At 43.4% G+C, this 144,179-nt stretch overlaps 1 protein-coding gene and 1 pseudogene across 3 annotated transcripts; one reads left to right on the forward strand and one right to left on the reverse strand.

Annotated features, from left to right (window-relative positions):
• The first annotated feature begins 9,982 nt into the window (after positions 1-9,982).
• Positions 9,983-15,133, forward strand: LOC117870791 (annotated as a pseudogene).
• A 33,933-nt stretch (positions 15,134-49,066) lies between these two features.
• Positions 49,067-90,909, reverse strand: RESF1 (retroelement silencing factor 1). 3 transcript variants are annotated; one of them, XM_034780136.1, is made up of 5 exons: positions 90,668-90,909; positions 63,441-63,481; positions 51,987-57,800; positions 51,111-51,185; positions 49,067-50,527 (listed from the first exon to the last, which is right to left on the reverse strand). In XM_034780136.1, exons 3-5 carry the CDS (start codon positions 57,751-57,753, stop codon positions 50,370-50,372), a joined length of 6,000 nt encoding a protein of 1,999 aa, XP_034636027.1. In that variant the 5' UTR covers positions 57,754-57,800; positions 63,441-63,481; positions 90,668-90,909; the 3' UTR covers positions 49,067-50,369. The 3 variants fall into 3 exon arrangements, with proteins under 3 accessions (XP_034636027.1, XP_034636009.1, XP_034636019.1); XM_034780118.1 differs by lacking the exon at positions 90,668-90,909 and adding an exon at positions 86,952-87,089; XM_034780128.1 differs by lacking the exon at positions 90,668-90,909 and adding an exon at positions 64,161-64,324.
• Between the last annotated feature and the right edge of the window lie 53,270 nt (positions 90,910-144,179).

Genomic DNA, 144,179 nt, shown 5'->3' on the forward strand with positions numbered 1-144,179 from the left:
CACACAATGCCTTTCCCCTGTGGCTCTCTGTCTGGGACACCCAGTCAGCAACAAGCATGCACTCTGTGTATTTATTGGGCAGCACTGGTCCAATGCTTTGAACCCTGGACCCTGTGTGCAATACCACAGATTTCCACTGGCTTCCATCAGCCTTGGTTAACAACTAGAATGGTGACTTCACACTCTCCCCAGCCCTGAATTTTCCCCAAAATGTGAAGTCTGAAATATCTAGTCCTATCCTGGAACAACCAGAGGGATAGTAACATTCATTGGCCTTTCAATATTTAACAGTTTATTACTTTAACTCATGTTACCAAACAGTTCAGTTCAAACTCAGCACAGGGTTAGTTTAGATTAAAAATAAAACAAGTTTATTAACAAAAGAAGATAGGCTTTTAAGTGGATTCCGGTATAAGAAAGAAAGCTAGAAAATGGTTCCCAGCAAATAAAAGTGAAAACACACATCTACAAATTGAAAACTTAATCTAGCAAGTTTTGGTTCAAGGCTTTGTTCTAGATGGTCTTTCTCTTCTAGCAAGATGGTGACTGACCTTCTCCTCAGTCAGGGTCTCTTCCAGAGGCCTAAAGGTGCTTTGTCTCCTTCGGTGAAGCAGATAACTTGAGGTTCTCTGCTCCTTTCTTTTATAGTCCTTTGAAGTGCATTCTGCTGAAGGTTACTCTTCAAAGAAAACTTTATCCAAGTAGTCGAGGGAAGCAACATGGAGTCTGGTGATGAAGGAGGCTCCATGTTCTTTCCATGCAGGGCTGTCCGGTTTTGAACATGTGCTAAAAATAACATACAGGGGGAAATAATAACTTTATATATAATATTGATACATGCATTTCACCACAATATTATTATCCAGTGAGTTATTAGTCTTCAAGTGATACCTCACAAGGCATATTTTATACAAAGATTATTACAATAGCGTGCAGGGTGGGAACACAGGGTGCTTTTGGTCGCACATGGAATCTGGCCCATTGTGTCTATACTTTTAGGATTTTGTACTGATGACCACCAACATAGTATCCAAATGCCTCCTACTTTAATTAGATTGGCACAGCAAGGTCCCTAGTGCACTTCATAGACTCCTTTGCTCTTCTCCCTTTCTTGGCTTGGGGTAGTTTCTGGTCTTGCGTTTTTTTGTGGGGAAGTGGGAGGGGAAGGTGTGACACACAGGCCCATTGGTGCCAACTGGCAAAGGATTCATTGTTCTTTACAAGCATCTCCTGACTGAGACCCGAAAAACTCACTACACCTAACATGCCGCTTGCATGGTATTTATCCATGAAAGGTAGTATGTGAGGTCTCTCCTGAAAGCTTGTAACTTATCGATACTCAATCATTGCAAAATGTCTATAAGGGTAATATTTAAGGAATAATGCAACTACGTTGAAAATCATGCCTTTATGGTCTTGGAGAGAAAGTGAGTCACTAGGAAATCATATGTCTGGTAATGACCCTTTCAGATGGGAGGGAGTTGTTACCCTCCCTGGCTAGCCAATTATGTAATGCATTGCTCAGCATCCACCTTTGCACCAACCCAGAAAAGTCAATGGAAACCCATCAAAGAAACTATAAACATCAAAACCACTTGGGAGTGAAAAGGAATGATAGTAAGGGATCGCCCTCTCTGTGATTAAAGGCAAAAGACTGATTCAGTATATCACATGATGGAGAAAGACACTCTGGGTCCACTCACTGATGAGCAGGGATACTTCATGAAAGACTGGATCCTACTTCTGTGGGGCTAGTAAGCACTGCAAAAACTGAACTTAGGGATAGGAATCTACTTTATTAGATATGAAAGGTAACTATTAATAAGTGTAGGCCTGACTCCTTGTTTAGGATTTTTTTATGAAACCGTTTGTTTCCATCACTCACACTTGTTTCTGTCCAAATCTCTATTCTTTCTTAAATAAATTTCTTATTGTTTGCCGTAATTGAACTCATGTGTTATGTGATATACAGGACCGATGGTCTAAGAGGTAAAACTGGTAAACTTGGATACACTGTTCCTTTGGGAACAGAGGATCTGGGATTTCTGTGGGTATCCAGTGATCAGGGGCTGGACACCACAGAGGGGCACTTTGAAGGGACTCAAGGGTGCATCTATTGTCAATCTGCAGGACAAAGGCAGTGAAGAAAGCTTGCATGGCTGATTGTGTTAGGGAGCGAATTCCCAACTGGCATAGGCAACACTCCTCCATGCTGGAGGCAAGTGGCAACAAGGTGAGTCTCAGCCCTGGCTGCCATGGGAAGCATCACAGAAGGGCACCTGATGCTGTAAATGTCATTCTGCGGATGGTGGCTTTATCAAAGAAGGTGTTGGAGCATGAACTAACGGTAGTCACATTGGATTTGTCTAATCTTTTCTGGAAATCCACTCAACTGGATCCCTCTTGGCTGAGACACACACCCCTACCCCCCATCCCATCCTTATTTCCCATGAAAAATAAAAGTTAAGGCTGCTGCATGGAGGTGCAAATTAAGCACAGGTTCTAGGCCACAGTTCTGGGGCTATCAGGTATTTACTTAATAGTCAAAGTGCACAGCTCTAAGCATTCTAACTATTTTAAATAATTTCATTGCACAAACATAAGTCATCTCATGGACTTCTATGCCCTGCCCAGATCTCTCTTTATGCTTTCTGCCTTTGACAGCTCATAACCCTTGTGCCTGAATCTTATTAAGAGGTGGTAGATCTGATTTAATTATTTCTTCTTCACTTTTATTCTTTAAAGTTAGTTTCCTCTTGTGTGATGATTTCAGCCAGTCACCATCTAGAAGGCTTAAACAGTAATAATTCATATTAATAGTGGGTTCTATATTACATCTTATAGGAGGATCTCAAAGCACTTTACAGATATTTAAATAACCTCCCATGAGGCATGTATCATCATCATATCCATTTTACATACAGAAGTTTCACTTTACATGCCTTGAATATGGCACAGGTACTTTCTGTGCTAGGAACAATAGATCCTGCAATGAAGTGCAGATTTTTGAGGAAGCCAAGCATTCAAGGACTGGTAATAGGATATAACTCAAATCCAGCACAGGTCAGTGTTATCAAAAGTCATTGCCATCTAGAGGGTACTCAGTGGCCTGTGTGAAATGAGCAGTCAGTCTTAGTCCACATCCTAGTGGTCATTGCAGTGTAGGCAAGATTCTGCAAACTGTTCCAGCTGGGCACACCTCTGTGCCCTCACTGAGTCCCATTTGCTTCCCAGGTGCAGGGGTCTGTATAGAGCCTCTTACAGGATCAGGAGTCAGACCACAACCTACAACTGCTATTGGGCATTCTTTAAAGCAGGCTCAGCATAGTGGCCAAAGAACGACTAGGTATGGGGACTAAACAGTCCTCTCACCAGGATATGTGGTTCCCTGCAGATCGAAATTGAAGCAGGCTGCAGGCCAGTGGAGGAAACAGGCACTACCATGGCCTGTGCTGAATAAGTGGATACACAAGTGACTTCACACTCCCTAGCTGACAAGCCTGCACCTTCCTGGGGCATTACATGTACACAAGATGCTCTTGCAGCATGCTCTAAGTTCCCAGCCTACATAAAAAGAGGGCACTGGGGAGAAAATATAATTCAAGAACATGTTTGAAAAGTGTAGTGTAGTAGAAGGAGTCATAGAATGTTAAGTAAAAACATTTCTGGGGAATGTTAAGAGAAGCTTCAGACAAAAATGAATGAAAGGGAAATTATATTATACTAATGAGCATAGCTCTCGTGACAGAATATAAAATGGCAAAAAGGAAAGAGCAGGATAAAACTGAAGAGGTTAGCGGGAAACTATGGAAAAGAAGAGCACATAGAGGAGCCAAGCAAATTCAGATGTAATGAGGAGTTGGGTGGAAATCATTAAAATTATTTTAAGAAAAAAAATGGCAAGGCAAAACAATAGTACAGTGATAGTTACAGACAAAAAGCAGCAAGAATAAAGGTGATGCCTGATGTAGGAAAAAATATAAAATAATAATAATAAAGAATCTGACAGATATGTAACTAAACTAACTCCTCAGTTTTAAATGTTGTTTTCCACAAGCTTTGTGCTCATGGGGCCAGACACAATTCCTCTGAAGTCAGCTGAAGTCTTTTCAGTGACTTCAATGGTCACAAGATCAGGCCCTTGGCTAGGAACAACTTCCATGTTCTACAAAGAACCCTAGACTACAGAAGAGCCCAAGGCAGCAAAGAGGATCAGAAAGGATTCTTAAATATTCATTACTATTTTAAAGTCCTAGGGCCTGTCTTCGAGGGAGAAATTTTCTAACTAATTTTGGCACCTTAGAGACTAACAAATTTATTAGAGCATAAGCTTTCGTGGACTACAGCCCACTTCTCACGAAAGCTTATGCTCTAATAAATTTGTTAGTCTCTAAGGTGCCACAAGTACTCCTGTTCTTCTTTTTGCGGATACAGACTAACACGGCTGCTACTCTGAAATCTAACTAATTTCTAATTTTTTAAAGTTTTTAAACCATTTCATCTAAAACTATTGGAACCTTAGCATGGGCCCACTTTTCCTGATCTGGTTTACCACCAGGAAGAGGTGAGAGGGATGAAATTTATTGCAGACCTATAAAGTCAGCATCCAGTATTCAGCTTTAGCCAGTCAATGTCTTTGGAGCAAGCAGACATACAGAATTCATTCACAGATGGAACATTTACTTCCCATGCCTCTTCTTGCATTGCTACGCATGACCAGGAAAAGAAGTATGATTAGATGAGCTAATAGCTCTCTTCTGGCCTTAAAAAAAAAAAAAAAAATCTATGAAACGAAGAAAGAGGAAATAAATTGCATTTAATATCCCTTCAAAAGGAGCATTACCTTCTTCAATTTATCAACCTTTTAAATAACTACTTATTGAAAAGTTTGGATTGGTGTTTAATCAGGTTCTTTAAGTCTAAATCAAAAATCCAGAATCTGTAGCATGCCTGCATCCAAAACATTATTTTTCTATATAATTTAGTATTTGCTTGACCAACAGTTATCACAATTATATATCGAACATCTGTATTTTTAAAACCTTTAAAGGCAGCAATTATTGATAAAGAAAAATGGAGATTTTCACAAGAAACTAATTTGGTTAATAAATAAGGCACAATTGTAGCTGATTTTTTTAGATAGAAATAACCTAACATAAGCATCTAGTTTGATTGTAGGCTTCTTCCAAATGCATCCTGCTAAACAAACATTATTATAACGAATGCAGGACACACATAATAAAGAAAATTATATTATGTTTATATTAAGTGAATTTAGTGTTCAGGACAGGTGCAAGATTTATGGGCATTATCCCTTAAACTTGTGGCACATTCGATTTTTGTCCTAACATTCAGTACAGAACATGTGGTGTTTGTTTTGATATTTACAAAATAAAATGAGGGCTTACACAGAAGGCATGTGGGCCCATATGGCACCCTTCTTTCCAGAGGAAAATATGTATCACTGACCCATTTGGAAGACTAAGGCGCCAATCTTGCAAAGACTGAGGCAGGTGGTTAACTTTACATACGAGTAGTCCCATGGAAGTCAAGTGTCAGAGTTAAGCACATGCCCAAGTCTTTGCAGGACTGGGGCCTAACAGATGGTCTAATATACTGCAGAGAATCACAAACCTGGCAGATTTGTTTATTTTTTTACTTTGAACTCTGGCTTACACAACAACAGTAACTAAACAATGAACAACATTATTCAACACTCATAGAAAAAGCTCAAAAAGATGAAACCCATATTTCGTAAGCCTATTTCATATGGTTTCAATTTCTGTTAACCCCAAAGTTAAAAAAAATCAGGCCACATGATGTCATGAGATTACATTTTGTTCATGATACTCCTGTTCTTCTTTTTGCGGATACAGACTAACACGGCTGCTACTCTGAAATTTGTTCATGATGTTTAGCCAAACAAGTACGTTTTGGGTTGTTTTAATTTGTCTTCTTGTTTTTTGAGCCTTCAGGGTAAACTTAGGTCACAATTTCAAGCTTTTCCCTGCAACCACTGGGTTTGTAGTTCAGAGTATTTGACTGAATGCTTGGAACATGAAAAGGAATGGATGGATTTGGGAAGGAGACCATTTTAAAACAAGAAGGCCACTCTAAGTGAGTATAGAAAGACTTGTGTCACTATGATAGATTCGTAAGTCCTAGCTAAATGCATCTAGCAGGGAAACAACGATAATATGGGCTTCCCCCCCCCTAAAAAGGCTGAACCTGATACTGTCCTGCCAGTGAGCCTGAGCTCCTCATCTTATGTGAAACCGATGAGAAGGGAACAGGTTAACTGGTAACTTCTAGAAGGTGAAAGCCTCATGAGTTGCCTTTCCCTCATGTCAAGGGGGAGAGGTTTCTCAAAGTGCTGCAGATAGTGCAGCTTGGGAAATCTATAAAGTATTAGCCATAAACACTGCTCCATAGTCCGTGGATACCACAGGTTCAGGGGTGCTTGCAGGAGCTCCTGCTGCCATGGGGAAAAAGGCAGGTTCCAAAAACATGATGTCCTTCACCTATCTCTGACTGGCCTGTGGATGACTGAGCAGCAGAGGAAAGTCTGAGTTCTGGAGCAATTCACACACAAGGAAACAATTGTGGGTCACAGAGGCATTCCAGTTTTATCTCTACCCCTGCCTCTGCCTGATTTCCTACTGCTTTTGCTCTCCTCTGCCATCTTACAGGGAAGGGGCATCTGGATTATGTCCAGAGACAATTGAACAGATGGGAAACATACATAGAGGGCAAGACAGGCCTCCAGGGATGCAGGCCATATAGGTACCTAGATAGAGCTATATGGGTTTGTACGATCTGTTTCAAGTGTTAGAATTCACTTTCCTTAATCTAATATAAAAGCAAAATGGTAGCTGCTATATTTTAAGAGATTAGGCAATTAGCTGCTTTATTGCAAGACGCCAAAGAGAGGGTTGATTTGCAAACTTGTCTCAAATTCTCTTTGCAAAGCTCTGTTAAAGTAGAAACATGTTTTGAATATGAATTAGCAGGACAAGTGATTTGTTCTGAATCAGAGATTTTTAGTGGGAATGCAGAGGATGCATGTTGCTTGGCTGACCCTCCATGGCAGTTGGCTGGCATCTTTTCATTTCAATCCATGGAAAGCAGGTGCGCGCACCCCCACCCACACCCCTTCAGAGTTATGTAGGAAAAGGCAATATTCTTGCCACTTGTCATTGCTTTATGCTATCTTTAGTACTTCACATTCTCCAAGGATATTTGGCAGCAAGTGTGTAGTATTAAATGAATGAATATTCATTGTAAAAGAGACTGTGAAAATGTATGTATTTGGGCAGAGGGAAATTGGTATGGAATGATGGTTTTGGCAATATGGTAACAAGAAGATGCGAGAACTGGCAGTTATGGTGGGAGAAATGAGACAATATTTGTTATATTCGTGGCATACACTCAGCAAAGTTAGATAAAAAACATGAATACTCTGTTTGGAAGGTTAATGTAACACTACTTTATTTGTTAGACTCCAGAATGATAACACAAGAACCCCAAAACAGAAAGAGACAAAGCAGGCTGCTCTCTAAAACACAGAAGCACAACTTACCCCACCTTACGGTAGGCTGGCTGGCTGCAGATTGACTGCTGCAAGACTCGGATTACACGCTTCCCCATAGGGCACTCCAGCCTGCAAGCTGGACCAGAAAAGCCCCTGAGAATTTAAAAAACAAAAACAAAAACAAAAAAACCACAGGAGTACTTGTGGCACCTTAGAGACTAACAAATTTATTAGAGCATATAGAAATATGCATCCGAAGAAGTGGGCTGTAGTCCACGAAAGCTTATGCTCTAATAAATTTGTTAGTCTCTAAGGTGCCACAAGTACTCCTGTTTTTTTTTTGCGGATACAGACTAACACGGCTGCAACTCTGAAACCTGAGAATTTAAAGTGATATCATAGTTTTAATAGTTTTCAATATACCACAATACTGAAGATGTCACAGCTCAGAAGGGAACATACCACAAGCACTATGGAAACAGAAAGAATTGGAAAGAGCCTAACAGAGCTCCCATGTGAATTCATATTCCCCTTCCTGGCAGTCTTTTTGAGAATGGCTGGTTGCCTGCAACCCCTCCTCTCTCCCACAAATATCTTGGGAGACAGCCAGCTGGGCCTCTCTCACTTACTGAATCTCTGGAAGATCTCTCCAGTAACTGCACGGCTGCCCCCAACCTCACAGGAAAGATTTTTATGGAAACAGGCTGCTTGATAGCTACAATTCTGCAGCATCCCACATGATTCCATTTTTACCTCAGTCTCTTTCTTGTATGCAGTCATCAGAGCTCAATGTCCAGGTTCTGTAACCAGATGTTGGTGGCTGTATCAAAGAGATGCTAGGGAAGCTTGAACAGAAATCCCAAAAGGAAAATTATTTAGGTGTGAGAACTTACCAAAAAAAAAAAAAAAAAAAATCTGAGAGGCCTACTATTTATTACCTCCAGACTGGTAGAGTGAAACCCAGTGCTGCAAAATGATATTGTACTCAGGAAAAAAACTGTTAGGAGACTACATGTTGCTGTTCAAAAATAATTTAAATGTCACTTACTCTGATCCCATAAATATAGAGAAAAAGTCAAAATATATTACCGTATTAAGAAAAATCTGTGTGTGTGTTTATCCAAGGCAGCAATACTCAACTCATTTCTCTTCATAACCCTGCAAGCAGATTTCTTCCAGGGTTTGAGTGGTGTCATGTCTGCAGCTGCAATTTGCTAATAGCTTTCCCACATATAATTAGTTTTGCATCACTGGAATTCACTCTGTTGGTTTGGTAATAAGCTTCTTACTCAAGTGCCTCTGGGTCACACACTTACATGCACTTTCTCTTCAATCTTTCACTGTGCTGTGAAGCCATCTTTCTGATTTTAACTGTGCAACCCTAGGAATGCATTGACATACCGTTGTTTTTTTTCATGGTGGGGAAGAGATTGTTTGTTTGTTTGTTCTGGCACCTTAAGTAGTTTTGGTTCCCCCTTATTAAAGAAACATAGAAGCATAAATTTAAAAAAAATTAAAAAGGAGGCAGAGATAAAAATGATGACTGGTGCCAGCTTATTTTGTGCATAAATCTGCTCATATTGAATTCATTAGAGCCAAGATTTTCAGGACCGGATATTGACCAAAGGAGCCTGTTCAAGCTACTCAGTACTTTGCACTTTTGAAAAATCAGGCGACTTATGTCTATTTCTAGGAATAGATTTAGTAGCTTAATTTTGAATTTTGAAAATGTTGGCCAATGTCTACTTGTCTGCTCGTTTGGGCTCTGACTGGAATCAATGGAACTATCATTGATTTCAAAGGGCTCTAAGCCAGGCCCATAATTTTTGTTTGCATTTAGATACATACTGAACTGACCAGTGGATCATAAATACCTAGAACAGTGTTTCCCAAACTGTGTTCCGTGGAACACTGGTGTTCCGCACGATGTGAATAGGTGTTCCGTGAAAGAATCATAATTTTAAAAAAGGGTCTTTAATTTTAAATTTGGCATATTTGAAGCGTAGTTTACAACTCTTTTTGACTGACTATAATTTAACATAAAACTCTTTTTCCAGTTATTGATAGATCTCGTATTGAAAATCATGGCGTAAAGAGAACGGGGCACGCAAGTATGTTGACATTTACCCCTTTTGGACACGTTTCAGTTAGTGACGTCATACCCCTTCCGCTTGAGGCTGCGTGAACTGCAGCGGTATGCACACACCATTCTCTTTATGCTATGTTGAATATAACATATTCACTCAACACGTTCAAACCTGTGGGTCTTTACCGTGTGTGCGATAAGCACAACTAAACTAGCTTCCCTCGAAACAATATAAATATTTGTGACAAACAAAATTTGACAAAAATCAGTATTTCTAAATATTGTTACTAAACCTAATCACCGTGGATTTGTAGCTAAAAGAAGGAACTTTGAAATGAAAAGCAAGTTCTTCTGGTACTCTAACTATGGCCGAAATAAGCGAGCAAAATATTGAGACACTTCAAAGTGAGGATGAACAATCGCAGTCTTTTGTTGCCGAAAAATCTGTCAGTACTAGTGAGTTATCCAAAGTGAAAGAATTTCCACCGAAGTATATCAAAAAAACAAGAAGCAGGTGTTAAAAGACCGAAACGAAAGTATGATGAAAGTTATTTGTCTTTCAGTTTTACGTGTTTGGAAATAAAGATGTTCCTGATGCACAGTGCATTGTGTGCAACAAAATACAAGCAAACAGTTCATTGGCTCCTGCTAAACTTTGTAGGCATTTGGAAACCAAGCATGCTGAATACCAAGACAAAGATATCAGTTTTTTCAAGAGGAAGTGTGACTCACTTGGAACTTGTAAACTTTCGATGATTAAAATTGCTAAAACAGACAACAAAAGTGCAACAGAGGCATCTTATCGAGTAAGTTACTGTATAGCGCTTGCCGGAGAAGCTCACGCTATTGGAGAAACGCTTATCAAGCCTTGCACGAAAAATATTGTAATGTGAATGTTGAGCAAGCAGTCTGGTAAAAAAAATTGATGCTGTACAGTTGTCAAATAATACTGTTGCACGCCGTATTAAAGATCTTGCCGATGACATAGAAAAAGAGCTAGTTTGCCGACTGAAAATTTGCCATGAGTTTTCATTGAAGCTAGATGAGTCCACTGATGTTTCAGGACTTGCTGTGCTACTAGTATTTGTCCGATATAGATTTAATAATATTATTGAAGAGGACCTTCTCTTACGTGAATCTCTGCAAAGCAACACAACTGGAGAAGAAATATTCAACCACAATTTTATCAGAAAGCATGAAATTAGTTGGGGAAAATGTATTGATGTATGTACTGACGGTGCTCGGGCAATGATTGGGAAGATGAAGGGAGCTGTAATGCAAATCATAAGTATGGCACCTGAAAGCCCTAAGAGCCATTGTGTTCTACACAGACAAGCACTTGCACTTAAAAACAATACCAGCATATCTGAAAATTGTGCTCGATGAAGCAGTACAAATTATCAATTTTGTCAAATCTCGACCACTTCAATCCAGGTTATTTAAAATTTTGTGTGAGGAAATGGGTAGTCAGCACAAAGCGCTTCTTTCACATACGGAAGTGAGGTGGCTATCTAGAGGAAAAGTGCTTGTGAGGCTTTTTGAGCTTCATAGTGAACTACTGGTATTCTTTACTTCAGATAATTCAGGACAAAAATTTAATGACTGTCTGACAAATTCCTCATGGCTAATGAGATTTGCGTATTGTTGTGGAAAAAACTACCATGCGTTGTGTTTGGATCAGAATTGCCTGAGGTCCCTTTATTTACAAGCACGCAAGGGGGGTTACCAGCGAACTGGCAGTCCCCCCCGAATACAGATTTTTCAACAGCTTTTATAGCAAAAAAACACAATTAATAATACACACTTCCTTGTTAACATTATTGCCATAATTGGAATAAATTTTCCATAAAAGGGAAAACAGCACAGCCAGCTTTCCTGTTTTTTTGCAGTTTGCCCTTTTCGGTTACAAGCTTCCCCTAACACTAGCAGTGGGCAGTTATGAATCACAAGCCTGGTGATTATAGATAGTTCTGCTTTTGTACTTTTCCTTCACCCTGCCTTCAAAAACCCCCGCTCTCAAAAAAAAAAAAAAACCCTTCTTCCAATTAACTTGACTAATGATCAGGTCTGAACCAAAGTTCAGGCCTGAGTCAATCAAAGTTTAGGCCTGAGCAATTTCCACTACAGTACCTTGCAGATATTTTTGTAAAATTAAATGACATTAATCTGTCGCTGCAAGGAAAGAATGTGACCATTTTTACTATAATGGATAAAATTTTGTCATTAAAAAAGAAACTGGAATTCTGGGCATCTTCTGTAGAACAGAATAACTTTGACTGCTTCCCTACAGTACATGAATTTCTGACTGAAATAAATTCTACAGTCCATGGAGAAGTTTCCAGCACCATTTTAAAGCACTTACGTGACTTGCAGACCTCTTTATTAGAATATTTTCCTACAACTACTGATGATAATGCTTGGGTTCGAAATCCATTTGTAATTACAGCCAAATCAATCGGCTTTACTGCACACGATTATGAAAGCCTAACTGACTTAATTTCTGACTCTGATTTGAAACAAAAGTTTAAGGATCTTCCGCTGAATAATTTTTGGAGCAGCCTAATAGAAGAGTACCCTAATGTGAGTAAACGTACAGTTCGAGTGCTCCTTCCTTTTGCTACAACTTATTTGTGTGAGACAGGATTTTCATATTATACTGCAACAAAAACCAAATATAGGAATAGACTTGATGCTGTACCCGACATGAGGATTCAACTTTCCAGGATTATTCCTAATATTAAGCGAATTTGTGATAGAAAAATGCAAATTAAATCCAAATTTGTATTTCTGTTTATAAAAATAGATTTTCCTAGTAAAAATCTAATTTGTTTGGTGTTTGTGTATATATAAAAAACAGTTTTTTTAAAGGAGAACACTGTTTTTAATTTTGACTCTTGCATTTGATTTTTGTACTACTTTATACGCACTTTCCAGTTAGAAATTGTTAGTTCAAGCTATTTTAAATTTGTATTTTTGCTTTGTTTTATAAAATAAAATATATTTGATCATAAATAACACAATTTTTTATTTGAAAACCAAACGACTACAAAATAATATTATAAGTGTTCCGTAATAGGCTAAAAAGTGTTCCATGGCCAAAAAAGTTTGGGAAACGCTGACCTAGAAGAATATTCCAACATTTTGGTTATCGCTTTAAATCCTTCTCTTTCCTCTTCCTGCCTTCGCATTTAAATCACACCCTGGATTGAAGAAGAGGTGAACAGATTGCATCCTTGTGTGACGAACTGGGCCTGTTCTCACTGTGGTCTGTGAATGCTGACAGGGGAGTGTGCTGGGATAGTCTGCATTGGAGGATGGGATCTGCCCGGGGCGCATTCCTGAGTGTGTAACATGAGAACCCAGGAAGGGTTTGAAGGCCAGGTGACTCCTGAGCCCGGGAAACTGAACAAAGGCTGTGGGAGGGGTCGCTGAAGGCAGTGTGCTGGAAGCAGGCTGGAGAGATGGCTGGGAGGCAGAGATGGCTCTGACCCCCCAAGGGGGGCTGGGCTGGGATGGCCGGGGACCCCAAGATGGACCTAACTGAGGGGGTCCCTGTTGTCTGTGCCTGCAAGACCTGTCTTGGACTGTATTCCTGTCATCCAAATAAACCTTCTGCTTTACTGGCTGGCTGAGAGTCATGGTGAATCGCAGGGAGCCGGGGGTGCAGGGCCCTGATACTCCGTGACACCTTGCAATGTGCTACCTTTTATTTTCACACTAATCTGATTTTGTTCTCTGACTCCAGTGATAGGACTTCCTTATAATGTTCACCGACTTCTCTCTGGGACACTGGATACTGTTAGGATTTTCCATAGCTCTTCTATACAGACTAATCCTATGTTTTATTAACTTCAGGAAAACCTAAGGAAAAGGATCTCCTTTTGGTTACATCATCATTTTTTCCTGATCTTGTTAACATACTAACCAGCTCTATATTTATGGTAAGTATTCCCTAAATTAAGAATTACTTTTAAATGAAAGCAATGCTAATGTACAAAAAGAAAAACAATTTAATGTGGAATTTTGTAGATAACGAGTTACAGTACCTGCTGATGCACAAGGGAGATTAAATATATCTTTCCTAGAAGCCAGCATGACATTTCAGAGTTAAACCATTAAACATAGCTACCCTGGTGCATCAGCATGGACGGTGAATTACAAGAAAGCTAGTATAGATTATTAATATTTTAAATGAAGAGAGTAGTTCAAGTTGTTAGTTTTGTCAATAGAAGTTATATAGTCAATATAAGTACCGCAGACTCCAAGGCTATCAAGCTGGTTGGGAAACCAGAAATTTCATGCCAGAAAATTATGGGTTTCCTCAGGACAATTAGAAATGAAATTAAAAAATATTTTTGGTCGGAAAATAAGCAATCATTTTAATTTAATTTCAGCTTAAAATGTCATTTCAATTTGGTTTTCAGAACCCAAAATATTTTATCTTGTTCTGATTTTCCCATCTGGACATGAAAAATGTAATGGGAAAACTCAAACCACACTTTCTGATGGGAAAATTTGTTGACCAAAAATTTCAACCGGCTTTACTTAGAAACATATCAACACACATCTTATTTGATGCATGAATATATTTTGATTCAATATAACCGGATAGTGAATGGTTTGTGAGAACATTAGGGTAGATACAGTAAAAGGGCCCAGTTCTGTCAAACTTACCCATGTGAATAGTTCTATCGACTTCAGTGGGGACAACTCACATTCACAAAATTAACAACGTCTAGAATTCTTAGCAGAATTGGGGCCTGAGACACATTGGTTAAGTCATTTTAATTAACCAGTTTCCCATACCATATGTCTTATGTATTCAGTGAACTTTCACTTGCTTAGCTGAAGAACAGACCAGACTATATTATACATGTATGTTTTATTAATCAAAATTAAAAATAAGAAATTACAGAGGGTAAAATAAAGGGGGTAAAATAAAAGTGTTTACAAGGTGTTTACAACCCAGTTCAAGAGAGCATGTGGGACATGCTGGTGCCTAGTGAATAGAGCATTGGACTGGGACTCAGGAGACCTGGGTTCTATTCCCAATTCTGCCACTGGCCTTCTGGGTGACCTTGGGTAAGTCACTTTAGTACCCTGTGTCTCAGTTTCCCCATCTGTAAAATGGGGATAATGATTCTTACCAGCTTTATAAAGCTCTTTGAGATCTGCTGACAAAAAGTGTGTTATAAGAGCTAGGTATTCAGAAAGTACTTAACTCATGCTTAAGATCACTCCTGAATAGGGATGGACTTAAGCACATGCTTAACTGCTTTCCTGAATCAGGGCCTATAGGAATCAATTTATCATGAAAAAAATTACCATATGGTAATAAATCAAAACACAGTAAATAAGTCTTATCACATAGCGGTAACCTTATTCTAATTCTGTATTACTCTAGGAAGATGTTTTTTGTTTCAACACAGACCTATGAGTCCATAGTACAGGTCCTTATCAATCTGCCATTCAAGCTCCATAACAATCAAGAGTTATGGGAAATTAAAGTAGCCTGATTTTCAAAATTTTATGGACATGAGGCCCCTTTAAAGTGTCTCAGATTTAGCAACCAAGAAACGGAGGCACCTAAAATCATTAGTTACTATAGAATATTTGTGCTGTTTTACATTTCTTCGTTTTTCACATTTCTTTTCTTTCTTGCAATCTACACAGTAAGTTAAAAAGAAAAAATTAATTCCTAAATATATGTACGTAACTTTCCAAAAAGTACAGATGGTTACTGAATAGTATAAAAGATCATCAAGAAACTGGTTATTAAATTTAAATGTTGTGTGGTTTTGCATTTTTTACTACAGCTCTTTTAAAGATATTAATCAGTGTTAGAGCAGGTACAGAGACAGCTCATAAATACTGAAGAATTAATTTGCCACAAGTATCAATTCTTTGAACTTCTGCCTTTTTCCTCTCCATGGGCACCTATGTCAACAGTTCCCAGCTACTTCAGTCTCTTACTTAGGGTACAGAAAAGGAATTTGTTTGGTCTTTGAAATACCCTGTTTTCCTTAAATCCCATTTTTTCAAATCACACATAAAATTCTTTTCCCTGTTCCCTCTCTTCTCTTCCTGTCCTCCATCCTTTTCTCTCTATTATCATTTGCATCCCCTACTTTCCTCAGATTTCTTCTGCAGACATGCTAACTATTCTATCAAATAACTTTAGGAAAACTACATTTTTTCAGATAAGTTAGTTTCATATTTACGTTGTGTAAAGATTAAACTGGAAAATCTGTATTTTCTAGAGCCATAGCATTTCTATATACTATTCTACTCTAGATATATTGACCTTTTACAGGGGGCAACAGATATCTAAGATCTGGACTGTCCAGGAGAACACACTTTTTGAGGAAAAATCTGGGGCTCGGAGTGTGTTGGGATCAACATGCAAGTGATAACCAAGGTGGATGCATCCGAAGAAGTGGGCTGTAGTCCACGAAAGCTTATGCTCTAATAAATTTGTTAGTCTCTAAGGTGCCACAAGTACTCCTGTTCTTTTCAAGGTGGATGGAAGACAGAGTGTTGACGGCAAGCTCCAATATATGCAGATACTTAGGATGTGGCCTGCGGGTTGTTTCTGAGGGGACCAGTTTGGGTGTACAGCACCAAAGCATTGTGAGGCACCCAAAGCTGCAGGGCAGGTGGTGACACAGCCCCTCACTAGTCTGGATTTCCTCCAGGATTGTGATACTACCCCAATAGCTTAAACACACTGTTTCTCAGATCTCCACCTGAAGGTGTGAGCCTTCTGGTTTAGCTCCTCAAAAGGCCAAATGGAAGGTGTAACACATGACATGTACAGACACGGTGCACAGTATTCTAGCACACTATTGATCTTTCTTTAAAAGCATGAAAAAAATACACAGATGGATACAAAAAATAATAAACCCCACATTCATTTCCCTGCTTCAGCTTCATTGCCACTCTAGAACATTTGTTGGGCTGTGGTCAGAGCTATCTGGGCCCATCCAGAGAATGACATGGGTTCTGAAACCTGGAGTCATTTCTCCCCACTATGCCTTCTCTCACCTCAGCCGGTTCATCCCCTTCCCCTCTCCTGCCCAAAATTTCTTGTGTGGCTCCTTGAATCTTCCCTCCTGCTTTGTCACCTCTGTCTCTTTGTCCTGCTTGGGGAATTTCAACTCTCCAAACCCCAGCCCCCTACAGATAAGCTGAAGGAAATGGCTTCTCCCAGCTATACCCAACCTATGTATTGACTGGTCCAAGTATACTCTTTAAAGTTAAGTACTCTCCATTGCCCCTAGTCTGGTGGGTACGGCACACCGTTGCCAGCAATGGTGGATACACATGGACGTAGAGGCAATCCATGATACAGAAATTTCATAACTTCACATCAACTAGAATTGATCAATTGTATGGACAGATTTCCCAAATTGTCACAATATGGAAAGAGCAAAATAAATTACTAGTTCATTTGAAATTGAATCTTTGAATGAGTTATATGATTTTATAATATCTAGTCATTTGTTATTTTGTCCTACGTGTATAATTTTGCCAGTTTGGGGCTGGAGCCTACACCATTTAAATCAATGGAAGCTTTACTAGTTGCTAAAATGTGTGTAGGATCAGGTAATTCATTAGGAGGTCATGTTGGGTGTGTGGTGTAAATTGCCCCTCAGCAGCAGGACCACCAGGGTAGCACTTTTGTAAGAGGGCTGGGGAAACTTAGGTCATGCCAGTTGTTCTTACCCCCCTTGTTGCTCTTTTCCTTCTCTGTGCTCCCTTGTCCTCACCCATTCTCAAACCATTCAGAGCCAAGGGAGAGGCATCAAACCATGCAAAAAAGAAATGGGGATAGAATGTAAGGACCTTTGTTTCCAAAGAAACAGAACTTCACTATATGGGTGAAATCCTGGCCCCATTGAAATCAAAGGGAATTTTGCCATTGACTTTAATAGGGCTATGATTTCATGCTAAGGCTTTCATTTTCTGTAGAATAACCATTAGAGGCAGTGGTATATATACATACTAAACAATCCATTTCCAACCCAGAATGTGGCAAAAATGAGAATATTTTTCAGTCGCCTGATTTCAGAATTCAACTGCTAAATAACATTTCCCATCGCTTGAACATTTGCAGCAGTTATGCAATTAATAAGCACTGAAGCTGCACCATCAAGTCTAGTACACTTTTTCAAATCATATGTGAATGTAAAATCAAGGTAATCCAGGGTGAGATAATCACAAGAATTGCCATAGTATCAGTATTTAACCTACCACACCCCTTATGTTCCAGTCACACCAAATATATGGTAGGAAATTTGTCAATGAGAGATCTGATCTTAAGGAAAGTTAATTACTGAGAGTCATCATGATAGATAACTACTTTAAGAAATTATTACAAAGATAAAATCTATTTCTCTAGCTAAAATAACAACTATCCTACATCAATGACTAGCAGCTCTGGAGAAATATCTTTTAAATTATACAATGTGCATGAGAGAGATTTTTAATATGCACTAGTCTTCCTGCTTAGAAAACTGGATTAATTATGTCATCTATGTAACATGCAATTGTACCCAAGAAATGCATTCTTAATAATTCAGATCTATACAGGTGATTCTTTCTACAGAAAGTTTGCAACATTTTCCATTCTGGACAGACTATTCACTGTACGTCACTTCTCTTTTTACGTCGATAATTGAAAATTGAATCAAACTATTATATATGAAGAAAGAGTTAATGATTATAGAGTGGTCCTGATAGTGCAATGGCCATTTAATTAGTGTATATGATGAGGAAAACATTTAAATGCACTTAATTCATTTCTCTGACTAAAGTGAAATATGGAGGTAGCTATTTAAAGCAGCTGATATTTCCCAGTGTCCAAGACCTATGAATAGCTAGGTGATGCAATTCCATTTGAGCTTGCAAGCAGGACAAATAAGTGTTTCAATATATTTTTAGGGAGCCAGTACCATTTATGAATTATTTAGTAGAAATTCCAATAGATTCTATTAACATCTTTCAGATGGACTCTATTGCCCTAGTAGCATGAGTAGACAAAGGCCACTTTACTTCTGAATGAGAGCATCCATACAGGGGTATAATGTATTGATATATTTTTGTCAAGCATGATCAAATTTATAAATAAAACATCATTGAAAATTTTATAGAAACTAAGATATTGGGCCACATTTTCTCCTACAGTATTGCCCCTAGGAACCACTCCAGCTGTGCAAAAAGCCTTTAAACCCAACAAATCCAGACAAATGGGGATTTTTTTGGCAGGGTAACCTCTGTGTGGCATGGACCCGGCATAGCCAGCTCCTTTTCTGTCAGAAAAATTTTGATTTTTCCAGTTATCCAATAGGAAATTGATAATTAAATATTTAGTTTTGGATGTATTAAACTGAAATTGGAATGTTTTGTTTTGTTAAACTGACCCAAAATGTGTTTTGAATCATTGCTTCATGGCGATGTACTTTGAGCCCCATTCTCGCCTATGGGCTTTGTTCCCTGACTGGACTACTTCTCCATGTGCGCTTCCCTCTGAACAAGCTGTATGGTCCACAATGGGAGATGTAGTTTAGCCAGAGTGAGAGAATGGGGACATCTGACTCCTGAACTACAACTCCCATGAGGCAATGCACCAAAATAGTGTGACAGACCCAGACCAGTGGGGTACAGGAGTCTAGAAGAGGGCAAATATACTGGTCACTGGATGAGTAGTTTTCTGTTCCCTGAGTGACCAGAGCAAGGGCTGCACTAGAGTAATCAGGAACCTGCTAGAACCAGTTAAGGCAGGCAGGCTAATTAGGACACCTGGAGCCAATTAAGAAGAAACTGCTAGAATCAATTAAGGCAGGCTAATCAGGGCACCTGGGTTTTAAAAAGGAGCTCACTTCAGTTTGTAGGGGGGAGTGTGAGGAGCTGGGAGCAAGAGGCGCAAGAAGCTGAGAGTGAGAGGGTGTGCTGCTGGAGGACTGAGGAGCACAAGCATTATCAGACACCAGGAGGAAGGTCCTGTGTTTGGAAGGTGTTTGGAGGAAGCCATGGGGAAGTAGCCCAGGGAATTGTAGCGGTCATGCAGCTGTTACAGGAGGCACTATAGACAGCTGCAGTCCACAGGGCCCTGGCTGGAACCTGGAGTAGAGGGTGGGCCCGGGTTCCCCCCAAGCCTCCCAATTGACCTGGACTGTGGGTTCTCCTAGAGGGGAAGGTCTCTGGGCTGTTCCCCAACCTACATGGTGAGTCTCTGAGGCAAGAAAATCTGCCAATAAGCGCAGGACCCACCAAGATAGAGGAGGAACTTTGCACAATAGGAAATGTGTTTAATGTGAAACTGACTTGAAATAAATTGTTTTGGGTCAGTTCAACAAAACATTTTGATTTCAGGAATGTCAACATAGTTTGTTGTCAATCAAAAATGCTGAAATATTTTGATGTTTCCTAATCAAATTTTTTCCACAGTATTTTATTCTGTGAAAAGTTTTGATATGTCAACTTTTTGTCCCCCAAACAATGTTGAAATACTGGAATTTCCAACATCTCTGGGTCACCTGGCTCATTAATAATTGATTGGTTTCCTGCTGTAGCCGCATAGACTCCTGTTGCACCATTGCCTGAACCCGGGTGGCCTCCTGCGGCTTGTACCAGAGCTCTTACCACCTCCTCCATTGTGGTATAAAGCAAACAAACAAACCAATACAAAAAAAATCCAAAACCACAGTGCACTTTTTTTAAACCTTTCTTCTGCCACGCTGTGAATGAAATCCCACCCCTGACACCAGTTGTGACAAAGCTCTGTCCTGGTCTCCGTGGGGCCTGCATTTCCTGACGGATTTCACTAGCTTCAGAGGCTCTCTGTGACCCTCCACTTAACCCTTCTCTCTCTAGAGACAAAAGTCACAGTCTACTGAGCCATTTTCATCATAAGCCAGTGAGGGAGGTGAGGAGAAGCTATTCTCCCTTCTACAGTCTCTGTGGTCTCCCAGTCTCAGTGATTAATCAAGGGGGCAAAGGGAGGGGAGCCCGGGCCCCCCCCTCTACTCCAGGCTCCAGCCCAGGGCCCCTAACAGTATTAGCTATGGTAGCTGACCTTTTAGGAACAGGACACGTACAATTCCCTGGGCCACTTCCCCACAGCAGCTCCCACTTCCTCAAGCTCCACTTCACTCTTACCTCATGGCCTCCTTCCTTATGCCTAATATGCTGTATACAGCTCAGTCTCTCCAACAGCACAACTTCTCACAGCTCCTGACATGCACACCCACCTGACTAACTGGGAGGCTTTTAACTAGTTTCAGCCAGCCCCTGATGGACTTCAGGTGTCCCAATCACCCTAGCATCCTCCCTACCTTCTGGAAAGCTCTTAATTGGCCCCAGGTGTCTTAATTGACCTGGAGCAGCTGCCATTTAGTTATCATGGTACCAGGGATTTGTTTAACCTGGGGCTAATATATCTATCTCCCACTACTTTTCTATAGCCATCTGGCCTTGCCCCGTCACAACCAATATGATCCCATTAACTTTAACTGGGGTTGCTTTGGTATACTGGGGGTTGCACAACTGTATGTGAGAACAGAATTTGGCCTAACAACATGTGTTACCATTGTTTGGTTACTAACTGCTGACCAGTGTAAAAGGGGGTGGGGAAGGGCAATCTGTCCCTATATTAATAATGAAAAAGTTTGTTCATAAACTGTATGTCTCTAAGGTGTCACAAGTACTCCTCGTTCTTTTTGCTGGATAGAGTAGTAACAAATAGGAGATTGGGTAGAATACCTTTCAACTCTAATTATTTCATTAACAGACAAACTCTGAGAACTGTAAAATGTATAAATTAAAAGGCCTATTAGATCATTTTCTCTTTCTCCATGTCAGTGCAGGATTACATTTATTACTAACATTTTGTCCAGCATAGTTTTAAATGTGGCAGGTAATGGGGCTTCCATTACTTCCTTTGAAAAGGATTCCTCAGGCAAAAAGATTAGACTAAATATGCTAATATGAAGGCTTTCCCTTAGATGCCTATTCTAAACTAGTCATATGAGTTAATTTTTTGTCATTAATATTTCAATTGCATGTTCTTATAAGAATTCCATCACTGGAGCATGATGTAGACATTTTACGGTATTTTACCACAACATAGACAAGCTGAGTAGCCACACAATTACAAACCAGGAATTATGGCAGCGGTTTCCAAACTTCAGGGTGTGACCTCAAATGGGGTCACACCCTCAGCAGATGGGATCGCGGCAATCCCTACTGTGCGGACATCATTTTGTGTTGCACAGTGTGACCTCTCCTATACGGTGTGTGTGAAGTCACACTGCATGGAGGACACCATTTTGCTCTACAAAATGGTTACTGTGCATGCCCCAGGCAACACTGTGTAGAGGACTCCATTTTGCAGAGCAAACTGGCATCCTCAATGTGGTGTGACTGGACATGCACCATACATGCAAGGTCACATGGTGAGGAGCAAAATGGAAGTTGCCAACATACTAGGGACATCACACATACAATGCATACGAGGTTACGCTGTGCAGAGAACACCTTCTGCGCTACAAAATGGTGGCATCCTTGCTTTCTGGGGTCCCGGCAGGAAATACTTCATTAAAATGGATTTGTGCAGCTTAGGAACCCCTGAATTATGACTTTTGAGGCTTGTTGTACACTCCATTGGCACAATAAATCTATAGTGCGAATGCTTCCACACACCTCATAGGAAGAATAAAGAGCTTTCTAGCATATGTTGGACTCTAGGAAAGCTCAGGAACTAGTAGCTTAGGGTGACCAGACATCCTGATATTAGGGGCTTTGTCTCATATAGGACCCTATTACCCGACCACCACTCCAGTCCCAATTTTTCATACTTGCTGTCTGGTTACCCTAAGTAGGCCGTTTGTGTTACATCCCACGAAGACTATTCAGCTTGCTTTCCCATTATCTTATCTAGTGAGTAAGTGGGGAAAGGAATGTTAGATTATATTCTTGTTACAATTTACGTTTGCAAGTTCCCAAAAGAAAATGAGTGACTCGTCTCACATGAAGCTTCTTTAAAACTGAACACCTAGGAGGCTATTTGGATTTATTATTTTTCTTTAATGGGACTGGAATTAGTTATCCCAGAGATATTTTTGGAAGAAGATTAATTAAGCAGTCTATGTTAACTTGACAGCTACTGCTTATTCCCCAAAGATCACACTGCTGACCTTCTTGGAGACAATGGGGAAGATTTTCAAAAGCAGAAGAGGGAGTGAGCCATCCAAATCCCATTAAAAGTCAACTCTCCCACATGCCTTTGAAAGGCTCCTCCAAATATTCTCTTCCCATGTTTCTGCTTCTAGCGAGGCCTGTCAGGCCTATTTTTTTAAAAAGAAAAACTTCTTAAAATGTGAAAGGCCCAAGTACAGTTCATAAAAGGCTCCATTTTGTAACTCTTATGCACATAACATCTGATCCAAAGGCCACTGAAGACACATTGAGCAAATTATTCAGTGAGAGCACCCGCAGTACTCCTCTCCTCTTCAGTGCAAGTATAGGCTGCAGAATCAGTCCCCAACATTTGGCAAATTAAAAATAATGAGGGAATGTTGATTTTCACTGCCTCGGCTCCACAGCCAGCAGGCAGTTTCACGAAGAGATCATCTATTAAACTGACTTTGCACACTGAAACAATTGTGTGATTTAAAATAAGACACCCTTCCCCCCCTCCACACAATGAATGATTCATAAAACAAACAACTCATTAAAAGGGAGCTCTAAGGAGCCATTCTAACAAAGGGCATCCTAATCATTTTTATTCAAAAGACACTTTAAATAACAATAATACTATGTTTGAGGCATGAAGTGACTAAATTAATACTTCATGGAATTATAATCTAAATTAATTTTTGAAACACAAAAAGATGAAGCTCATTCAAAGGATGTGCCAAATCATCCTCTACATGGAAATAAGAGTGGAATTTCCTTCAATTATTCCATATAAAAGCAAGTTTCTCCACCATGTGGAACACAAGTGGGGTTTGGCCTACTAAATTCATGGCTGTTGTAAGGTTATTGGGTCACTATCCCATATTCAAGGATAATGTGTGTCCATCATAGCTAAGGCACAATCTGAGGGCATTATAGAATTCTAGCTGCCAGTGGGCGTCAGGCCCAGCACAAGCTGCCCCACAATCAGTGGCACTTGCAAGCTGACATTTCATGGGTCATAACAAAACTAACCCTTAGCAGGGAGATATCGAAGGGAAGGGATAGCATAAAAAGTTCTCTTAAGCTCACAGTGACAGGGCCCATGTTAAGTTTGCTCGTGCACTGAGCAGTACTTCAAGCTCATTTCAGTGTTGCAGAACAACTAGTGATGGACAACACTTCACTGCAGCAGAATTTCTCATTCCAAATGAAATATGATTTTGATCATATTACTAGCAGACCATCTTTTACCCACAAGTGACTGGAGAGGCTGCAAGAGCTGTACAGGAAACCAAGAAAATCCTATAGCAGGAAGATCTATTCCTTGCTCTTCCAAGTTACAGTTATGTTGGTGTCACTAGGCGTAGCTACCAGGTAACTCGGGAGGGTGGAAGGCCATAAGAGCCGATGAAACCCCCCTGCTCTGGGTCTAAGTGAGCCAAAGTAACTCCAGCTTGTGAACTTTAGCCAGCCTCAATGCTAGCTAACAGCCTAAAAGCAGAATATGTGACAGTCAGCTTTTTTAGCAGACAGCTGCAGTTTTGCTCAAGCTAGCAAAAGCAGTAGTGATAAGGAAGGGGGAGAGGGGGAGGGGGAAGTCTACTACGTATAGGCCTACAAGGCCAAAGATAAATATGCGGACGGGAACTTTTCTAACTCGCCACAATGTAGTGCTTACTGTAACTGCTGTTGGGGAGGAGGGGTGGAGGGGAAACAGAACAAAAGGCATACACAAACAGCTTGGAATATAAAATGGGAAACTTGCTTGTATTTGTTGCGCTTCTGATTTGAGACATGCTGGTCTCCTGAGTGCCTTTTCGAGATCTCGAATAAACCTGGTTTGCTTCTCCACCCTGGTGTGTCTATTGGTGCGATGCACACCGGGCAACGAACCCCCTGTTGCCCCCCTTGGGCCCTCTGGGCCGGCAACAGTTTTGGCACCCAATGTGGGGCTCGAGGCTGAAATTTAGCCTTGCCCGGATCCCTCTTGGAGGCCGACGGATTATGCCGATGACCGACGCCCAGCGCGCACCGGAGACTTCATCAGGGGCCTCGGCGGAGACGTTGTGTGATCAACCCCGGAGGGCACAACGCACACGGACAGTGGAGAAACAGTTGCGGGCGACGGTGAGGAACTGGTCACTTGGATAAGGTAGGAACAGTCCAGTGGTGTGGACTTTTACCTGTTTTGACCTGGGGACGCCCAGTGTCTCCCTAGAGTATGGGTCAGGAACAGAGTACAGCCGGCGGGGCACAGTGTACACCCTTAGAATGCATTCTAGCAAATTGGGACGTGTTTGGATCAGATTCGATGCTTAGGAGTAAACTAAAAAGGTTCTGTATAGTTGACTGGCCTCAGTACCAGCTAGAGTGCCAGGAAAGGTGGCCACCGGAAGGATCACTGAATGACAACACAATCCTTCAGTTACTTTTGTTTGGTCAGCGAACAGGTAAATGGAATGAACATCTCTATGTGTATACGTTTATGATGTTAAGAAATAGGACTGATATTTTGCACAAGTGCCATTTGACTCCGACAAGCTCGGTAGTACCTGGTGCTAATCCCCAGCACCCTCCCACAGTTGTAATGGCAGAATCGGTGTCCCCTTCGGCTCCAACACCCCCACAGGCTCCAGAGAGTACCCCCGCGGTGGGATTGTATCTGTTGATTACTGAGAATGTGGTAGCCCGTCCGGGAACACAGGATCGCGCAGCCCAGATTGTGCCAGTGTACTCTCACGTTCCTTTTAACCCAGTACACCTAGCTGCCTTTAAGGCAGAAGCAGGGGAATTCTCAACGAACCCAAGCAAGTTTATTTCAATCTTTGAAGGGTGTTTAGCTAGCCATAAGCCTGACTGGGATGATTGCAATATACTTATGAGAACCTTGTTGTCTGCGGTGGAACGGAATCAGGTTATAGCTAAGGCTAAGGAGGAGGCACAGAGAAGGCATAATGAGGATAGAGAAGGCAAGCCTCTGCCTGAGGTCGCTATCCCCATAGCGGACCCCCGGTGGAATCCAAATGAGGAGGGGGATTTGAGAATGCTTAACTCCTATAAGGAACTGCTTATGTATGGCCTCCGGCACTCGGCTGTCGGACATAACAATTGGGCAAAGCCTTATGAGCTAATCCAGGAATCAAAAGAAAGTCCGGTGGCTTTCCTATTGCGCATTCGGGACACCATCCGGCAGAGTACTTGCGCAGACCCAGACGATCAGGCAACTGAGGCAATTATAAAGGGTATCTTTACCAGCCCTGCGGCCCCTGATATTAAAAGAAAACTGCAGAAAAAGGAGGATTTAATGGGAATGTCTATGGCGCAGATTTTGGAGACTGCAAATAGGGCTTATACCCTTAGAGAGGGAGAGAAAGAAAAAAGGCAAGTGAAAATGATGGTAGCAGTGGTGCAGGCCGGCGGCAGAGGAAGGTCACAGAAAGGTGGAAGGGGCCAGGGAATGAGAGGCCGTGGATGTGGGCGCCCCGGTTCCCAGGAAAGGCGCCTGGGTCGCAACCAGTGTGCCATATGCCAAAAGGAGGGACATTGGAAAAATGAGTGCCCTGAAAGGGAAGATACCCCTATGATGGCAGTGGAGGATCAAGAATAGGGGTGTCAGGGGAGATGGACAATCCTGTCCCCAGAACCCTGAGTAAAAATGCGGGTGGGAAATTCAGAAATAGACTTTTTAGTAGACTCTGGAGCAGAACGGACCGCCGTAAATCAACCCCTTCAGATGAAAGTGGCAGACTCCCTCACAGTGGTGGGTGCCACAGGGAAAGGAACTAAGTGCCCAATGTATGCCCCAGCAGAATGTGCTTTGGGAAACAAGACTGTATCTCACAGGCTGGTTTACCTCCCCGATTGTCCAAACACCCCTACTAGGACGGGACCTGCTTTGTCGCTTAGGTGCCACCCTGCATTTTACTCAAGATGAGATAACCCTTACCTTACCCCCCAAGAATGCTTGGATAATGACCCTTGCAATTGAGCCCTCAGCCATGCAAGCCCCAAAGTGGAGCCAGTGGGAGGACCAGGTGTATCCCCTTGTCTGGGAATCAGGGGTCCCAGGGAAGGCAACCCATCAAACCCCTGTTCATATTCAGCTTCTCCCAGGAAAAAGCCCAGTGCAAATCAAACAGTATCTGATTAAGAGAGAAGCCAGAGAGGGACTGCAAGAGACTATAGCTCGGCTCCTAGAGTACGGTGTACTACGACAATGCCGGTCAGCTTGGAACACCCCCATTCTGCCCGTGCAAAAGCCCAATGGCATGTATCGGCTGGTACAGGACTTAAGGGCAGTCAATGAGCGGGTTAAGACTCTGCACCCCCTTGTTCCAAACTCGTATACACTGTTGGCCTCTATAGGGGGGCAGTATACTCATTTCTCAGTCCTAGATTTAAAAGACGCTTTTTTCACAATTCCAGTCAACACTCAATCTCAGGAGATATTCTGCTTCGAATGGGAGGACAAACGGAGGGCTAAAAAGCAGCTGTGCTGGACGGTATTGGCCCAGGGATTTAAAAATTCCCCCACTCTGTTCGGCCAGGCTCTGGCCAGAGACTTGGAGGAGTGGAATAATTCGGACAGAGTCCTCCTCCTGCAATATGGAGATGACTTGCTAATTGCTGCTGTGGGTCTAATCCCTTGTCTCAAAGCCACTGTGAGCCTCCTGAACTTTGTTGGACTCCGAGGATACCGGGTAGCTCGGAGCAAGGCTCAAATTGCTCTCTCAGAAGTACAGTATTTAGGTTTTCACATACGGCAGGGAGAACGTCAGCTTTCAAACGAAAGGAAGGAGGCTATCTGTCAAATTCCTATCCCAAGCAACCGTAAACAGCTCAGGGCATTTCTAGGCATGGCAGGCTTCTGCAGAATATGGATCCCACAGTATGGACTGTGGGCTAAACCTCTGTATGAATGTGTTAAGGGAGCGGATCATGACCCCTTTCACTGGTCCCCAGAAGCAGACAGAGCATTTAAAATCTTGAAAAGGAAGTTGATGGAAGCCCCAGACCTGGGTCTGCAGGATCTCTCTAAGTCGTTCCAACTGTCTGTGCATGAAAGGAAAGGGGTAGCCCTGGGAGTGCTTACTCAGTTGTTAGGCATCTGGAAACGTCCCGTGGCATATTTCTCTAAACAACTGGATCAAGTTGCAAAGGGGTGGCCAGCATGCTTGCGGGCAGTCGCAGCCACTGCCCTAGTGCTTGGGGAAGCTGAAAAACTGACACTGGGAGGAACTGTGCAAGTGTATATTCCCCATATGGTCCAAGCCCTGCTGGACACTAAGGGTGGTCTCTGGCTCACCCAGGCTTGAGTTGCTCGGTACCAGGCAAAACTGTTAGAGAACCCTGAAGTTACCCTTCAAACCTGTCCTTCCCTTAATCCAGCTACCCTGCTACCAGAAACAGAAAAGCAGGAACATGACTGTCTGGAAATCATAGATGCACAATACTCCAGCCGCCCAGATTTAAAAGATCAACCGCTCCCCAAATGCTGACTTGGAATGGTATACCAATGGCAGTAGTGCTGTTGTAGATGAGCAAAGGAGGGCGGGTTATGCTATTGGGACCCTCCATGATACCGTGGAAGCTGAGAGTTCATCTGGAAGCTGGGCAGATGTCCCAGCAGATAAACTAGTGGCCCTGACTCGTGCACTCGAGCTGGCAAAAGACAAACGGGTTAATATCTTTACTGACTCAAAGTATGCTTTTGGGGTATTGCATGCTCACGCTGGTCTGTGGAAGCAAAGAGGGATGCTAACAGCCCAAGGTTCCCCGGTTAAGCATGGGTCTCAAATTCTTCGGCTTTTAGAAGCGGTACAACTCCCCTCAGCAGTAGCGGTGGTGCATTGCAGAGCCCATCAAAAGGAAGATCAAGATGTAACCAAGGGCAATGCCAGAGCAGACAGGGAAGCCAAGCGCGCTGCTACCCTGAAATCACCAACAGAGGAGAATGCCCAAATTCATACCCTCATCCCATCAATAGGTGAGCTTGCAGCCCCTCAGTACTCCCATGATGACAGAAACCTGGCTGACAGGCTGTCTCCAGGAAAAGGAGGGATGGCTTTATTCCACAGAGGGAAAAATCCTCCTGCCCAAGGGCCTGATCCGACCAGTGTTGCAAAAACTGCATCAAACCACCCACGCAGGCAGAGAGGCTCTTACCCATCTTATGAATAAATATTTTCCAATCTCTGGACTTAAACCCCTAGCATCCCAGGTACAGGCTGAATGTTTAATCTGCCAAAAGAATAACCCTCGACCAGGAGTAGCAGTGTTGCCAGCCATCCTGGAACCTACCCCAGGCCCAGGATTGGTGTGGCAAATAGACTTTACTGAGTTTCCCCGGACTCAAGGGTACAGGTACCTCCTCGTCTTGGTGGATTGATTCAGCGGATGGCCCGAAGCCTTCCCATGTCGTAACAACACTGCCAAAACGGTGGCTCTTAAGTTTGTCAAGGAGATCATTCCCCGCTTTGGACATCCCCAGTGGATGGAATCTGATAACGGAACACACTTCACATCTCAAGTTGTTCAAAAGATATCAAGTGCCTTGCAAATCCCCTGGAAGCTCCACACACCATGGTGACCACAAGCCAGTGGAGTAGTGGAACGCACAAATCAGACACTCAAGCGACACCTCTCAAAGGTCTGTCAGGAGGCTTCTCTTAGGTGGCCTGATGCTTTGCCCCTTGTGTTACTCCGCATTCGTGCTCTCTCCAAGGGCAGGTTAGGGCTTAGTCCCTTCGAAGTTATGTTTGGAAGGGCATGGCCTCTGAACGGTACAACGGTCCTGGCAGGGGAGTGGGAAATGGGGTGTCCTCTCTGTCTGCTGTTCTTTCTTCTCTTCACAGATACACCAAAGATTCACAGCCTTTTTTGCTGGATACCCCAGTCCACTCCTTACAGCCTGGTGACTCCGTTCTCATTCGGATCTGGAAGGACAAGCCTCTCCAAGAGAAGTGGAAGGCACTCCACACTGTCCTGCTTGTTTCCCACATGGCGGCAAAGGTCGAAGGGCACAAGAACTGGATTCATCACTCTCGACTGAAAGCAGTACCCACTCCTGAACAGTGGACTGTCCAGCCTGCAGAGAAGATTGCCAGCGACGATTTGGGACTTAAGCTGTTATTCAAAAGACAATAAGGGTCACTGGGAATGCCTTGCGATCTCTCTGAACAGCCACAGCACACTCCCCGCGAGAACCCTGAGCATTGATTCTATCTATTCCCAGAAGGCCGACCTACCCTATAGTCCTGGTCCTTTTATTTTTTGATTTGTTTGGTGTCACTGATTTTTATCTTCTGGGCATTTGGGTTGTTGTAATCACAATATGGGTTCAGGTTTAGGGTCTCTCACAACATTCCTTTTTGTCACAGAAGCAATCCTTCTGTTACCTACTGTTTCACCCACATCGCATGCAGGATGGGGAGCCATCCCTGCAGATATGGCTACCAATACCTATGAGGCCCTGAAAATTGCCTTTGCCTGTGAGTTCAATCTCTTCCACTGTTGGATATGTGCCCAGATTCCCCACCATTCGGCTGGGTTGCCCTGAGAGTAGTGCCCCAAAATTAGTCAGACTTTTGTCAAAGGTGGATGGTTACCAGCAGCAGCACCTTTGACAATTTAAGTTTGCGATCTAACTGTACCGCGGAAGCTCCGTATGGCCTACACAATGGCTCTTGGAATTCCCACTATAGTAGCACTCTTAAGCCCCAACCTATTCGTCTACGTTCTCCACCCACTAGCCTCATATGTTTTCAGCAAGCCAGTACAAGTAATCATACCTGGTTTGCCGGCATTAGTACATGTAGATTTTATGTTGGTCCTGGTATAAGTCTCACTGTCCCTGTACTAAATGCCACCGGTTGGCAAACCGGCACTGCATTCTTTGCCCTTTCCCCACAAGCCACCCTACGGGACCTACAAGGGAACAATGGAAAAGTTAGTTATGGTGAAGCATTCTGGGTCTGTGGTAATAGTGCCTACAAATGGCTTCCTCATGGTTGGCATGGTAGCTGTTATAAAGGCTATCTCGCTCTTCCCCTCCGTGTTCTGAGCCAGGCTCCCTCAGGTCGCCCCAGGTACTACCGGTCCTTGGGAGCTACCATTGAACCCATCGGGGAGGAAGACAGGTTTGGGATGATATTCCTCCCTACTTATGGGGTGGGATGGCTAGCCCAACTCTACAGGAGACTGTCTAAATTTCTCACCCAGTTTGCCAATGATACCCTAGCCATAGAAAAAGGCATAAGCTCTGAGCTTTACCAACTCAGATTATTATCCCAAAACCGCCAGGCCCTAGATTGTGTGTTAGCCTCATGAGGTGGGGTCTGTGCCCTTATTGGAGAAGAATGTTGTACCTATGTCCCAGAGTTTTCACAGGATATTAACAAGCACATCTTGTCAGCCGAACAGGCCTTGAACCAGTGGAATGCCCAGGAAGGAGAACCCACTATTTTTGATTCCCTTTGGGGTTGGCTACCTGGTCTAAGGGGACTAGGGGGAGGCATTGTTTGCCTCCTGCTGACAGGTGTGATATGGTTTGTTATTTTTCTTTTGCTCGCTTGCTGTAAAGTGCTCATACATAATATTTGTACCTCCCATTCCCCAGAAGTTCCTTTATACCCTCTCATTGATGATCCCAATTGCATGGAGCTCAATCGCATTTTGTCTTTAGAGTGTGAGAAAACTCTGCCAACGGTTTGTTGAGTGTTCTCAAAGGAGGGAATTGTTGGTGTCACTAGGCATAGCTACCAGGTAACTCGGGGGGGTGGAAGGCCATAAGAGCCGATGAAATCCCCCTGCTCTGGGTCTAAGTGAGCCAAAGTAACTCCAGCTTGTGAACTTTAACCAGCCTCAATGCTAGCTAACAGCCTAAAAGCAAAATATGTAACAGTCAGTTTTTTTTAGCAGACAGCTGCAGTTTCGCTCAAGCTAGCAAAAGCAGTAGTGATAAGGAATGGGGAGAGGGGGAGGGGGAAGTCTACTACGTATAGGCCTACAAGGCCAAAGATAAATATGCGGACGGGAACTTTTCTAACACGCCCCAGTGTAGTGCCTACTCTAACTGCTGTTGGGAAGGGAGAGGTGGAGGGGAAACAGAACAAAAGGCATACACAAACAGCTTGGAATATAAAATGGGAAACTTGCTTGTATTTGTTGCGCTTCTGATTTGAGACATGCTGGTCTCCTGAGTGCCTTTTCGAGATCTCGAATAAACTTGGTTTGCTTCTCCACCCTGGTGTGTCTATTGGTGCGATGCACACCAGGCAACGAACCCCCTGTTGCCCCCCTCGGGCCCTCTGGGCCGGCAACAGTTACAACAGACATCATGCAGTTAGAGAACTGCCATGTCTAGAACCTGGTGACCATGTTCATGTCAAACTGGATGGAGAAAAAGGATGGACTACTCCAGCTGTCACAAAGAAAAAGAACTCAGCACCCAGATCATATGTGATCAAGACCGACAGTGGAGAGTTCAATAGAAACTGTCAACATCTATGGTATGTTCCTCAGAAAGAACAATCAACAGAGCAAATTCAATAGATAGCAGATGTAAACAACAAGAAGACTACCCAAGGATTCCAAACCAATCACAGCCACTCATTGCAACTAATGGACAGCCAGAAGACCAATTTGTTACACGTTCAAGTCACATAATAAAAAAAACCAGTACAATCCAGAGACACTTAGTAGACTGATACCTACTTAACTTCAAAGATAGTGTGATAGTGTAAATATTGTAAATGGTAGGAATGTAGAATTTAAAGGGGGGAGATGTAATAAAATGCTAATCTGTATTATATCATTGTGGAAAAATTAACCACGCATTGTGTTTAGATCAGAACAGCCTGAGGCTCCTTTATTTTACGAGCACGTCCGGGGCCACTATCAAATGGATAGTGCCCCCGAATTAGACAGACAGACAGAGGCTTATAAAGCTTAAAACCGCAATTAGTCAAACACTCTTTTCATTCATAATATTCTCTTAAACAGAAAAACAATCCCTTATTAGGAATATAGAAGCAACAAGCTTTCCTGTTTATCATCAGGTTGTACTTTTATGGTTGGGGCTTTTTCTAATTTCTAGTTATCACAACTATATTTCGCAAGACTGGCTATTGCAAAAGTTCTGCTGGCAATTTCCATTCTCTCTTCCCCTTCAGCCCAATGATCATTGACACAGTCATTTCAACCCAAGGATTTGGGCCTACTAACTTTTCTTCCACAATATTGATCAGCCACTAGGTGGCAGTGTGTGTAAAACACCTTATTTAAAGCTAATCTTAGCCATAACTTGCAGATCATTAAACGATCATATGATGAACACATCAATGTGTATAAGCAAGCTCTATAGCTAGTCCATATCTGGTGCAGAAGTACATGAGTGTCCACTAAAACTACAATTCACTATACCTAAAAAAATAGTCTGCTATAACCAAGTAATGATATTCTCTGAATTCACATAAATCTGCAGCTAATCTCTTCCAGTGTTTGTACACTGTATTGTTAATCATTGTCTCAATTTAATTTGTACTGGATCTCCTTTCAAAAGCCTAATGTCATCAAATCCTCCATTGAGTTCTTCCACATTTCTCACTAGGCCCATCATGGATGCCACTCTGCAGCTGAGAAAGTTGTTGGGTCGTTTATCCTTTGATCATATGCATGCTGAACACAGAGCTTTTGTCTTTGTAAGTTGTTTCTGTGGCGGACTTGCCCATGCAATTCACTTCAGAATATCTGCAGGTCTAGTCAGAACTGTCTCAAAATGACTTCAACTCTGGGTTGAAGGTGATTGTAAGTACCTTCTGAGATGACTGACATCACGCTCATCAGCTTCTGACTCAATTTTAAAGTCAATAGTCTTGCCATGAATATTCAGTTTCATTCTCCAAGCAGGTTCCATGTTGTCACAAGTGATAGATCCCAGAAAAAACGTCTCTTGAGTTTCTGTAATGAAAGTCAACTCCCTGACTGCTTTGGTGCAGCAAATAGCTGCAAAATGTCCATATTTCATGAATGTATTACACTAGGTGCCTCTGGCTGGACAGGCATCATCTCTTGGGATATGACTTTTTCCCACATCTTGTGCATGTGGACTGGAATTTGTCCCTCTTAGCTTGGAAGTTGTCTCTCCTTGCCTCAGGGGTCTTATGGTAATGACTTTTAGCACTCAAGCTGCATTTGTTAACAGCTTCTAAACTAGTTTCTTGTTTGGCAAGTTGCTCTTAGTTTTGCTGTCTCCCAAGCTCAGATCCCTTTGCTATTTGAATAGCTGTGGCTAGGGTTAATTCTCTTTTCAATTGTAGCTGCTGTGAAAGGTTTTTAATTTGTTAACCCAATAACTAGCCTGTCTCTGGTATTTTCAGGTTTTGCATTCCCCCAAATCACATTTTTCTGCCAATGTATACAATTTTCTTATAAAAAAAAAAACACTGAATATTTCCCCTCATCCTTAAATTCTCTAATGAAAGCTTCTCTTTGTACCTCAGAGAAATGTGTTTTATGAAAGTATGCATCAATGATCGCCAGAACCCTTTCATAGTTATCGTTGTGACTGTCTTCAGTAAAGTCAAAGGATTTAAAGATATACTCTGCTTGCTTTCCCATGACAGCTTCATCACACAGCAAAGGCACCATAAGTTGTCTAGTCACAAAGAGCTGGAGGTTGGCCTAATTTTACCAGTTATAGGGCACAGTTAGAAGTGGCCATCAGCACAGCAAAATAACCTCACACCTAACTTGTTACAGGAATGTGCCAGACAAGACAGCTAGTCAGACACAACTAAGATTCTCTGGTTAAGCAATTATGCATCATGCAATACGGATGCCCACCATTAATTCCCCTGGGGAGAGGATGAACAACACATAGCAGTTGCTTAATGCAGTACAGGAAGAAATTAAGATACTATGGGGTTGAGGGTGGTATAAGAACCTATATCAAAGAGTGAAAACAACAAGTAGTACTTGTGGCACCTTAGAGACTAACTAATTTATTTGGGCAGAAGCTTTCGTGGGCTAAAACCCACTTCATCAGATGCATGGAGAGGAAAATACAGTAGGAAGAGATTTTGTCACTAATATATATATATATATATATATATATTAGTGACAAAGTTCTACCTTGGTGGGTCCTGCGCTTATTGGCAGATTTGCTCGCTTCAGATTCACCCTGTGGGTCAGGAAACAGTCCAGAGACCTTCCCTTCTGGTAGAAGCTATAGTCCAGGTCAATTCCTCCTGTGTTTGATCAGGAGTTGGGAGGTATGGGGGGAACCCGGGCCCACCCTCTACTCCAGGTTCCAGCCAGGGCCCTGTGGACTGCAGCTGTCTAGAGTGCCTCCTGGTACAGTTGCACGACACCCTGGGCTACTTCCCCATGGCCTCCTCCCAACACCTTCTTTGTCCTCACCACCGGACCTTCCTCCTGATGTCTGATAACGCTTGTACTTCTCAGTCCTCCAGCAGTACACCTACTCACTCTCAGCTTCTTGCACACCTCTTGCTCCCAGTTCCTCACACACACTTCCTCTCCTCTGGCTCCCTGGCTCGACTGGAGTGAGCCCTTTTATAGCATCAGAGGGGCCTTAATTAGAGTCAGGTGCTTAATTGCCTCACCTGACTCTTAGCAGGTTAATTGGAGTCAGGTGGTCTATTAGCCTGGAGCAGCCCCTGCTGTGGTCACTCAGGGAACAGAAAACTACTTATCCAGTGGCCAGTATATCTCCCTTCTGCTACTCTGCTGTTCCCAACTGGTCTGGGTCTATATATATATATATAGCTTGTCTTGTTAGAATTGGTAAGGCAAATCCCATCTTTTCATGTACAATGCCAGTGATGAAACAATGGTATGCCTTCTCCCACACCTATCTTTTTGCTTTCTTCCATAGCAGTTTGTTTCCATATATAGAATGTCTCAATCTTAGTGGCCCATTTTCTCTTCATACAAATCCATGAGGTCCTGATCCACTTGATCAATGACTACAGATCCAATGGCACCTTTTGAATTAAGTATCAAGTAAGATGGTATTGCGTATACCTTCGTATTTTAAATGAATAAAACATCAATTTTTTTATTTAGCTGCAGAGTTCAGTGCCAGAGTGCTGAAGAAAGCAGAGATCTGGAATTCTATTCTATAGAAGTTTGTACAACATGCCCATCGCTACAGTAGGCAAATGCCTTACAATTTCTCCTATAATATATGCACCATAAGGATAATATTTTCTCTTTCTTCCTTCAGTTCATTTTACAGAAAAGATAAGCTCAAATGCATATTACATTTAAATTTGGAATGGCCAGCGTCACACTCATTTTGATTTCATTAGACTGACTTCCACAATTACATACTGATGAGAAGGTTTCATCTCCCTCAAAGTCTCAGCATAGGGGTTGATATAATTGCAGGGGACCAGCCATGATTTTCAAAGAGCTTTGGTCTATCCCATGAAGAGTCTTGAAGATTAAGACTGAAAGCTTGACTTTAACTTGATAGGAAACAGAGATCCAGAGTAAAGAGCAGAATACTGGGCTGTACATAAAGCACGTTGGTACCATAAGCGAAGCTGGTGGCACTGACCATTATTAAGGTTGCCTGACACTTGTCATTATAGTATGCAATGTTGTTGTAGCCATGTTGGTCCCAGGATGTCATATTTCATTTCAGTTGTTTATAATACTGCCAAACTTTAACTGTTCGGTCTGAAATTTTTCCTTGCCAGCTGTTTGCTGCAGGTTGAATTTTCTTCTCTTTTCTTTTTCCCCCTCTAGGAAAGATTCACCAAAAATGCTTCAGAAACATCTGAAAAGATTAGGGAAAAACACATTATTTTGCTTATGTTAAAAAAACAATTCTTGCAAGTATTCTGTTAGGAAGCTTTAGCACCTCCAGGTTTTAGAGCAATGCCTTGAAATTTGGTATGGCATTTACCTTTGCGTCAAGGATGTGACTTTTGCTCGTCTAATGAAAAAACACCCAAATCTGGCTAAGTTAAAAGCCTCTAAAAATATCACTTACCACATGCTTAGCAGAGACTTGTTAGAGTTTGGCAGCCAAATTCTCCAAAGATTCCATCAGAACTGAGCATGCTCCAGCGCAGGACTGCAAGGACTGAAGCAAACTTTCCCTTTAATTATTTCACTGGGCACGGGAACTGAGAGCAAGGAAACTGTTTTTCCTGTGTTCTCAATGCTGGCACCCAGGCAGCAAAGAAGAGGAAGTTGCCTGACTTGAATGCCTAGGGGACAAGAGCCAGACTGGGGTGAGGGATGGAGGGCAGCACAGAAAGTAAAGCAGGACAAGGAGCGTGGGGGAAGGGCAGGACACTGGGGGGAATGTAAGGAAACGCATAATGAACTGTTAAACAGATAACTATTAAATAATGTTAGAGAAGTAGTTATTATATAGTTAATAGCATTTTAAGAAAATGTAAAAGGAAGCGCCTGCTTTCTGTAGGTGTCTTGTTAACACAGATTTCAAAGGTTGTAAAAAAATCAGTGTAGATAAGACAAAAGCAAACTTTCTGAATTCTTGGTCTGTGTAAAGAACATGTCAAAGCAAACCAAACAAAAGTGTAATTTAATAGCCAGGTGCAGATCTCCCTACTAAGGGTACGTCTACACTACCTGCCGGATCGGCGGGTATTGATCGATCTATCGGGGATCGATTTATCGCGTGTAGTGTAGACGAGATAAATCGATCCCCGATCACTCTCCCATCGACTGCTGAACTCCAGCAGTGTGAGAGGCGGAAGCAAAGTCGATGGGTGCTCCACTGTAAGTGTATCTGCGTCCCTCTGCCTCTGATCCAATATTTTAGGTAGCAGTGTTCATTTGAGCTGCCCATGCGCTGTCTCTCTCATGTTCTGCCTTAAGGCTAATTAGCCCTGCGCGAGTGAACCACCCTCAATTCCTTTTTTATCGCAGAGCCATTATTGAGAACTCTGAAGTAGAGGGGAGGAGGGTGAGTTGCGAAGCACCCATAGGGACACTCATCTCGAAGAGCCATCATTACTGCACAAGGTGAGTAACTTCGAGGAGTAGTGTCCTTATGGGTGGCTCCACTGTAGGTGACTCCTGAGCAGTATCCCTGATGCAGGGTTGGGGTTTCAGATTCAAGTCTGTTTTGGACGACAATGCTGTGGAGCATCGGAGGCTGAGTTGCTAAGGATTACGTAGTGTTCTGCAAAATTATGAGCAGATGCCCAAGTCACTGCCCTGTAGATTTCTGAGATGGGAACATCTTTAAGGAAGACAACCGAGGTGGAAACTGATCTCGTGCATATGTACGCATTCAGGATGGAGGTAGCAAATTATAAGTATGATAACAATAGTTAATACAGTTTGAGACCCATTTGGAAAGTGTCTGAGCTGGTATTGCAGCGCCTTCTGAACCTGACTGTAATTGAGAAGAACAGCTTAGGAGATTTCCTGAAGAACTTTGTCCTGTTCAAATAAAAAGCCCAGGCTCTCCTAATGTCAAGCGTATGAAGCATAATCTCCCTGTTGTCACAGTGAGGTTTTGGGTAGCAAGTGGGAAGGTGAATGAGCTGGTTCATGTGGAAAGTTGGGGTCATCTTAGGGAGGAACTTTGTGTATGGCCTCAGGGTGGCTTCATCTTTAAAGAAAATTGTGAAGAGGTGTGTGTGCCATTAATGCCACTATTTCCCCTATTTGACATGCCAAGATGATGACTACTAGGAATGCTGTCTTCATGGACAGATGCATAAGAGAACAAGAGGCCATAGGTTCAAAGGACAGTCTAGTTAAGCTCTTTAGAACTAAATTCAGATCCCACATTGGAGTGGGGTGCCTGATTTGTGGGAAAAGATTTTTTTCAATCCCCTTGATTAAATCTCTTTGTTGTTGGATGGGCAAAAACTGAATGTCCATCTATCTGTTGGCGGAAGGTCATGGTGGCCATAAGATGTACCTTGAAAGAGCTAAGAGACAGCCCCACTCTCTTGAGGCCAAGCATGTAGTCCAGCACAAAGCGGAAGGAGGAAGATATCGATGCAAATTGCTTGGAATTACACCAGACCTGGAATCTTTTCAATTTTTGCAGGTAAGTGAGGTGGGTAGCCGATTTCTACTGTGTAATAACACTTCTTTCACCTCCTCAGAACAGCAGCTCCCTATGTATTGGAACCACAAAGGAGCCAAGCCTTAAGCCAGAGGATCCGTAGGTTGGGATGGAGGGTTTGCCCGTCGTTTTGGGAAAGGAGATTTAGAATGGGCTGGAGGGATTGGTGGACACATCGCTAGCTGTGCCAGGTATAGGTACCACATCTGTCTCAGCCAGGTGGGAGCAATCAATCACTTACACTTTTCCTCTCTTTATTTTTATCCCGATCTTCGTCAGCAGAGGGAATGGAGGAAAGGAGTATAGAAGGCCTTTGTCCCATGGGAGAAGGAGAGTCTCCTAAGGAGTGTTTTCCTGAGACTGGCTCTGGAGCAATAAAGTGGGTATTTTCTGTTCAGGTAAGTGGTGAATTTGTTGGAGTTCCCCAGTGAGAGAATATGCAGTGGAACACTGTTGGGTTAATTCCCCATTTGTGGTCATGCGAGACCTTGCGACTGAGATTGTCTGCTGTTATATTTTGTACTCCTAGCAGGTAAACAGCTGATATGAGAACACTGTGGCAAATGCACAAATTCCAGAGTTTTAGTGCTTCCGTGCACAGGGAGGATGATCTGGCACGCCCTTGTTGATTTATATAGAATGTGCCCATTATGTTGTCTGTCACGATTTTTATGAGAGTGTCCTTGATTAGTGGAAGAAAGTGTGCGCAAGCATTTCTGACCTGTCTTAGTTCTAAGAGGTTGATATGGATAGTCAATTCCTTGGGGGACCATTTGTTCTGAACATTTGCAGAGCACAAAGGAGAGAGAGCGCATGTGCAGGTCAAACGGACACTCCTATCTAAAATCTCCAATCAGAGATGCAAGGGCACAGGATATATCTACAGTGGCGCATCCATAGGAAACTACTCTAAGAAGCTTGCTGGCTGATTTTAAATACCAGCAGGATCTCATACTATATCTGGACAGTTTGTCAATAGTCACTGTAATATTCACTCAGGAGCACCATTTTGTGATGGTAAAGGCTTTGTTAACCAAATTAATACAAGGAGATTTAAATTAAATCCACTGAAGGCACAATTGGTAAAGCAGAAGGTAAACTTCTTGAGACTAACCGTGCAGCATAAGGAAAGATCTGTGGATCAGCAAAAGGTAAAAAGTAATTCTATCTTTGCCACTGCCCACTTCTGAAACTGCTTAAAACAATTCTGGGGAATGTCAGGATTTTCCTGGGATTTCATACCAGGATATGCAGAAATAGAAGCTCCATTATATGCTTTGCTTCAAAAAATGCAGCAGTTGGGAGTGGAATCCACAATTAACTGCAGCAATTGGTAAACTGAAGCAGGTGTGACAGGTTTCTGTTACCAATCTGCCTGAAGTGTCAGGTGATCAGGCTGAAGCCACAGGATCTTTTGGGGAGGAGATGAAGGAACACATCAAGCATTTAAATTTTAAAGCTTTATTAATAAAATAATAATATAACAGCAGAGAGTGCTGGGAACGCTCCCACATTACTCGGGGGAAGAAAGAAAGTGTTAGCGCCCCAAGCCCTACCCAAGGCTGGCCAGGCCTGGGTGGAAGGTCAGAAGAAGAGGTGGGAGGAAGGATGGACGAGAGGGCTGTTCTGGGCTCAGGCCGTCCAGGTCTGCTGTTGCTCTCCAAATTGCTCCAGCTCTCAGGAGAGTTTTAAGTCCTGGCTTCTCGAGGGGGGTGCTCCGTTCGGGGACCTCTATTCTTGGTGCCCTCTGTGCCAGTCCAAACCGGCTTTCCATGGTTTCTTTAGCTTTCCCAAAACACCCCAGCTCTCGGAACGCAAAGCTCAGCCCCTCCCGCTTGTTGTTTCATTTGTGTTTTTAATTTCCGCGGCCCTGGACTTTGTTTTCTTTTTTGCTGGCCTTGCTGTCTTGCAGGTCTGTACAGTTGGATTTTTTTTTCTCCCACAGCTGCTCGGACACATTCAAGCCCCCGTCTTTCTTGGCAGTCAGCCAAGTCTTGGCTGTGAGCAGTGTCCTTGGGTGGCTGGGGCCAGCGTCTTATCTTCCGACTGAGCTAGCTGAAATGTTGAGTTAACCCGTTCTTTGCTTTCTTCCTCCCTCACCCCCCCACAAAGGAAATTTCCACTCCCCACTTACACACCTTTGCCCCTCCCCAAAATGCTTTGCGATGCTTGCAACAGCGTTAGCAATATACAGTGCTGATCTGCCTTCCCAAGGGACTCCCTGAGGGAGGGGGCCTTGAGGTGTTACACAGGCACTGGCCTCAACGCTCATGTTAATCCAACCTAATTATTCACAACCATTTGTGTTGGAATTAGCTGCTGCTGTGGTGTCATTAGCAGCCACCCTGGGTCAACATAAAAACTCGAAGGTAAGGCCAACTGCTTATGCATCTAGGGTTCTAACCTTTATGAAACAAAAATATTTGTGATGTAAGAAACAAATGCTAGCAACTCTGGATGCAAAGTGGAATAAATGAAGCTGACCTGCCGCTAAAGAAGCAGCTATAAAGCCTCCGGAATGGAAATTACAATTCAGCACAACTCCTGTTAACAATGGTAAGGCACAGTGGAAGAATTTTAATTTGATGGCCCAGCAAAACCAGGACACCACCATACAAAAACTTCTTCCAGGCAGCAAGTGATCAGAAAATAGGGGGACCCCACTAACGGTAATCCTATCCCCCTTGGGAGAAAATTTATGAATGGCTCAACCCTCAAATCAGAGGGTGTAGTTGTTCCTAAACAGCTACAATTTGAACTGATATACCTGTCATGACTTGCGCACTGGGGGGGCATCAGGAAGTTGAAAAAAGAGTGGCCCACATACAACAAGTTGGTTGGTGGCCACAAATAAAGTAAAATGTTAAACTTTATGTTAAAAACTGCTTTGTATGTGGCTCAAACTAACCTAGGGCCTACAAAACATAAGGCCAAATAAGGACATCAACAAAAAAAGGGACCTTGGGTCCAGTTAAAATTAATTACACTGACCCCTTACCTAAGATTGTTCAAGGAAATATATTTGCCTTGGTAATTGTTAAAGCTTTTTCTAAAATCGGTAGACACTGTTCCCATGAAATCTAACAGAGCAGCTGCAACTGCTAAAGTTCTGCTACTGCAGGTCTTTACCAAATGGGGCTCTCATGGGTAATAAACTCAAATCAAAGGACACACTTTCCCAGGGAATCACATCAATGATTTTACTGAGTACACAGCAAAAATATCATTGCCAATCATCCTCAATCTTTTAAAATTGTTTTAAAAAAATCATACCCTAAAGCTAATACTCACTAAGGACCTAAAAAAATAAAAAGAACTGAAATGTTAAGTTGCCAAGAACACTAATGGCCTTGTGAGCTACCTTTAGATCTCTTTAAAATGATAACTGGGTGTAAAACAAAACAACACTTCAAAAACACTGTGTTAGCCCAGACCTTGTACAGCAGGGGACACTAATGAATTAATGGCTGTCACAGTTAAAATGGCAACTTAAAGAAGCTGGGTAGCTAAAAATTTAGGGATATGACAACAAAAAGAAGCTCAATAATTCAGTCACTGTAAAAAAGTAGCAAGTAGGAAATAGGGTAATGGTAAAACTGTATAATACTAAACAAACAAACAAAAAACCCTTGCAACCTAGCAAAGATAAGGTATTTATGGTGAAAAGAAACAGCCCTCTTATCCCCCGATAGGCATTAATAAAGAAACGTGGAAGTGGAACAAATGGATTCATATTACCGGGTTAATTTTTTTTTTTTTTTAGAAAAGCATAATACTGCTATTAATATTTTACAGAATAGACTTGTATTGGAATACTTTGTTGAACTATGAACTTGAACTATACAAATTAACCAAACAAATCAAATAATCCAGGCTTTCCGACCAACAAATTTTGCAAACTCATCACAAACTACAGCTACAATTGGGCAATTGGACGAAGCCAAAGGACAACAGGAATTTCAATGCCTGCCACAAATAAACTGAGTACTAAAAAAATAAATGTAGTCAAAAGGTTGCATAGTAACATTTCATTAAAACTACACTAAAAACACTGGTAAAAGAGACTTTACTTAGTACCATATTCTCAATGTAAAGAAGGCGTGTCAAGTTTCTAGAACATGAAAATACAAAATGGGGGCACAACTCCTGAACGTTGTAAAATTACAGTGCACAGTTTTACAGCCAATGTACTACCTTAGAATGTAATGGGCACAATCCCCCTAAAAATGTCTGAAAAGGCAGCCCAAATAAAAATGTATATTGCCCATAAATAAACAAAATAAATAAATAAAAAAGTAAAGCCAAAAAATTAACTTGCTAGAAACCAACTTTAAAACATATAACTTAACAGGAATGTGTATTGGAAAATCAGGAACATTTTAAATTATATCTATGGTTTGTATTAAAAAAAGAAATAAAAAGGCAAATCCTCCCAAATTTTTACTTATGGAATCCGGATAGTTCTGAAGTTGTGTGTAGTGTCATTTGGCAAAACAGCAATAGAACTGGGTACCATCTGGGTTTAATGGGACTTGGTCTGCTGCATCTGAGCAAGTAGCATATTGGGGCATTCATAAATTGGCAAAAGTACTCTGGTATAACCATGAAAACAAAGCAAAATTAGAAAAAAATAGTTAATAGGAACCAATGCAACTGGTTACCAACATACATACCAATTTAGTCTATCTGTAAAATGGTGTTCTAAACCTGAGGTGTTCTGAAGGCGGTCCTAAAATAATTTCAGAACCAAAAAGTGATTTAAATAAGTCCCTCATCAAAAGTAAAAATAGCATATTATACAATAATGTGCATCAGTTCTATGTCCCAGTAATTCTTAATATCATTGAATGGAATCTTTTAAAGGACAATGTTTGTAAAGGTAGCCAACTAAAAATTTGTATAAAAAAATTTCATACAGCAACTATAAAACAGCCCTAAAACTAATAATAATAAATTAGTAAAATAATATGGGCTTTCAGTGCATTGTTTAAATAACAAATGTCCTTAATGAACCAAGGTAATATACAAAAGAACAAAGCCAGATAAATAAAGTAGTGACTAAAAATAAGGTGCTCAATCCCCTCGCTAAAGTTAAAAATAAATTGATTTTAAAAGCCTATTAATAAAGAAACATACATGACATTACCACATCACTTAAAAAACCCAAAATAAGGCTAACCACTTAATTAGTCATAACAAGGCTGAAATCCATTCTATGGCTAAAAAGGTAATGTGCAGGACAGTAAGTGCTCATGAGGTGGGTTTGCCAATGTGATGCCCTTGTAGCCATGCAATCAACTTGTAGTATGAATCATAGTAACAATGAGATAGGACCCATGGAAAGGGCCCATCTTGTGTGCCCAATATGGCTAAGTGCCTGAAATGGACATAAAACCAGAACCACATACATGAAAAATAAAAAGCACTGTGTACTTACACAGCAAGTAAAATACAATTATACAAAAAAAAGGGGCTAACTTACCAACCCAATTTGTGTTTTACCCTTAAATTTAAAACTGTAATTGAATAATACCCATACCTAAATGTATTAATCCAACAGTAATCAAAAGTCAGCCAAATTTTTGCAATAAAGTTACTTTGTGGCTCCTTAACTTTACAACACCTATTACTAAAATAAATTTACATTTAAAATCTCTTCTACATGTATAAAAAATTAAATTAGGTAAATAAACAAATAAAACAAGTGTTACAACCAGTCAACTGGTAAAAACAAATAGTCTTAAAAAAAGATCCAGGTATTGGTTTGTTGCTGGTGCCGGTAAAACTCATTGTAATAAAGATTGTATTGTGCTGTAAAATAAAATATATGCTTAGTTTAAACAAAGCAAAAACACCAATGTTAAATCACATAGCCCCCACTGCACAGTTCTATATGAAGTAAAGCCCTTGTCAAAAAGCTAAAAACCCAAAGATGAGGTCTATAAAAACTTATAAACTGGGTTAAATTAATGTTTAAAAATAGATAATGTAAAAAATATTTTCTGCTTTCTCTGTGTGTTTTGTTGACAGCTTTCAACAGCTGTAAAAACAAAATTAAAACAGTTGGTTTGTGTCTTATCTAAAGTAAATTATTGGTCTGTGTAAATAACATGGCAAACCAAACAAAACAAATATGCAACTTACTCCCTAGGGAAAAAAAAGAAAAAACCTTACCCCTCCCCCATTAAATAAACAAAACCAGCCAAACAGTAACGCCATAGCCATAAAAAGCAAATAAGTAAAAATAAAACTGTTATATAAAAATAAAATAAAAGCAACAAAAAATAGCTAAAATAAGTGAAAAAATGGTTAAAAATAAACTTTTAGCAAAATAAGTAAAAAGGTTTCAATTACAAAACTGGGTGTGTACAAAAATATTTATACATTTTTTTATTTGAAATAGAATTTAGTTTTAATAATCTGTGCCTGGCCAATATTACAAAACAAGGTTTAAAAATATATGCTTAAAAAAAAAAAAGAGGGTGAAGCAACATAAAACTCACACCAAATAGAACCAGTACAAATTAAATAATGACCAAAACAGCCTATTGCACTTTAGGATTGGGTAATTAATCATTAATCTAATTAGCTATCCTGCTCTATCTGCTTTACTTAATTAATGTAGCAATAGTGTGTCCTAAAATTCTTCAAATTTAAAACTAGTTAAGTTTAGTAATTGGTGTAAACTGAGCTTTTCACCAGACAGGAGGGACCTCTGACTGATGGGGCAAGTAGACAGGCTAGGAGCCAGTGTGCAGGGGAAGGCAGATTCTGCAAAGATCCAGGGGCAGAGGAGAAGAAAGAGAGGGATTGGCTGAGCACAAGGAAACTGGGACAAGGAAGCTGAGGGAGTGGAGACTACTGAGATTAGATGAGAAACAGTGGAGAAGGGGGAGGACTATGAAGAAGACTGGAGTGAGGGTGGGTGGACTGCCAGGAAGACCAGAGTGTGATTGATACTGAGACAGGCTAGGCAAAGAAACTAGGATTGGCACAAGAAGACAGTAGGGAGCATGAAGGAAGGAGGAGGGGGGAAAACACAGGGCTGGGTCAGTGACAGACTAAAGGGGACAGGATCAGAAATGTCTGTGAACACAACAGATCTTCCCTTCAGGAGTCTGTCACCAGCAGTATTCAGTGACAAAAGAACTTTCTTAAAACCACTGAATTTTTTAACAGTGGGAACAAAGCATTTAGGGAAAAGGAATTCAAAACAGTCTACATGCATGTCTATCTTACCACCAACCTTATCAACACGGTGGCTGCCTCCTTGAGTGTCCCCGCACAGACTGAGGAGGCCCTGCCTCAGTTCCCTTCTCAATAACTGCACAAAGGTTTGTGTCCAGTAACAACCCTTCTTAGGGTCTGCTTTATTAACATAAAATTCAAAACAAACACATAAGTCTTCTATCCAAGACGCAGGTTGGGCACAGCCCCTCTTTCCCGAGGACTGTTTCCAAGCAGGGCACAGCTTTTCCACTCTTCCCAGTCTTTGCATAGTCTCTCCCCTCATCCAATTCTGAGCTCCTTTGGGAGACTCTGCAATCTTCTGAGCAGTCACACCCTAGCTTCTCTACCTAGTCTTCCAAAGGCTCACAGTGACCAAGAGGCTATCCAGGGTCAAACATGCCCCCGCCCCCCCTGCAGGAACCTCCTACTCTCTTCAGCACCTGCCTCAGCTTCCTCTGTGTTTCCTGTTCACCTCTGGCTCTCTCTAAAAACCAGCTGCTCTCTCTCAGACTCCACCAAGAGGCTGTTAATGAGGCACAGTTGGGCTGGACCAGTTTCCTCTTAAAGGTGCCAGTCCACCCTGTGAGACATCCTCGGATGGTCAAAAAGGCAGGCCTAGCTCCTTCCAACACCCCACTGAATGCCTACATCATGGGCTGGTACCCACTAACAACTTCTCCCTCTCTTGCAAGAGTATTTCTTTTAAACATACCTAGTTCTTTTGTTCGGTGTTCTCGGGCTTTGGGCTTTCTGGAAAATAATAAATATCACCTCCCTATTTTTTCAGGTTGGTTGGGGAGGAGGTAAAATCTGCAAAGCCAACAGTTCAGGCATTATTCTTTAACCAGTATTTGAGGGATGACTTATCCTGAGCCATTCTTTGCCTTTCCCACTTATTTCCCTTACAGCCTTGTAGGACTAAACCAATATATTCATACAGTAAACATCGCAAAAACCAGCTTGAGAGCAGCTTCACTTCTGTCCAATGTTGTGAAAGAGGAAAGGGGTTACAGGAAGAGAACGGATACTAATATAGTTCAGGCAGTTGAATACTACCCTGGAGAATTGGATTCTATCTCTGCCTCTGCTGCAAATTACCTGTGAGATGCTAGATATGTCTGTAAACCAGACTTCTCACAGGTGGCCAGTAATTGTGTTTTTCTGCATGCCCAACATGTGACCCTGGGGTCTGATCTGTAGAAGTGCAGAGCATTTACAGCTGCAACTGAACAGGAGATGTGCTTTGAACATATAAAATGTTAAGTACTCTGCAAATTCAGGTTCTAGGTGCCTCAACTTGGGCATCCAAAATTCATTGACACTTTTGACCTTAATTTCTGTACTTCATCTGTAAAATTGGGATACCATCATACCTTCACAGAGGTATTGTGAAAATGAATTCATTAATGATTGTGAAGTACTCAGTTACCATAGTGATGAGCACCATAGAAAAGCCCATCAGGAAATAATTCTACCTTCATAATAGAGATGTAATAGTGGATGGTAAATACAAGGCCACACATTGAAAAATGAGTGTAAGACAGAATATTGCATATCTGCTCATTTGGTGAGCACTGTCCTTCCTGCGCACTGAATGAGACGGGGGACTTGTGGAAAAAGTAATATGCGACCACGTAGTCAAAAAAATGCAGGAGGCCCAAATTAAAGTTGCACAAGCAACCTTAATTCTGGCATTTCCTAGATTCTGCAACCTTATTGTTCCTTTCATGTATTTCTTGTGTGTAATATACATTTTATTGTCATATAGCAAGCTGTTAGCATCACTAGGTCAGTCATCAAGATAGAGAGAATTATAGTGATACTTTCTGGAGGACCATCATAATATACTACAAAGGGGCCAAGAACATCTCAAAATATAGAGCACAATGAATCCAGTCTGGTGGAAGCCTACTATTGATGACCGTGTAAAAATATTTAAGATACATGGATTAGTTGCAAGGCCTATATACAATAGTCATGGGCTGATTGCTCAAATGATATCTTATTGAAGGGCCCTCCCAAACTAAAACAAAAAAATACCATTCATTCATTTTTTATTATTCATCTAAGTCAGGTGAACACCTTCAGATTTTCTGAAGCAGAACAAATCTACACAATTAAGTTATGGACATGAAATGGGTACCATTAGCAATTTGGTAACTAATAAACGTAAGACTAGAGAGGAACTTTTTCTTCATGGGGGTGGAGGTCAGAAAGGTGATGGTAAGCTTCAAGGTAAAAAAAAAAAAAAAAGGCAAACACGCCAATAATTCCCAATAATATTAAAAATTGTCCAGGGACAACACTTCCTGTAAGCCACCAGAGGTTGTGCATCTTATTATGGAGAACTTCACATGTTATTAGAATAGTACACTTTCTCCTGCCATCTACCCCTCAAACTCAAACACTTGCAAAGCCCCTTTTCTATTTTGAAAGAAGGAAACCACAGGTTTTAATATACCTTTAGCATATAGTCATGTGGAAATGGTAGTGGGATTGGTCTGTTGTATAACTCCTAGGTTGTTCACATCCAAAGTCCAACACAAGCATGAACAGGTCTTCTGAGTTTTGGTGCCAATTCATTACCCACTCATCTATGGGCTTCTTTCCCAGTCAAAGAAAGAGAAAAAAATGCCAAACAAGGAAGGTGATCCTGAATTCCTTTGAGCACCAGTCTGTAGTTCAGATGCAGAAGCTCAGGACCAAATCCTAGCCTCAGTTACACCAATGCAACCCTTAATGAAATCAGAATTGCACACTAACTAAGGGCATTCTCTGGTATTTAATTTTGTGTTGCCTTTAAAATAGTCTTTGAGCAATTTTGAGAAAAACATTTTCACACAATTTTTGATTTCCTTCAGTATCAATTCAGCTCATTAAAAAAATATGCAACCAGCTACAATTAACAGCAATCAGTAAATCAGAAAAATAACCTGGTGGAGAAATACCAAAATGTAATGCTCAAAATAAGTTTATTTAATATATGAAAATGGTTCAGTTAATTATCCACACTGGGTATATTTTCAGTATAAATGTTTAAACATGTAAAAAAATCAAATGCCAAAAGTTCTGAAAAAATACAATTAAATTCAAAATTCTGAACACTGTGAGAAAAAGGAACAAAACAACCAACAATAATGAATATAATCCATATCACAGTGTGTGTGTAGTTTTAAACATTAGCTAATGTAGCTTAGAAACATAGAAATCCACTTTATTCACTTTAACCAGTGACTGTAATAGCTTAGACAACATGAATTCAAACTTCCTAGAATTCAACTACTGCTCCTTTTCTTTCAAATATAAAGAAAGTAGGAGAAAATTACCCTAAATTAGGGATGAAAAGCATCAACTGGTCATCAACTTGACTACAATGTTAAGATAAGGAATTACTGATTAAGGGCTAATCTACACCTACTGCGCTACATTCTGGTGAAGACGCGTTATGGTAATGGGAGAGTGCTCTCCCGTCAGCATAATTACTCCACCTCAGCAAGAGGTGGAAGATACGTTGCCAGGAAAACATCTCCCGCCGACACAGCGCTAGCCTGGACAGCGCTTAGGTCGATGTAACTTGCGTCACTTAGGGGGTGGCTTTTTCACATCCCTGAGTGATGTAAGTTACGTTGACTTAAGTTGTATTGTAGACAAGCCCTTATTTTCTAACAAGTTTTATAAAGTTCAGTTTAGTAGAACTGAGTAGCAGCATAAATACTTCATGGTATCCCTTGATCAGTATGCTCAGGTTCAGTTGTTGCATTGTTGTTGCATTGTTCTGTCTGCCACGTAAAAAAAATATTAACATCTCCCCCCACCCACCCCCGACCCAGCCTCAAATAAGAAAGCCTTGTTAAAAACAGAACTAATTAGAACAGCATAAATAGAAGATATTATGTAACGCTTAGGAATCTACCACTGATCCCTTTGCACTGGTCATATTTCCATTGCCAGCAATGGAAAGTCTCTGAGGGGAGGAGATTTTCCAGAACCAGAAAGTAAAGCAGTTGATCTATTGATAAAACAACAATCAGGATGGTTTAAATGCTCCTGAGATTCTGCTAGCTTCAATTAAAGCCTGTAGTTTGAAAAAGAAAAAAAATATCAAATACATTTGATAAGGGATAACATTTTTAACACTGACATTTTCAGCATAATGTCTTACTTGCTTAACAAAAAATAATGAATGTATACTGAAGATCAGCAACACACAAATTTAGTTCTCACAAATGCATTTTTGTTGTTTTATGACTGAAGACCTATTTTGAACAGCTACTATCAAGGCTTCTGCTTCTTTTTGCCAGATACATTTTCCTGTAGGTCTGAAACATCGCTTTCGAGTCTTTGACTGGAACATGAAGAGCCTCATTTCCTTCCAGGATTTGTATTGCTGCATCAAGTGGAATATTATCATTAACTGAAAGACAGATATGAAGTTAGTTACACTGAAAGTCACTACTGAACATTCATCACTTACTTATAAAATTTCAGCAAGCTATGTTTTACCTTTTAAAATAAAGTGAAATACAAATGCAAATATTTAAGAGTTCAGAATGAGCATTTGACTTGTGTGTATTTAAGACCACCCACTGTGAAAACAACTATTACATAACCTGATTTACTAAACCATCTAGCATTTAATTCCATTCCCTACAACCATTTTTAATACTGAATTGTAACAACTGCAAGAAGAAATGTGCACAAAAAGGTTTAGGCCTTGTCTACACTATGGAATTATAGCAAAATATTTCCACCAATGCTACCGTTAGTTCAGCTGCATCCAACTGGAGCTGAAGTGTAGATGAAGCTTCACCTGAGGCATTACCACATTGTTAGGGCAGTAACAATCTCCATAAGGCACCAGAGCCACATCTGCATTCAGGCTCCCACTAGTGGCAGCATCAGAGATAATATTTTGCTCAAATGTACATTAACCATTTTTGAAGCCAAGCAAACAGTATTTGATATTTATTCAAACTTGAATAATCAAGTCATTTCACCTTGAGCTGTTCCTTCAGTTTTTCTTTGCTTCATTGGGATATAATTTAACCAGTCTTCCTTTTTGCTTTTGACCCCTGAAAATTAAATAAGAAAAGAAATTGAATGGAGAGATAAATCTTACAATCACCACTAATTCTCACCACTCATGTTATAAGCACACAGCCAGGCATAACAGGAGAGCCAGTAAGTGTTTAGTCTCAAATTGTTCTATATAACTTATTCACTATTTATAGCAGGGTTAGCCAAACCGCAGCTCTTTTACAGTTAAAGTGCGGCTTGCAGAGCCCCCTCAAATCCGCACTCCATTCTTCACCTACCAGACTGGGGGATGGGAGCTCAGGGCTTGTGCACTGCAGCAGGGTGATTGGGCTAGGGGCTTTTCCCTGTAGGTGGGGAGTGAGGTGCCTGCTACGGCTTCGGCAGGAGTAGGGCTGAAGCTTTGCGCCCCAGCTGTCACGCCCCGCAGGGTTGAAGCCTCGAGCCCCGGCTGGCATGCCTGGCTCTTGAACTTTTGAAGATTATCATATGTGGCTCAGAAGGATAGTAAGTTCAGCCATCCCAATTTATAGTTTTGTATAATATGAAATTTAAAAGATTGGAATTTCTACTGTTTTTCTTAACTTCACAGGAGAATAAATCACAAAATTATATCAATTCTCTTCTCCCCCCCCCCAAAAAAAAACTCTCTATTATATATATATTACACACACACACATTTTGGGGGTATGTGGTTTTAAGCCCAATACCGGCAATAAACTGCTCTTGGCTTTGCATCACAGCATTCTACCTAATTTTTGCCTCATTTCGTACACAAGACCCCACATTAATTATTTATATGGTTTCACAGATAAGGAGAAAACTAATTTATACTGCACCTGCCACAAGGGATGTGTCTCTTTCAGAGGAGTGTGCAATATCCAGACTCTCTCCATCAGTGGCTGTATTTCTGAACAGTATCTCTGGACATAATTTAAACTCAAGCATTTGTGGTCTGTGTAGTTTATCCTCTTCTGAAGGTGAGCTATCAGTTTTCCAGTCCTGGCTGGACTCTGAAACTTTATTAGATTTTATATGCCATACAGGTTTGGCAGGTGATGTGTCTAGTTTTGTCAGACAAATGCTTTCTTGGGCAGTACGTATAAACGCAACTCTATTCAGATAGTTTTTTTTTTGTTCCCTTTGAAGAGAAATGTTCAGTCTACTAGTTTTTCTACTTAAACACTGTGGATTTTTTTCAGAATGTTTCTCTCTGATCTGAATATCCAGGTCTTTCTCTTTGCCAGAAAAGTAGGTTTTAGACTTTTTAGAAGGGCGTCCTTTTTTTTTCTTTGGTTTGGGGATATAATTATGATTTGCTAAGAAGTTTTTATATTTCCAGACATTTTCTTCTTTCGATGTTGCAGATTTCTCAAAATATGCCACATCAGTACTTTGTTTATTATATCCTGCACGTTCAAAAGTGTTTGTTTCATATTTGATTCTTTCACTTTCCAATTTTGTTTTTTTTGAGTCTCTCTTCCCAATCATGTTTTCTTTCCGTTTTCGTCTATATAAACGTTCCTGTGAAGGTAGGACATTTATAGATTTATGCTGAGAATATTCATACTTTCCTGAGCTTGCATTTGGGGATTTTCTTGTGGCTCCAGGATGATTATCCGACTTATGTTTTATTTCCGTTGACAATTTTGTCTTCTCTTTAATTTGTCCGTTCTTGCTAAATGTGTAATTATGTGTCTTAACTCTGTGTGCTTCACCTGCACTCAGTTCAAGTTTTTTATATTTATGTTCTTCGTATATTTTAGTTTGTTTGACCTCGATGGTTTCTGAAATTTTTGAATTGTGGACATGTGTCTTGGATTTCATGGCCAACCCTTCTGTTTGCGTTTGATCTTTTTCAAAAGATTCCATTTTATAGACTTTTTCTTTTTTTTTAGCTGATATTATCAAGTGTTCTACATTTGTATGATGGACCTTTCCTGAAGCAAATTCCTCCCTTGTGCATCTCTGAGAATCTGTTTCACTAGTCTGAACTTCTTTCCCCGAAGAGGGAGTTAATACATGGAGTTGCAACTCTCCCCTCCACTGGCCATTCATTCTTTTGAATTGATCAGTTTCTCTTTTATCAGAAGGATGAAAAGGTCTGATTATTTCTTGGTGTGCTTTAGCTGATTTGTTACTTACTTTTAGCTTAATATCTTTGTTTATTGTAGAGTTTGGGGCATATTTTCTATCTTTGTCTAATGTGGGAAGATTTTTGCTTGTATCATGTAATTTGACAGGAAGCTGCAGGTTGTTTTCCACTGCACAGTTAGTCTTTGTTATGCGACCAGGTCTACTAGTTGTTTCCTGTCTCCCTTTAAAGTCAGTGTTTTCAGATTCTGAACACTGATTGCCACCATCCTGTTTCTCTGAAGCAACATCCTCTTGAGATTTGCATGAGCACCCTGGCACTGCATAAACTGAAGCTAACCAACCCATTAAACAACAATACGTAAATTTTTTCTCTCGTTTTGGGGCTGCGTTTTCCTGTGTGTTCTTTTCCCCCTCCATGCCTAGATACGGATCAGGCTGGATATAGTTTTCTAAAGTCTCTCTCTCTGATGAACTGATTTCCAGTTGTTGATTTTCAGTGTTTTCCACCATGACTTTGTTACAGGATTGTTGACTATGTTCAGGGAACAGTTCTTTCATTTGTTCCGAATTTAGTATTGTGATTTTTATTTGGTTTATTGGATCCTTAGGATCACAGCTTTTGCTATAAGCTTGAGTTCCTTTTTCAACTTGATTCTCTGTTGGCTCAATCACAGAATCTTCATTTTTAGTCAGCTCTTTCATCAGTACGTCTGCACCTTCAATCCCATAAGGAAACTCTTTCAAAAGTTCAGTCAGCTGATCATTTAGAAAGGTTACAGGTACTGCTCTATTACCACTAATCCCATTGTCCATTGTATTTTCCCCTTCACTGAATATATGTTCTTGTGTATTTTCTTCCTTTGCAGTAGAATAGACATCTGTTTCACCAATTACATTAAATGATAGGTCTTGTTTATTTCTGATCAACTCCTGGTTAACATCAACAATATTTTCTCCATTCCCGGAAACTATATTTTGCACTATTTTTTGTCCCAAGTGACAAATAGTTTTAGAAGTGTCTTCATTTTTTTCTTCCTCCAAACTGCTTACATTTACATCATCCAAAAGCTTTGTATTACACTGATTTGTATCACATGAAAACATCTCTAAACTTGGTACTCCTAATGACTTTGTTGTGGAACCTGCTTTAGATGCAGGTTTTTGCAATGGCAGAAAACTCTCCCCCTCAAACACACTGGTTTTCATTTCAGATTCTCCTTTACAAGTGTCCAATTGTTGTTCTTTATGCTTTGCATTAGAGATATTTTCTTCTAACAAGGCACCATTTTTCTCTAAATGCATCAAAGGGACAGAACTGAACATATTGGCTATTTGTGAATTATAAGATGCATCACTTTCAACAAGTGAACATACGCTGGAAATCTGTAACATGTCATCCTCTGATACAATCGTGGTAGTGCCCCCTGGTTCTACAAAGTCCTCACAATCTTTATTCTTTGTTAGCTCTTCTTGAGACACTGGACTAGAACCATTTGTGCTTGTTTTGGGCAAAGAAATTTTGTTTTGTAAACTGAGCTGCATATTAGTTTTTTTCACTTCTTGTGCAAACTGATCAGCTTTCCTGTTGTTTACATCATACGAGCAGTTTGAATTTACAGCATCTTTTACTATTTTGTTTCCATTAGCTGATTTGGTGTACTGCATATCTGAATCCACTTTCCGTATTGGAATACATTTATCGGATAGTAAATAAGTAGTTTCCACTATCCCTTTATCGGTATTTGCCACTACTGAAATATCTTTTTGTTTCTTTTCTTGTAGACTACATACACTACCTCCTTCAATCACTGGATAAATTATTTCAGCAGAAAATGTTGCATTTTTTTCTTGACGTTCACTTGAAGTTCTCTCTTTAGAAAGTATTAAAGGAGAAACTACAGCAACTTGGGGTTCAAAACCTTTGATCAAGTTGGAACCCAATGTATCATGTTTTTGCCCAACAGAAGTTGTTGCAGAAGACAAAGTTGTTTCATTTGTACTTATTGTAACTTTATTTAGGTCTCTTTTAGCTACTGCAATTTGGTTGTTTTCCAAGATACGACATGTACTCTGATCATGAAATCCTTCATAAGATGATGAAATCAGATTTGATTCTATGCTTTTATTTGACTGACTATATTGAACATCCACAGATTCTGAAGGACACTTTCTCCACAAAGCAAGACATGCTGCTAGCTCTTCCATAGAAGTAGTACAGCTGTTCATTTTAGAAAATGAGTTTCCAGTAACAACTGGTGGTGGTGTATTCTCAGCTACACCATTAGTTACACCTAGTTCAGCTGTTTCTGAAGCAAGAGGATTTATGTGAGAAGTACCGAATATCTTCTCATTGTTCAAAGTTTTGGTGTTCTCCGTTGGCTGAGAACAAACGCCTTTAGTGTGCTGATCCAATTCAGGATATGCAGATATTGAACACTGCACTGTCTCTACAGCACCTTTTGCTTCTCTTTTGCTGGCCAGTGAACTTCCTCCTGACAGTGTTAAATTGGAAGTTGTTTTTTCATTTTGAAGGAGGCTAGACATTTTATTAGCAAGAGCACCAGACTTTTTTTCTTGCAAAATATTCACGCTACTTAGAAGAACAGAGTGGAGAAGTGAGGCTTCCCCAGTGCTAACTGATATATTTTCTGGTAGGACTCTATCAGAGCTACTAAGTTTGGTAAAACCCAAAGTGTTTTCGGTGCATTTCCTGGTCTCTTGAGTAGGACCTGCAGCTGGTGCATTCTTTGGGCCTAATACTGAAGTTCTCTCAAGATTATTTAAATGAATTGGGAGTTTATCCTGATAGGCAATCAAAACAGAGCTTGAAGCAGAATTTCCTTGGTTAATCCAATGACTATTTGGAGTCTTATCTAATCCTTCACTGCCAGTGTTGGTAATGTTTTTGTCGTTTCTTTCTTCAAGTGAAGACTGACGAAGTGGCAGTTGTTGACTCTTCATTCCCACTGTACCAGAGTGTGAAAATGTTTCAGTCTGATTGGCCACATGTGGAAAAAGTTTAAGGTTAGTGTTTCGATTTTGTGGAGGAAGGTCAGAGGTCATTTTATTATGTTCTGAAGATGCCAAGAGTTTTTGTTTTATTAAAAAAACCCTTTCAAGTATTGCATATTTTTTTTTAATTTCCAACAATTTCTGAGCTTCCACAGCCAGACTCTCTTTTGTTACTTTCAATCTATCATCTGTTGATGAAATACTTTTAGAATTATCGGGCAAATCTGTTGAACCACTAATTGGGCTTTCTTGTACTGAAGTTATTTTATTCGGTGGCTCAGAAGGAGCTATCACAGCTTCTTGCATGCTGTTAAAATACCTTTCTAAAATGTATGTTGAAGGCTTAGCTGTTGCATTAAAAGACTGATTTGCTGTCACATTCCCACTTAAATTATAAACATTTCCAGTTGCCTGACTGGTTTCTCCAGACTCTAGGTTCTGCCAGTGCTGTTGTACATCTTTAACGTAAGAAACATTACTGTGATCTGACATAGGTTTCTGGTGGTTTTGGATATGTTCATTAGATATACTTGGAACTACCTGTTGAAGACCTGTCAAAGATTGTGCTGCAGCTCTACAATCATAACTAGAAGGATAATGTGGAGGATTTCCATTATGATCTTCAGAGCCAATTTGGGCTGGTGCATATTGTTGCGATTGTACACCTATTGCAGTGTTTGGACTTGATGAATGTGTATTCTGAAATGGAGTGCTTGGACAGTGTACTTGTTGCTGGAGATGTTGTGTAGGCAAAGCAAAAGCCAAAGAGTTCTGTTGAGAATTTACACACTCATTTGATGACTGATTAATAGGTATTGTAGTACATTGTTGAGAAGATGCAGGCCCATTCAAGTTATATTGTGGTACCCATTCTATTGGCAGCTCCTGTGAAGACGTATTGCATGCTTGGTTACCTTGATAAAACATCACAGTTCTTGCAAAATTAGGTTGTGCTATTTGAGGCTGCATAGGATACGTATTTGTAGTCACATACTGATTCTGTGGCTTCTGTGGTATACTCTGTAAATTGTTTGCAGGGCTTGTTTGTGATGATGCAGTAGCTATTCTTGATTGGGAAAAAGCATGCATGTTGGACACAGAGTTTGGCCAAAGATTTAGAGTAGTCTCTACTGGCACATGTGTAGCCTGTTTAGGAACAAGCCTCCTCATCTGTACACGTGAAGGTGGATGCCTCTCAATTGAACGTTGCGAGGTAACAAAAACTCTACCAGGTACAGATTCTTTTGGAAGTGCTTGCTGCAATGTTTTGTATCCCTCAGTATTTTGAAAAGGTAATCGATTTGTAACCATGTTCATGTTAGACTGCAGATATGCCGTCTGGTTACTTCCAGGATAAGTACAAGTATTCTGAGTAGAGTACGTGCTTGTCTGAGGGAAAGCACATGCATTAGAAAGCGTGTGAGAAAAATGAATTCCTTGACTTTGCAAGTTCTTCTGATTATCAGCATTTTGGGGTGGTCTTACATTCCAGTTCATCCTGTCTTCGTGTTGCTTTTATTTCTGTTGAGTTTAAATTCAGAATTCTAAAAAGAAATCAAAATATTAATTATATTTATGCCAATAAATGTTTTTATTCTAACTTTCAAAAATCCACTAACAGAATTGTTTGAATGAAATGAAGTTGCTAGATAAAACTTCACTTATGAGCCATAATACTGACATCAAAAACCCCAAATGCTAAAAAGTATGTTAAAGTTCTTTCCCAGAATATGATCAAGTTACGAAAAACAAAGTCACAGCATATGAATTTGGATTTTTATATTTGTTTTCACTCATTTTTGCTTAAACAAGGAAATGTATGCAATAATAGGCTAAAATAAGCAACAAGTAAAAACAGTTGAACTCAAACATTTACAAAGCATAATATCAACTCAAGGACAAATAAAGCATAAGGCACATTTTATAAAAAAGAAGCTTCACTTTGAAAAGTCTGATATACAGAGAAGCAGACTTCCAAATATGGGGAGGAGGGGGGGGGGGAGGAGAGAAAATCATTTGTAGTTAAAAGATTTCCCCTCAAATATTTGTGTCCTATTTTTCTCCAGTTCTATTGGAGATGTAATTTCACCCTCCTTGCAGTTAGGGCCAGCCACTAATTTCTGTATGCAAAGTCATAATATTCAGTATAATCAGTTTGACATTCTTAACTATATAATATAAATACTCATCTTCCTTTCTTAATATTGTTTGTCAATGTTAACTTATTCAATAGCCAGAAGGGATGGAGTCAAGCACATATATGACATCAAGAGAAAACAGTAACTTGTAAAATTTACATATGATAAAGGGCTCTGGTGTCGAACATTTCTGTTTAATATAGATATTCCAGGTACCCAGTATCACACCATAAAGTCTCCTGAAAATCAGAGAATAAAAACTTATCTATTTGCTTTCAAGATCTGAATTAAATAACTACTGGACTGCTCAAGCATTTGTATACATTTCAAGAAAGATGACTACATTTTAAAAAGACTAAAATACCAATTAATTTAGCAAGTTGCAAGTCAATTAATAGACTATATAAACTAATAAAAACTAAGCATCTACAGTTGTTGCATTCAAAAAATGCCTAGCAAATGAGATAAGATCCAACTATAGTAGTTGGCACTAGTAAGAAGAAATTTATGGATTAAAAAAGTAGTCAATCTCTCAAATGACTATGGGGCAGAATTAAGGCTGTTTGTAAACTGTACTCTCAACTTTAAAATTTTGTCTATTTTTTTTTTTTAAATGAAGCAAATCATACTAGACTCCAAACAAAGGGCACTAATGTTCTTATTTAGGAGAAAGCACTGTTTTCCTGACTTTCTGAGGTTAACAGGAGAGGAGCCAATATCATGCAGATGTTAGAAAGTGTACAATAAAGTAGCTCCCCCTGGAGCATCGACTCTCTGGGAAACCTTCCACAGTTCATGGTTTCCTCCTTCCCTCAATCCTTCGTAACAAGCCTCAGAATGTTCTTTAGGGGTGCCAATCAATCCCTCCTCTTCCATGCAAGCCCAAGAAAACTTATTTCTCTTTCTAAACTAGAATAGGACAGTCATTCAAGAGCCTATGTGGGGCTGGTGACTTTTTTGGCTGTTTCGGATCTGCCAATCCTAAAGTGACTCTCAGATGGTGAGGCTGTTTGTACCCCACAAGCCTATAAAGTTCCTTCATGCTCCATATGAATTTAAGGGGGCAATTGCTCCAATTAAACTCCTAAAAAGCACTGCAGGGAGGGGGATGTGCCCTGGCTCACCTCATGCTTCCATCTGAGGCGATAAAGGGCAAAACGGATGGACTACATCTTTAGTTCCTTCTCCACCGTGAATTGACCAATCTGCAGCAGAGGGAAAGGTGCGCAGGAAGTGGAATACAGATAAGAACCACACATCTTGAAGAACCTCCACTTACAGGTAAGAAATCTCTGCTTCTTTGAGTGATGGTCCCTATTGTATTCCACTGAGGGTGATTAACAAGCAGTACCTAAATTGGAGGAGAGTGCAAGGTTGAGGATGGAGTGGTCACGTGGAGAACTGCCATGCTGAAAGAAGCATTCACTGCCGAGTCAGAGCTCCACCTGGCTACTCTACATATGTCTACAAGAAGCACGTCCTGAAGGGAGGCCATGGTTGAAGCCTGAGCTCTTGTGGAGTGAGCCTGCAACCCTGTAGGGAGAGTTGGTCCTGACAACTTGTAGAAGAGTTTAATGTAAATAAAAATCCACTTGGAGATTCTTTGGGTGGAGATGGTTTGCCCAGAGTATCTCTGCTATTGCAACAAATAGTCTCGAGGACTTCCTAAGTGGTCTCATTCTGTGCAAGTAGAAGGCCAGAGCTTGCTGGACGTCGAGGGACTCTACCGCAGAGGACTTCATTTTGAACTTCAAAGTAAAGGGGAAGAGGGTGGGTAATGGAGCACCCACAGGGGAACACACCTTGAAGAACATCGGTTACTGCACAAAGTGAGTAACCCCCTCTTCTTTCTTTGAGTGTTGTCCCTGTCGGTGCTCCACTTTATAAGATTGTAGAGCAGCGCCCCTCAGGGGGAAGGAGGAGCTTCGGAGTTAGGTCTGAATGGACAATAAGACTGTCTCTCTCAGCCGAGTGTCGGATGGTGAATCCTGGTCAATGACATAGTGTTGTATGAATGTCTGAGATGATGTCCAAGTGGCTGCTTTACATAGGTCAGTAATAGGCACGTTATTCAAGAAGGCTACCGATGTTGCAACTGATCTTGTGGAGTGTGTTCTGACTCATGATCGGGGTTGTAGCTCATGTTGACAGAAGCAAAACTGGATACAACTTGAAATCCTTTTGTAAAGTCTCTGCTTAGATATGGATTTGCCTTTAAACCCCTCTGTAGTGGAGAGAAACAATTTAGGAGTTTTTCTGAACGGTTTGGTCTGTTTGAGATAAAAGGCTAGTGTCCTTCTGACGTCCAGGGTCTGGAATGCTGCCTCTTGTCTGTTCTTGGTTTAGGGAAGAATGTAGGAGGATGAATGGGTTGGTTGAGGTGGAATGAAGAAGGGACTTTAGGTAAAAATGTAGGATGCGGTCTTAGGGTGACCTTATTCTTGAGAAAGATCATATATAGTGGGTATGCCATAAGGGTCCCAAGACGCATGCCTTGTGGACACTATGGCAACGAGAAAGGCTACTTTCATGGAAAGGTGTAGTAGTGAGCACGTAGCCAAAGGTTCAAATGGGACGCTTGTGAAAGATCGAAGCACTAAAGTGAGGTCCCATGGAGGAGTTGAGGCTCTGGGTTCTAGGTAGAGATTACGTACGCCCTATAGGAATCTTTTGGTAATTGGATGACCATACACTGAAACCTCATCCACCTTATCTGGAAGGTTGTGACTGCTGCCACATGTACTCAGAGTGAACTCAATGAGACACCAGATTTCTTAAGATGAAGTATGTAATCCAGGACTAATGGCAGGGGTAGAGATGGTGGCTTCAATTTGTTTGTCATTAGGCATCATGTTTGGAATCTCTTACATTCGTGGAGGTATGTTGAGCGTGTAGTTGACTTGTCTACTGTTTAACAAAATGTCTGACTTCCTCAGAGCAGATCATCTCCTCGCCTTGGAATCACTGAGGAGACAAGCTCTCAAGTGGAGTAGCTCCAGGTTCAGGTGCAAGGTCTGACCTACATCCTGTGAAAGGAGATTTGGAAAAAGTGGGAGGACACGTGGTGGGCATGCTGACATCCGCTGTAGGTATGGATATCAGGTTTGCTTGGCCACGTGGAGGCTATCTATGCGGATGACTTTGGCTTAGCTGGCCCTTGTATGACCCCAGACAGTAACAGGGTAGGAAGGAAGGCATACAGAAGAGGTGTGTCCCATTGGATGAAAAAGGCATCACCTCTGGATCTTGGTCCCAGGATCCTATTAAAGTTGTAAAGTGAAGAACTCAAAGGTTAGGAAATGTCAGAATTGCCTGTGCAACCGTGGCAGCTCTGTTTCCCCTCCACGTCCAGGACCCTCACTGGTTCCCAGTCCCAGTCTGCTCAGACTGCCAGTCTCAGTTTCCTTCGCCTCCCAGCTCAGTTTGCCTTGCAGGCTCCCTGACATAGTCTTTTTACCCAGCCTATCCGTCTCCACCCCCTACCAGCCTCCAGTTCCAGTCTCCATCCCAGGATTCTTGTCGGGGAAGACCAGAGGAATAGATTGGGACATGTCCTACATCTGGCTCATATCCCCTCTGCATTTGAGTCAAAGAGTCTTCTTCTCCACAATGCCTGGGTGCCCGCAGTGGGAAGCATGAGTCATTGAGAACACTGGATAAAACAGGCTTCCTGCTCTCATTTCCAGTGCCTGGCTCCACCCCAGCCTGGAGCAACCATTACAGGGAAAGACGGTCTTCACTCCTGTAGGTTTAGGCTGAAGCATGCTCACTCACTTTGGAGATGGCACATGTAGTCTGGTCACATGTAGAAGCTGTGAGAGGAAGAAGCATGTTCAGTTGCTCTATGGGCATGTCAAATCTATAGCCTGGTCAGCATTAGGAGCTGTTAGGAGATGGTGCATACTCAGTATTAGCAGAATCTTCAGCGATTTTAGCTGTTAAACTCTTGCAAGTGCGAACTGCAATGTTTTAACGGCTTATAACTTGACCAAATTTGAGTGCATTTTTACAGGGACAACAAAAGATGTATCACTGATACAAAGCCACGGCCCTGCCAAGTTTCAAGTTCCTGCTCCAAGTCAGGGGAGCACTAGAGGTTTCCTAAGGAACCAGGGATTTTTAAACAGTGAAAAACAAGCTCCATTCTCTCTAACTCCACTCTCAGAAACAGCTGAGCTGTTTTGGCTGAAGTCTTCCAAAAAACGTTCAGACTGGGAAACCTTAGTAACAGGCAAGTGCTACCTGCTCCATCTATAATGAAAACTTCCATAATCTTTATGAGGTAGTTTGATATTATCCTCATTTTACAAAAGGGGAATCTGATACAGAGTGGCTTGCCCATAACCACAAAGGGCGAGTCACCTGGCACCCAGAGCTGTGGTTTAGATCTCGAGAACATTTAGTTCAAGTCTAGCAGAAACAAGGTTTGAAGTTGATAAACTGCAAAAGTGCTAGCCTGAACTGGATCATACAGTAAGAATATTCAATAGGATGCTTTTCGCAATTCTAGAACGAAGGATAGTCTTGTGGTTGAGGCTCATGACAGGGAACCAAGAGATCTGGTTTTGCTCCCAATTCTGAGCAAGACACTTACACTCTACCCTATAAAGTGGAAATATTGTTCAAGTTCACAGAGTAGTGAGAGGCTGAAGTCAATGTTTGTAAAGCCATTTTGTGTTCCTTTATTAACTTTCTGTACCTTTTTAGCCCCACAAGGACAGTCACTTGCAGACACCTATTTAGGGAAGTATTACAGACCTACATACAGAGAGATGCAAAAGGGCAGTGATAATCAAAGGAATACAAAAGCCAAAATAAGATTCTGTAGAAAGAGTACAAAAAACCCCAAACCCTGAATGTATATGAGGAAACCTAAATGCCAGATTTGAACAAGCAGTTTTTTACAAACATGAACCTTATTCTTCCTCCAAATTAGGGACAAGTTATGTTTTATGAGTTGGAAAATAATTTCACACTTACCGAAACCATGACAAACTCTTTGAACAAATCTACTATTAAGTTTGTGTAACAATGAAAACCACTTACTGATGGTATTCCGGACAGGAGGCTTCCCGTCTTCATACAACCTGCAACATAACAAAAATTATTAGACAACAGAAGCCAACAGAAGTTGAGAATAGCAGCCCCTAGTCAAAAGGAATTTTAACTTTATTGCCTGTGCTTACCTCAAGCTAATCTGAGAGCTTCTGTTTGTTGTTTGTTTAATAAAAGCAACATTTAGACCAGTGGAATTTTATTTGTCCATCCCCTTCTCTAGTTTACTACTTCATGCATATAGACAGGTAGTATTCTCTAAATTGCAATTAAGTTATCAGACTGTGGCTCTTCAAGATACTGTCAAAAAACAGACCATGTAGCATAACTGGGCTTTGATTTTATTTAGTTTAATAGTGCTTTAGAGAATATGGTTATCTTCTTGGAAGATTACCACTTTATTTCATCACCACCATTGGTACTTATTAACCCCATTTTGTATTTGCCTTTTCTCCTTTAAAACAAAACATCTAAACCTAACAGCCACTCTCTTTTGAGGGCAAGTGGAGAAGAAAAGGAAATTTTGTCCCCTTATACATGTCACCCTTGGCCTACATAGAGTTCTGCTTCTTCAGTTATAATAATAATTACTATTATTATTAAAAGTTAGCAGATTGATTTGTTAGAGAGCTCAAGGGACTCATAAGGTCTATGGTTAGCCACCTGCAAGTGCAGATCTAACACTGAATTAATGCATTTGGCAGTTTCTACCTGGGTGTCCTGTTTTTTGAGTTTCTCATCAGAAACTTCAGGCATTCTATCCAAGTGCTTTATAATAACAGAGCTTCATCTATACGTCATGTGGCTCGTATAGAACATAGCATGATGCTACAACAACAAATGCCTTGAGATCAAATCAGGAAAATGTCTTGAACCTGTAAATTCAAGCAAAAAAATCTCTGAATCATTTCTCCAGAATCATCCTTATTGGCCTGACCACACTATAGAAGTTAAGGGAAAGTCATTAATGGTGCATAATTCCTAAGATTTATTTCCCATACTTTGGGGAAAGGGAAGAAGAGAGACTGGTTCATGATGAAAATACAGTCTAAGTCTATGGTTACCAGCAGTTATATTTTCTGATAGTTAAATTGTTGCAACTTTTGGGGTGGGCGGGGTGGAAAAGTAGAAGACAGTGATCTGAATGGGAAAGTGTGTGTCTGAAAAATGTAAAACTGTCACATTTCTTTCCATCTACAATCAGAATTGTTGTAAACATGTAGGATATAAATATAGTTATATTAGTGAGTGATTTTTGAGACACAGTGAAGCTGCGAATACTTTACCCATTCCGGGGAAAGGCTAATGCTTTCCATGTTAAGTTATCTAAATCAAACCCTCTTACATTCCTTTTGTCAAACCATTTCCAAATTCGAAGAGCTTTACTAGCGGTTTCCCTTCAATTTGCTACTCATTGAAAACTAACAGCTTTTTCAAGCAAAAGGACACAGACTTCCTATTTTGGGAGAGCCCAGCCATGACTGATTTTTCAAGCTACCACCAGTCTTATCTTTGCCTCAAATATCAAAATCTTCATAATTCTTTAGATTGGGAGTAATAAAATACTGTTATTGGAATTTTTAGTATTTTTTGTCCTTTCCACTACAATTAAAATGATTTCAGTAATCTTCACTCTAATATACTCTGTACTACTGGGGTGAGCAAACTACAGCACGCGGGCTGGACCTGGGCTGCGAGCTGTTTTAAGCTGGCTCACGAGCCGCACCACGCGGCTCAGCCCCACTCCGGCACTCCGGCTCGGGTGCAGGGTCAGGGGCCGCACCACGTGGCTCCAGGAAGCTGTGGCATGGCCCCACTTCAGCTCCTACGCGCTCAAATAGGAGCTGCAGGGGCGGTGCCTGCAGATGGGACAGTGTGCAGAGCTGCCTGGCCATGCCTCCATGTAGGAGCCGGAGAAAGGACATGCCACTGCTTCCAGGAGCCGCTTGAGGGAAGCGCTGCTCGGAGCCTGCATCCCCTGAGCCTCTCCCCGCGCCCAACCCCCTGCCCTAGCCCTGAACCCCCTAGCTCTCTCCAAACCCTTCAATCCCCGCCCAGAGCACCCTCCTGCACCCCAAACCTCTCATCCCCAGCCCAGAGCCCACAACCCCAGCTGGAACCTGCACCCTGCCCCAGCCCTGATCCCCCTCCCGCCCTCTGAACCCCTCGGTCCCAGCCCAGAGCATCCTCCTACACCCTCAACTCCTTATCCCCAGCCCCACCCCAGAGCCCGCACGCACTCCCACATCCCAACCCCAATTTTGTGAGCATTCATGGCCTGCCATAATTTCTATTCCCCAATGTGGCCCTCAGGCCAAAACATTTGCTCAGCACTTCTCTACTAGAAGATTTTAAAAAGTATGCTGCTGTATCTCTTAAACAAGAGGAACTACACAGAATTTATCTAAACTTTTTTTGAATTTACAAAAAACATACTTCATTCACAGACAAGCTCCAGTGCATGTACAAAATTACCAAATCACAGAATCTTAATTCACAAAATCAAAGTAAAACTGGACCCATGTTGCTTATTGAAAGAAATGTGACTATCAGTTTTTATAAGTTGTATTAGAACTAAAAGAAACTAAACTCAATTTAAGAAAATGTATTTACAAAGCAAATCTACTATTAACATTAAACTAAACTTAAAAGCATTGCAACTATCAAACAAAACAAGTTAGTCTAAATATTGGATTGGAGGTTAAATCAAATCAAATTAATACAAAAATTAATAATTCTAAGGATTAAGAATTCCAAGATGTTTACCTATTTGCTTATAAATCCCAACTAAAGATTGATCAGACTCAATTAAATCTACAATTTGAATGTAGAAACATCTTAATATGAAACCAGATTATCTAATGTCTAAATCACTACCTCAGAGCCAATTATAAAGCTTCCTTAAGACTTCAGTTCTTATGTGTGGCTAACCCTGTCTACTCCCCATATTTCCCCAAGAGATACTGTATCAGAACACTTTTGATAAGCAGAATTTTTACAACTCTTATTTACCATAAATTACAGATGACAATCTGAATTTCTCAAGGACTTTAAAACATAAAACACAGAACACACTTTAATGAATAATTTTTGTGAAAAGTATTTAAAGCTGTTTAACTCTGCAAAACATTTGAGGCCTTCCCCAGATGGACTTTGTGGGTGTGACAATGCACATACATGCTGTGGGGAAATAGGCCCGGGTGGCCTCCCTTATATCAGCCAAAGTAACACAGAAGGCCCGAACACAGGCCTTCTGACAGAGGCTCGATATACTGACTTCCCTTACAAAAGCCAGCACAGGCCAAGGCCTGAACAAGACTAAGCTGTACAATTCCCTGCCAAATTGGATCAAGAGTTATGACCCGAGGAGGAGGAGCAATGTGGAAGGCCTCAGTAAAATAATAACCGCTTGTTTATGAAACATAATAACCACTTACATGAAGAAATTGCTTTTAGTAAAAGCCAACTTCTCCTGTAGTTCCAGCTAACTGCCAAACTAGCCAATCATATATCTTCTTTGGGCGTCCTGTAATGAACCCCTATGCCCTTAACGGTAAAACCCCGGAAAATAACATGTACCTTGCCGAGAAAAGCATCCCAACTGGTGCCAAGTATTACCCATATCGGAAACCACCAAGAAGCCCCTCCACCCAAAATGCACCCAATTCTTGTAAAATTAATAAGGAAGTTATCGGGAAAGGGAGATGGACCCCAACTCCTATTTCTCTCAAATGACGTATAATTTGTACTATGCTTGCGGTTTGTAGGAATAAAAGCAGCCTGCGTGCTGTGCTGGGTGTGGTAGTTTTCGGACTGCTACCCCAATGCGTTGGTATGTATTGCAATAAACTGGCCTCAGGCTTGAGTCTGTGAACTAAAATCAATGCGTGGGTGATTCTTTCCACGACAATGCGCACAGCCACACTTTCACATCCTACCCTAAAAAAAAAAAACAAAAAACAAAAAAACAAAAACCACCTACTATGTAAGAAGACTTGGACATCTACAATTTAAAAAAAAAAAAAACAAAGGAAAAAACAAGATAAAAGGAGGTTTGCTAACTCTTCATTCAGCTCTGAGTCTTCTGGACTCTCAGAGTAGGAGCTAGAACTACAGACAAGGATCCAGGTGGTGATGTTCTGCTGGCACAGCACTTATTGCTAGCAGTTCTTTGGGTGCAGAAAGAGAATGGTTAAAAGGCTGGAGCGGCTTGTTTGCTGAAGTCATAACTTCTCCCCAAGGTCTTGGGGTTTCTGAAATGTCAGTCTTCCTTCAGATGGTTTGTTGACCTGAAAAGTCAGGTTTCTCAAACTCACCCTGGATTCTTAATAGTTTGTGAACTTTGCTTCCTCTGCCTTGTATTGTCTTTCTCCTTTGACAAATCAGGTGTGAAACATACTGTGCAACTTGGTCCAAACAAAATTAGGTTATCCTTAGTAAGGGTTGTGTGTCTGAGTTAATGACTACTTGAGATTCTTGAACAGGCTCAACTGAAATTATTTAACCAAAGATTATTAATCAGAGATTTGTACAGCACTATACAGAATACAGCAAGAAGAGATGCATTACCACCCTTGATGTGATAAAGAGCTGGCTCTGGCTCTCTTCTTCACTGCAACTGGTGGGAAGCAGTTTCCCCAAATTCCAAAAACAGTGTCATTATATAGGGTTTTTAAACAAATACCCCTCTTTGCCAAAAGAAATAGATGTTCTGTTTTCATTTCTTATACATTCTCAGTTTACCTGATTTATGTGTGAAGGTATAACTATTTACAGCTGAGAGGACTAACAATTCATCAAAATAATATCTTTCAGTGGGTCTTTCTTCCCCCATAATCATTCCCTAATAGGAAACATCTGTTGTAACAATCATCCATCATCAGTTTCCCAGGTTTATATATGCTTATGTAAGCATTATATAATTTATTTATTTTAAGGGAATGGTTTCTAAGACTATCTTGAGTTTTATAGACATGGAGATGCCAAGGATTCTTAGATACACCCTAATACATACAATTCCTGAATAGGGTTACTTACAGGTCAAGAGCTAGTATTCTGGGCTTTAGAATTCAAACGCACTCTTTGCTAATATCAAAGATTCTAAAGAATAATTGATTTATAAATGAATGAAATATGCAGAAAGAAAAGGACTAAAAGGGTTATTAATATACCTCTATCTCGATAGAATGCTGTTCTCGGGAGCCAAAAAATCGTACCGCATTATAAGTGAAACCGCATTATATCGAACTTGCTTTGAGCCACTGCAGTGCGCAGCCCTCCCTCCCCCCCGAGCACTACTTTACCACATTATATCAGAATTTGTGTTATATCGGGTCGCATTATATCGGGGTAGAGGTGTATTTACTAACAGGTACTAACACAAGCATCGATTTGTAAGATCCCCACTTAAATCAGTGATGCAAAAAAAATTTGGTGTTATTAATACCTCCAAGCCTGTAGGTTTGTAACCTCCGAAAAATATATTAACAACAAAAGCGACATGTGACCACTTTTAAGGAAGTTAGCGTGGTCTCATCTGGATGAAAAGTCACAAGATGACATTGTATCACCAGTTTCAGGATATAAAAATATATAAAAACGGTATAAAAATTGCTGATTGGGAAAAAACTAGCAACAAAATATACTCTCCAGCAGCAAAATTCAAAAGTTCAAACTTATGATCAGTTTCATCATCTACAGTTTCTCCTCCACTAATTTAGAACCAGACCAATGATCCTATCAACAAGGCATTTACGTAGTAAGCGTCTTATGCTGCGTTGTAGATCAAACAGCTTATCTTTTGGAATCAACATCTTAATAGAAAAAAAATCCCTTTAAGCTTATAATGAAACTCATTTGAAACACAGAAGACTTAAATTAATATTTTATCTGAGGTCTGTATATCCACGCATGCTATTCTGCTCAAATCACTTCAGAATTAGGGACCAACATTTCAGTGTTTTGTGACTCACAAATCTCAGATCATATCTGCTACTATCTTACATCTGGCTCTGTCAAACACACTAGATACTAAAAATCTCACCACGCTGTGCGCAGTCCAACCCCAGACACTCAGATCCTCAAAGCACTCATTTTGATGAGACGCCTGATGTTGGTATTGTAATCCCATCTACCTCAGATCCAGCTACACCCTTGTTCTCCAACTGCCTCTCCCACTTCCTGGATGCCTGGACAGAGATTACTTCAGATCGCTGGGTTCTCAGCACAGCAGAACTGAGTTACACCATCCAATTCCCAGACAGCTGCCGCGGCACCAGGTGAAGTCCTGACAGCAACTCCCTGATGCTTGGCGGCACCAGTGGTGCCGAGTCTTGCCCCTCTGGGGATGCCATTACCAGTAGGGTAAGATGGTCCCTGGCTGCTGCCACACTCATTCATCTTTATTAACCCCACACACACACACAAACACTACACTACAGCTGTAACTATAAGTTTGTCTGACAGACTTACTCCAGTGACTATGCTGCATTGTCTCTCCTGCGTGTGCTCAGAATCTTTGTTCGTCTCTCTCCTCACTGTCCCTCTCTCAACTGCCAGACTGACCTTTATACCGTTTTTCAATTCTATTTTTAGACACGACAGCATCCTACTTATTTACCTGCTTCTGCTAATTGTCAGTTCTATTTTTAGACTTGCAACCGTTATTTACCTCAGTGTTATGATCTCTTAGGTCGTTGTTTACCATCCTTTTTCTGCCAATTCTCTATTTAGACCTATGTGATCTGCAGTTTCCATTTAATGGTGGAGTGACTATTACTTACTGAAAATGGCAGCCAGGGACACAAAACGGAATCTGGGGACTTCAAAATGGAGTTTTGCTGGTATCAGTCCTAATTTTCGTCAATTATGCTGATCACAAACAACTGCCTGTATGGATAATATTAGCAGTGCGAGGCGATCTCAGTACAGCAAAGCCTACACCCCTCTGTGGGTGTTACTTACTTGCCCTGTGCATGTTCCAAGTGAATAAGTTATAACAAGTTTTATCAGTATTATACCCTGCTGCAGGAGACCCTCATTGGGAGAAAGGTTGGGGCCTGGAAGCCAGAGCCAGAAGGCTGAGCTCCAGCTAGGAAGAGCAGGGAGTTGCAGATTCACAAAGAACAGACTGGGACAGAAGAATAGCTCTGGGTGTGATGGAAGATTCCAGAGCTGAGTATGAACTTTGTGTGGGGTATGGACTTTATTTTGGGACCTTGAGGATTGTATTTGATTTTTTTGTTTGTTTTGTTATTAAACCAGCTCCAAACAGAGATAGTGGTAGCCATGAGAGAGGCTGTTCGGAGTTTTTAAAGGGCCCTGAAGAGGGGAAATAGAGGCATGGTGCCTCAGGGCCACCCCTGGCCACAAAAGAGTGCTTTGGAGACAGCTGAACTTGTTATAGACTTAAATTCTCCCCACCCCGCCCAACTTCTGTGAATCTTGACTCTTCTAATTGCCAAACAACTCTGTTGATCTATGACCCTTCCCCTCTCATATTTCACTAGTACAGCTGGGACAACAGGCAGTTTTCACTGAGTTAACATTTTTTAATGGATCCCCATTTCATCATTTCAGAAAACATTTGCAATAACAATTGGTGATTGAAAAGGAACCCATCCTGTTCATATTTCTGTAGACACTTTTAGCAGTTTGAGAGGCCACTTTCCTGGGTATCTGTTTTCTCACAGACTTGGGCCAGCCATAATGAAAGTACAGACCAATATTCAATAAAATGAAATTCCTAAATATAGGTCATTCACAGGTTGCCCTGTTAAGGCAGCTTTCAAGGTACAAAGGTGATGAAATGAAGACTGAGAAGCTGGTCTTTTCTCTGCCATCCTTGTGTTGGCTCTCACACACATTCTTCTCCCCACCTTCCCCTTCTGCCAATCTGGCGTCACTCCACTTCCTGTCATTAATCATAATGTATCTTTTTCTGCATTACTTACAGCTCTTCCCTTTTCTCTAACATTCTCCCTCTCAGTAATGTTCTTTACCTCTTCGCCTATAATTCTCCTCCTACTGCTCCCTTTATCACCAAGTCTCACTCACCTTTTGATAGTATAAAAACGTTGGTTAGGAATGTGATTATTTACAATTTTATACCAACAAAAAGTCCTAGAAAAGATGCAGTTAAACCAGCAAAAAGTCTTTTTGCCAGTATAGCTTATTTAGTTCGGGTAAATGGTATTAAAAAATAAAACAAAAAACACAATCCCACCCCCACCTGCCAGTATTAGCTGTGCCTCCAATATGAGGCTGCTGGTACAGCTGTACCATCCCTAGAGCAGTGGTTCTCAACTAGGGGGCCCCCGAGCAGGTTTCAAGGGGTCCGCCAAGCAAGGCTGGCATTAGACTTGCTGTGGCCCAGGGCAGAAAGCCGAAGCCCCACCGTATGGGGCTGAAGTCTGGGGTTCCAAGCCCTGAAACCCAGAGCTGAAGCCTGAGCAACTTAGCTTCACAGGACCCCCAGGCAATTGCCCTGCTCTGTCTTTTATATGCAGAAAAACAATTGTTGTGGCACAGGTGGGCCGTGGAGTTTTTATAGCATGTTGGGGGGGCCCTCAGGAAGAAAAAGGTTGAGAACACCTGCCCTAGAGGATAAAGCTTCATTCTCCCACTTCTCACTTTCAATCACTTCCCCTCACATCAACCCCTTCAGTCACCCCGCCTTCAAGGTCTGCTCCTAGAGATGCCACCTGTATGGGGGGCTTTTTGGACCTCAGAGGTGGCAACGCTATCGTCTCCAGCCCTATAGTAAAACGGGCAATGGTTGTAGACTGCTCTGGTCCTTTGTTCCCTTCCAGAGAAAAGAACAGTGTCTCCTTAAGATACCATTGTCAAAATAAGATGACCTAATAAAGCTGACTTCTCAATCACCTAATTGTAGAAGCCATTTTTTAATTACAATATCCTCTTCTGCAGCTGTAAAGGAGTATTTTCTTGATTTCCGATCATTGCTTCAAGTATGAAAAACCAAGAGAAAGGGAAAAGCTAAGTCTAAGCATTTCAAGTAATTAACAAAACCCAAGTTGATAGGTGAGATTTAACATAGTCAGGCCAAGACTCTTAGGTTTAGTCATTCAAACTTTTATTTGTACCAAAACACATACCTTGCTTTTACAATATAAAAGCAATAACTACTTACACATAAGCAGAAAAAGACAATGGCAAGTTACCCACTCCTGTGGTGTAGGCAGGTCTTGGAGGATTTCTCCTACTGTGCTTCAGCTACCCCTTACAGTTGAGCATATTTATACCTATTCAAATTATCTAATCATAACTTTCCTCCCATCAACATTAAGCACTGTATGTCTCATACACTACATTAATTTACATAGCTTTTCCTGTCTACATTACAGTAGATCCTCAAGAGTTACAAACACCTAGGGACTGGAGGCTGTTCGTAACTCTGAAATGTTCATAACTCTGAACAAAACATTATGGTTTTTCTTTCAAAAAAGTTTACAAGTGGACATTGACTTAATACAGCTTTGAAATGTTACTACGCAGAAGGAAAATGCAGCTTTTAACCATCTTAATTTAAATGAAACAAGCTCAGAAAGTCTCCTTAATCATTTTTTTTTTAACTTACCCCTTTTTTTTTAGTAGTTTATATTTAACACAGTACTGTACTTGCTTTTATTGTCTCTGCTGTTGCCTGATTGCACATTTCCAGTTCCAAATGAGACGTGTGGTTGACTAGTCAGTCATAACTCTGGTGCTCGTAACTCTGAGGTTCTACTGTAGTTTCATAATGTATCTCTTTTCTAATTTGTTTATTTCCACTGATCATGCATGCTGTCCGGGCCATCTACCTATAGTGACTTAATGTAAGAACTTCCTGGTTTTTGCATAACCACCCTTTGGCAATACATTCTGTACATCCACTGTACTGAGAACTTCCTCTTATCAATAAGATATCCTCCAACTTGGATAAATTCTATGGTTAAAACATCACCTTTGTCCTACACCACAGCTACAAGCATCAAGCAAGTTTACATGAGGACAAGTCAGTGAGCCAACACCTATGCCAAACAAAGACTAGGCCTAAACTAGCCAGCTTACATGTAGGTAGCAGCTTGGTCCCAACAAAATGGCAAAGAGAAGGTTACTCACCTCATGCAGTAACTGAGATTCTTCGAGATGTGTCCCCCTGTGGGTGCTCCAGTTGAGGTGTCGGTGCGTACCAGCACTGCTGATCAAAGATTTTCAGTAGCAGTGCCATTCGCGATTCCACCAGTGCTCGTGCAACCCAATCCCCTCAGTTCCTTCTCTACCGTCGAGTCCTTACTGCAAACTCTGAAGTAGAAGCGAGGAAGCTGGGTAGTGGAGCACCCACAGGGACACACATCTCAAAGAACCTCAATTACTGCACAAGATGAGTAACCTTCTCTTCTTTGAGTGCTGTCCCTGTAGATGCTCCATTTCAGGTGAAGGTAGAACAGTGCCCTCATGAGGCTGGAAGGGACTTCAGAGTGGAGTTCGTAGCTGAGGCTAGTATAGTGAGACCTAGTCGTGTGTCCAAGCTTGAACCGAGAGTGATTGCATACTGGTTGGCAAATGTGTCTTCAGAGGCCCAGGTGGCTGCCCTACAGATGTCTAGAATGGGAACATTGTACAGAAATGCTATGGAGGTAGCTAAAGCTCTTGTCGAGTGGATTCTGATGCCCAGAGGGGCTTCAATGTTGTGTACTGAATAGCATGTATGGATACAGCTAGATTTCCATTTGGATAATCTTTGTGTCAATATGGCAGAGTGTCACAACCCAATGGCCCCCTCTCTCAGGTCCCCTGGAAAGGCAAATCAGCACTGCATGTTGCTAACGCTGTTGCAAGCATCGCAAAGCATGTTGGGGAGGGTCAAAGGTGTAAGTGTGGAGTAGAAGATTCCTTTGCAGGTTACGAGAGGCCGAAAGGGGGGGAGGGAAAGAAGGAAGAGAGCAGAGAACGGGTTAACTCGACACTTTAGCTAGCTCAGTCCGAAGATAAGACGCTGACTCCAGCCAGCTCAAGGCCACCGCACACATCTGACTCTCCGCTACCTGACAAGAAAAACAGGGCCTGGATTCCACCCCGACCAGCCATGAGAAAGAAGGATTCAGCTGAACAGACTTGAAGAGGCAGCCAAAATGAGTGAGACAATGAAGGCCAGCGAGGGGAAAAACAGACTATTGCGTCCCTGGAGCCGGTGTGTTTTGGGAATGCTTAGAAAGCCAGTTTGGACTGGTACAAAGAGCATGGGGAACAGAGGTCCCTGAACAAAACACCCCCTAAAGAACCTGGGACTTAAAAACCCGAGGGTCGGAGCAAGTTAGAGATCACAGCGGACCCTGGACGACCCGTGCACGGGACAAGAACTCTCGTCCACCCTTCCCCCTCTTCTTACATTACACCCAGGGTTGGCCAGCCTCAGGTTGTGCGTGTGTGAGTATGAAAGTAGGTTAGGACTGGTGTACTAACACTTTCTTGCTTCCTTTTAGTGATGTGGGAGCAGTCCCAACACTCACCGCTGTTATTTTAATAATAAAGCTGAACCATGCCGGTACGATAAATAATATTTTGGCTCTGTCCATTCATACTGTTTGTGTATAACTCTGGAGATCAGAGGTATCAGTGGGAACATGTATAGGAGAGGAGCATTCCATTTGATGAGGAAAGCGCTTCCCTCGGGGATCGTACTCTGAGTCCTGCTTGTGAGCAAAACTTTGGGTATTTCTTGTTTACTGATCAAGCGAAAAGATCTATGAGTGGTGATCCCCACATGTGAAATATGTATTGTGTTATTTCATCATTCAGTTCCCATTCGTGCTCTTGGGAAAACTGTCCACTTAAAGTGTCCGCCATCATGTTCATTCAGCTTGGGAGGTATGCTGCTGTAACAGAGATATTGTGTTTTATGCACCAGTTCCATAGTTTTAAGGCCTCCATGCATAAGGAGTAGGAATGTGCCCCACCCTGACGGTTTATATTAGGGCTGTTGAGTAATATCAGTTAACTCACGCAATTAACTCAAAAAAACTAACCGCAATTAATTGCAGTTTTAATCACACTGTTAAACAATACATTACCAATTGAAATGTATTAAATATTTTGAATGTTTTTCTACACTTTCATATATATCTTGTATTCTGTATTGTAACTAAAATTAAAGTGTATATTTTAATTACGAGTATTTGCACTGTAAAAATTATAAACAGAAAAAATAGTATTTTTCAATTCACCTCATACAAGTACTGTAGTGCAATCTCTTTGTCCTGAAAGTGCAACTTACAAATGAAGGGGTTTTTTTTGTTCCATATCTGCACTCAAAAACAAAACAATGTTAAACTTCAGAGGCTACAAGTCCACTCAGTCCTACTTCATGTTCAGCCAATCGCTAAGACAAACAAGTTTGTTTACCTTTACAGGAGATAATGCTGCCCTCTTCTTATTTGCAATGTCACCGGAAAGCGAGAACAGACATTTGCATGGCACTTTTGTAGCCGGCATTGCAAGGTATTTACGTGCCAGAAATGCTAAACATTCGTATGCCCCTTTATGATTTGGCCACCATTCCAGAGGACATGCTTCCATGCTGTTGATGCTCATTAAAAAAAAAAAAAAAAAAAAAAAAATGCATTAATTAAATTACTGACTGAACTAGTTGGGGGGACAATTGTATGTCCCCTCTCCTGTTTTACCTGCATTCTGCCACATATTTCATGTTATAGCAGTCTCAGATGATGACCCAGCACGTTCGTTTTAAAAATACTTTCACAGCAAATTTGACAAAATGCAGAGAAGGTACCAATGTGAGATTTCTATAGATGCTACAGCACTCGACCCAAGATTTAAGAATCTGAAGTGTCTTCCAAAATCTGAGAGAGACGAGATAGGGAGCATGCTTTCAGAAGGCTTGAAAGAGCAACACTCTGATGCGGAAACTACAGAACCCAAACCACCAAAAAGAAAATCAACCTTCTGCTGGTGACATCTAACTGAGATAATGAAAATGAACATGCTTTGGTCCACTCTGCTTTGGATGGTTTTCGAGCAGAACCCATCAACATGGACGCACGTCCCTGGAATGGTGGTTGAAGCATGCGCATCTGGCACGTAAATATCTTGCAACGTCGACTACAACAGTGCCATGAGAACATCTGTTCTCACTTTCAGGTGACATTGTAAACAAGAAGTGGGCGGCATTATCTCCTGCAAATATAAACAAAACTTCTTTGTCTGAGCCATTGGCTGAACAAGAAGTAGGACTGAGTGGACTTGCAAACTCTAAAATTTTACATTGTTCTATTTTTGAATGCAGTATTTTTGTACATAATTCTGTATTTGTAAGTTCAACTTTCATGATGAAGAGATTGCATTACTGTACTTGTATTAGGTGAGTTGAAAAATACTATTTCTTTTGTCTTTTTATAGTGCAAACATTTGTAATCAAAAATAAATATAAAGCTAGCACTGTACACTTTGTATTGTGTTGTAATTGAAATCAATATATTTGAAAATGTAGAAAATATCCAGAAATATTTAAATGGTATTCTATTGTTTAACAGCGCGAGTAATTCTTTTTAATCGTGTGAATAATATTTTTAATCGCTTTACAACCCTAGTTTATATAGAACAGAGACATGATGTTGTCCATCAGGATCTTTACCATTTTACCTCGTATGATAGGGAGGAAATGTAGGCATGCATTGCAGACTGCACATAAGTTGAGTAGGTTGATGTGTAAGAGTGTTTCCATGGGGGACCACTTACCTTAGGTTGTACGTTGGTTTAGGTAGGCTCCCCATCCGATCAGTGAGGCATTTGTTGTGATTTGTATGCATGGCAGATCCTGTTGAAACAGGATGCCTGAGCCAACATTTATTGGGTTTGTCCACCATCATAGTGAACGTAGGACCTCTGGGGTCAGCATGAGTCTTTGTGTACACTGTGCTTTCATGGAATATACACCAAGTTCAGCCATCCTTGAAAGCAACGCATGTGTCGTCTGGCATGTTTTACAACAAAAGTGGTGGCCGCCCTATGTTTTGGGAGTTGTGAGTGGACACCCACGTACAGTCTGAGATTACTGATATGAAGGAGGTCAGCGCTGTGAATCGGGGCATCGGTAGCCCTAGGGTGTGAAAGAGAGAGATGATTTGTCGAGTGATGTGCAATGTTTCCGTCCTGGTAGGACCTTTTAGTAGGCAATTGTCTAAGTATGGGAATATCAGCATTTCCTGTCTGCGCAGATGAGCAGCTACCACAGCTAGGGTTTTGGTAAAGACTCGTGGAGCCGCTGACAGTCCAAACGGCAATACTCTGTATTGGAAGTGATCTTGTCCCACTGCGAATCGTAGGAATCATCTGTGAGCAGGACAGATGATAACGTGAAAGTAAGCATCTTTGTAGGTCAAGGGCTGAGAACCAGTCCCCCTCTTCCAGGGCTGGGATGATCGAGTTCAGTGTGACCATTTTGAATCTGTGGTTGCGGACAAATTTGTTGAGTTTTCTGAGCTCTAGTATGGGTCTCCAACCTCTGTTTTTCCTTCTGAGTCAGGAAATAGTGGGCGTAAAACCCTTTCCCTCTGTATTGTGTTGGAACTTGTTCCAGGGCCCCTAATTGTAGAAGATGATCTACCTCTTGTCAACAGGTGCTTGTGAGAAGGGTGCCTGAAGAGGGACAGGGAAGGGGGGGTAGGTAGGCGGGATGGAGGTAAAAGGGATGGTATAACTCGTTCGAATGATCTCCAAAACCCAGTGGTCTGTGGTGATAGTGGCCCACATATGCTAGAATGGTCGGAGTCAATGACCAAAAACTTGGATTGTTGATTCTATTGGCGCCGGTGGTAGGGGGAGGTCAGTCAGACCCTCGACCAATTCTTCAATATTGCATCTTGTTTGAAGGTGCTTGGGACATCGCAGCATGGGATTGGCTAGGGCGACATCTCTGTGGTCTGTGCCTTTGTCTTTGATTATTAAAAGACCTCTGTTGTCGCTCTCTGGTTGTGTCTCTACTGCACTGGTAAGGTTGCTGTCTCCTACATCTGTTGGGGCGGAGGGAAAGCTATAGATGCCCAGGGTTCGGAGCGTCGTTCAAGAGTCCTTCATTCAGTGTAGGACGGACTTCCTCTGTTTCTGCTGAGAATATTTTTTCTCTGTCAAAGGGGAGATCCTCAATTTTAGTCTGGAGGTCCTTTGAAATTCCAGAGGATCGTAGCCAGGAGGCCCTCCTCATAATTACTGCCGTAGCAGTTGTGCAAGCAGCTATGTCCGTGACGTAAAGGGACGCTTGTAAAGCTGTCCGACACAAGTTGACCTTTGGTTATGGTGGATTGAAATTGCTCCCTTCTGTCTTCTGGGATGTCTGCCACAAATTCGTTGAGTTTCTGGTAATTATCATGGTCGTATTTCGCTAGTACTGCTCTGTAGTTGGCCATGTGAAACTGAAGGGTCGCCAATAAGTAGATTTTTCGGCCAAACAAATTGAACATCTTTGAGTCCTTGTCCTGTGGGGTGGGTTTATAATGGGGTTGTTTCCCTCATTGGTTCACCACCTCCACAACCAAGGAGTTTGGCTGAGGGTGTAAAAATAGGAAGTCCATACCCTCGTTGGGCACATAATGCTTTCTAGCTACCCTTTTGCATGTCGGAGGTACAGTTGCTGGTATTTGCCACAATAATTCTGCTGTTTCCATCAGTGCGCTATTAATTGGTAGTTCAATCTTAGTCAAGGATGCTGGGTGTAGTATTTTAAGGAGCTGATGTTGGTTTTCAGTCACCTCTTCCAGCTGGATGTTCTGGCTTTGTGCCACCCGTTTGAATAACTCTTGAATTTTTTTTGAGTCATCTGCACCATTGGGAATGGCATGGGGGGGGCACATCCACAGGTTAGTCAGCCATGGGGGCATGTCCCCCTGTGTAGACGTTCCCTGGCACGTTTCCTGCCCAATAAAGAGGAATGTCCGGAGTAGAAGACTGCCTCCTCAACGTCAGCTTCCTCATCATTGGAGAATCTGGAGACATTTGGTGAGTCTGGTTGTACTGGTGCCATTGGCACCGGAGAACTGTTGGTTCTGAGTATTGGTGATCCCGGTGTGGATGAAATTCTGATATCGGACGCTTTAGTGAGGGAGCACGGTGCCATGGGCAGCGGTGCCGTGCTCTTATGTGAAGAAGCCTGGGAGCTCGATCCTGTCTGCTTATGCATGGCCTTGACCAGTGCTGACTTAGTGCAAGCAGGTATCGGCTCCGTAGCGTGCGGCACCACTGGAGGTCTCATAGCAAGCTGAGGTGCTGTCAGCACCATGTCCTTCCTTGGAGAAGTTGGTGCTGTGGAGGAGGCAGCTGACTTATGTCTGCAATCCTTATCTCTGTCGGCAGAGGTCCCAGTACGGACAGTGCTGGAGGCGCCCGGAGCATCAAACATGCTCACCCTGCAGGTCATCAGCACCGCAGGTAGTGATCTTGATGGAGACCATTTTCTCTTCAACAGTTCTCCATGAGCAGGAGATATCTCCCTGTTCCTTCACTTTCTGGAGGAGAGGGTACTCAATCTGTTCAGGGAGCAGGCGCCTGGAGAATCCCCCAATGGGGTTGTTCCCAAAGCAGACAGTGGTGGTAGGGATTTATCCACAAGAATCATTTTGAGTAGGAGATTGTGGTCCCTCCTCACTCTAGCTTTACGATTGCTGCAATGGGATCATTTCTGGGGAATGTGCTCCTCCCGTAAGCAGTAGACACACTGTGAGTGTCCATCGGAGACGGACATGGCGTCCTTACAAGAAGTGCATCTTTTAAACCCAGGAGAGCCTGGCATTTTCAGAATCCAACTTCAGTCGTGGAACTAAAAGAAACGGAGGGGAAACTCCCTTAGGGAGATTTTTTTTTTTTAAAGGGAATTTTAACTGATTAAAAATAGAAACCTAGATCAACAATGAACTAACTATTGAGGAATAAACTTAACTATTTCTCACTCTTTCCTAGATGATTTTGTGACACTGCCATTGGAGCTCCATCTGCAGCTGAGGACAGTTGAGAAAAAACTGAGGGGGTTGGGACGCGCGAGCGCTGGTTGAATCGCCAGTGGCACTGCAAGACAGCTACTGAGCACATGCATCCCAACAAGGCACTGCTACTGAAAAATCTCCAATCAGCATCGCCAGAATGCACCCACACCTGAAGCGGAGCACCCACAGAGACAGCACTCGAAGAAGAATAAAAATTATTTTATAAACCTAATGAACGGATGAATTAGACTGTTCTGATCTCAGCCATTGTTTCATTTTCCCTCTTTTCCATTTAATCATATTTGATTTGCAATATGCTTTGGATTCTGGAAAGAGCTTTTCTCTAAAGGCATCAGAATACTGAACTGAGATTTGAAAAATTACCGAGTTGGCCAAGCTATAAAAATTCTATTAACTGATTTTATTAAAATAAAACATTGTAGGTACAGTATCCATGTCAGCCCCATTTCAATAAGGAATATATAGATACAATGCATGAACAGGATGGAATAACAGCTTCAGCTAAATACTTAAGTTATAATATAAACTTTGCTCAACAAAACATTACACTGGTCTACAATTTTTGAGAAGTCGTCTGCTTCAGAGATAAAATGTGCTATTTATTATGTATTTTGATGTGCTGAATTCAAATATGACAATTAAAACAACTGATTGGCTACTGTTTCGAAGATATTTAAGTTTTTACATTTTATGTCTATGTATATTGTGTAGATAGTAGAGTTTTAATCATAAATTGTAAACCTAGGTCTTTTCATGTGTTTATGGTTGCTTTACATGATATTTCACCTGTCCTGTTTATGTAACACTTTAAAAATCAGCAAAAGGGTTATATAAATAAAATGTATTATGAAACAAAAGGCAAAAAACTATTCTGTACATAGTTTAATCTTATTCAGAGTCTACTCGGCGCTTCTTGGCTTGTCTCTTGTATTCATTAAATGGAGCATCTCTTGTCACTGTCCAGCAATAGTCTGCAAGCATTGATGGGCTCCAATTGCCCTGATAGTGTTTCTCCATTGTTGCAATGTCCTGGTGAAATCGCTCGCCGTGCTCGTCGCTCACTGCTCCGCAGTTCGGTGGAAAAAAATCTAGATGAGAGTGCAAAAAATGTATCTTTAGTGACATGTTGCAACCAAGGCTTTTGTATGCCTTGAGGAGGTTTTCCACCAACAACCTGGTAGTTGTCTGCCTTGTTGCTTCCGAGAAAATTTATTGCCACTAACTGGAAGGCTTTCCATGCCGTCTTTTCCTTGCCACGCAGTGCATGGTCAAATGCATCATCTCGAAGAAGTTCACGAATCTGAGGACCAACAAAGACACCTTCCTTTATCTTAGGATCACTTAACCTTGGAAATTTTCCACAGAGGTACTTGAAAGCTGCTTGTGTTTTGTCAATGGCCTTGACAAAGTTCTTCATCAGACCCAGCTTGACGTGTAAGGGTGGTAACAAAATCTTCCTTGATTCAACAAGTGGTGGATGCTGAACACTTTTCCTCCCAGGCTCCAATGACTGTCGGAGTGGCCAATCTTCCTTGATGTAGTGGGAATCTCTTGCACGACTATCCCATTCGCAGAGAAAACAGCACTACTTTGTGTATACAGTCTGCAGACCGAGCAAGAGAGCAACAACCTTCAAATCGTCACAAAGCTGCCACTGATGTTGGTCATAGTTTATGCACCTCAAAAGTTGTTTCATGTTGTCATAGGTTTCCTTCCTATGGACTTCATGACCAACTGGAATTGATGGCAAAACATTGCCATTATGCAGTAAAACAGCTTTAAGACTCGTCTTCGATGAATCAATGAACAGTCTCCACTCATCTGGATCGTGAACGATGTTGTGGCCTGCCATCACACCATGGATGTTGTTGCAGGCTACAAGATCACCTTCCATGAAGAAGAATGGGACAAGATCCTTTTGACGGTCACGGAACATGGAAACCCTAACATCACCTGCCAGGAGATTCCACTGCTGTAGTCTGGAGCCCAACAGCTCTGTCTTACTCTTGGGTAGTTCCAAATCCCTGACAAGGTCATTCAGTTCACCTTGTGTTATGAAGTGTGGTTCAGAGGAGGAGGATGGGAGAAAATGTGGGTCCTGTGACATTGATGGTTCAGGACCAGAAGTTTCATCCTCTTCCTCGTCTGACTCAAGTGAGAATGACTCTGGTGCATCAGGAACCGGCAGTCCTTCTCAGTGGGGTCCTGGACGTATAGCCGATGGAATGTTTGGATAATGCACAGTCCACTTTTTCTTCTTCGACACACCTTTCCCAACTGGAGGCACCATGCAGAAGTAACAATTGCTGGTATGATCTGTTGGCTCTCTCCAAATCATTGGCACTGCAAAAGTCAGAGATTTCCTTTTCCTGTTCAACCACTGGCGAAGATTTGTTGCACAAGTGTTGCAGCATATGTGTGGGGCCCACCTCTTGTCCTGATCTCCAATTTTGCAGCCAAAATAAAGGTGATAGGCTTTCTTAACCATAGTGGTAATACTGCGCTTTTGTGATGCAAAATCACTTCACCACAAACATAGCAGAAGTTATCTGCACTGTTCACACAAGTATGAGGCATCTCTGCTCACTATGGCTAAACAGAAATGTGTCCCTTTGCAAAATCAAACACTGACAAATAAGAGAGCACGACAGTGTATGATTTCTAGAGCTGATATAGCAATTTGTTCAGCAGAGTGATGTAAGCTTTGTTATGATTGCATCATCCATGACTTCTAGGAATAACATGATGCAATTCATATCATGTATGACGCAATACCAGCTTCAGATTGCATCATTCATTGGTTTGCCTAAAAAGCAAGTACGGTCCAAACCCAGTCATAGATTTATTCCTAGATCCAGTCAAAGATGTATTTTAGTCATTTCTGGTTTAAACTGAGATCCCTTCCCTTTATAACTCACTTATCCTCCGCCATTCCCAAGTCAAGGGTCATATATACTGACCCAATAGCATATCTTGAAAACTAGAGACAATCAACAATTTTAAGCATCATTTTCGTTCTCAGTGACCCTGAATTAGTAAAGTTTGACTACATTTATTTCAGAAGCATTTTGGCTGTAGAGCAGTGTTATTATTTGTTTTATCATAGCACCTAGAAGCCTTAATCATGGGCCAGAAACCCACTGCAAAACACTGGAGTTATGCGGAGTGATTTGGTTAGCAGCAGCATCGACTGGATTAACAGCTGATGACTTGTCCAAACTTATGTTGTTGCATCCTCACTGCATTAGTAGCTCAAACATCAACATCACTGGAGCTTTATTAGTAAATATTAATTGTATGATTCTTTTGTACACTTCTTCTAGCATTTGCTTGCCAAGAAACCCAACAGCAGCTTCATCGGCAGAATGAAAGGTCCTAAGCCTACCATGAAATCTAGTTAGTTGACGTTTGTCGACAACACGAGCTATTGACTGACAGTGGCGACGCTGACATGTGGGTCATCGTGCAGACCCAAGTGTAGAGGTTGGCTGCACGTATTCCTTGGCCAGTTTGGAACCTGTTCAGGAGAGTCCAAAGCTGACATGGCAGGTCAAATCCCAGGGGTCAAAAGGCTGGATCACTGACAAGCAAAAATATTTCAAACATCTTTAGCTGACCACTCATTGTGCCATAGGGTATAGCTGCTGACAGATTCCACAGTGGACGCCTCGACATAAATTATGCTCTGGGGTGACTGAAGATGTCCATATACAATGGGAGACCTGGATTGGCACATAGCTTTTCCACTAGTCCACCTTTAGACTCTCCATGATGAATGTGTGGAGGAGCTATGTTGCTCAGAACTGGTGGCCAAGAATAGGAGTGGGGCACAGTGTGCCTGTGATGATGCAAGTCAAGTTCAATTCAATGTTGACCAATTTATTGTGAGGTGAATGACACCACACAGGGCCACAGTATTCCACTGAGGAACAGCACAGCACCAAAGCCGATGTGCAAAGCGTACACTAAACTGTCACGATTCTTTGGTCAAAGAACAGAATCCTTATCGCGCAGCACTTTGTTTTAGACTCAGCTAGAGTGTGACCAGTGATTAGCAATGTGCGTACTCTATATACTCTACCTTAATCTTGCTGATTTAGTCCAGATGCCCACAAAGGGACCCTTAGCAAGGGTAACAGACAAAGGATGTCTGTTACTACAAATAAGTGACGTAAGGAAGAAAACATATGATTGATATGGAGTTATGATCAAACTATGTTCAGTGATGGTTAAGAGATTACTTCATAAATAAGGTATCACCCACTGAAATTTTTTAAACTCATAAAAAATTGCTTGCTACTACAGTTGCACTTAACAACGACTGGGTTAGAAATCCCTGAAGCTTATCAATCATGTAAACTGTATTGAAAATCATTTTAAGGGTCATTTCTAATGCTTAAAATTGGACATATAGGAATGATACTTAGACAAGCAATACCGGCTTCAGCCTAGTTTGCTTAACATGAGGGCAATGTCGCCTTACAGTTGTAGCTGTAGGTAATGATGTCCCCCCATACGTGACTGTAGTCACCGCTTCTTTAATTCCTTATTTTGCAGGGTGGATTGATTAAATCAAGGCAATTTAAATCACCAATTTAAATGCCTCAAATGAAATTAATTTTCATCAACTTTTCCATTTGTACTTTAGTTATTTTCTAAAGTTACATTCTCATTGGTTGATATAACCATTAAAACATGACTTACAACTACACAGAACCTCCCTTTACACTAGATTTGGTACATCTTTTTTGATATCTAGGAGGGTACACCTTAACTATACACACATTTAAACTAAGACTGTCAAGCAATTAACAAAACTAATTGCCATTAATCTCACTGTTAAACAATAACAGAATACCATTTATTTAAATATTTTTGGATGTTTTCTACATTTTCAAATATATTGATTTCAATTACACCACAGATACAAAGTGTACAGTTCCATGCAAATGTAAACAAACTGTCTGGCAGCCCACCAGTGGATTACCCTGACAGGCCGCATGTGGGCATGTGCCGCAGGTTGCCCACCACTGATCTAGACCATCCCTGACAGATGTTTGTCTAACTTGCTCTTTAAAATCTCCAATGATAGAGATTCCACAACTTCCCCTAGACATATTAGTTTAGAATAAAAAACATTTTAAAAGCCTTTTTTCCCCCAGGGATTGTTACCCAAAAACAGGTTTGGGGAGCCCCTAGAATAGCCTACCTATTGCTCCCTTAATCTGTCCTTCCTAAAGTATGGGTTTCCAGGATAGTTAAGGAAATACTTGAAGGACACAGATACAGCCTTCCTATAAATGATTGACAGGCAGTATTTTTTCCAAAACAAGGCATCCTTTTATTAATGCAACTAAATTCCTAATACAGTAATAACCTAAAAACCTAAATAAAATACAAAGCCCTTATTCTAAGCTAAAAGGCATTTTAAACCGCAATAACATACAGTTCAAATGATTCTGAGTGTGCTCTGTAACAGATGGCCAGTCTTTACTAACTTACACACACTCTATACTACTTTATGCTATGCTACACTATAATTATCACTAGCAAGCTTAATGTCAGTTGTCAGCTTCAGGCAGCTGTCAGCTTCAGGCAGCTATCAGCTTGGTTCTGCTCCCTCCCAATCGCTTCAACTGGGAGCTCCTGTCCGCTCCATCCCAATCTTCTCCCTACTGCTCTCTCTGCTCCTGAGTGTCTACTTTTATACTGTCCTATCAGCTCCTTACTGCAAATGGTCACTGCCAGTTGTTTACTTCAAAGTTATGATCTGCTGATCTTTCACCCCCTTGGCTTTCGGCTAATTTTATGTTATTTACCTCATTTGAAGCTCAAGCAATCTTTCCCCTTCTGCACCACACAAGCTCACCTGTGGTGACCCATCATTGTTTTATTTTATTTTTTTACTACTTTAACCTTTCTGCCCTTGAGCTATTTTCAGTGACCATGTGACTCGCAGCATCCAGTGGTATATGACATGCAGTGTCTAATGGTAGAGTGATTTTTGCTTATTCCAAATGGAAGCTAGGGACACAAAATGGAGTCTGAGGAATTTCTTAGATATCAGAATGTCCTTACTGAAATTTTCTCCCTCATGTTTTAATCTTATTTAACTTACCTAATCAATAAGCCAATGACAGCTGTAACTATTTAATCGCTACTTATACTCCTGGGGGAATTCTGCACCAAAAAATTAAAAATTCTGGAACAAGTTTCTTGAGGGAGACGGGAAGAACTGTTAGGGAGCTTCCCCCATGCAGACCCTGGCTGACCCCTAACCTCTCCCATTCAGTTAGGCACGGTGTCCCTCCACCCACACTCAAGACACCCACTCCCCCATCCCTATGTGGCCCTGCGCCTCCACCCCCATTCAGCCACTGCCCCAGTCTGTCCTTCCCCACTAGCCCTTATGAGCCCGTCTGTGGACGCCCCTGTTTGTGGACCCCCCAGCAGCCCCACACTGTCTCCCCATAGCCCATCTCCTGACCTGGCCCTACAGGCGCGGTGAAGAAGGCTCTGCAGGCTCTTTCTCTTCCCTAGCTGACTGGCAGCAGCTGCTGTGGTCTATCACCCTCTGGTGGGCAAAAGATGGAACTGCAGCAACTTTTCAGCAGAAGCTTTTTTCTGTGCAAAAAAAAAAAAAAAAAAATTAAAAATATGCACAGCTCATTAATTATGCACACATGCAGTGGCACAGAATTCCCCCAGAAGTATCCTGAAGCCATCTGTGGCCATAATTATCTCTTAGTGACTTAGATATTAATCAATTCATTACTCAATGGTTTGCTGTTACACTGATTATAGAACATCTCCCTTACAATAAATGTTCCCTGCCTATCTGGTCAATTACATTGCCCATTTATGACAACCACCAAACTTTGTTAATTAGTCCTTTCTGCTTCTGGACTATGTCAGCAAGGTCAGAATAAGAAGAGTGGATATTACAGTACAGTCCTATTAATGATAACAGATGTTAGTCTCACAGTAGCTCAGTTTAAAATAAAGCACTATCGTAGACAAGCTTTGGCCAACACAGCAAGAATTCTGGAATTTTTGGCCAAAGAATTGTGAGCCTAATACACAAAGAATTATAAAAGATGAATATTTACTAGCACTGCTTTACATGATTGGTAAGCTGAAGACACCTGTTTCAGGGATAAGGTCAGCAGGAACCATTGTGATCATCTAGTCTGACCTCCTGTATAACATAGGCCAAGAACATCCTCAAAATAATTCCCTAGGTCACATCTTTTAATAAGAAGATCCAAACTTAAATCTAAAAATTGTCAGTCATGGAGAATCCACCACAATCCTTGGTAAATTGTTCCAATGATTAGTTACTCTCACTATTAAAAATGTATCCCTTATTTCAAGTCTAAATTTATCTAGCTTCAACTTCCAGCCATTGAATCACGTTATATTTGCCTCTGCTAAACTGAAAATTCCATTATTAAACATTTGTTCCCCCTGTAGATTCGTATAGACTAACCAAGTCACCCCTTAACTTTCCCTTGGTTAAGAAGAATCAACAGCTATTAGGCAAAGATGGTCAGGGATACAACCCCCAAGCTTGAGGTGGCCCTAAATCTCTGACTGCCAGAAGCCAAGTGAGAAACAGGGGAGGATCATTCCAACTGTCCTGTTTGGCACACACTCCCTGAAGCTCTGGTACTGGCCACTGACAAACAGAGAGAGGATAGTAGGCTAGATCAACCATTGGCCTGACCCTGGTTCTTAGAAGTATACACTGAGTTCTTTGAGTCTACTATTATCAGGCATGCTTCCTAATCCTTTTAGCATTCTGACTGCTCTTCGCTGAACCATTTTCAATTGTTCAATATCCTTCTTTATAAAATAATGGATTGAACAATCATAAAAGATATTTGTAGCCAGATCATTATGACAAAACATTTGCTAGAGTGGTTCCTGATAAACTAAAAGCATCTATCAGAAGATCATTACTTCATCAATTACAGAAAACAGCTACCCACTCCTCAATCACAAGTAGCCCTTTTCTGGCCATCTGGACACATTTCCTAATAGTCAATGGGTTAGAGGACACACAACCCCTTACTAATATGCTACGGTCAAGCAAAATTCAGCTTATTGATAACACAATAGGGCAGATAAAGTTAAACTTAAATACAAGTTACTATGGTGAGGTTGTTATTTATTTATTTATTTATTAAGTCATCCCGTGAGGCTGGCTAGAGTAAGGAAGCCTGCTATTAGCTCAATGGCCCAAAAAAAACCAAGGTTGAGAGGGCTGGACAACATGGTTCTTAAGACTCACAATCTTCAGCATGCCAATAGCTTTTTGAGACACAGACCAAGCCTCCTTAGCTTTTATTTACCTTCCAATGGCATGAGCACGAGTTTATGGAGCAAGTTTTAGTGATTCTGTTCTTGTATTTCCTTTTTCCGCTGTATGCTTTGGCCTTGCAAATAGCATAAACTATGTTTTCAGTGCACTTCGGAGAATTCCAGTTCATCATATCTGTGATGCTAACAATTTATGTCCCTTACGATGAAAGTTTTCTTCTTCTTTAGCTCCACAGATTGGTTTGGTAGTTCAGTCACACCACTCAGCTTCTGGGTGTCCCTTCTAGCCAGAGTTTTAGATCGTCACAGTATAACCTTAGATGTGCATTAATGGTTCTAGGCTGAATCATAAATGCAAGTCCTGAATGGACCATGGTATTGAGGGATATATGGAGATCAGCATATGGCACAAAAACTGATGACTGGGGGATTTTTATTTACATTACCATCTTGAATTGAACATGAAAACATCTTTGGAAACTATATTTTTCTTTGTATTCAAAAGAATTCTAATCTGCACTGTAGTCTATAAAGGTTCGTATATCATGGTCACCACCTTTGTATCTGATCACAGTCTGACCTGATGTGGAACAGGAATCTGAAGGGTCTGCCCCCTCCCAGGTGAGTGCCCTGGGCTATGGCAGGTCTTTCTAGTCTCTCTGGTTGAAACTGTTCAAATGTATATAAAACAGTTAAAGGAGTGTCAGAAGAGTAAAACTAAAGTGAGATGTCCAAGACAAAACCTGGAACTCAAGTTTTAGAAATAGTGTTAATCTCAACACCATCAAACAAAACGGTTAGTGAATTGAGTTACTTTGCAGTCATACTAACCTTTATTGTGAAATCCAACTAGTAGTTCAAATTGTCCTAACCTGTTCTTTTTATATGCAGAATAAGTCAGAAGCAAGATGCATGTTGTGTTGCTGTTTGCCAGATATGAACTGGGTGCTAGGTGCAGTTAATGCAGATGTCTCTATGGGCTACTGCCATCCTCCTGAATGCTGTGTACAAAACCACTGAACCATTCCGTTTATACTATTTGAACTAGTACTATCCAAATCTATATGCACTAAGTTCTGTTTTTAAACTCCAAACAGTTCTGAGTAACAGGAACACTAAAGTATCATGATTTCTATATTATACATAAATACACACGCAGAGTTTATTGTTCGAGACCCAACTAATCACTGCGTTTCCCTACACACAGCCCCTGAAAACCGTAATGAATAACTGCGGAGCATCGCGCACCCAGGAGGCTCACCCCTGAGAATTGTATATCCTTTGTGCGATCCCAGGGAGCCCGTTTTAGTAACAGCCACTCGGCACGGGCTGGAACAGTGATCAACCTGGGGACACGCCTGGGCCTCAGGCTCCTTCCCTGGGCACCGGGGAGAGGGGAAGCGGGGAGGCGCCGCTCCCTCCCGAGGCCCAGCGACAAAGCGCCCGCGCCAGCCGCTCAGAACCCGCAACCCCGCTTCGGATCGCGGCGTCTCGCAGAGAAGCGGCGCGGCCGGCTCCACACACGCCCGGCTGCGAAGATCTGGGCGGAGGCAGCTCCCCCCCCACCGCGGCTCCCTGGGGCCGCTCGCCCCTCCCCCCACTAGGGGGTCCCCTAGAGCCGCGGAGAGCGGCGCAGGCTGATGACCCGCAGCGACGCGACCCCCAACCAGTGGGGCGACGAGACTGATGCCCCCCACCCCCATTGCGCTGCGGCGGGGCGCAGATGCGCGGGGGGGGGGGCGGTTATCTCCACACTCCGCCTCGGTTCAGCGAGCGGCGGGCGGGGAGTCCTCTTGCCCAAGCGCCCCGGAGCCCGGCCGCCACCTCTCCCGCGCGCTCCCCAGCCGGCCGCTCGGGACGCCGCCGCCGCCGCGCAGGTACCTGAGCATGTAGCGGGCTCGGAGAGGCAGGCGGGCGGGCGGGACGGATGGTCCCGGTGAAGCGCAGCCGGCGGCGGGAGCTGGAACGAGGCGCGACCAATGGAGTGGGGGGGGAAGGGGCGAATCCGTTGTTGGTCCCCCGAGAGCGCGAGCCGTTGCCTCTGCTCGGCTCGCAATCGCTCTCTCGCGCGGCCCGAGCGCCGCGTTCCAACCCGGTCCCGGACTGACCCGCAAACTGCCCAACCCCGCCCCGCCCCGGCTGCCTGGACCCGCCCCCAGGAACGCTCGCCCCAGAGGAGCAGGCGGCGGCAGACAAGCTGCGTGTCGCGCGGTCCTAGCGTTCTCCGAATTCCATCCGCTCTCCCTACCCCCCTCCCTCCCCGCTAGCAGAGCCCAGCGCCGGGCACCCAAGCCGAGCGAGGTGGGCTGCCGTCTGGCCCCCAAGGCTGTCCTGCAGCCTCTCCAAGTCCCGCAGCCGCGGTGGGCGGAGCTGCTGGGCCAAAGTTTTGTGGGGGTCGGATTGCAAGCAGTGAAGAAGCTTTTGCAAGGAATTTGGAATTTGTTTAGCAAAGAGAGTCCCCCGCTGATGCAATTGGGTCAGTTGATCATTGAAAACAAAAATGTGAAATAAAAAATATTGGGGTGAGGGGGGAATTTCTCTCCCCCCCCCCATTGGAATAAGCCCAGCAAACACTAGGGGTAGGTTTGCTGAAAATTCATAAATTTGCAAATAAAACAAAACTATGTTATTGTCGTTATTGATTGATTGCAGAAAACAAATAACAAAGGGAAGCGATCTCCGCTACACACTGGGCGGCAAAGTCACTTAGTCCAGAATCAGAGTGACCTGACCACGCTGAGAGTTACACCAGTGTTGATGATAATGGAACCAGACTCCCATCATGCTTTGAGCTAGGCCAAAGGAGAAGGGGGAAAATACTTTCTGAAAAAGCAATGTTGCAATGGCAATTTCTATATAAGGAATGAAATTATGCTAAAAGACTACAAAACCAGTTCTCACTAGCAGACGCATAAGAAGTGTACTTTGCTTTTATTTCTGTAATTACAAACATAATTGAATACAGTGTTTGTGTAACTAATATAAGAAAGTAGCTAGTACTAAAGTGAAATATATGTAGAGTGCTTTGTATGCATGCTTAATTGTATCACTTTGGAGTGCGTTGAAGATGAATGCTTTAATTTCTCTACCTGCAGAAAGCTTAGCAGAATCTGTCAAACTGTTGTGCCAGCTGCAGAGCCATACCAGGAAAGACAGGAGAAGATGAATGATTTTGTTGATGCTTAACCAACACTCCTTCTGTACCAAGCTAAAGCTAGTGTAGGATATCTTTATGTTTGCTGACTTCTGGAAAATTATGTTCAAAACACGATAAGAACCTGGTAAGAACTGTTGTAGAAATCTTGGGTAATGCATGGAGAATTCCGTCAGTCATAAACAAGTGTCCTATATAGACAGGCTTGCATTCATTTGAAACAGACCTACAGTCTTATTATTACCTACAGTGGGTTATTCGACATCTCAGACCCTAACACGGTGTAACTATATAGTATTATACCAGTAAATTTTCTTCTGTGGACAAGTCCTTTTGTACCATATTTGGATACCTAAGTAGCTGCAGCAGCAAAAAATGCTCTCTGCCATCTGCAGCTGGCCAAAAGATTGTACCTGATCTAAATGAATGCAGATTTGGCCACAATGATCCACATAAGTGTGATATCTAGCTGGGACTGTTTCAAGTCTCTTTATTAAGGAAGCAAGTCTCCTGCCTTGAGGAAGCTCTAGCAGCCATCTACTTAGCAACACAGGCTACCAGGAACACATCATCCCACAAAGCCACTCTCTGTACAGATTGAACACAAAATCCAGTTCAAGGTTGCTCTCCTAGTTTTCGGACTCCTAGCTGGAATGGGTCCATCTCTCCCCCTGTAATCATAACCTCCCACATCAGCTGCATTCCACTGTAACAGTGTTACTGTTGACAAATAGGGTTAGCCTGTGGGAGTTAGGAAGTGAACCAGAAATATGGAACCATGTTGCATTCAGATCTTAATAATATAAAACTTCTCATTCACTTCAGCCAGCTTTCCCACAATAATACCCTCAGTCTCACAGATACATTCATTTCAAAACAGCAAAAACCCTAAACTCTCTTCCCTTTAATAATATCCTTATTTCACTAATTCTCCAATCATAATGTCTTCCAGGCTAGGCAGGAACTGAATTTTTAATATAAACAAAGCTTTCTTCTGAAAATACCTTTCATCATAAACAAGCAAAAAATGTGTGGAAAGCCTTTTTCACCCCACTTTTCAGAGACACCTTTAAAAGCAGATAGAGATGAAGAGACATATAGACCTGGTCTTCACTAGAAAAAAATGTTTGTTACCATGTTAAAATCCTAGAGTAGACAAGACAAGTATTTTTAACACAAAAGAGGTGGTGAGTTAAACCTGAGGATCCTCACTAGGGTTAAAGAATTAATACAAATCTATGCTAGGGTATTAACGTGTAACATGTTAGCAAACACACCTTTTTCTTTGTGAAGACATGGCCTATAAAGGTGTGTTCAAAGCTAATATGCATCAGCAGTTAAAATAAGTTATTTCAATCACAACGACTAAGTTTGTATTCTGTCTCCCTGAGCAGCAGCTGCTGAAAGAAAGAAAAACAAGATGGAAACAGTTGTCTCTGCTCTGATTGTTGTTTATGTCCTGGATGAAGGAAGAAGAGCTCTGGGAATTCAACTGAGACATATGTATCAGAGGTTATCTGGATTACTAGTGTGTTATTTTTATAAAGGTCCAGAGAAAGCTATTATGCTGGCCATGACATCCTGGGAGTGAACAAAGATTCTTTTGCAGGAATGTAAACTACCTCATCAGAGGCCATCTAGTTGAACACATCCTTTTGTTACCTCAGAGCACAGAATAAATTACTTCCCTAATGATAAAAAATAGCAGAGTGGCAAGGCCATTAAGCAAAGCCATTGTTTCACATGTATCTCATGGAAACAAAGTACTAAAACCCCCCACCCTCCTCAATATATCTGATGACTGAATACATATGGGAAAGGCACTGCTATTAAAATACTGTAATGCAAATCAGTAGAAGAAAAACAGGACACTTTTGCCTCACCTACAATGGGCATTTAATCAAATTAGCTGAACTGATTTTAAATGGCTTAAAAGAGGTTAACAGTTTTAACGTGGATTGACTGAACAATTTAGCCTGGGCTAGACTGAATGTATCTATCTAAGGTATTTATCTGGTCCCCATCACTACAGTATCTGAATACCTCACAATCTTGAATGTATTTATCCTCACAATACTCCTGTGAGGTATGTAAGTATTATTTTTACAGAGGGGAAACTGAGGCACGGAGCTCAAGTGAATTGCCCAAGGTTACAGAGGAAGTCTGTGGTGGAGCAGGGAATCCAACCTTCTGGCTAGCACCTTATCCTTTCTAAACCCAATTTAAACTTTTAAATATTTAAACAGTTAAAACATTTTCAGCTAACTCAAAGGCTCAGTGTAGTCAGGATCTGAAGAAGGAGTGATCTATGGAAGTCTAGGAGAAAACAGAATTATAACCATAGAAAGTAAGATTAAAAGAGGAACCAATTACAATTGGAGAAAATATCACTTTGGAGAGTGAAGGAAATGATTGTCTCTAGTCCAATTTAGCAATTCAGGGAACTGATGATTCAGAGCCTTTCATCTCTAGTTTACCAATTAACATATAACCCAGGGTTGTAGTTAGAGACAGTTGTTACCATCTTACGTTGGGCAGACTGTGCAATGAATTTTGATGGTCTCAGTGCAGTTCTATGTCACAGGAGTGAGTGTAGCATCATTTGGAATTTTATTGGTACTTGTAGCCTAAGCAGTGTGACACACCCAGACCAGTGGGATACAGGTAGAGGGCAAATATACTGGTCACTGGATGAGTAGTTTTCTGTTCCCTGAGTGACCAGAGCAGGGGCTGCACTAGAGTAATCAGGAACTTGCTAGAACCAGTTAAGGCAGGCAGGCTAATTAGGACACCTGGAGCCAATTAAGAAGCAGCTGCTAGAATCAATTAAGGCAGGCTAATCAGGGCACCTGGGTTTTAAAAAGGAGCTCACTTCAGTTTGTGGTGAGAGTGTGAGGGGCTGGGAGCAAAAGGTGCAAGGAGCTGAGAGGGTGTGCTGTTGGAGGACTGAGGAACACAAGTGTTATCAGAGAGGAGGAGGAAGGTCCTGTGGTGAGAATAAAGAAGGTGTTTGGAGGAGGCCATGGAGAAGTAGTCCAGGGAGTTGTAGCTGTCATGCAGCTGTTACAGGAGGCACTATAGACAGCTGCAGTTCACAGGGCCCTGGGCTGGAACTTGGAGTAGAGGGCGGGCCTGAGTTCCCCCCAAACCTCCCAATTGACCTGGACTGTGGGTTGTCCCAGAGGGGAAGGTCTCTGGGCTGTTCCCCAACCCACATGGTGAATCTCTGAGGCAAGAAAATCCGCCAATAAGTGCAGGGCCTACCAAGATAGAGGAGGAACTTTGTCACAGCTGTGGGGAAATAGAACAGGGGAACCTTCTTTTTAATAGGCAGAGCTTTAAATCTGAAGGCCCCGAAATAAACCCTCCAACAGAGATCTGTTATGCTGACTGCCTTTGTACAGAGTAGTACAGGCCTAAGACTGAACAACCCGGTTCTCTACCAAATTTGGTCAATGGTAATGACCGGGGGGGGGAGAAAAACACAGAACAATGCTAAAGGCTACAGCAAGAAACTGCTTTAGCAACGTAATAACTGCAAGTTTATGAAACTGCTTGAAAAATAGAATATCCACTTACATTAAAAAATTGCTTTTGCAAAGAGTTAATCATTCTTGCAGTTGCGGCTATCTGCAACATTTTTCAATTCCAGCTATCTGCAAATTAACCAATCATAGATCTTCTTTTAGCGTCCCATGATAACCCCCCCCCCTTAACCGAAAACCCCCGGAAAATAACATGTGCCTTGCTGAGAAATGTACCCAAACTGGTGCCAAGTACCACCCCTGGAGAAAACCGCCAAGCGCCCTTCTACCCAAATAAACACCCACCTCTCGGAAAAATAATGAGGAAGGTACCGGGAGGGGGGACTGACCCCAACCCCAGTTTCTTAACTCATGACATATTGTTTGTACTTTGCTTGCTTTTTAATGAAATAAAAATCCGCCTGCGAGCGGCCCTCGGGGTGTCAGTTTTTGAACTGCACCCCAAACGCGTTTGGTACGTATTGCAATAAAGGCCTCAGGCTCTGAATCTGTGAACTAAAATCAGTGCGTGGGTGATTCTTTCCACGACACAGCAGATAAAGCAAGGATTGAATGGGCATGGAGAATTCACTGTCCTTGCTTGGTTGAGGTGGTTGCTATAACGGTTAAGGCAAACAAGCATGCTACATATCCTGTATCTGTTCTTTGGACAGAGAACTACAGTCTTCAGAGCTGGCAAGCTGACACATTTGCTGAATACTACATTCAAATCACACACAAATAAAAACTTTACAACGTAAAGAAAATGATTCATCTTATTATGATCAGAAATAGGGTAACCAGGTTTAATTGCTTACCAAAATTGTCCCAGCTTTGATCTAAAAAAAAAAGTAAATCTTCTGATAAAGAGACTAGAGTAAAAAAAAAAAAAAACTTTCAGGGGATGAGCATACTTACCAAAGGCCTTAAAACTATGGAACTTCCTTCCATCACAGATCAGGATGAACCCTAGTTTCACGAGTCTAAGAGCCAGATACATCTCTGTGTAGATCTTCCCTTTACCTGAACTATAAAGGTACATCTATACTTACCTCTGGGTCTGGTAGTAAGCAATCGATCTTCTGGGATCGATTTATCGCGTCTTGTCTAAATCGATCCCGGAAGTGCTCGCCGTCGACGCCAGTACTCCTGCTTGGCGAGAGGAGTATGCGGAGTCGACGGGGGAGCTTGCCTGCCGCGTGTGGACCCGCAGTAAGTTCGAACTAAGAGAGTTCGACTTCAGCTACGTGAATAAGTGTGGGGTCCCATGCGGAGCGGATAAAGCACACGACCAATGTGGTTGCAAGCTGAATCGAATCCTGTTTATTACAAGCTTTCTTTTATAGTTTTTCTTAACATTACATAACCCAATTAGGCTATAATCACACATCTACGGATTGGACAAGAAGGAGAATCATGTGTTTATCACATGTATAGCCCCACACCGATTGGTTCAACCGTTCCTTACATGAGGCCATGATTTATTACCTTGTTTACCTCATCTTATATAATCCCTAGACCACCAGGGGGCCTTACATAAGGCCATGATTTATTACCTTGTTTACCTGCAAGGCCATGAGCCTTTGTCTGGCAAGTGTCCCATCGTGACCCTTACCTCCTCATGGAACTTTCCATTAGGTTGGTGTAGGGATGATACATCCCCACACCTCCCCACTTTTTCTTAAATAAGGCCTGTAGGAGGGTCCAACTAACATTAGGACAATTACTAGCCACCTGACTACTTTCTTCAAACCTATAAAACTGACGACAGGTGACATTCAACAACTGGGAAATATATAGAGAACTATTAAAAAACATAATATTACATAAATACCCACGAAAACCATTGGGGTGTAAATAAGGATAGCCAATAAGACATGTTCTAAAGGGATCCGATGGGGTGGCCATGGACAAGCAAAAAAGGGCTTCTTGGCCAGTCTGGTTCGCCCAGGTGACCCAAACATTTTGTCGTGGGTTAACAAAAGGTACAGAGTTTGGACATACAAAGACCCCTGCTCCTATAATAAGGAGTCCGAACAAATAGAAGTACAGCATTATCAGGTGTCTAGGCTGTGACAAACAACAAGTGCAGGTCCGGTGTCGCGGGGTCGTCGTCCGGCTCCTGTGTGGCGGCGTCGGGCTCCTCAGCAATTCGTGTCTTGAACCATGGCCGGACCCACTTCGCTGGAACCCACCAGGGACCCGCATCGGTCGAAACACATGCATATCTCCGTCCCCAGGTTAGTAAATCCACAGGGCCCTTCCATTTCTGCTGTGTATAATCGAACCATCTGACTGGGGGGCTTACCGCAGGTAACTGGTCGTGTTTCATAATGCCCGAGATGTGTCGGACAACTGGTGGAGTGTCGTGCGCCCCTACCTGTAACCAGTTGAGGACATAGAGCACCTTAAAGAGACGGGCATGTGGTGTGCGCATGAGCGGGTCGAGGGCAGCTCCCCCTTTTTGTTTAAGCAAGAGCGTTTTAAGGGTAGCGTGAGAGCGCTCAACGATCGCCTGGCTGGTGGAGTTACCAGGGACGCCAGTAAGGTGGGAAATACCCTAGAGGGACAAAAACTGGGCTGTAAGGTGAGAGACTTACCCAGCACCATTATCGGTTTTAATAGAGGCTGGGACGCCCATAACTGCAAAGCATGCCTGCCAATGCTTGACAACGTCCCGGGAGCCAGTACTGGGCAACGCTGTGGCCCATAAAAACCCAGAAAAAGTATCGACCATAACATGGAGGTGTTTAAGGGAGCCAAATTCAGAAAAAAAGGTGATATCGGTTTGCCAAATTTGGAGGGAAGACAGACCGCGAGGGTTCACCCCTTACGGGAGGGATGGTAGGAGGACATGCTGTTGACAACTGGGGCAGGATGCCACAACAGCGCGGGTGGTGGCTAACGGGAGCCGGAATTGATGGGATAGGGCACGGGCAGATTGGTGGAAGAAGTCATGGGAGATACGAGCCTGGGCAAAAGAGTCGGGGACGTGGACCGAGCCAACCAACTGATCAACAAGCGTATTACCTTCAGCAAGGCCGTCGGTGATACCGGAATGGCTACGGATATGCATTATAAAATAAGGACAGGAACAAGCATCAAGAAGATGCCAAAGCTGAAGGAGGGCTTGCCAAAGCTCAGGGTTAGACACATGTTTAAGAACTGGCCGCTCCAGACGGCGAGTCACCCCTACCACATAAAGGGAATCACTTATAATATTAAGAGGCACATTAGGCCATTTGACAAAGGCACGGATGATGGCACGAAATTCCAATACCTGGAGAGACCCATTAGCCACAACCGTCTCATGACGCCAGGTACCAGCGTCGCGCCATAAAAGACCGGCACGAGCCGCTCTACCACTAGCATCAGTGAAGACAGTAAGGCCCTGAACCGGGGAAGAACGTTTCATGAGCACCTTCTCTAATGGGATTGTGACAGAGAGGAGACGATGAGAAGGGTAATGATGAGTGACTTGACATGTATAGACAGATAATGCTGCAGCAAAAACAAAATCATTAGCAAGAACATGAGCATACAACATAACAATAAACGGTATATAAAGAACATGAGGTTCTGAACCAGTGATAGCAATCACACAGGCGCGGGCTATGACAATGAGGGATGCGATGGCTTTTACACGAGTAGTGACGGTTTTGGTGGGTTGAGAGGACGGGAAGATCCATTCAAGCCCATTTAACGGATTTGGTAGCTGAGGGATCCACTGAAACAGCAACGCCTTCAGAGACGCATCCCTTGAGAGAATTGCTAGTGAAATAGGAGAATCGGGATGAACACGGCCAGAATACCGATGCGCGAGCTTATCCGCGATCACTTGCAGGGCGGCATGGTGTTCGGGTAGCAATACGCGGGGCTCATCCGGACTATGGCCACCTTTTAATAAACGCAGTAGCGGAGCGAGATCAGCATTAGAAATGTCGCAGAGGCCACGGACCCACTGCAGGTCACCGACAAGCCGCTGGATGTCATGTAAGTTACGCACGGTAAGGTCAATAGTTAGTTTCTGTGGTCGTACAATAGAGTCAGTGATATGCATACCCAGATAAAAATATGGCACTTGCCGTTGTACTTTATCAGGGGCGATAACAAGACCAGCAGAGCACAGAGCAGCAGTGATCTCAAGGATAGCCGTATCACAATTGAGAGCGGCCCCGGCGAAAAGAAGGTCATCCATATAGTGATAGATTACCCATTGAGGATGTGCAACACGGAGTGGTTTGATCGCCCAGGCAACATATAGTTGACAGATGGTGGGTGAGTTTTTCATCCCTTGTGGTAACACAGTCCATTGATAGCGCTGAGTAGGCTCAGCTTTATTGATAGAAGGAACGGAGAAGGCAAACTTTTCCCTGTCTGCAACATGAAGCGGAATTGTAAAGAAGCAGTCTTTTAGATCTATGACAAGTAAGGGCCAGTTATGCGGGAGCATTGTAGGGGTAGGCAGTCCCGGTTGGAGAGCTCCCATGTCCTTCATAACGGCGTTCACCGCACGAAGATCATGGAGTAAGCTCCACTTCCCCGATTTTTTGGGAATAGTAAAGATGGGGGTATTCCAAGGGCTCACGGAGGGTTCAAGGTGGCCCTTGCTCAACTGTTCCTGGACCAATTCTTGTACATGGGCGAGCTTATGGGCTGGAAGCGGCCACTGAGCGACCCATACCGGAGTAGAGGTCAACCACTCCAGCTGCAGGATCGGCCGCCCCTCAATGGCCGCTAAGCAAAAGGAGAAGTCTGTAGTACAATCCCCCACTGGCTTAAACAATCACGTTCCAGCAGCCAGACAGGGGCAGGGAGAACATATGGTCGTACTTTTGCTGTCACCGTGGCTCTCCCTCATCAAAGATAGTGATAAAGTATGTGCTGATACGGGTCAGTTGGGTACCTCCAATGCCGCGGACCGACGACGTGGCGGTTTGTAAGGGCCAAGACTCGGGCCAGTGCTGAGCGGGCACAATGGTCACATCGGCCCCAGTATCTATAAGGGCTTCATGTTGGAGTTGGCGCCCGTCTGGACTGATGAAGCACACCTTTCATAGTGGCTTTCATTGCGTAACTGTCATGGCGAGGTTTATTTGCGGCGAGTCGGTGGATCCAAAACCACGGGGGCCACGTTCTACCGCAGCGGTAGAGGGCACCGCACCCTGGGAAGGGATCAATTGTGCAATACGAGAACCCGCCACAATGTTAACCGGCGGGAAGAGGGCGCGGACCATGATTCCGATATTCCCGGTATAGTTGGCATCAATAAGGCCGGGTAGCACAAAAACACCTTGTTTGGATGTAGAGGACCAGCCGATTAAAAGAGCGCTAAGTCCATAGCCCAAGGGGCCAAACACAGTGGAGGAAATAACATGTACCTTGTTATCTTCCAGTGTTACATCTGCTGCAGTGGCCAGGTCCACTCTGGCACTTCCTTGGGTGGCTCCGGAGAGGTATTCCAAACAACCGGCCTGGCATTGGGGAAGGTTTGTGTCGTCGCGCCCCCCCCGCCGGGCGCTCCGCGTCCCATTTCCCGGTAATGGTGTACCATTCTTTTTGAAACAGGATCGGCATTCCGAAGCTCGATGGCCGAATTTACTACAGCGGTTACAAATGCCGGGAAAGGGGACATGCTTGTGTTCTTGCACAGAGTCCATCCCCTTTTTCTTGTCCTGCTTAGGGCAGTTACGTTTAAAGTGTCCCACCTGTCCGCAGGCAAAACAAGTTCCTGAGGGGCGCGGGCTGCCGCGTTGTTTGTTTGCCCCTATTAGTGGCAGGAGGGCGACCGCCAAGGCCGATGCCTGCGCCTTGGCGTGGACCTCTGCCTTTTCAGACTCCTCATATACGGAGGCGCGGTTGCAGGCTTCAATTATCTCCATTAGGGAGGCTGTTTTAGGCAACGTTGCCAAAATGCGGCGACAGACAGGGTTTGCATTCTGTGTGGCGAGATTAAGCCCGACAGCCGCCTTTGCTTTGGCCGTTAAATTGGAAGAGCGATCTATCCCCTCTCGTAGTCAATCCAGGAAGGTGGAATACGGTTCCGAAAGTGCTTGAGTGATCTTAGCATACGGTGGCGTGGGTCTACCCATCTGTGGGACCTCCTTGAACGCGGCTAAGGCCAGCTTCTGCGAGTGCTGCAAAATGTGGGGGTCGAGTCGCGCCTGCACTTGCGGGTCTGCGTAGAGCCCCCGCCCCATAAGCACGTCCAGGCTGGCGAACTTAAGGGGATTGTTATCTGGTAGATCCAGGTTGCGGACAATGGCCATTTCCACTCGTTTGGTCCAGTTATCTTTCCACAATAGGTGTTGTGTCGGTGTCAGGAGCATGTCCGCAAATTTAACAGAATCATAGGGACACATGGCCTATCCCACAAAGATCTGCTTAATCAGGGATTGCACATAGGGATTGTGCAGGCCGTACGACATAATGGATTTCTGCTCCTCTCTAACGAGCTTCCAATCCAATGGAGCCCAGTGCCGTTGGTCCGGATGACGCGGGTCCGTCACGACCGGGAAGGCGCTGGGGAGGAACTGACCTTCTATGTGGGCTTTTTTAATTAAACCAAAAAATTTATGTGCCGGATCCGGTGGGCCAGGTCCGCCGCCCATACCCGGATCACTGTCTGGCACTACGGGCGAGGGGGCACCCGAGGAGTACGCAGGAGGGGCTATCGGGTTCGTTGTAATGAAAGGATTTGAGGACGGGGCCACCAACGGACAGCCAGGTAGCGTGCGGCGAGGCGGCTTTGGCGGCGGCACGCCAGGGTGTAGCGGATGGCCTGCGCATCCTGTCAAGCAGTCCCACATGCCGCAAGCACAAGCTTTAGCCTGGCCCGGGGGGGGGCCCAGATGCGTTCGTTCGATAGTCCAATGTAGGCAGGCCCCCTTTCAGGGCTCGGAGCAGGTGAGACTGCGGGGGTGCCTCTCCGGCAATGTGTGACACGCGACTTAAAAGTTCCTGTAGTGTAAGGCCTTGCTTATACATTTCAGCTCTAAACTCCTGGTCCGAATTTAAAACCTCCATCGGAGATTCGGTGTCGGGGGGTAACGAAATATCACAAGGGTTAAGTTCCGGTGCCGGAGCCGACGGCACAAGAGGAATAAAGGTGTTCTCACCTCCAAAAAATTCTCGCACTCCTACGGGCAGGACAGTCGGCGGCTCCGTCAGTACAGGCGACTCAGGCTGAGAGGTCACCCTTTTTTGAAAAAGGTCATCTATCGCCGACTGCACCTCAGCTTCGGCTGTGAGGGTCTCAATTAATTTTTTAGATTTGCACCAAATTTGGCTCAAGGAGACAGCCTCTTTGTTGCCGTGGGCAACCGATTCCCATAGATCAGAGCTGAGGCTTTCCCAGACTGCTTTATCAAAGACAGTATCAGGAGTAACAAAAAACCCGCGTCTCTGCCCCCATTTCAACAAACGGGACAACGCGTCAGAGGGAAGCTTCTCTCCCCGCTTTTCAGCGATGCGTAATAAAAAATCATGCACCGTCTCCTCCTCTGCAGACAAAGCAGAGCCCATTTTATCAAATGCAGCCACTCACCTGTGAGCTCACGAACGTCTCTCTTGGACGACCAGGAGCTGGTATCCTCCGGTACCTCCTGCCGCGGCTGCCACCTCCGCCTTTTCTCACCGAACGCCTCAGTCGGCTGCCTCGATGTCCAAGCCGAATCACGTCGGGGTCACCATTTGTGGGGTCCCATGCGGAGCGGATAAAGCACACGACCAATGTGGTTGCAAGCTGAATCGAATCCTGTTTATTACAAGCTTTCTTTTATAGTTTTTCTCAACATTACATAACCCAATTAGGCTATAATCACATATCTACGGATTGGACAAGAAGGAGAATCATGTGTTTATCACATGTATAGCCCCACACCGATTGGTTCAACCGTTCCTTACATAAGGCCATGATTTATTACCTTGTTTACCTCATCTTATATAATCCCTAGACCACCAAGGGGCCTTACATAAGGCCATGATTTATTACCTTGTTTACCTCATTTTATATAATCCCTAGACCACCAGGGGGCCTTACATAAGGCCATGATTTATTACCTTGTTTACCAGCAAGGCCATGAGCCGTTGCCTGGCAAGTGTCCCATCGTGACCCTTACCTCCTCATGGAACTTTCCATTAGGTTGGTGTAGGGATGATACATCCCCACAAATAACGTAGCTGAAGTTGCATATCTTAGTTCAAAGTGGGGGGTTAGTGTGGACCAGCCCTAAGTCAACAATGTCCTCCAGGTAGATAACCATTAGGTACTAGAATCATTTGGGATAACAATGAAAGAAGGGTAAAGAATGTTTTTGCTTTTAGAGCAGAATCCGTGTGATCCTCATTTCATTGTATACCACACCTAAATACCAGAGTGATTGCTATGTTACAACTAATGAATGAGGTTAGATTATCAAAGAGAGAAAAATGGAAACCTGATTTGAAAGGGGGGGCGGGGAGATGAGTTTTCTACTATACTAGGAAAGAAGAAGCTGGACATAGCATTTGAGTATGGCCACTTAAGAAGGGTAGAAACAGGCTAATTGATTTTCCAATATTCAAGTATCTGTTGTGGAGCATATCTCCTAAACAAATGTAGTTAACACTGAAAACAGTTCATCAGTCTGTTTCCTTTGCAGGACTAGTTGCATTTCAAAGAGAACTATTTGCCACCTTCAGCCTTTCAGAAACTTGTCTCCAGCCAGACAATAGTGGGAGCAAATGTGTGAACTCTATCCCCATCCCATCCAATACAACAAGATGTTATCTTCATTACCTGCAAAAGCTACTTCAGTCAGCACAGACAATATATCAGCTAGTAGAACCTTAAAGATATGAACACCAGAGTTATGGACTGCTGGTCAATTGGACAGCATGTGGAACTGGAAGTAAGCAATCAGGCAGTAGCAGAGACCAAAAAAAAGAAACCAGGAAATACTGTACTGCAGGGGTTTTCAACCTTTCTCGTTCTGGGGCCCCCCTCCAATATACTATAAAAATTCCAGGGCCCAGCAGGGGGGCCTCGGGGCTTTAGCCCTGCAGGGCTCAGCCACAGGGGGGACTCCAGACTTCAACCATGGGGACAGCGGTGGTTGGGGCTGCAGCTGCAGGGTGGGGGGTCAGGCTCCAGTCGGGGAAGGGAGATCAGGCTTTCTGACCCTCGGGAGCACCGGGACTCAGGGGTTTAGAGCCAGGGGGAGCTCTGGGGTGGTGCTTCAGCCCCACGCGGGGATGTTGGGGGCTCTAGCTACGGGTGGAGTGTCAGTTTCAGCACATCATCAGCATGGAAGCATGTCCTCTGGAATGGTGGTTGAAGCATGAAGGGACATATGAATCTTTAGCTCATCTGGCACTAAATATCTTGCAACGCCAGCTACAACAGTGTCATGCGAAGACCTGTTCTCACTTTCAGGTGACATTGTAAATAAGAAGCAGGCAGCAGTATCTCCCCACAATGTAACCCACCTTGTTTGTCTGAGTGATTGGCTGACCGAAAAGTAGGACTGAGTGGACTTGTAGGCTCTGAAGTTTTACACTGTTTTGTTTTTGAGTGCAATTATTTAACCAACAAAAATCTGCATTTGTAAGTTATGCTTTCAGGATAAAGAGATTGCACTACAGTACTGGTATGAGGTGAATTGAAAAATATATTTTTTTTACAGTGCAAATATTTTTGTAATAAAAATAAATATAAAATGAGCACTGTATACTTTGTATTCTGTGTTGTAATTGAAATATATATATATTTGAAAATGTAAAAAACATCCAAAAATATTTAAAATAAATGGTATTCTATTGTTTAATCACGCAATTATTCACGATTAATTTTTTTAATCACTTGACAGCCCTACTTTTAACAGAACAACAATTCACAATCCTAGCCATACTAAAAACAAAATGGAACAATCTCTTCTCACTAACATCACAACAGAATAGAACCATTTCTTCTTACCAATTTAAACCACATCCTACTAACAAAATACAAATATTGCTATGTAAAAGAATTCTCATATCACTTAAAACAATTTTCTCCATTAGATTCTCTGGCCTACAAGGGTGTGGTCAAGGTGAAAAGTGTGGATTTAAAAGAGGACATAGAAGGTCAATTGGGAGAAAAATATGGGGAGTTCCCTCTCTCTGAAAAGCAGCCTGAATGAAGGCTGAGAAGCAGATTGGAGAAGAATAGACTGGCTACTCCCAAGGTGAGCTGGAGGCAGGAACCTTGATGAGTGGCACTGCCTGATACATGAGCAAAAATAGGAATGTACCAGTGCCTGGGCAGTGGGATTGTTTGAGGCAGAGGAGTCTGATGTGGTGAGGGGAAAGACTGTCACAGCTGAGGCATGCCTGTGAGGATGAGGTGTCCGGCCAGCCAACCCTAATGGGCTCAGTGGAAGATTCAGTTAGAATCATAGAAGATTAGGGTTGGAAAAGACCTCAGGAGGTCATTTAGTCCAACCCCCTGCTCAAAGCAGGACCAACACTAACTAACTCATCCCAGCCAGGGCTTTGTCAAGCCGGGGCTTAAAAACCTCTAAGGATGGAAATTCCACCACCTCCCTAGGTAACCCATTCCAGTGCTTCACCACCCTCCTAGTGAAATAGTGTTTCCTAATATCCAACTACAGTGAGGCAGTGTGGGTCCCCGCTACCCCAGAGAGAGACGAGTCCCTCTGGACACCAGAGTGGGCAGAGCCAGGAAGCTCTGACCCTGCCCCCCAGAGGGTCAGGCGTGGCACAAGAATTATAAAGGCCCGACCTCAGCGCTCAATAGGAGAGCAGCCGCCAGGGAGACCAGACACCTCTGGCCTACCTCCTGGTTGGGAAGCCCCAGCGACCTGCGGTGGACCCAAGGGCTGGCCAGGCCTGCCCCAGGCCAGCTATCCCGAGGAGTGGCTGAGCCTGCCCTGCACCAGCAATCCTGAGGAACCCACTGTTTTGGACCCCTCTGAGGACACCACCCTGATCCAGGTACCTCAAGAGGGGGAGTTTGGGAGTAGCCCGGGGGGCAGCCGACCCGAGCCTGGCTGTGACACTGTCAGAGCCCATGTCAGTGTGTTGTGGCCAGGATCCCCACTGATGCAGCAGCAAGTCTTCTGCCGCTGCTAGAGCCCCGGGCTGGGACGTAGTGGAGTAGGAGGGGCTGCATCCCTCCTGCCACCCAACTCGTAGGTGGCAGTCTCCCCCTCTCCCAGGCCTTCAGACCCAGGGCCTGGGCTCACTGTTTATATACAGTTATTGCTCAGCCCCTGCCTGAGGGCCTGAGCACCTGACTCACCATTGCCCCACCCTGACCTAGGGCCTGGGCTGACAACTAACTATGGTGTTTCTGCCCTCACAAAGGCCACGGAGGAAGACTCCTGTGGCCGCACTAATTCCCTGCTAGATCTCTTCCCGAACTGAGTGAGGCGGTGTGGGTCCCTGTCGCCCCAGAGAGAGGTGAGCCCCAGCTAACTTCTCTACACCAACCTAGACCTCCCCCACTGCAACTTGAGACCATTGCTCCTTGTTCTGTCATCTGCCACCACTGAGAATAGCCGAGCTCCATCCTCTTTGGAATCCCCCTTCAGGTAATTGAAGGCTGCTACCAAATCCCCTCTCACTCTTCTCTTCTGCAGACTAAACAAGCCCAGTTCCCTCAGCCTCTCCTCGTAAATCATGTGCCCCAGCCCCCTGAATTTTCGTTGCCCTCTGCTGGACTCCCTCCAATTTGTCCACATCCTTTCTGTAGTGGGGGGCCCAAAACTGGGCGCAGTACTCCAGATGTGGCTTCACCATTGTCGAATAGAGGGGAATGATCACTTTCCTCTATCTGCTGGCAATGCTCCTACTAATGCAGCCCAATATGCCGTTAGCCTTCTTGGCAACAAGGGCACACTGCTGTCGTGGAAAAAGTCACCCACGCATTATTTTGAGCAAAGACTCAGCCTGAGGCCTGTTTATTGAATACACACCAACGCGTTCGGGATAGCAGCTATTGGAACTGTTCCCCCGAAGCAAAGCATACAGGAGCTTTTAAAGCTTAAAACTACAAACAAATTACACATACTTGAGTAATAGTGACCTTATTTGAAATTAACCCCCCCTTAACACAGGTCAAGAGTTAGGGTCTTTTTGGTACTTTTCAGCACTTTGTTGCAACCTTGCCTTTTACGGGGTGCTATTACACAATTGCCCTTCACGGGGTACAGTTACACTGTAGCAGGGTGGTCACCCGCTCCTGCCCGGAGTGGCTGATACACTGCAGTCTGCCCCAGTGAATGGGAGCTAAGTGATGACTAGCAGTAGCCAAAACTGAGCCAAGAAGTGGGAATACTGGGTGGGGATTCCCCTGGGAGGGAGAGACCCTGAGACTGAGGAGTTCTGCAAGGGGGCAGAAACCCAGTGAAGGGGCACTGGGTCCTGGGAGGGACACGGGGGCCAGAGTGAGGTAAGGCGGATCACCAGTCTGTAGAGGGCGCTCCGGAGCTGGGACGAGCTAATTCCCAAAGACAACCAGCAGGAGGTGCCACAGGCATGAGTCCAAACTCCTACATACACAATGCGGGTAGTTACACAATTGGTATAGAGGAAGGCATGGGTTACATCCATTTTAGATTATTGCTTCACACAAGCGGTTATTGTATTTTAAAAGCAGTAGGCACCTATTGCAAATTATTCCAGTCTCAGGGGCTTTCCATCACCTCCCCCCTACCCCCTGTGTTCCAACCTCTGCTCCCCCCACCCCACCCCCCAGATCACAATTGTCAAGGAGCACAACGCTTAGCTTAGGTTTTGGGCCTGCTAGCCGCAAGCGGGCCTAGGCCAAGCAAGTAAAAGCCTAGACCATCAGGACCTGCTTAATTTTGTCCCACACTGCTGACTCATAGCCAGCTTCCCATCCACTGTAATCCCCAGGTCCTTTTCTGCAGAATTGCTGCTTAGCCAGTCGGTCCCCAGCCTGTAGCCGTGCATGGGATTCTTCCATCCTAAGTGCAGGACTCTGCACTTGTCCTTGTTGAACCTCATCAGATTTCTTTTGGCCCAATCCTCCAATTTGTCTAGGTCACTCTGGACACTATCCCTCCACCGTATCTACCTCTTCCCCCCAGCTTAGTGTCATCCGCGAACTTGCTGAGGGTGCAATCCATGCCATCCTCCAGATCATTAATGAAGATGTTGAACAAAACAGGCCCCAGGACTGACCCCTGGGGCACTTCGCTTGCTACTGGCTGCCAACTAGACATCAAGCCATTGATCACTACCTATTGAGCCTGAAAATTTGGCCAGCTTTATATCCACCTGTGACGATGCGGTTCTGGCGGGACCCAACTGAGAGTGCCAATTCAGGACAAATTGCTAAAAACAAGGCAGTCACAGCCCAAGGCTGGGGTTTTTCCACCTCTAAGGCAAACCAAACCAGCCAGACTAAGAGGACTTCGGTCTTACCCCACTGGCTAACCACAAGTCTCACAAGCAATTCCCTTAGACACTCCAGTTTCCCAGTATCACCACCAGTGCCACTCGTTATGCGGATGAATGGTTATGAAAACCAATACCCCAGTAAAACAAAAAAGGTTCTCCTGATCCCATAGGACCAAGCCCCAGATCCAGGTCAATATACAAATCAGATCTTACCCACAAATCAAGCTGTTGCCAATCCTTTAGAATCTAAAATCTAAAGGTTTATTCATAAAAGGAAAAAGATATAGATGAGAGTTAGAATTGGTTAAATGGAATCAATTACAATGGTAATGGCAAAGTTCTTGGTTCAGGCTTGCAGCAGCGATAGAATAAACTGCAGGTTCAAATCAAGTCTCTGGAACATCCCCAGCTGGGATGGGTCATCAGTCCTTTCTTCAGAGCTTCGGTTGTAGCAAAATCCCTCCAGAGGTAAGAAACAGGATTGAAGACAAAATGGAGATGTGGCATCAGCCTTATATAGTCTTTTCCAGGTGTAAGAACACCTCTTTGTCCTTACTGTGGAAAATTACAGCAAAATGGAGTCTGGAGTCACATGGGCCAGTTCCTTCATATTTTGCTGAGTCTCAAGGCATATTTGCCTTCTCTCAATGGGTCCATTGTATAGCTGATGGTCCTTAATGGGCCATCAAGCAGGCTAGGCAGAGCTAACACCAGCTTGTCTGGTATGTCACCCAGAAGCATAGCATAAGTTTGCAATACAGACAGTATAGAGCCAATATTCATAACTTCAACTACAAAACTGATACACACATATAGACAGCATAATCACAACCAGTAAACCATAACCTTGTCTTAGACACCCCATTTGAGCCCCTTTATACAAGATTTGGGTGCCACTACAAGACCCTGGTTGCAACAATGATCTATATGGTCCCAGATTATATCAATAACGTCACACCACCTTATAGTCCATTCATCCAATCCATATTTTAACTTGCTGGCAAGAATACTGTGGGAGGCCATATCAAAAGCTTTGCTAAAGTCAAGATATATCACCTCCACTGCTTTCCCCATATCCACAGAGCCAGTTATCTCATCATAGAAGGCAATCAGGTTGGCCAGGCATGACTTGACCTTGGTGACATCCATGTTGACTGTTCCTGATTACCTTCCTCTTTGCCAAGTGCTTCAAAATGGTTTCCTTGAGGACCTGCTCCATGATTTTTCCAAGGACTGAGGTGAGGCTGAGCAGTTTGTAGTTCCCCAGGTTCTCTTTCTTCCCTTTTTTAAAGCTGGGCAGTATATTTGCCTTTTTCCAATCGTCTAGGACCTCCCCGATTGCCACGAGTTTTCAAAGATAATGGCCAATGGCTCTGCAATCACATCAGCCAATTCCCTCAGCACCCTTGGATGCATTAGATCTGGACCCATGGACTTGTGCATGTCCAGCTTTTCTAAATAGTCCTTAACCTGTTCTTTCACCACTGAGGGCTGCTCACTCCTCCCTATACCATATTGCCCAGTGTGGAGCTAAAAGAAGGAGGCACACATCAGGACCCCGATGATCACTACTTCCCACTACCCAACACAGATGTAATGAGGTTGAGCAGTGTCCGTACAAGAGAAAACTAAGACTACTGATTATTCCTCAAAAAAGGATTTTAATGACTTACGACTATAAATGCAACACAGACAGACTAGGAAAAGGAGAAAGAGACCAGCATTGAATAAGGATTAATATAAATGACAAATTATATTGCAAACAAATACAGGTAATATTATGCATTAGCTACTTACTACTATAAAAGCATGTCCTTAACATTGACTATAAATGGCAGTTTATACCGATGGTAGGCATGAGTACATGCAAAGCTACTATTACTTATTGACAACTAACTTCACATGTACTGTTCCTGCCCTCAGTAAGTACAAGTAGAGACCTTATATATTGATTAACAACTTACTACTATTTCTAAGCAGTTTGATACTATTAAGCTTCTAATATTACTTTTAATACTGCAGCATTGATATAACCAGAGATCAAGTTGGCTCAAGCAACTGAGACTTCTTTACTCTGTTACCCTATACTACATGCAAGCAGATTTTTTTTTTTTAAACTTTAAAACCTTACCCTGCCGAGAATACATTACTGTTTAGTCGATCACTCTTTGCACTGGCCAGGTACAGATAGTCGGTGAAGTTCAAGTTTCCTCAGTTCAGGGGGTGTGGGTTAGACCAATCAAAGAGGGCGACCTCTTAAACCAAGACACACACACAAAACCACCTGAGGCTCTACACATTTTATCTCATCTGCCCGCCATGTTTTGAAGCAGGTCAACCAATCAGGGGAGGCCACAGTTTAGGGGGGTTATTGTGGTTGCTTTGAGATCATGATCTATGCACAGGTGCACAGCTCATATTCTCCAAATACAGCCAATTATCCTAATTGTGGTTAATGTGTCAGACACACGACATTTGAAGCAACCTAAAGAAGTGCTTGGTTGCTTTACACCTTGATCACAAGTCTGTATCTAATTTTGCAAAGCTTGCTTTTTGAAGCTGACCACAAGTCTACAATATTTCCTAGCTCGAATTTTCTGTGCTTACTCTTGTTGCTAGGCTTGATCTTTGAGGAGTCCAGAAGTTTCAGGCCTAACTTTGAATAAGCTTGACAATACTTTTGCTTGATAAGACTTTATCACAGTAATCACACCCAGGACAGCAGTGTGGGAACTGACCTTGTCTGTGAAGACAGAGGCAAAAAAAAGCCTTGAATACTTCAGCTTTCCCACATCATCTGTCACTAGGTTGCCTCCCCTATTCATTAAGGGTCCTACACTTTTCCTGACCTTTTTCTTGTTGCTAACATACCTGTAGAAACCCTTCTTGTTACCCTTCACATCCCTTGCTAGCTGCAACTCCAGTTGTGTTTTGGCCTTCCTTATTACACCCCTGCATGCTCTAGCAATATTTTTATACTCCTCCCTAGTCATCTGTCCAAGTTTCCACTTCTTGTAAGCTTCCTTTTTGTGTTTAAGCTCAAAGATTTCACTGTTAAGCCAAGCTGGTTGCCTGCCATATTTGCTATTCTTTCTGCACAGGGGGATGGTTTGTTCCTGTGCCCTCAACAAGGCTTTAAAATACCGCCAACTTTCCTGAACTCTTTCCCCCTCATATTAGCCTCCCAGGGGAACTTGCCCATCAATTCCCTAAGGGTCCATATTTTGCTACTCTCTTTTCTTCCTTTTGTGAGGATCCTGAACTCAACCATCTCATGGTCACTGCTGCCCAGGTTGCCACCCCCTTTTACTTCCCCTACCAATTCTTCCCTGTTTGTAAGCAGCAGGTCAAGAGAAGAACGACCCCGGTAGGTTTCTCCAGTAGTTGCACCAGGAAGTCATCCCCAACACTCTCCAAAAACTTCCGGGTAGTTGTTGCTGTACAAGGACTCTGGGGCCCCAGAAGGGTCAGACTCCTGAAACTGGCTTGACTGGAGGGTCAGGCTATTCCTATGGCTGGACTAGACCAAAGAACACAAGAGAAACTAAGACACCGGTATATGTAGAAAAGTGGGGCATTTAAGATGGTAGTGCCCTCAGTGGAGAGTGAGCTGCACCTAGAAAGAGGAGCAGGGCTCCCACAATAGGAAGGAAAAGAAGCAGGGGTCCCATGGCACCTATACAATAGAAACTAGTGAGAAAGAGTTCCATATGAGAAATTAGTTAAATTGGAGAAGATGAGGGTTAATATGAGAATTGGAAGGGGGGGGCGGTAAGGAACTGCTTAAAGGGGAGACTACACTGGGTCATGCTGAAAGGTGACCTCTCAGGCTGGAGGAAGGTTGTTACCCCCAAAAACAGATCTAAGATACCCCCAGAATAGCTCACCTATTGCCCCCGTCCTGGGTTTATCAAGGGTTCCCTTTAAACTAGCCCACCTTAGTATTATTATCTTTCTATGAGATAAAAGGGCCCATTCCCTGAGGAAACACTTGGGCTTACCAGAGATTCCAGTTGTTAACACCCCAGAACAGCTTGGACCTGTTACCCCTGGAAGGCAGAGATAAAGCCCTCCGATAAAATTATTGGTGTACATGCAGTATTCTTCCAAAACAAAACCTCTTTATTAGTGCAGATAATACCTTCTAATACAATAGTAATCTGAACACAAATAATCTAAACACAAATTCCTCAAAGCACAAATACAAGTTAAAGTACCTTAACGATAACGGCATACGGTTGGAATAGTGCTAAATGGCTGCATACAGTGATCAGTCATCTGCAGTTGCTGAAACAGTTTTTATACACGCTGCATACACATAACACGTACACACATCTTTAACTCAAACATACACGTGTACACACCAACACTATTCGCAGGCTTACTCTCTCTCTGCTGGCTTCTTTCCTTCTGCTCTGGTGTTACTCCAAGATTTGGACTTTGACACCCCAATACTGGCTTGCCTATAATTATAAATTGATTGTTAATTTAGTCTGCCCAAGGGTTTGTCTCTGACCTGCAGGGGACTCCCCAGAACCGGCTAATCCTGCTAACCCTTGAAAGGACACAGATACAGCCCTCCACTCAAAGGCCCTTTTATCTCATAGAAAGATAATAATTCAAGCAACAATTCTTCAAAAACAAGGTCTTATTTCAGTTACTGGCCTTTTCTGATTGGTTGACCTTTCATAGAATATCAAGGTTGGAAGGGACCTCAGGAGGTCATCTAGTCCAACCCCCTGCTCAAAGCAGGACCAATCCCCAGATAGATTTTTGCCCCAGATCCCTGAATGGCCCCCTCAAGGATTGAACTCACAACCCTGGGTTTAGCAGGCCAACGCTCAATCCTCCCTGCCTGGGTGGCAACTATTCAGCCAATCAGCTCCGCTCTGGCATCATAGCTAATTCTCCTCCTGACCCCTCCCGGCAGGTGTTTTGAATGAGTTGGGTCACACTTTCTGAACTTTGTTCGACCTTTGTTTCTTACTTGCTATTGATCAATTTAGTCTGTGTCCTCCATTTTGAGAATTTCAAATAGAAAATCAGTGTGTCCACCATTTTGGATTTTAGCTTCAAACTATCATTATTTATAGCTTAGATTTAGGATAGATGATTTAGACAACTACTATATTATGCAAGCCAAAGTATCATGATATTGTCACCATTTTTGTTAAGCTGATTGGGGGAAGTGAATTTTATGGCAATTTAAACCCTGTCCTAAGGCTTTTCTTTGCAGGCAAATGCAGTCACACATGCCTCTGTCCTGGGTGTTGCCAGTTGTTTACAGAGGATTTGAACAGTTTAAAAAAACCCCACTCTTGTATCAATGGCAGAGTTCCTTCTGCTCTGTCACAGCTGCTGCTGCTGCTGTGGTTGCTGTCATGGCTTTTTATCTTCTCCATTTGACCCTGACCTCTACTCAACTCCCTAATGACCTCCTCCCTCCTACCGATCTGCTTCTTCTCCTGCTCCTGACTTCTCAATCTTTGCCTGCTGACTGTCTTTTACACAGTTTTTCCAGCCACCAGACCCTTTCTGAACATGCCTGCTTTCCGATCATTCTATTGGCTACCTTTCAATCCTCTCTTTATCCTCTGTTGCGAATTATACCTATAGGTCATGCGCAATTCGAGTCTAGGCTGAGGCAAATGAACAAAGTCCACGACTGCAGAGTATTACAGAGATAGCAAGTTTATTACACTCGAGTGTGGTGCCCCCCCTGCTAATCAGGAGGGGGACCCAGACAGTCGGTTACACAAAGATTATATACCTTTTAGCAGTGCATGCTACCCTCGTGCATTGTAACTTCTGGCCAATGAATAAGCCGTTTATTTGTCTCTCACCTATCCTAACTAAGCATCTCCCTCGTGCTGGCTATCGTTACAAGCCCCCGAGCTCATGCACAAGCCCCCTCTCCTCCTCCTCCTCAAGGCCATATTGTCTGAATTAGCTGGCATTCCTTCCTTTTAATGTTTCCAGGTGTTCCTTTCTCCCTTCCCCATTTTCCAGTACGTGATGTGCTCGCTTCTAGCTAATGGCGGGCCCAAACCAAAATGGAGTCACTCATGCTATCTTTTCCAACACCTCCAATCATAGTTATGGTTCCAACAATTATCAGTTGCTGTAGTATTATGCTCTGTAATCTTTAGCCTATATTCACACTGAGCATACTTTACTAGATTACCTCTAGCCCACATTTCTACTGAGCATGCTTCGTTTTTAATTTGGATGCATGCCAACTTGCCAAACTGTAAACCATTGGTTCCCAAACTGAGGGGCGCACCCCACTGGGGAGGGGGGCGTGAAGAAATTCCAAGGGGGGCATGAGGCTGCCCGGCCCTTGAGCTCTCGGCCCCTCCCCTCCCGTCCACCCTCCCCTGTAGGTACACTGTCACGTGGGCAGCGTGCCTTGCGCCTGCCCACCTTCCATGCTTTCCAATAATCCAGTCCTGCGACTCTGAGCAGCCTGGTAAAGGGGCAGGGAGCGGGGGGAGAGGAGGTTGGATAAGGGGCAGAAGGTCCTGGGGCGGGGCAGTCAGGGGACAGGGAGCAGTTGGATGGGGCAGAGGTTCTGGAGAGGTGGTCAGGAGACAGGGAACAGGGGGGATTGGATAGGCGTGGGAGTCCAGGGGGGCCTGTCAGGGGATGGGGGTGTAGATGGGGTCAGGGCAATCAGGAGACAGGGAGTGGGGGGGTTGGATAGGAGGTGGGGTCCTGGGGGGAGGCAGTTAGGGGTGGGGGGTCCCAGGAGGGGGCGGTCAGGGGACAAGGATTGGGGGCGGGGTTGGATGATGGTAAAAGAGAGGTGGGTGGGGCGTGAGGGTTTCTCGAACATTAAAAAGGGGACGTGATGCTGAAAAGTTTGGGAACTGCTGTAAACATTACCTTATCCTTACAGTATGTATCCAATTGTCTGTTTACTTACCCTAGTGTTATAGTCTGCTGCTACCACCTTATTTCTTTGCTAATTTAATTTATATCAGATAACTTTTTCCCTATTTTCAGCTAATGGGGCAAGGTAATGCTTTTGGTGCTGTGCTTTAAGGAAAAATAGAGTTGTCTAAAGATCTTTGGTATCAGTTACTAGTGGAGTTCCTCAAGGATTTGTCTTGGAACCAATCTTCTATAACATTTTCACTAATTACTATGGCACAAAAAGTGGGAGTGTGCTAATAAAATTTGCAGATGACACAAAGTTAGGAGGTATTGCCAATACCGAGGAGGACCAGAATATCATACAAGTTTGGGTGACCTTGAAAACTGGAGTAATAGAAATGGTATGAAATTTAATAGTGCAAAGTGCAAGGACATGAACTTAAGGACTAACCAGAATTTTTCCTATAAGCTTGGGAGGAGAAAAACCTGTGTATTGGTCAATCACAGGATGACTATGAGCAGCCAATGTAATGCAGCCATGAAAAATGCTAATACAATCCTAGGATGCATTATGCAAGGTATTGCCAGTAGATATAGTGTTATTAACGTTAAACAAAGCTCTGGTGAGACTTCATCCAGAATACTGTGTGAAGTTCTGGTCTCCTATGTTTAAGAAAGATTAATTCCAACTGAAACAGGTGCAGAGGAGGGCTACTAGGATAATTAGAGGAATGGAGAACTACTTTACAAGAGGTGACTTAAGGAGCCTGGCATGTTTTACTTTACAAAATGAAAGCTGAAGGGAGATATGATTGCTCTCTTTGAATACATCAGAGAGATAAACACCAGGGAGAGAGAGAAGTTCTCTAAATTTAAGGGCCAATGTTGGCCGAAGAACAAATGGCTATAAACTGGACACCAGTAAGTTTAGGCTTAAAATTAGTTGAAGTCTAACCATCAGAGGAGTGAAGTTCTGGAACAGCCTTCCAAGGGAAGCAATGGAGGCAAAAAAACCTAACTTGTTTTAAACTGAGCTTCACAAGTTTATGGAGGGGATAGTATGATGAGATTGCCTACAGTGGCATATGGTCCATCCGCAACAGCTATTAGCAAATCTCTCCAACAGCTGGAGATTAGACACTAGAGGGGAGGCCTCTGAGTTACTACAGAGAATTCTTTCCCAGGGTGTCTGGCTGGTGGCTCTCAGCCACATGATCAGGGTCTAATTGATTACCATATTTGGGGTCAGGAAGGAATTTCCCCCCAAGTCAGATTGGCTGAGACTCTAGAGGTTTTTTGCCTTTCTTTGCAGCATACAGGTCACTTGCTGGTTGGAACTAGAGTAAATGGTGGGTTCTCTATATCTTGAAGTCTTTAAATTAAGATTTGAGGACATCAGTAAGTCAGCCAGAGGTTATGGGTCTATTACAGGAGTGGGTGGGTGAAATTCTGTGGGTGCAATGTGCAGGAGGCCAGACTAGATGATCATGATGGTCCCTTCTGACTTTAAAGTCTATGAGATGTGGCAGTGGGGATGGTGGCCGTCACAGATACGCAATGTTTGCACCCAACAGGAAGGAATCTGAAAGGAGTATAATCCCTATGACAAATTGGGTAGCAGTTGGGATACAGACAGAGGCAAAATAATTCACTGGGGTACACAGACATGACCTCTAATGGAAGTAGGGGATCAGCAAGCTGGAGGTAGGGGCGAGCAAGCTGGAGATTGGGCAAGGAACCATGTGAAAGCACTGGTGGCAGATGGGTTGAAGGAGATTGAGACTGAGGATGCAATAACAAAGATGGAAAAGTCATTGAGAGAGGCTAGCGATGATGTAGCATCTCAATGTAGATGTATCCTCCCTCGAGATGGTACATGTGACTATATGTGACCCCTGAACAGCACTGAAAAGGTTAAGCGAGCCTGAGAATGCTAGTCACCTCACTGACTACACCTGGGGAGAATATAGTCAAGTGAAGAGAATGGACTTGAAAGAGGGTCAGTTGGCAGAAAAGACCCAATGGAGAGGAGATGAGGCATTCCCGCCTTCTGGAAAGCAGCCTGAAAGAGGACTGACAAGGAGAAAAGAGCAGACTGGTTACTCCAAGGGAGAGCTGGAAGCCTGAAGGGACCCTGGCAAGCAGCAGCCTACCTGACCTCTAGGCAAGGGGAGGAGTTTGCCAGTCCCTGGACAGTGGAATTTTTTGCAGCAAAGGAGCCTGTGATGAGGTGTAGGAAAACATTATTGCAGCTGAGGTGTGCCTATGAGCAGGGCCGGCTTTAGGCCGATTCCACCGATTCCCCTGAATTGGGCCCCGCCCCTAAGAGGGCCCCGCACAGATCGGGCAGTGTCCCTGCCTGAAGCAAAGCTCCATGGCTCTCCCGGAAGCAGGGGGCTAAGGCAGAAGCAGCAGCGGCTGTTGCAGGTCAGGAGGGGGGGGGAGGGGAGGAGAAGGCACATGTGCTTTGCAGCCTTCCCCTCCCCTCCCCCCAGCACTCACCTGGAGGAGACACCTACGGGGCTTCTGGTCCGGTGGGAGACAGGAATCTCTGCAGTGGACCTCACTCACCTTAGCAGCTGCTGGGGCTTCGGTCGGTGAGTGTTTGACCCCATGATTCCCCATAGGTTTGTAATATTGGGTTGGTTTTGTGGTTTTCGGTGGTGTTGCTGTTTGAGGGTGAGTTTGTGCCTGCCTGTGTCTGTTAGTGTTTCAAAACTAAACTCGGGACCATGTAACCCAGGAAGAAAGCCCCGAGCCGGTACTTAGTGCTGTGAATTCCAGGTGAGAGAGAGAGGGAAGTTTGGAGGAGGAAATCAAATACATCAAGAGGGGAGAATGCGAAAGGTCTGCAACACGGCAGGCTGAGACTTTTATCTCTCCCTTCTCCCCCGAGAGAGGGGAAACTGAGGCAAGGAGTGATCTGATTCCCCTCCCCAAATTATTTTGCAAAGGAGGGGGACGGGGGGCTCCTATCCAAACCAGTTCCCTTTCCATCAACTCTGCTTCCCCTGCTGCAAGACCACTGTAGGGGCTGAATATTTCCATTAAACTCTGGCTCCTTCATTTGCCCTGCAACAATAAAATAGAGCGGCTTTGGGGGGGAGGAATATCCCCCCCCCAAAGCTGTGTGGACATTAAGGGTTTTTTGGGGGGGGGGCACGATAATATTCCGGATCGATCAAACACCCAGCTCAGCTTTCTAGCCATCCAGCAGCTCTAGGGCAGGGAAGGAAGGTGCTCTTGGTGCAGAGTGGTCGCAAAACAGGGGTGAATTTACCAGGGGGAGAGGGGGTCCGGTTGAAATCCCACCCGATGCAGCCACACGGAATCGCTGACGGCGCTGGGAGAGGCCAGGAGTGGAAGCAGGTGGCCCGGGGGTGGGGGGACATTTGCCCTCAGTCCTGGGCTCTGGGATGGACTAGACTGGGTGGGTGGTGGGTTCAGTCTAGTCTTCCAGCCTGTTGCTCTCGCTGGGGTTTGTGGTTTTCATCTGGCTCCACTGAAAAGATGAAACAAGCCCAGTAGAAAAGGGGGGTGAGAGAGGCGGGAAGGGGTTTGTAAGGGGTTAAAGTGACCCATCAATGAAAGAGTAAAACCAGAGTTTGACTGGGTTTCCCCCCAGCCACCACTCCTGCAAACACTGGGCAAGGGGCAGCCCCATCCCCCACCGAGGCTATGGTGAGGGGCAGCAGGGGAGGAAGGAAGCCACATGTGATGGCAGTCCCCTCCCCCCCAGCACCCACCACCCCCTCTTCGGCCCCCAAACTCTGTCCCAGAGCCTGCACCCACCCCTCCGAACTCCCTCCCAGAGCCTGCACCCCTCCACCCATCCTGCACCCCACACCGTGCCCCAGCCCGGAGCCTGCACCCAAACTCAGCCCTGGGCAAAGCTCTCCTTGGCTGGCTCCCAGCCCCTCTCCAAGGGTTGCAGCTGTCTGGAAGTGCCTGCCTTCCACACCTTCCTCATTCAGACCTCATTCATTCAACAGGTCAATTGATTACAAAGTGGGGGGAAGAACTTATTCTACTTCTAGCAAAAAGACATTTTTCTTTTACCTTAATTATACTACCTTAGGGGCCAGCTATAACATTACCAAGGTTCAATACAAAGTCATATAAAAGTTATACAAAAATGCATAATGCAGAGATTTATCTTCAACTGCACTGATTGACTGCTGTGTGCAGTAACATAGTGACCCCTGGGTCTTTGAATGAGTCTTTATACTTGGGGGGAGGGGCGAGCGGGTGGGCAAGCGGCGGGTGGGCAAAGAGGCAAGCAGTGAGCCAGCAGGGGTTCTAGGGGCGGGCATGGGGGTTTCTTGCAGGGGAGGGAGAAGGTGAAAGGAGGCAAGTGGTGGGTGGGGGACTGACTAGGAGGGACACAGTAAGCCAGTGGGGGGCTAGGGGGTGAAGAGAGGTGTGATGGTGGGGCCGAGCGGGGAGGGGTCGGGTCCTATTTTATTGCTGTGATCTGGTCACCCTATGTCACCCCCCCCCCAACCTTCCTTTTCGGCCCACAGCTGTTTCGGCGGGGCGGTGCTGGGGAAGCAGGGTTTGTTTCCGTGGGCCGGGAGGCGCTGGGGGGGCGGAGGATGGCACAATTTTATATTAATAAGGAAATATTTTATAAATTTTAATAAAATAAACATTATTGAAGAAAATCAGTTGTACAACTATCAAAACATGAATTATTTTCCTAATATGAAAGTGAAAATCAGCTAATTAATATATAATTTTGTTATTATATAGTCATGAAAAGTAAATAATACATGGAAGAAATGAAAGGGTTCTTTTCAAGTGGCTGTTTTTTTTAGTCATCCCTGCTGGGGCCCCGTCGAAACTGTTCAAATTGGGCCCCGCACTTCCTAAAGCCGGCCCTACCTATGAGGAGGATGCAGCTCACCAAGTCCAGATGAGACTGCAGATTCAGTTGTAGTTTTGTTGGCGGTGTTAAAGGACTCTGGGGCCCTGGAAGGGGTCAGACTCCTGAATGTATTTTGGCTGGAGGGTAAGACCACTGCTATGGCCAGAATAGGCTGAAGAACAGAAGAGGGAAACTGAAGTTCAGCTGCTGCAACACCACATCCAGCCAGGAGGGGGAATGTTGGGGTGGCAACTCTGCTACACTACCAAAAATGTTGGCAAGTTTCATTGTTATTACTTTCATCAGCTAATTTATCTCTGCCTTAAGGATCAGTCAATGGGTCCCAATGCAGTCGATGAGCATTTTGCATTGTGAATGTGCTGCAGGATTAGGCAAGAAAACTATATTGAAAAAATAGGCAAGAAAACTATATTGTCAGCAATTTCTTAATTGTTAAAAGATTATATGAAAACAAGTAATCCTGTTCTTGCTCAGCAACTATTGGACTTAATAATCTTGCTCTGGGTTCAGTTTTGCTTACATGGAAATGATCTGGAACTATGTGGGCTCTCTCTGCCATAGCCTGGGATACAGGGAAAGAGTATGCTTTCCCTCCCTGGCACCCCAGTGAAACGGTGATTGCATGCTAGGGCCAGGATCTGTCCCTAGCAGTTGTAGTATATTGTTAGCCAAATGGGCTCGTTTCCCCCTGGAGCTGCCCAATTACCCCAAAGAGGCACGGGAGTCTAGAAGATGGCTTCAAGTTCTTTATTGTTCAGTCAGCTGAGCGGGTGCTTCCCTCGACACATGCCAGAGGGAGGAACACACCTTACAAGTATAGAGCAAGCCTTTTTAAACCCAGTAACAAATGACTTAACGTGCATACATTCTGCTGACCTATGGAATTTTTAAATTCCTTTCTAGGGGCAAATAGAATACATCTGTTGGGGCCGTAAATAGGATACATCTGTTGGGCCTCTTTGATTGATTGTCTTGCTATACGTTCATATATGGGAAAGGAAGCTATGGCCATGGGGAACAGCTGGGATAATAGGCGAGTATTTGGCCTTTGTTCTAACAATATGGACAGCCTTAAAATTAAAAATAAACATTTTAAAAATCCTAGATATTTAGAAATCATTTCCACTGTCCCACAAAGTTGAGGGCTCTGTGTACTCCTAAATGATCACATTTTGTGTGTGCTAGGGTGTAACCTTGGATAGAAGCTTGGGTTTTGTTTTGTTTTTTAAAGCGCATCTGATAAAAATATGTGAAAAGATAAAAGCGCATACACTTCAAACAATGACTCTAGCATTGGTATTGTCAACTGCTGAATGTCACTCACCAATCTGGGTGGGCAGCTCACATACCAAAGTCCTTCAGCTTAATGCTGTGAAAAGAATCATAACCGGAACATTAAAATCAACATCTGTTCAACAATTGCCTACTCTAGCACATATATCCCCACGCAAAATACAGAGACACACACACATACAGCTCGTGAGTACCATTGAATTATGGCCAACCTGAACTTACCAATTCATGAGGATCTCCAGAACCATCTGAAGACATGCCTGTTAAAAAAATCAACCTTTTTAAGTCTTCTTTTTTTTTGTATATTAGATTAATTTGCATATTAACTATTCTCCCAGAACTTTTATGATATTAGCAAAGAGTGCATTTGAATTCAAAGGCCAAGAGTGTTGGCTCTTAACCCGTGAGTGACCTGGATACAGGAATGTCATGTGATTGAGCATTCAGCTGTAATTCATTATTCCTGGTGCCTCCAAGTCTGGGAATCTAGATGTCTAGGGAAAAGACCAATCAACCTCACAGTGTCTACAGCAGAATGCTATAAACAAGACTGGGTGATAAGGTGAGAGATAATTTAATTATGTTCTGTGATTGCTAAGCGGTACTTCTTGTTATAGATGTATTCTGTAATGAATGAAATAAGGATCCATTGAAAGATGACTAAGTCATTAAGAACTGTTGGTTGTCACAACTGTTAATAACAATGAGCAGATTAGAATTCCTTTTAGTTTACCAATCACGTAACCTAAAGATGCCATAAAATTCCATAAATAACTGGATAAAACGAAAATATCAAAACCAAAACACACACGGTAAAATTAATCATGGGAAAGCAATTTTCCCTCCAAAAAGGAATTTCTTTGTCTCACCTCCCATAACAAGAAAGAACATTAGAAAGTTATCTGGGAATGAACACTGTCAGTATTCCAACATAGGTACAGAGAAGGGACCAAATTACCTTTTCTTCACCATTTACAGAGAGTGGTAAAATATATTTTCTTTCTGTATTCTATATAATGCCGTATTAATCTTTGATTAAATAATTCCATTTAAACCTATCTGACAATCTTGAATCGTCATTAAACTCAAACACACAATATGCCTGAAATCTTAGAAGCCTCTTTGGGGTTAGGCCAAAGCTCTTAAAGATCCTCATTCAATCTTGAGGCACACTAGAAAGAATTCTGGGATAATGCAAGTGTCCCAAACAAACACTGGATTGTCACCTCCACACAAGAACTTCCAGGTTTTAATCTACCCCGGGAACAATTGTCGCATTGAACCATTTCAGAACATTGGATGGCAGATACTGTCATCTCATACATCTGTAGAAGATCAGAGACAATGTGTCTGTAGACACCAGTCACCAATGATAGATGACATTGTATGTCAGTGCTCATTTGCCGGTGGCATCTCAGACTTACACCAAGCCACTCCTAATGTTAGGGGAGACAGCAACAGCTCAGCAAAATGCCTCGGCCACTGCCAATAACTGGAATATCAATTATCATGCTTATTGCCAAAAGCAGCTGTGAGGCCTTTGTAGCAACCTTAGTATAACTGGGCTAGATGGGGGTGGGATGAGGTGACCATGAGAATTGAGCATGATCCTGCACCATCTCATTGAAGTTTCTTTTAAATAGCTGAAGTATGTGGTTTTGAAAAAAACAGGAAGTCTGTCTATATTTGACTTCTCGCGTGTGTTTTTTCAAGGCCAACGAGACTGTGGACTCTGCAGAAACATATCTGCACAACTAACAGCTTGAAACTTCTTCCTTAACTAACTGGTGATTGACAAGCTGTGTAACACAAGCATAAATAGGGGAAAACAACTGAGTTGAGGGGACTTATCTTATGATCCCCAGCAGCAGATGGAAGGCTGATCACTGGAAATCTGCTGTCGAACACTCAAAGACCACTCCAGACTTTGGGTAACTATAGGTTTAGCGTGCTCTAACCTGTTGCATATGTGTGTATGTGCTTGAGACTAAATAAAGTAAAAGCTTAAAGTGAAAGTACTCTTGTTTGTACTAATCATTTATCAGATGGAAGAGTCGTGTTCCCGATTGATTGATTGATTTTCCTGACATCGTCTTGCAAAGAATAAAGTTATCAAGAACTTTTGGGTTCAGAAAAACCCAGATAACACTAAAGCTGTTCACAGGCTCACTGCTCTGGACTTGGTTATTTGGACTTTGCTAATCACCTCTCATCACACACAAGAACCACATCCGACACACCACAAACAGTGCAAGGAATGCAGCTGATTTTAGTTCTATTTGCTCTCTGAAGTTGTCTTTTGAGCTCAGTCTTTTAGAGCAGTGGTCCCCAAACTATTCATGTCACATCCCCACCTTATCCCTTCCATGCCCCCCATAACATTCCTCTGTGTCCCCCTAGGGGTTGTGCTCCACAGTTTGGGGACCGCTGTTTTAGAGGCTGCTGATCCTTTAGGCAAGTCTTCAGACTTGGTTAACATATATATATAATTTTAGGTTTTGTCAAAACAATGTTTTATCAATTTAATTACATAGATTTAGGAATTTATGGGATACTCAGATCCATTGAAGCGTGCCTTATGTTAACTTAGCTTAAGCTAATTCCTTACCCTGCTAATCAGGATCAATAAGCTTTATTAATCAAAGATAAAACAGCATGATACCAAAGGAAGGTCCATACATTACCAACCCGATTAGGGGAGCAGCTTAGCAGCAGCGGTCTCTTCCAACTAGTTCTCAGAATTTCACCCTTTTATATACTATGTGTATTTACAGAAAAGAGAGAGAAAATGACCTATTGACTCATGGAACTCTTTTCATGGTATCTTGATTTTTACATAATTGATAAGCTGTTTTACGTAATTGAAAACCAAGTCGTCATAACAGAAAACATCTGTAACAACAAGTCATTCCTGATAATGGATTTATTGAGAGATGCTTTTAGCTTATCTTAGCAATCATTGAAAACATCTGCCGCTTCCTGGCCATCTGAACACATTTCCTAAAGGTTAATGGGTCAGAGTAAGAGGATGCATGCAATCCATTATTGACAACACACTTAGGTTCAGTTTAAACACAAAAATTCAAGGGAGTTTGGTTTGTTTGCTAACAAAGGAAATTTCCCACTGTTGCACCAGCACCCGTGTAAGCAATGGTACATGTGCCAGTGTACACCAGCTACCAAGGATCTAGAAGTATCAAACATGCAACAGTTTGTTAGTCAAAACACCAGTGAAATGTCTACATTAAAAATATGTCTGTACTGCACACTCTTTATGGCAATGTGTAGAGTATATACACTACACACCGATCTAGCATGGGTATAAACAGCAGTGTAGACAGTGAAGCATTGCTTAGGTGATTAGAGTAAAGACATGCCTTAACCCTGTAGGTATCTAGCCTACAAGGCTCTCTACATGGCCAAGCAGTGCCTCCCCAGTCTATACTGCTATTTTTAACAGTGCAATGATCCCCTGCCACCTTGCTGCTGGAGTCTGTCCCAGCTGCAGGGAAAGGCAGCAAGGAAAGACTCTGTCATCTCCCCACCACCAGAGCCTTTCACTGACTCAGGGAGCTGCCGGGGCCTTTCCCCACTGCTGGAGCCTTTCCTTATCTCAATGAGAGCCTCTGGAAGCACAGAGCTGCCAGAGCCTTTTCCCTATGGCTCCCCCAACCAGAGCCTTTCACTGCAGCATGCAGCTACACATACCTAGATACAACCACCAGTGGTGTGCAGTGTAGATGTAGCCTAAGGCTCCTACCAGTGCCAGTAGGAGCACTTGTACAGCTGTATGAGTGCTAGTACCATAATGTGATGTTTCTCCAATACTGGATGCATAGACACAGCCCATGAGAGAGGTATGTGAACTAGTGGTTGTGTTTTTCAGATTCTCATTTCTTGTACTTTTTATATCCAGACTTCTATTTTGCACTTCCCCAGTGCCTTTCATCCAGATATATCAGGGTTTTAAAGGACAGTATCAACTTCAAATCTTGGGTTGATAAAGAAACATCTAACACAAAGAAACAATCCCGGAGGTTCCAGTAAGCAGGCTTTAATTGTGGTTCACTCTCAGTCGGTGTTGCGCATACCGTAACCTGATCCTGCCCAGCTACACTTTCTGGTGTGGGCCTACATTCCTTTTAAGCTGTGTGGCCATGCAGCAGGCTATCAAGGGCCACACAGGCAGCGAGAGGCACCTCTCCCCTGGTCCCAGCCTCAGAGCTGCCACAAGAGAGGGTTGGGGGGAGTCCTCTCTCCCTACCGCAGTCCCGAGGCAGCTTGCACCCCAAACCCTTCATCCCCAGCCCCACTCCAGAGCCCGCACCCCCAGCCAGAGCCCTCACCCCCCCCCCCCGCACTGCAACTCTTTTTTTACTTCTCTACCCATAATGATCCCAGTGTTAGGAGCACAGAACCAAACAAAGTCAGCACAGTTCTCAAAAACTAACTGCCTGTTGTTGTGGGGAAAAGCCCATATAAATAGGAGAAACTGACTAAGCGCTTGTCACTGATAACTGCACTGAGTGTAATATCAGAGCCTAACCAACTAATCAAGAAGACATTGAAAATGACTATCCTCAAAGTGCTGTAAAATAAACTGAAAAAAATGAGATTATTTTTCTCTTGTTTTTTTTAATTTATAGTACTCTAAGATGTTCATAACTACAGTAGATTAAATATTTCAGGCAGAGTGTGACTCTAAAGTGACGGTGCCCCTATCAAAATATTAAGACAAAAATTTCAGAAGTGCACACTGACTTTGGATGCCCGTTTTTGGGTGTCCAGCTTGATACAGCTGTGGGTCTGTTTTTCAGAGGTGCAAGCACCCACTGATCCCATTTACATCATTGGACTTGGCAAAGGATTACTATATGAAATTCTCTGGACTCTGTTATGCAAGAGGTCAGCCTAGATTATCATAATCTTTCATCTGACAGAAGAAGTGATTAGCAACATTTAGACAATCAAGTTCAGATTAGTGAGCCAGTAAGTAGCTTTGGGAATGGCTTGGTGATAGTCTGAGGCTATGTCTACACTGATGCTGTAAATCGACCTAAGTTACACAACTCCAGCTATGTTATTCATGTAGCTGGAGTTGATGTAGCTTAGGTCCAGTGGCACTGGAACAGTTTTTGTAAGCACCCACCTTTACCCTTGTCCGTGCCCCTCACCGTCCCCTAATGCTGGGACCGGCAGCCGGGACCCTGCATGCAGGGCTGGCGGCCAGGACCCCAGGACCATAGTGGGCCCGGCGGCCGGGATCTCGGGTGGCAGGGGCATGGGGCCAGCAGCAGGGACCCTGGGCGGTGGGGATGATGGGCAAGTCACAAGGACACTGGGCGCAAAACCTGGGGGTTCTGCAGCAATCCCCTCACCCTTCCTTCCCACGCCTATGCTTAGGTTGACTTACTGCGGTGTCTACACTGCACTGAGTCGATGGGAGAGTGACTTACCTCACTCCTCTCGGTCTCGGTGGAGTACCAGGGTCAACCAGAGAGCACTCTGCCATCAATTTAGAGGGTCTTCACTAGAATGGCTAAATTGATCCCCAGTGCATCGATCACTGCAGCATTGATCCAGCGGTAGTGTAGACATTGCCAGTGACATCTCAGGCTAATTGTTGAAACAGGTGCTAACTTTCAATGCAATCCATAGTTGGCAAGTGGTGTCCACAGACATTTATGCATTCTCTCCCATCTTCTAGAGATATTTGGGGTGACTGCATCTGCCATGCAATATTCTGAAAAGGTTCAGTGCAGAAGTTCTTTTGTGGGGTTGGCAATCCAGTGTTTGTTTGGGACATTAGCGTTATCCCAGAATTCTTTTAAGTGTGCCTCAGGATTGAACGAGAATGCTTTCAAAGTTTTAGCCTGATCCAAAAAGGCTTGTGAGGTTTCAGGAGTGCATTCAGACGGTGTGATGACGTAGGAATTTGCTGTAATATTTTCATGAAGCCTATGTGTACCTCAGTTTCCCTATGTCCTTAGCGTGGCTACCCAGTCCATGCAAAAGGGTTAATGCGGCTCTTTGAGCAGAGCAGGAGACATGAGGTGTGTGTGTATTGCCTAGTTGTCTAGGGTGGAATGAATGGGTCATTAAAGAACTGGTTGAAACCAACCCAGATCAACAGAAGATCTGGACAGACCATGAGACCTCTAATCGCTGAACAATCGACACCTAACAGCAAGAAACTCCGGCAGGTAGAACATGTGAACTTAGATAGAGGAGAAGGTTGTCAAGTGGCTGGAAAAAGGGACGTCCTTTCATGAGACACAGGTTCCCACCCAGAAATAAAGTCAAAGGGAAGGAGTCAAAGCCAGAAATGGAGTCCATAATGCTGAATGCACTGGGACAATTACATACCATCCCCTGGGTGCCTCTAAGAGACAATACTTCCCCTTTCGCAAGCACGGAGTCTGAGTGTAGCAGAAAATGTTTAATAACATGAGATAAATGACATCAGCATTAAATTGAAAAAAACACCACAAACAGGATTCCTAACACAAACCATGAGCAAAAAAAACCCCACCCCAGCAAATTGGGCTGTGTCCTTTCAACTTTGGTTCTTGAATCCAGCAACCCAAAAATCACCCAGAGTCCCCAAAGTCCAATACCCCCAAAGTCTCTTGGGTCCAGCAACCACCCAAAGTCCCAAAAGTCCAACAACCCCCAAAGTCTCTGTCCCTGGTCAGTGCAGCCCCAGAGTAAAAGGGGGGCATGCAGGGTGTTAAGGTGCACCTTACATGATCCGAGCCCGGCCATCTCTCCGTGGGGTTCCGCTGCAGCCTTCAACACGAGCCAGTCCACTTCCTGCCATCCCACAAACCGCTCCGCTCCACTCACCGACTTGTGAGCCACTCCAGCCATCCCTGCAAACAGCTCCGCTCGCTGTTCCTTGGGCCGTGCCAACCGTCCCCATGCCGCTCCTCCAGTCGTCCCCACAAATTGCTCCGCCAGCTGCTTAGCAATATAGCTTCAGGCTCCCCCACTAGTTAACACAGCACTTTATAACTTTAACTCTTTTGTGATTTCAACTCAGAGTAGGGGAGCCCCAGTGCTAGTGCACCATTGGCCCAAAGTGAATTCAGCTTAGTAGCCTGTAGCTAGATTCCTAATGGAATCAAAGTTAGCTCTGACATTCAACAGTGGAGAGAGAGGGTGGTGCAATTGGTGTTTCAAGCCCTCAAGGGGGGGGCATAACATCAGGTACAAATACCTGTCCCCATCCTCTCTCTATTCACTGGGTTTTGTAACCCATGCCCCTTGTCAAGCAAGTGCTACTTAGGTAATGGTGAAGGACTCACTCAGTCCTTCTGTCATACAACAGTTCCACTGGCCTTGATTCACAGAATCAGGGTAACAAAACTTTATTCTTCCTGCCCCAATAACAGAGAAACTGGGGATCCCACACCAGCCAAAGTAACTGTTCAGTTGCTGTTGTTTCATGCCAGGCGGGTGGGTGTGCCTATGCAAACAAGATCAGCCCCTGGAGTTCTTTTCCACACTCGCCATAATTCACCACCAGGTCAGGGTAGAGCTCATCCTGACTCTGCTTATATCAGCATAAATGAATTTATGCAAAATTGTATCAGACAAATCACTAATGTGAATCTTGAACTGTGAAGGAGCCAGCACAGATCCTAGAAGTAGACCATCATCGACCATGCGCGCTTTGCTGATCTGTCCAGTCAAAGGACATGATATCTATGGTTGCTCAACATTGTGGTCAGGAGTTGTATAGTGCTACAGCATTTGATGACCTTTAATGCCTTCAGCAATAGCCCATATCTCCATATGGTGTGATATACCGCAGATAAACCTATCAATGTCGCTCCAGTTTTTTAATTCTGTTGGAAGCCAACTTCAACATGATTAGTAATAGTGAGAACCTGGTCGCAGGAACTTCCTCCTGGTCTGAAACTGACCTGTTCCTTTGGCAGGATGGCCTCAAAGATAGGGGTCAGACTCCTCTCCACAACTTGCAAGTTAATGGTGCAGACTGATATTGGGCAATAGCTGGTGGTCCGATTCCAGCATTTTGGGATTTTACTGTTCAATGTATGGCAACAGATGGGTCTGCCAACCATGCTTGTCCCTTTGGACCCAGATTCTTAAAGAATTTGGGATAAATGCTGTCCTTGCCAGAGCTTTCCTGCTTTTAGTGGCCATGAGGGCCATGTTTATTTCTTCTGTAGTATATGGGGATGATAGCAGTGAAGTAGCAGGACTCTGTTGGATGTTTAGAAAGAGCTCTTTCTGAACCTTCTGTTTAGTCAGCTGGACAGTTTTGGTCTTCAAATTACAGAGAAGGTTTGAGGCAACAGCATTGGCCATCACTTTCAATTGAATGTTCTACCATGTCAGCATGAGGGATCGCGAACACAGGTCCCTAGGCGGTACTCAGACCATGGCTGACCACCCACCAGCTCACCAGAACCAGTGGAGAAGGAGACTATCAGAGCCCTAACTCACCAAAGCCTCTGCCCACTAAGCTCCCTATTTGGGAAGATGTCTGGCCACACTGATTGGCTCTAATGCACTACTTAAGCCAGAAGGAGGCATAGAAAGTTGTCTGAGAAACTAGGTGAATTCCTGGTTGATTGTCACTTTGGACTCTCATGATACCTGAGCCCTGTCTTCCTGTCTGATCCTGATTCCTGCCTCCAAACTGTTTCCTGATTCTTGCCCTCTTTATTCCAGATCCTCTTCTGCTCCCAGTTCCTGCCTTGCTCCAGGTCTCTGCTTTACTGCACTACCCCCGACTCCAGCTCTGGTTTGACCCTTGGTTTGATTCCTGACTCTGTGTCCAGCTCTGACCCCTGGCTCCTGTTTCTGGCTCCCATCTCTGACCATTAGGCATGATTGCCTACACCCTGGTCCATAGTCCATGACTCCAAGTTTACAGAGGCACGTCCAAGCTTCACAACTGAATGTGTGAAGTCAAGACCCTCCAATGTTGTGTTTCATTTCTTCAGCTGGACAGAATTCAATGATTCTATTAGTGCTTTTGTTGTGTCCAGATGACTGCTCTTCTCATACTGTTTGGAGAGTGCTTCTGTCTCTGGCTGCTAGCAAGGTTACAGACCTTTTGATAGCTGCAGGGAATGTGTTCTTGTCAAAGCTGCCACAAAAGGTGAACAAAGTTTTCGGGGATTGACTTGGTATGGTGCATCTTGTCTTCAACTTCTGCAATTTATGCAACCCGGTTCTCAATGCAGAAAATTCATGGTTTTGGCATTGATTCAATCAGTGGGACTCCAAAGCAGACATGCAGAACAGTGGGACAGTATTTCTTATGAGGAAATTTTCCAAGCACTGTCCACAAATCTTGCAGAGGAACTCTGCTATTGTTTTTCTTCAGAAAGCAGAGGACCCCATTGTGTTCAGTGTTCCATCTAGCAAAGTGAAAATTTTCTGGTTGTTTTGGGTCAAAAAGAAGGTGGACATCTGCAAATGAAGCCCAATCTGTGAACAGCTCACCCTCTGCATCATTTCGCTGTAGCCCCATTGTGAGTAGCAGCTATTAAAGTCACTCAAGTACATGGCTGGATGAAGAAAAGATGGGTATGAGGGCTTCGGCCATTCAAGATTTGGAGGCTTTTAGATGTTTGTTATGGTCAGTTGGCAATTCTTATTGCAGCAATAGAAATTTCTATGGTCTTGAATTCCTCCAGAACTGGGACATTTTTAACCATGCCTGATGTGCATGATGAGGCTATACTTTGCATCGTTCACGTTACAATGAGTTTCTCACCATGAATTTTGTATCTTGCAGCTTGCTCGTAGTCTACAGCATGAGTTTCTTGAAAAGCAACACCATCAATGTTGTTAACAAATAAAAGTTTAGAAACCAGGTAAACAGGAGTTGTGTGAGTAGCCTGTTACGTATAGATAACAGTATGGGAAAAACAACTGAGTCAGGGTGACAGGTCAAATGAATAAGGCTGCAAAGACATGTAAAACTGAGAAACAGGAAAACAGTTAGGCCACACCATGTAGATAACAATATCAGCAGAGGGATCCGTGACCAACATGTCACAATCTGAAACAGAATATTATGTAAAAACGCAGTATGTATATAGCATGGAATATACCAAATATGGACAAGGGTGATGAGTAATCAGTTAGGTAACACATGCAAGAGCAAGGATGGTGTATGGGTTATGTAAGCATATAAGGTATATAAAAAAGTGGTAATTATGACCACAGGAAGAGTAGTACAAGATCTACAAAGTCGAACAAATATGGAATTGATAATGCCAGAAAAAGGTATCATCGTCCCAGGACTGGGCAACTGATTATCCTATCCTGCTCTATCTGTTTTACTTATACTTTATAGTTGATTAAGGTGGTGCTAAATTGTCATAAACATTTCCTCAATTTACCTTTTAAAATTGATTAAGCTCAGCATTGCGTGTGGATCATGCTTTTCAACAAACAATGTTATTCATCTTGAGAACTCTTGAAAGATAGCCACAGAGTATGCGACAAACCTTCCACATTAAATTGGTACATATCGGTAGCCTTTTGACAACATTTGTTGTGTTAAGTCAATAGCACATAACGAGAGCACTATGTGAAGGTGTCCTCTTGCCCCCATGATCAGAATAGCCCCATCTGACCTTAAATCATGAATCTATGGATTTGAAATTGTGGATGCTGAGAACTTCTAATAAGATGCCATAGGGCTAAAATGGGACACCCAAAAAATTGAAGCTCCAAAAATTAGTGCACATTTCAAAAATCTTGGCCTAATTATGGAAGCTACACAACATGCCTATGGAGAGAAGGCCCAGATCCACAAAAGGACTTAGGCACCTTTTTCCTGTAAAATGGGGATAGGTAATTTCTGTTATTAACTCCCACTTTAGTACCTAAGTCCAAAAGTCAGGCACCACTGAGCTCCTTAAAACATCTACTCAGCTGCTGCCTAATTCTGGAGGCACCTAAATCACCCTGGCACCTAAATTTTCACTGCAAAAAGTTCCCATGTTCCCTAAGTGCCTCTGGGCTTATGCAATGTTGCCTCAGGCAGGTGCCTGAATGCCTGTTTCATGCCAAAACCTCAGCACAATCCTCAAACCAGGGAAAGATAAGTGTTGCTAGGGTATTGGGGTGGTCTGCCATATAACCTTTATCCCAGTGGTTAGTTCATTCACCTGGATGTGGGAGACCCACATTCAATTTCCCCCTCTGCTTGATGAGGAGCAGGAAATTTAAACAGTGGTGATTACTCAACTAGAGAGTCATTTTCTCTATGGCCCAATGCATATTTAGTTATTTATGCCAAGTGGAATGGCTTCAAAAGGAGAGACCGAGACTCACCCCAGAACACAGTATTTAGAACACTCACCTGAGAGGTGGGAGACCCATGTTCAAATCTCTTTTCTGCATCAGAATGTGGATTGAGCTACATCCCAGATGAATGCCCTATTCCCTCAGCTAAAAGTTATAAGGAAGTCATCCTTCTTGTCCTCCTCCCTGTTTCCCACTTCCTCCTGGGGCTGTTTTGTGTGGAGTTAGGTGTGAGCCACCACCTTTCTTGCAAAAAAACTTCTCAGGCACCCAACTGCAGGAGAGGGTTCAAAGTGGTGGATCCCAAGCAGAGATAGGCACCTCCCTCCCTCCAGCGCCAAACTCCCTGAGGAGGCAGAGCTTAGGACACACCCCTCTCCTTGGCATCTGCTATTGGTTAGTTTAGGCAGCTTCCTGCATAGTGTGGTGGCTTTTGTGGATCCCATTCTTAGGCACTTATCTCTCATCATGTATTGTTTTGGGAGCCTAGGTACCTAACCCAGGCTTCGTGGATACTGGGTGGCTAGATGTCTAAATTTAGGTGCTGCAGTACTGAGCATTGCAACCCCTAAGCTGCAACCCCTAAGGCTCTTTGTGGATTTTGGCCAGTGAGGATTAGTGATGTGTCCAAAGTCACACAGTTAAAACATGGCAGAATGAGGACTAGAACCCCAAAGTCCTACTTCCCAGCCTCCTTCTCCAATAATCAGCAATCTTTCACCTGCTCCTGAGCATATTGACTATTGGAGTATGGGTGGAGACTTGGCTAGTCCAAAGTCACTCACTGACTTTTTGATGATGCAATAGCCATGAACCAAACTGCAATAACTCACATCTGAGCTCCCCTCCCTAGAAGGAACAAAATTCCTCTCTCCCTTATGTCCCTTTGAAATCTGGCTATAGGACACCAAACGGACCCAAACTAAGCACTAGTGTGTCAATTCAGTTTCTTAGGAGAGGGAAGAAAGAAGGGACAGGTAGAGGAGATAGGCAAAGGGTTGGAGGAGGAAAAGGGCAATTCTGAACTGCCCCTTCCTCTTGTCACCCTTGAGCTTAGCTCTTCTATCAGCAGCAATCTGTGATCTAACAACTTTCAGTCCTAATTTTCCACTGAAAAAGCTAAGCTAGAAGCCAAGAGGAAATCAGTTTACTTCAGGAGCGACAGAGCCTTCCCAAAAGTGGGGGAACCAGGGGCCCCCACCTCCTCCATGGCCCCACCCCTGCCCCTCCTCTTCACTCGCAAGGTCCCAGCTCCGGTCAAGCCGGAAGCCAGAGTAGAAGGGTTCCCCGGCCCTTCTACCTACCTGGGGTGGGGGGGCCCAAGAGAAACCCCTGGACCATGTCCCACCCCCCGAGGAGATGGAGGATCCACGGCTCCCCACAGCTGCCCGGGCTCCCTGGCTGGGGTCCAGCTGCCGGCCTGGCTGAGGGGTGGGGCCTCAGGGGGAAGAGGAGGAGCAGGGGCAGGGCATGTGGCGAAAAGTGGATGGGCCAAGTCCTCTGGACCTCCCTGTTCCAGCGCCCCAGTTTCTTTCAGTAGGGATTGTAGAATTGTGAGTTAGTAGGCTACTGGTGCACTCCTATAGGTGGTTGATATACTCTAAAAAAGGTTTGTCAGTATAGCTATACCTGCAAACCCTCCTACTATAGACACATCTTATGCTGGCAAAACCATATAAGCTATACAGGAAAAATACATTTGTGCTGATATTACAGTATCTATACTATGACTTTTGCAGTGTAGAAATGTTGCAAAAAAAAAATTCACATACCTAACCAACATTTCTGTGCTGGCAAAAGTTTCTAATGTAGACCTGGTCTTAGCTCTTGTCTTTCAATATAACTAACCTGAGGTATGTAGCAATAGTCCACTGGAGTCTGATCCAAAGTACGTGACATTCAGTGGGAACCTTTCTATTGATTTCAGTGGGCTTTGGATGAAATCCCTAAGAAATATCCTGTACTGGTGTACTGCTGTAACCACATCCTGACTACAATGACATTTTTAACTGCTTCCTAAACAATGTACTTATTTCTACTGACAAGGATATTGTGTAATTTCCTAAATTCTAGTTTCAGCACATTTCTGGTGGAATTATTGCACTTTTTCTCCAGTCATTTTAGGCCTTGGCTACACTTGCAAGTTAGAACACATTAAATCAGCCCTGGACGCCCTAACTCCTGAGGTGTCCACACTGGCAAGGCACTTAGAGCACCTGGACTCTGCAGCTGGAGCGCTCCTGGTAATCCACCTCCACTAGAAGCATAGAGCATGGTGCGCTCTGGCTGAAATGCCCGGGTGTCAGTGTGGACGACATGTTGCATTACTGCGTTGTGATTGGCCTCCGGAAACGTCCCATAATCACTTGAAGTCTAGTGTCCACTCTTGTCATTGTTTTGAATTCAGCTGCAAGCATGCAGATATCCCCTTTCAAAGCTCTGTTTCTTATCTGCTCCGGGACAAAGCAAACCATTACTGGGGAATGCTGCTGCTGCCGAGGCAGGCATGTGTGCATGTGTGTGTGTGCGGGAGGGCTGGCTGATGTCGGGGTTTCCCTCTGCTGCTGTCTTAACTTACAAGACAGCATGGTGACACACTCTCAGCCCCCCAAAATGTGTGTATGTGTCTCTCCCCCCACATACACACAACATACTCCCTGTCACACTCCATCCCCCCCATTTGAAAAGCACGCCGAAGCCACTTGCACACTGGGATAGCTACCTCAATTCACGGCTCTCTGTGGCATTGCAAGAGCTGCTAATGTGGCCACGCCACTGCGCTTGCAGCTGACAGTGTAAACACACGGCAGTGCTTTCCCTGCAGCGGTCTCAGAGGGCCAGTTTAACTCCCGGTGCTCTACATCTGCAAGTGTAGCCAAGCCCATAGAGTCTTACAGCTAGACAGGACCTTAAGTTCTAATCTAATGCAAAAAACTCAAACATTTAAAAAGAAAATTAGAACTCCTTTATATATCATAATGAAGCAAAAAAAGGCCACAAACCCATTTTTTTTCCTTTGAAGAATTACAGGTCACCTTTAACACACTATACAGGCCGATTCCCTAAATCTAATTTAATTTATGTACAATCTGAACTATAACACAGACCAGTATTTTATTGGTTGCTATTGCTGAATTATTTTGTCACTCCTACTGTTCATCTTTATAATTTATATATCCTGTTCATCTGTATAGCTATATAATCTAGCTATTGATGTCCCGATTCAGCAAAGCTGTAGCAAAAATAGGGAGTTGTTTTAGGTAATTAAATGAGCTCAAGAACAATTTAAATGGTTTCACCTTTTACTTCTATGTAGGTTACTTTATCTACATTGAAGTTTTGAGAGTGAAACCAGTCTAATGTATCCCCTGTGACAGACCCAGACCAGTGGGGTACAGGACTCTGGTAGAGGGCAAATATACTGGTCACTGGATGAGTAGTTTTCTGTTCCCTGAGTGACCAGAGAAGGGGCTGCACTAGAGTAATCAGGAACCTGCTAGAACCAGTTAAGGCAGGCAGGCTAATTAGGACACCTGGAGCCAATTAAGAAGAAATTGCTAGAATCAATTAAGGCAGGCTAATCAGGGCACCTGGGCTTTAAAAAAGAGCTCACTTCAGTTTGTGGTGTGAGTGTGAGGAGCTGGGAGGAAGAGGCACAAGGAGCTGAGAGTGAGAGGGTGTGCTGCTGGAGGACTGAGGAGCACAAGCGTTATCACACACCACGAGGAAGGTCCTGTGGTGAGAATAAGGAAGGTGTTTGGAGGAGGCCATGGGGAAGTAGCCCAGGGAGTTGTAGCTGTTATGCAGCTGTTACAGGAGGCACTATAGACAGCTGCAGTCCACGGGGCCCTGGGCTGGAACCCGGAGTAGAGGGCGGGCCCGGGTTCCCCCCAAACCTCCCAATTGACCTGGACTGAGGGGAAGGTCTCTGGGCTGTTCCCCAACCTACATGGTGAATCTCTGAGGCAAGAAAATCCGCCAATAAGTGCAGGACTCACCAAGATAGAGGAGGAACTTTGCCACACCCCACTTTGACATAATACCTGTACTTTTCTGGCAGTCTTGCACAAATACAAAATTACTTTTAGTCACACTTATAGCTGCTTCAAAATCGCACTGGTTTACCCAGAGATCTCTTACTAGTTACATAATAAGGGTTTACAGGTCTACTTTGGGGAATGGTTTGTGACAGACACATATGGACAGCCACTCATGCTAGTGGGGCATTAGAGTGATTTGAGAGTCCCTGAATCACTATGCAGAAGGATTTTCATACCTTCTCCTTAAAGTCTGTAAATCATAGGATTGGTCTTAGTTTTAGAATTAAGGTGATATTTACTGGTATCTTTATCAATCATAGGATGGAACTCGCAGCTTTTTCACATGTGGGAGATAATCAGTTGGGAGTGCTCAACTGTTTATTCATCAGGTTAAGCCAAGCCTGAAGTGGCAGAGATTTGTACTTTTCCTGCTGCCACATGGCCTGTCCATGGTGAAGAAATTATTTCATCGGGGCACGAGGGCACTTGACCCGTCTTGTTCCTGAGTCGTCCTCAATTCCTTAACCCTACTCTGTATGGTTAACATCTTTTATAGGGGTCAGTGACTTCACTTCTCTGGTCCATGGGAAATCCTGATATTTAATGCATGGGGAGACAGTGGTGCCTTAGAATGAGATCCATAAAAGCCAGCAAGGTAGGTGAGGAGCCACCTAAGGAGGCCAATGGAAGATGGCGCTGAGAGGGGTCTGTCCTAAGCCTAGACCCCTTTCATGGAATTCAGCATTGAAGTCTAGGCTGCAAGGAGAACTAGAGAGTGATTCTTACACTCTCTGACCTAATTAATATTTAATGTTTCAATTATTTAATTAAAGTGGAACAGCGTCAACAAGAGAGAAACCTCCACCAGCATATCCCATAGCCCAGTGATCAGGGCACTCACCTGAGAAATGGGGACTCCCTGTTCAAATCCTTTCCCTTCATCAGACAGTGCCACAATTGTGAGTGCCCCAATTGCTGGGCTAAAAGTTATAAGGGAGGCGGAGCTTTGCAATGCCTAAGTAACATTAAGGGAGTGTGGGCATGAGTAAGAGACAATGATATCAGTCAAAAGGCAATGGGCTATCAGTCATGTCCATGGAAGTGGCTAGGCCTTAATGGCCTGAGAAACCATCTGTGACCCACTGACAGTTAACCTAGGTAAGTAGCCATCTCAGGTTGTTCCCCAGGGTGGGGTGAGAATCCCCCACACTTGAATTGATTAATTCAAACATGTATTTGAACCAGAGGCATACCTTCTGTTGACAATACTGAAGTAAGAAATGAAAGACATATAGAAAAAAATAGGAATCAGTTACCTTCTCTTGGGAGGTAGGTGGGTCATGATGGATTTCTCCTATAGTACTCCAACTACCCCCTTACATTCTAACAAATGCATAGACATCCAAACTACATATTCGTTAGTTATCTTCCAATCAATATTAAGGGCTCCACCTAAACCAAAGTAGATCCAGACTGCTCTCACTTAACATTAAAAAGGTTGCAGAGCAGTTTTTAAACTAAGAGATGGGGGAAAGCCGATTGCTGCCAAGGAGCACATGGATCAGACAAAGACTTCTCTTAGAGGAGAGTCTATTGATAGAGATTCTCTAGGTTTTAGTCAGGAGGAGAGGATGGAAGAGGATAAAGTATGGGTCAGATCAGACGAGAAACATTCACATAAAAAAGAATCTGACACTTCAGAAAAGGGCAGACAAACAGTGACAAGTTTTTAAAGTGCTTGTACACAAATGCTGGAAGTCTAAATAATAAGATGGGTGAACTAGAGTGCCTCGTATTAAAGGAGGATATTGGTATAATAGTCATCACAGAAACCTGGTGGAGTGGGGACAGTCAATGGCACACAATCATTCCGGGGTACAAAATATATCGGAAGGACAGAACAGGTCGTGCAGGGGGGAGGGGAGTGGCACTATATGTGAAAGAAAATGTAGAATCAAATGAAGTAAAAATCTCAAATGAATCCATATGTTCCATAGAATCTCTATGGATAGTAATTCCATGCTCTAATAAGAATATAACAGTAGGGATCTATTATCAACCACCTGACCAGGACAGTGATAGTGACGATGAAATGTTAAGGGAGATTAGAGAGGCTATCAAAATAAAGAACTCAATAATAGTGGGGGATTTCAATTATCCCCATATTGACTGGGAACATGTCACCTCAGGACAAAATGCAGAGACAAAATTTCTCGATACTTTAAATGACTGTTTCTTGGAGCAGCTGGTACAGGAACCCACAAGGGGAGAGGCAATTCTCAATTTTAGTCCTGAGTGGAGCGCAGGGTCTGGTCCAAGAGGTAACTATAACAGGACCACTTGGAAATAGTGACCATAATATAATAACATTTAACATTCCTGTGGTGGGAAAAACACCTCAACAACCCAACACTGTGGCATTTAATTTCAGAAAGGGGAACTATGCAAAAATGAGGAGGTTAGTTAAACAGAAATTAAAAGGTACAGTGACTAGAGTGAAATCCCTGCAAGCTGCATGGACACTTTTCAAAACACGATAAGAGAGACCCAACTTAAATGTATACTCCAAATTAAAAAACACAATAAAAGAACTAAAAGAGAGCCACCGTGGCTTAACAACCATGTAAAAGAAGCAGTGAGAGATAAAAAGGCACCTTTTAAAAAGTGGAAGTCATATCCTAGTGAGGTAAATAGAAAGGAGCATAAACACTGCCAAATTAAGTGTAAAAATGTAATAAGAAAAGCCAAAAAGGAGTTTGAAGAACAGCTAGCCAAAAACTCAAAAGATGATAACAATGTTTTTTAAGTACATCAGAAGCAGGAAACCTGCTAAACAACCAGTTAGGCCCCTGGACGATGAGATACAAAAGGAGCACTTAAAGCAGCGGTCCCCAACCTTTTCCGTGGGGCGGGCACCGGACGACTAGCCACTGAGGACCATGGCCGCCGGACAAGCAGCCGCCAAAATGCCGTCATGAAGTGGCAACGTCAAGAGGCATCATCGAGAGGTGTCGCCGTCGAAATGCTGCCAAAATTCTTGACGGCATTTCGGCGGCTGCTTGTCCGGCAGCCAGTAGGCGGACACACATGGATGCCCTGGCAGGCGCCGTGGTGCCCGCAGGTACCGCGTTGAGGACCCCTGACTTAAAGGCAATAAAGTCATTGTGGAGAAACTACATTAATTCTTTGCTTCAGTCTTCACGGCTGAGGATGTTAGGGAGATTCCCAAACCTGAGCCATCCTTTGTAGGTGACAAATCTGAGGAATTGTCACAGATTGAAGTGTCACTAGAGGAGGTTTTGGAATTAATTGATAAACTTAACAGTAACAAGTCACCAGGACCGTATGGCATTCACACAAGAGTTCTGAAAGAACTCAAATGTGAAATTGCGGAACTATTAACTATGGTTTGTAACCTGTCCTTTAAATCTGCTTCTGTACCCAATGACTGGAAGATAGCTAATGTAACGCCAATATTTAAAAAGGGCTCTAGAGGTGATCCCAGCAATTTCAGACTGGTAAGTCTAACATCAGTTCCAGGCAAATTAGTTGAAACAATAGTAAAGAATAAAATTGTTAGACACATAGAAGAACATAACTTGTTGGGCAAAAGTCAACATGGTTTCTGTAAAGGGAAATCATGTCTTATTAATCTATTAGAGTTCTTTGAAGGGGTCAACAAACATGTGGACAAGGGGGATCCAGTGGACATAGTGTACTTAGATTTCCAGAAAGCCTTTGGCAAGGTCCCTCACCAAAGGCTCTTATGTAAATTAAGTTGTCATGGGATAAGAGGGAAAGTCCTTTCATGTATTGAGAACTGGTTAAAAGACAGGGAACAAAGGGTAGGAATAAATTATAAATTTTCAGACTGGAGATGGGTAACTAGTGGTGTTCCCCAAGGGTCAGTCCTAGGACCAATCCTATTCAACTTATTCATAAATGATCTGGAGAAAGGGGTAAACAGTGAGGTGACAAAGTTTGCAGATGATACTAAGCTGCTAAAGTTAGTTAAGTCCAAAGCAGACTGTGAAGAACTTCAAAAAGATCTCACAAAACTAAATGATTGGGCAACAAAATAGCAAATGAAATTTAATGTGGATAAGTGTAAAGTAATGCACATTGGAAAAAATAACCCCAACTATACATACAATATGATGGGGGCTAATTTAGCTACAGCTAATCAGGAAAGAGATCTTAGAGTCATCATGGATAGTTCTCTGAAGACGTCTATGCAGTGTGCAGCGGCAGTCAAAAAAGCAAACAGGATATTAGGAATCATTAAAAAAGGGATAGAGCAGGGGTTGGCAACCTTTCAGAAGTGGTGTGCCAAGTCTTCATTTATTCACTCTAATTTAAGGTTTCGCATGCCGGTAATACATTTTAACGTTTTTTAGAAGGACTTTCTATAAATCTATATTATATAACTAAACTATTGTATGTAAAGTAAACAAGGTTTTCAAAATGTTTAAGATGCGTCATTTAAAATTAAATTAAAATGCTGATCTTACGCCACCAGCCTGCTCAGCTCGCTGCCAGCCTGGGGTTCTGTTCACCTAGGCTGGCAGAGGGCTGATCAGAACCTGCGGCCGGGACCCCAGACTTGGGGGGGCATGTTTCAGGGGTAAGGGCAGAGGGCTGGGGGAGGGGGTTCAGGGCAGAAGTCTGGGGTGTGTGTGGCGGGGGTTCAGAGATCAGGGCAGGGGGCTGTGGGGGGTGCAGGGCAGAAGGCTTGGGGTGTGGGGGGTTCAGGGCAGAGGGCTGGGGAGTGTGGGAGGTGCAGGGCAGAGGGCTGGGTGTGTGTTGGGGTGGGGGGTTCAGGGCAGAGGGCTGGGGGCTGTGGGGGTGCAGGGCAGAAGGTTGGGTGTGTGTTGGGGTGTGGGGGTTCAGGGCAGAAGGTTGGGAGGTGTGGGGGGTGCAGGACAGAAGGCTGAGTGTGTGGGGGCGGTTCAGGGCAGAGGGATGGGGCTGTGGGGGTGCAGGGCAGAAGGCTGGGTGTGTGTTGGGGTGGGGGGGTTCAGGGCAGAGGGGTGGGGGGTGCAGGGCAGAAGGTTGGGGTGCTTGTCTCGTGGGGGTGCTCCCAGCCCCCTGAGCGGCTCAGGGCAGGAGGCTGGAAGGGATATGCCCTGTTCCACCCCCTTCCCCCAGGCTCCGTCCCTACCTCTCTCTGCGTCCTCTACCGAGCAGTGTGCACGCCATTCTTCCCCCTCCCCCTTGCTAGGGCCATCAGCTGATTGGCCATGGACAGAGAGGAGGAGGAGCAGGAAAGTACAGCTTGGGGAAGAAGTGGGAGAGGGGGGAAGCTTGGCTGCCACAGAACCAAGCTTCTGTCTCCTGTTCCCGCAGGGGAGAGCGGTGGGGGGGGGGGGGGCGGGGGGGGGCGGGGGGCCAGGACCGCGGCAGGGAGCTGCGTGCCACTCAAAATCAGCTCGCGTGCCGTCTTTGGCACGCATGCCGTAGGTTGCCGACCCCTGGGATAGAGAATAAGATGGAGAATATCTTATTGCTCTTATATAAATCCATGGTATGTCCACATCTTGAATACCGCATACAGATATGGTCTCCTCATCTCAAAAAAGATATACTGGCATTGGAAAAGGTTCACAGAAGGGCAACTAAAATGATTAGGGGTTTGGAATGGGTCCCATATGAGGTAGGGTGACCAGATCACTGACAGGAAATATCGGGACGTGGTGGGGGGAGAGCAAAAAAAAAAAGGAAGGAGCCACTGGAGCGAGAGGCGCGGGGCTCCGGACCCCGGCAGTGGCGGGGGAGAGCGGCTCAGGGCCGCGCGAGTGGCCACGTAAAGTTTATCAGATGGGGGGGGGGGGGATCCCGGCCAGCTCCTCGCCCTGCCCTGTAGGGGGGTAGCATCCCCACCCCGCACCAGCATGTCTCGCCGGCCGCCGCAGGCCAGGTAAGGAGCCGAGTTCCCCCTCCCCCCTTGTCCTTGCTCCTCAGCTGAGCAGCATTCCTCCTCCCTCCCAGGCTTGTTGCTGTAATGGCGGCAAGCCTGGAGGGAGGGGGTGGTGGCCGGTTTCCAGTTCCTGGAGCTGGTGAGTAGGGGCATCGGGCAGGCAAGGGGGGGCTGGCAAGGGGGCTGCTCCCCCAGGAGGGCGATGGGGGGGGGCTCAGCTGAGGAGCCAGGACGAGGGGGGAGGGGTGGACGCTACCCCCCTACAGGGGCGAGGAGCCGGCCGGGGTCCACCCCGAGCTGATAAACTTTACATGGCCACTCGTGCGGCCCTGAGCCGCTCTCCCCCTGCCGGGGTCCAGAGCCCCCCCATCGCCCTCCTGGGGAAGCAGTTCCCTTGCCAGCCCCCCTGCCCGCCAGTGCCCCTACTCACCAGCTCCAGGAACTGGAAGCCGGCCACTACCCACTCCCTCCAGGCTTGCCGCCATTACAGCAACAAGCCTGGGAGGGAGGAGGAATGCCACGTGCTTGGGTAAGAGGCGGGGCCAGGGCAGGGATTTGGGGAGGGAGCCAATGGGGGAAGGAGGGGGTGGAGTCGGGGGTGAGGGGGAGGGCAAAATTGCTTGTTTGTCCAGTGTCCTGACCGCACATTGGTCAGGATGTGGGACAAACAAGCAAATATGGGGACAGTCCCGATAAAATCGGGACGTCTGGTCACCCTACATATGAGGAGAGATTAAAGAGGCTAGGACTTTTCAGCCTGGAAAAGAGGAGAGTAAGGGGGGATATGATAGAGGTATATAAAATCATGAGTGGTGTGGAGAAAGTGAATAAGGAAAAGATATTTACTTGTTCCCATAATATAAGAAATCGGGACCACCAAATGAAATTGATGGGCAGCAGGTTTAAAACAAATAAAAGGAAGTTGTTCTTCACACGGCGCACAGTCAACCTGTGGAACTCCTTGCCTGAGGACATTGTGAAGGCTAGGACTATAAC

Source organism: Trachemys scripta, chromosome 1 (assembly GCF_013100865.1).
Source record: "Trachemys scripta elegans isolate TJP31775 chromosome 1, CAS_Tse_1.0, whole genome shotgun sequence".
Classification (NCBI taxonomy): Eukaryota; Metazoa; Chordata; order Testudines; family Emydidae; genus Trachemys; species Trachemys scripta.

Coding starts and splice junctions, on each gene's coding strand:
- RESF1 (XM_034780136.1), bottom strand. CDS start 57,753: ATGAACTGGAATGTAAGACCACCCCAAAATGCTGATAATCAGAAGAAC. Junction 51,186..51,986: donor AGACACATCCCTTGTGGCAG/GTGCAGTATAAA, acceptor TTTAATTTTCAG/GGGTCAAAAGCAAAAAGGAA. Junction 50,528..51,110: donor AACTGAAGGAACAGCTCAAG/GTGAAATGACTT, acceptor TCTGTCTTTCAG/TTAATGATAATATTCCACTT.